At 35.3% G+C, this 144,179-nt stretch overlaps 3 protein-coding genes and 2 pseudogenes across 4 annotated transcripts; 2 read left to right on the forward strand and 3 right to left on the reverse strand.

Annotated features, from left to right (window-relative positions):
* The first annotated feature begins 31,994 nt into the window (after positions 1-31,994).
* On the forward strand, positions 31,995-52,234 carry LOC114396623 (alpha-glucan water dikinase, chloroplastic-like). 2 transcript variants are annotated; one of them, XM_028358704.1, is made up of 34 exons: positions 31,995-32,146; positions 32,279-32,552; positions 33,298-33,339; positions 33,438-33,547; positions 33,684-33,762; positions 33,891-33,982; positions 34,082-34,235; positions 34,642-34,863; positions 34,994-35,332; positions 35,422-35,529; positions 35,651-35,749; positions 35,841-35,978; positions 36,081-36,169; positions 38,540-38,674; positions 38,869-39,031; positions 39,137-39,226; positions 43,333-43,518; positions 44,036-44,098; positions 44,201-44,263; positions 44,351-44,410; positions 44,605-44,757; positions 44,899-44,982; positions 45,920-46,096; positions 46,172-46,278; positions 46,419-46,632; positions 47,650-47,753; positions 47,906-48,044; positions 48,209-48,334; positions 48,923-49,033; positions 49,709-49,807; positions 50,517-50,690; positions 50,811-50,903; positions 51,073-51,188; positions 51,734-52,234. In XM_028358704.1, exons 2-34 carry the CDS (start codon positions 32,307-32,309, stop codon positions 51,936-51,938), a joined length of 4,380 nt encoding a protein of 1,459 aa, XP_028214505.1. In that variant the 5' UTR covers positions 31,995-32,146; positions 32,279-32,306; the 3' UTR covers positions 51,939-52,234. The 2 variants fall into 2 exon arrangements, with proteins under 2 accessions (XP_028214505.1, XP_028214504.1); XM_028358703.1 differs by having other exon boundaries at positions 31,997-32,146; positions 32,284-32,552.
* A 9,559-nt stretch (positions 52,235-61,793) lies between these two features.
* Positions 61,794-63,874, reverse strand: LOC114395755 (heme-binding protein 2-like). Its single transcript, XM_028357599.1, has 2 exons — positions 63,621-63,874; positions 61,794-62,429 (listed from the first exon to the last, which is right to left on the reverse strand). The coding sequence occupies exons 1-2, from the start codon at positions 63,836-63,838 to the stop codon at positions 62,018-62,020; spliced, it is 630 nt and encodes a 209-aa protein (XP_028213400.1). The 5' UTR covers positions 63,839-63,874; the 3' UTR covers positions 61,794-62,017.
* A 5,608-nt stretch (positions 63,875-69,482) lies between these two features.
* Positions 69,483-74,310, reverse strand: LOC114397098 (annotated as a pseudogene).
* Positions 74,311-82,457: 8,147 nt separating this feature from the next.
* On the reverse strand, positions 82,458-84,485 carry LOC114396657 (the record flags this gene model as incomplete). Its single annotated transcript, XM_028358745.1, has 1 exon — positions 82,458-84,485. A coding segment is annotated over one exon (2,028 nt), but the record flags the coding sequence as incomplete, so codon positions are not given.
* Positions 84,486-136,060: 51,575 nt separating this feature from the next.
* LOC114397099 lies at positions 136,061-138,197 on the forward strand (annotated as a pseudogene).
* Positions 138,198-144,179: the final 5,982 nt, after the last annotated feature.

A 144,179-nucleotide genomic window follows, 5' to 3' on the forward strand; every position in this document is an offset into this window, starting at 1 on the left:
CATGGTTAAATTCAAAAATAAGGCATTGTTGAAAGAAACATTGATAATTGATGATTTAGAACAGAATTAAACTAAGTCTAGGCTAAAAACAGTAAAAATGCAAATAAGTAAAATTGATAGCAGTAGGTAGAAGTGTTAGGTCTTTCTAACAAACCAGCTGATGTATATAAAGATATTTCTCTAATCAACCATGCTTTTATGATCTATGTTGTAGCCTAAATTAATAAACCTCGATCCCTAGTTAGACTGAATCAATCCAAGCTTTATCCTCAGATCCCTCTTGTTGGACTAGGCCCAATTTAGACAACCCTCATAGGTTTAGACTAACTTAAACTAAGCTTCGTCCTCATATCCCTCTTGTTGGACTAGACTCAACTTAAATAGCTTACAAAAGTTTAGCCTAATTTACCCTAAGCTTCGTCCTCAGATCCCTCTTGTTGGACTAGACTTAGACCAAACAGCATTATTGTAACAACATATATAAACCAAAACTTAATCCGCAGATCCCTGTTGTAAGGCTAAGTTTCAATCCTGCCTCATTCAAGTTCTAAGGCAACAATACATTTCCCAATGCTAAAGTCACCTAACTGTGCACACAAATGGGTGATCAAACCAAAAGTAACAGAATTTAAGCACTGAAAGAAGCATTGAACACAAGAAACACAATCAATTAGATATTAAAGTAATTACATCAGTTGTTCTTTAGAAATCCCCAACAAGGGTGTTTAGTCAGCCATTATAGAAAAAACCCTAACAATAATGAGATTACAAAACCTAGGTATCTCTGCAAAAGCTGCTCCTCTTGCTGCCTCCAGAGCTCTTTTCCCGAAAAAGGCACTGTGGTGTGCTCTGAAATGTTGCTAAAATTCTGCTATAAAAGTTCTCTACCAAGTTGTACCCTAATTCTGCACAAGACAGGCTTTAAATAGGTTGTACCCTAATTATTCACAAGACACCCTCACGCTTAGCGCGAGTAACTGGATTTGAGCTTAGCGCCAGTCGTGCGCTGAGCCTGGCTAAAGACAAATGTTGCGCTTAGCGCACTGATCTTGTGCTTAGCGCGCGACCTTGATATTGATGCTCTGCCAGATTCTTCTGTCGCGCTGAAGCTGCACTTAGCAGTGGATGCATGCTTAGCCCACTGATGAGCTAAGCTCAACTGTCACTTTTAGCACTTCATGACTTAGCCTCTTTTTCACCTGAAATTGCACAGATTTCATCATTAAATCCAATGGACATATTCTAGAGACAACTTTAACCATAAAATAAGATTTATTTACAAAATTACTACAAAAATAACCATAAATTGGGGAACTATACAAGTTTTGGAAAATCTTTTCTATACAAAAGTTAGTCGTATAAGACGACTAACAGATATCTACAACAAGAACAATCTATTATTTTGGTACCCAAATCTTTTTGGGTCCATGAACATTAGTACCCTTAGACATTTTTTTCTTCTTATAGATGCATATGAACTTGGAATGTTCAGACTTACCACAAAAAGTCACATTTGTCTGAAACAGACTATGACTTAGAAGATAATGCTCCTTTTTCTAGACCTAGGCCTTGTCATGAGGATGTTGATGGAATTTTAACATGGTTAAAGTTTTAGAACTTTCCAAACCCCCCCCCCCCAATGTCTTTAGTAAGACAAGTGATCTCCTATTTAGTTTTTCAATTGCAAAAGGATTCATCAGTTTTACTAGCCCGACTTAGACTCTTTTCTAGAGTCTAGATTTTTTTTTCAAATCTTTATTTGATTTCTTCAACTTAGTATTTTCACAATCAAATATTTTATATTTTTCTTTATACTTTTTGAACTGAAGAAAAATCATATGGCTATTCTAAAGAAGAACATCATAGGGTGTCTTTTCTTCATTGCTTGGCGAAGAACAAGAAGAGGTATCAAATTCAAAGCAGGTTTTTAACCCACCTTTTCCATCTATATTTGTCATCAGACATATGTTGGCTTGCTCATCATCTGATCTACTACTCTTATCACTGTCTGAGTCATCCAACGTGACCATCAAACTTTTCTTTTTCTTGTCACCAAAGTGTCTCTTCCTTTTAACTGAGGACACTCAGCCTTCATATGTATAGGCTTTCTACATTCAAAATATATGATCTTGTTGCTCTTCTCCTTGTGTTTCTTCTTAAACCTAGTGTCTTTCCATCTGGAGGAGTGTTGAAAATTTCCTTTCTTTTTCATCATCTGTTTGAACTTCTTGGACATGAGAGTCACTTCATTGTTTGTGAATCCCTCAGAACTATTATCTGAGCCATCGGACTTAGCCATATGCATTTTTAGAGCTTTAGAAGAGTTTCTTTTCTTCTTGTTTGAAGTTTACTTCTCCAATCTTGATGGGTATATCTCCATTGTAGTAAGGTTTGTGTCTGTACATTCTGCCTTAAGTCTAGGAATGGGTATATCTCCATTAGTGATGATCAGCCAGAGCCTACAGTGGTTAACTTGATGTACATCTCCATTCTATCTTTCTAGTATGGATAGTCCTATTCTATGAATCCTGATGGCCTCATGAGGGATGCTCCCTCCACAATGAATTGACTATTGTTGTTGTTATCTGCCATCAGGATCTTTTTCTTTAGACACTGTGAGGTGCTCAACCCTTAGAGGCTGAGCTCTAATACCAAATTGTAAAGGCAAATATCACAAGAAAGGGGGTTGTATTTTGATTTTTACTTAACTTAAAACTGTTTTTGAAAACAACAATGTTATTGTCTAATGAAGAAAAAGTAAAGAAACAAATATTAGATTTTTCGTAAGGCAAATCAGACGATAGTTTCAAATCATATAAAACAAATCATGCAGTACTAGACACGAGATAGATCTTCCAAAGAACAGGGCTTTTTTCGAATAAGCCAATTCATTTGGGACCCCGCAGATCCACTCTTTTTCCTATTCAAAGATCAGCCTTTTGTCTCTATGTTTTCACATCGACAATTCTTTACAGATGAAGAGATGTCAAGGGAACTTCTTACTTCCCAAACAAATCTTCCTACATCTGTATATAAACACTGATTTATCAAGAATACGCAAGAAAAGCATTTTGAACTGTTGATTCATTGCCAGAGATGGCTTAGAATCAATAGTTCATTATCTAATGAAGTTTTCCGTTCTAATACTCTATCTGAGAGTTATCAATATTTATCAAATTTGTTCCTATCTAACAAAGCGTTATTGGATCAGTTTTTTTCAAAAGCAAAGATCAAATTCAAACCTTAAGTTAGTTTAAAGAGAAAATCAGTATAAGACACATGATGTTTATACCAGTTCATCTTAACCACATAAACTACATCCAATTCTTGGCAAACCACCAAGTTTCACTAACTTGAATAAGTTATAAGTATTTATCACTGTCACTTCTGGCTTCTTAAATCAAGTTCCACATCAAGCTTATTACAATTAGTATTCTCTATCCTACCAAGACATTGTTGGCTCAAACACAAATCAAAAGATTTATTTGTTTTGATTGCACAATGGTTAGTACTCAATCATCTTACAGAAAAATATATACTTTCAACACTTAGTCTTATCTCTCAAGATAATGAAAGTGTTTTGAGAGCTTTTCTAAACTTTACAAGAAGTTACACAAAGAGATTTTTATAGAAAGAGTTTGAATAACGAGCGCTTCAATTCATACTTCATTGCTTCAAAGCTTTTGGTATTTATAGGTCTCCCTCAATCAAGTATATGTTGTCTCTAAATAGAAATATTTCCCCTCTTAAGCTTGCGCCTGAAGAATGTGGTTGTTGGGCATTAAATGCACGTACTTCTTTATGCTGAAAAACCACTCTTCATCGCTAGCATGTTAAATACTATAGTAGCAAACCACTTCCTTTTGCATCAAAGTAGGTATGTGCAACAAAGCTCTTCTTTTGATGGCGATTAAGGAATTTCAAAGCTTTGCTTCATTTATTCTTCATGGGATTCGACAGATCCTAGGAGAATGTATCTATAAAATAGATCTCAGATATAGTATTAAATGAAGTCTTAAATGTCATCTTTAATATCATATCGGATCATGATTTCATCTTGCTATCGTCTGAAACATCAGATGCAAACTTGCGAAACATGTTATGATTAAGCATAAGACACAACTTTTAACCTTTGTATTTGTTTACATCTAATCAAAATAATTAAGGGTCTTAATTTGTCTTAAGACATAAATGTATTTTGACTTAACAATGATGATTTCATGATTTCACGTCATTATTTAATGATATCATCCTGCCATGTCAGCATCGAGTGTCATGCCATCATTAATTTACATGGACTAAAAAAAATCAAAACAAATTTTAAGTTTGAAATTAAATATTAAAATTCGTACATTTAACTATGTGATACACTTAACACCAACAAGCTTTTGTATATTCCTACTATGAAAAACGACTTATCACCATTGTTATTGTCGCCACCTCCATTACTACACTATCTTTGTGACCACCACCATCACTATTATCATTGATTCATCATTGTAGTTGTCATCACTGTCATTACTATTGTCGCTTTCGCCGCAACCACTATAGCCATTGTCACCACCACCATTATTTTGGTTGATGTCGACGTCACCACCACCATCATTGTCGCTATCATTGCCTTCACTACCACTATCGATGTCACCACAATTGCTTGAAAGCGATGAATGGTGTGAGGAAGATAGCAAATGGTAGAGTTTGAAAGAAGAAGGAGAAAAAAAAAGGATAAGAAAAAGAGTTTGAATGTGGAGGGGGTGTAGAGATTGAGATGTTGATAAATTAATATTAAGTTCTTTATTTTATTTTAATAAGTAATTAAAAACTTAAATATTTTTCATGCTTGCAAATATGTCATTTGTTGGTTTTAAACTATTAGTCTCTATAAATTATATTTATTTTGATTTTTGTTTTTGTACGTTAATAACGACATGACACCCTATATTGATGTCATGATGGCATCCTCAAGTGATGACATAACATGATGACATCATCAGTCTATTTGTCACCTCACCATTTTTGTAACAAAGACTAACAATAAGAACAAAAAGCCAAACAAACATAATTTGCAAAGACTAAAGTTAAAAAATTGAGGTCTAAAAACAAAAATGCACTAAATTACAAGAACAAGCAATATATTTAAGCCTTAAAAACCACCATTGACAAAAACTACATAGTGCCTTTATGAATTGAACCTAGCCTACCTACTACTAAACAACGCCTTGAATCACTAAGCTAAGCTTTATATTAGTGTGTATATTTGTTTCTGACATACTTAAGTATTATTTTTATATGTAATAGTTGAAAATGAAGTATCAAAATCAATAAATCATGTTAAACCAATCGGCGTATGATTGATTAATGTGTTCTAATTAGTGACCCACTAATTTGATAAGTGACTTATTGGTTCAATATTTTAATTGAGTTAGTCATTGGTCCAAATTTCATAATGCTAGTCCATAATATAGTTTATATTAATCAAGTTGATCATTAGTTCGAGTTCAAAAATAGGCAATTGTATATCCATTACCCTTTTTTGTTAAGTTCACTACCCTTCCTTTTTTCTAAAACTAAATTACTTAAATAATCTCCTTTAAACCTTATTCACTCAATCACATACTCCCCTTTTAGAATAACAACACACTCCTTTTTTCATAGCCACAACGCATTCTCTTTTCTTTCATCACACTATTTCCTCTCTTTCACTCCCTTTATCCCCTTGTATCTCTTGCTCTGGTCTCCCTTTGTTCCTCCTTTACTCAGTTTCTTGCTCTAATGTTACGATTTCTTCATCCTCCAAACTTCAAGTTGTTGCAACAAAATACCTCTTAGAGTCATCCAAATTGAAGAACCAATATCAATTATATATTTTCTTCACTTCAATTGATTCATTATTGTACCATTTTTCCTTTATATGAAATTTTTAATGGTACTAGTGTTCTACGTGAATAGTTTTTTATATTTTTTCTTAGCATTATGAAAAGTACTTTTTGTGGAACATAATTTTTTTAACATTTTGAAAAGTACTTTCTGCAACACAATACAATATTTCGAAAGTATTTTCTAGAATGTTAAAAAGAAATTTGTATTCTAGAAAGTATTTTCTAGAATGTTAAAATCAAAACTTTGTTCCAAAAAGTACATTATGGAATAATAATGGTGTATGAATGTCATGGGTATAAAGAGTCTATATGATAGTAAAAAAATGGTAGTGTACTTGGCAAAAAACGGGAATGATATAGAAAAGGCCTAAAAATATTCTTTCATTTCAAATTTTAATTATAGTATCATTTACATATTTAGAAATATCTATTTATTGTAATTTTAATTGTACAAAATAAATATTTATTATTTTTAATTGTCATTCTTCAACAAGAGTGTTTTTAGATGTTTTTCTTTTATGAAAGTGTTTTTAGAGATGGGATTTAAGGGCAATTTTAGTGTAGGGAATTTGGAAACATAGAAATGACATGTTATTCAATGAAAATAAGAAGGATGAGGAAGCTCTGGTGGATGTCATAAAGTATATAGCATGAACATGGTTGAAGGCACAAGTGAAAGGTTTCACAGCTACATTTATGAGTGTATGAATTTTCCCATGTTATGCATCTAACTAGTGACATAAAGTTGCAATAGGATAATGGATATATTGTAATTGTATCAGGAAATAATCTTTGAAGGGGTACTTTTTGGGAGGTTATCAAATATGTGGTCAAACAATTATCATGGTTGGTGCTTATTGGAATTTTATAGCTTTGTGTGTTGAGGTAAAGCTAGCAATTCATGAAAACAAAAGCGTAGAACACTTGAGCTACCAGACATGGATAAGGTGGCAAACATAGGTTTATGCAATAGTGTTTGAATTGTTGTATGAGTCATGTCGATATGTGAAGCTAAGTTAGATGTTGGACATTATGTTTAGTGGAGCGCAAGTACATTGGTATTCAGGACCGAGAGCATTATCCGAGGATAGATCTAGAATGGAAAATTTTGTTTCAACATTAATGATCTTTTATTAGATCAAACCTGATAGTAATAGGTACAGGGTTGTATGTCTTCAGTATACGTATTTTATTTAAGGTGAGAAAGGTGGAAGCTAATGTTATTTTTAAAATACATTGTTGTGGATAACGATCTATCTTGTGTAAAAGGAATTGGTACCCTTGTACCATCTTATCTATATAGTTCCATTTTGCTGACCAAAAAAAAGGCCACAACAGAACTTTTTTTAACTAAAACTTGGGTTATTTCTTATTAAATCTCCTCTAAAATCACAAACTCAACCCAAATAGAAAAAAAAACAAAAAAGGGTATATGTGCAATGTATGTATGTGTGTGCACCAAGAAAGGCTCGATTTTTCATGCTAGCTAGGGACCTATCATGCATGAAGGGTCTTTTTCACAATTTGAACACTCAAGGGCTCATATGTAGGGTAGCGTTAGGATGTGTAAGGAGGCAAGCTTGCTCCCATCGAATCTTTTTTCCACCCACAAGCATGAGCACTCAGCCACACTTGTTCTAGACACTTCCAAGCCATCTATAAATAAAGACTCTTGATAGTTCAAAACAACAACAATAAAGATCCTTGTTTGTGAGAGTTAGAGAGTTGAATGGTGAAGCAATTGAGGAGAAGCTCGGAAGAAAGCCTTCCCTCTTGGCATGTGTGTGTTCATGGAAGAGGACACATACCTTATACCCCATCCAAATTCATATTTCTTCTTCTAAGATTCTCATTTGTTGGGATTCTATTCTTAAAAAGACTGCACATGAATAAAATGATCTTGGTTGACACTTTTGCCTCCTAAATGAAGGAGAACAAATTTTCATGTTGAGACTTCCACCACATCTTTATATGTTGATCTTACACTAAATTTTCCATTTGACTCTACATCCCACCACCATTCACCCACACCCTCTGACAAACTTGTACATTGACAAAACCTCATACATGCTATTCACCAAGCTATGTTCCCATTCAAACAAACTTCTTTTCCAAATAAAATTTCACATCCAAACATCATCCACCCAAAGTCCCATATTTGCAATAACTTATTATTTTTGTTCGAGTTAAGAAAAAGCCCTAGGAAGTATTTGCAACCCCTCCCCTCGACACTCCAAAATTTAAACATACCTCTATCATCTATCCTCCATTTCACTATGTAGTCAAACCACAAGGATTGGTTGTTTCCTCTACAAATCAACTTTAAATCTCTCCACCACATAGATGCATCTTTACTAGGACCCTCCAACTCTAAACCCACTCCACCCACCATATTTGACCTCTAAAATTTTACACCATAACTCATTGCCTTGGTGAAACAAGTTTCACCCCCATTTAGCAAGAAGTGCTTCATTAAATGTTTTGATATCCTTTACACCCAAACCGCCATGACTTCTTGGACAACAAATGGTCTTCCAATCAACCCAAGCTATCATCATATTATCACCCTTTTTACCCCATAAAAAATCCTTTTGAAGGCATTGTAATTTTTTTAATCACCACACAAAGTATTCTAAAAAGAGATATATAGAAGAAAGGTAAGGATGTAAGTGTCGAGTTTATCAAGCAAAGTCTCCCCACGAAAGATAGATGTTTGTGCCTTCACAAAGATAACTTTTTTGCAACTTTATATACAATCGATTTCCAAGTAGCTTCCTTTCTTGAATTTGCACCAATAGGAAGACTCAAATACACAAATGGAAGGGTTAGAATTTTGCAACTTAAGACCCCACCAAAGTCTCAACAACTTGAGCATTTACTCCAATTGCACCACAACTACTCTTTGAAAGGTGTTGGGATACCCAATAATCTAGAACAAGGGGTTAAATAGATTCCTTTGAAAACTTTACCGCTTAATTTCTTAATTCAATTAAAATCCATACCCTTTTACAAATCAAGGTTTTCTCAAAAGACCTGTTGAAGAAAGATCAACAACACATAAAATCAATATATTCAAAAACCTTAGAAAACAAAGTTATGGCCCTTTCACATCAATTACATTACCAAGAATGATTAACAAAACAAAGATTTAGAGAAAGAAAGAATCACACTCATGATTTATACTAGTTCAGTCCTAGAGAAGACCTATATTCGGTTGTTTTCTAAAACCCTTTAGAATTTCTAGTAATAGAGAACCAAGTACAAACACTATCCACATGCAATTCCCTAAAATTCTACTTTTCCCTTGAACCCTACAAGAGAAGGATCGGGAATTGAAACCCTATCAACTCACACAAACCCTTGATAACCCTAATCAAGGTTAGAATCTAGAAAGAATTTGAAATTAGATTGAATATACCTTGATGTGTAGATGGCAACATCTTCAAGATCTTCCTATGATTATCAAACAATGATGAAGAATAAATGAATCTTGATAAACATGAATCTTTTGTTGAAATGAAGAGGGGTTCCTTTAGATGACTCTCAAAAAGTGTTTTTCCAAAGATAAGATCGAATCGAGTCACTAATGAGAAAGAACAAGTCAGAGTACTTATAATTTTACCAGATAAAACTGATTTAATTAATTATCAAATGTGGTAATCGATTGGTTCGTTCAAATCCTTCTTGTTTTGCATTTCTAGAAATGTGTAATCAATTATCTTATTTCACAGAAAGCTTCTCAAGTTTTTGTGGTTTTGGAACAATCGATTATTAAATATAATAATTGATTATTTTGACACACAAAGAGCTCCTAAAGTTTCTAGATGCAATCTAATTGATTACTAAATGTGGTAATCAATTATCTCAAGCCATGAAGACTTCCTTCTATTGAAACTCACTTATGTAATCGATTATTGAAAATAATAATCGATTAATTCAATGAAACTTGTCAAATTTCAAGTAGAAGCGAATAAGGTTGTTTGTTTTAACAATTTGTAATTGATTTCTAAACTTGGTAATAAATTACAAAGTGTTAAAGTCATTGCTCCTAAGAAACTTTGCAATCAATGCATTTATCTTATCATGTTTGATTTCTACTAAGCATGGATAAGAGAACTAAGTCTAAAACACTCAACATGCCTAGTCTAAAAGCATCCAATACAAATGCCACATCTTTACAAACTTGTTTGGCATTGCAAAATTATTAAAACCAAAAGATCCTAAGACTAGTCTTCAATCTCTTTGATTCAACAAAAAGTTAACCTATAAACTAAATACAAGTTTCAAAGACCTTACTATACTCTTAATAACCAAAAAATAGTATCATTCACATATTGAAGTAGATTTACCTCTACCTCTCCATTCTCCACTCCCTGCCCTACATCCCTTGAACATTCTCTTATGAATTGCCTCCCTCATCAACCCACTCAAACCTTTTGCCACAATCGTAAAGAGGAAAAGAGCAAGTGTATCACCTTATCTAATTCCTCTTTCCATATTGATTTCACTAGTGGAGCTTCCATTCACCAAAATAGAAATAGAATAATACCGCAAGTACTCATTTATCCATGTCATCCATCTTTGGCTAAAACCCAACCTCTTCATCATGTACAAAATGAACTCCTAAAACACTAAGTTATACGCTTTCTCATAATCTATTTTGAACACCAAGCATTGTTTATTTTTCCACCTAGTTTCATCCACAACCTCATTGGCAATCAAGACACTATGAAAAAGGATTCTCTCACCCAAAAATGGACTTTGCCTTCTATCATTAATTCTAGAAAGAACCTTTTTTATTCTCTTAGCCAAGACTTCGGCCACAATCTTATACATACACCTCACTAAAGAAATAGGTCTAAATTCATCAAGACCTTATGGGTTTTCCACCTTGGGAATTAAAGTGATGAAATATGGATTGCATTCTTTTGAAAGAATTCCATTTGTGTGAAACTCTCTTAAGAATCTCAAAATATCCTTCTTTAAAGTTGACCAAAAGGCTTTATTAAAAATTGAAGTCATCCAACCCTATACTCTTCTTGTTCCTACACTTCCAAACTGCTTCTTTCACTTCCTCCTCCTCAAACATGCTATCCAACACACAATTCTCTTACTCTAAAATTGTCTCAAAAGACATTCCATCTAATAAAGGCCTACATCCATGTTGATGATGGAATCTCTTTTGAGAAAAATGTTTAACCTCCTCCTTAACCATATTTGGTTCCTCCACCCATTCTCCACCAATAAAGATACCCCTAGTCAAGCTTTTTCTTCTTCTCTTATTCACCACCGAATAAAAGTATTTAGTATTGCAATCACCCTTCACAATCCATCTATCTCTTGATTTTTGTCTTAAGAGGGATTCATTAGACATAGCAACACTCCACAATTGGTCTTGTAAGGTTTTTTTTCCCTCAAAACACACTTCTTTAAAGGTAAACCCCATTTCTCTCCCTTTTTATCAAGGATGATCATCTCATACTCTATAATTCTTCGTCTTCTTTGCAAGTCACCAAAGTGCTCTTTGTTCCAAATCTTCAATTTGTCTTTAAACTTCTCTTTTAAAACATAGGGTCCTCCACCCATTCACCTCCAAGGACCTTCATTCCTTCAACACAAATTCTTCAAATCTTTTAGCCTCCAACCAACTATCAAGTGCCTGAAAGGCTTAGGTCCCTAATCCACCACGGAGTCCTTCAATAAAATAAGGCAATGATTGAAAAAATTTATCTCTAACACAAATTGTGCACACCCTTGCCAAGTCTCCACCTATTCTTCTAATATTAAGACTCTATCAATTCTACTCCTAGCACTCCCATTAGGCCTAAACCAAGTAAATTTCCTTCCCACTAATGGGATGTCTACCACCTCCATCACCTCAATAAATTCATTAAACTCCTTGGATTCCACACTCTCTTGAACTCTTGAACTTTCCCCTTGCCTTTCATGTTGTCATTTAACACAATTAAAATTACCAATAATGCACCATAAATTTATGTTGCTATCTGCTCTTCTATTCTTCAATTCATCCCAAAGTCAACTTCTTTTGTCAATATTGCATGAAGCATACACATTAACAATAATCACCTCTTTGTCTACCTTGTTGCACACCCCTTGTAACCCTAAGAAACCTTCCTCTTCAAAATAATTATGCACCTCAAAGTCATCTTCCTTCCATATAAAAAAAATAGCTCCATGTTGTAGTAATTGTTGGCTTCATCCTCCACTTGATGTCGTTACTTCTCCAAATAGCATAACACATACTATCCTCAATCATATCTCTCTTTGTTTCTTGCAAACATCAAACTTGAACCTCCTCATTTGCAATTACTTTCCTCCCAATCTTCCATTTGACCCTCCCCTAACCCCCTTATATTATATGATAACACTTTCATTGATGAACTCGACGACCCCCCTCTTGACGTCTCCTACTGCTGTTAAATGCCTTTTCCTTGTCCCTTTTTCCATCTGAATAAAATATTTTATATTATCTTCATCCATACCATGAAAAGTGACACCCAATTTATTCCCAATTTCCCATAGACTTTGTGCTTTAATAGCTTCATCATTTCACCAAAACCCCTTATTGCAATTAACAATACATTTATCAATCTGATTGTTATTGTTTTCAGCTACCATTGGCTTGGGATGTCTTCTCCTTTTACTATTCACGCAAGATTTAAAAGCTTCCACCTTTGACATCCCATAATTTGATGAAGAAAGAATGTTGGTTATACCATGAATAGAACCTATTTTTCCCCTTGCTATGAAGTCTTGCACATCTCAATGTTAGCCTCAATCTCCCTCTATAAGTTTCATTATTGATTAACCAAATTTATATAGTCCCCTGTAAAGTCCACCACCTCATGGCTTTTGTTATGTGGTAGGCCCAAATTATTTTCTATGCATCCTTCCATCACTATCGCCCCAACATCTTTATTTTGTGAGTGCAAAAGTTGGGTCGCACACTCCTTTCCCCTATTTGTGCTCTTTTGAGCTTCACATTGTGGCCCAAGTAAGCCAATATCTCCCCATTCACATACATGTGCCCCTCCACTCCTCCATCACTTTCTACAATCAAAAGATGTCCAATTACCCCATTATCATGGGTCCCACCTTCATTTCCATTTTCAAAACTTCCATAGACTTCTTTTTACTACCGATGTGATATGATACGTCCCTTTTTCCCCCACTTTTCCCCTTATGATACACTACTACTATGCCTCTGCCTCTATCGCTTCTATGCCCCCATAGGTGAAATAGGTTGACAATTCCTCTCCCCAGAGTTTTCTTCTTTATGCAACCCTTTCTGCCCCCTATCTTCCACCTTTTTGTTGCCTATGTCGTTTTGGTGTACCAAACTAGGCTATATGATTGAAAAGAGGTCAAAGTCATTAACTTTATTTTGAATTTCTTTTTGTTCATGGCCTGTTGGGTAACCCATTGACTCTTCTTCCTTCTGGGTATTCTGATCATCATATCCTTCGTTTACCTGACCTTCACCACCTCACGCTTCTCCAACAAACTCAACTCTCTGTCAAATTTAGAGAAAGATGAGTTACACTCCATGCCATAAACACTATCATTTGAGCTCGCCTCCTATGACGATTTGGAGTATCTCCACAATATGCATTGACACTTGTTTTCTCCTTGTGCCACTTCCTTGACAATCCTCACTTGATACACATTGCCATTAATTCGGATTTTTGAATGATACCTTATCTCCTTTGGTGTCGATATTCTAACCAACAATCTTTTAGCATCATCTCATTCCAGTTGATGAGTGTGTTCATCCATAGCAATGTATTTCTGTGGAAGCAAAACTTCATGATGAATAAAAAATGATTCAAAGGTGTTTTGATGATAACAATGATGACAACAAAAGATGATGACAAAGGTGATGAACAAAAAGCTCAAAAGATCAAAGAACAACTCAAGTGAATCAAAGAAAATCTCAAGTGAATCAAGGACAAGTCAAGAGTTCAAGAATCAAGAAGAATTCAGGACTCAAGAAGAAAGTCTACAATCAAGAATCAAGATTCAAGATTCAAGATCTCAAGAATCAAGATCAAGATTCAAGACTCAAGATTCAAGAATGAAGAAAAGACTCAATCAAGATAAGTATTAAAAAGTTTTTTCAAAACTTTGAATAGCACATGAGTCTTTGACAAAACCTTTACCAAAGAGTTTTTACTCTCTGGTAATCGATTACCATATTGTTGTAATCGATTACTAGTATCAAAATGAGTTTGAAAAAGTTTTCAAACTGAATTTACAACGTTCCAAATATTTTCAAAAGGTTGTAATCGATTACAATGTTTTGCTAATCGATTACCAGTGTCCTTGAATGTTGAAATTCAAATTCAAATGTGAAGAGTCACATCCTTTCACTTAAAAGCCTTGTGTAATCGATTACACTAATTTGGTAATCGATTACCAGTGTTTGTTTATGAAAAATCTAAAGATGTAACTCTTCAAAAAGGTTTTGACTTTTTCAAATGGGTTTTAAGTTTTTCTAAAAGTTATAACTCTTCTGAATGGCCTTCTTGACCAGACATGAAGAGTCTATAAAAGCAAGGCTTTGTTTTGAATTTTCAATCAATCTTTCTAACAACAATCTTGAACAATTATTCATACAATCCTTTACAAGCCTTGAATATCTTTGAATCTCTTTGAACTTCTTCTTCTTCTTTGTACCAAAAGCTTTCTGAAGTTTTCTGGTTTTCTAAACCTTGAAAACTTGTGCTATTCATCTTTTCATTCTCTTCTCCCTTTGCCAAAAAGAATTCGCCAAGGACTAACCACCTGAATTCTTTTTATGTCTCTCTTCTCCCTTTTCCAAAAGAACAAAGGACTAACCGCCTAAATTCTTTTGTGTCTCCCTTCTCCCTTGTCAAAGATTCAACATGACATGGTCTGAGAATTCTTTTGATTCTTCCCATTCCCTAATACAAAAGCGTTCAAAGGTTTAACCGCCTGAGAATTCTTTTGTATCCCCATTCACAAAGTATCAAAGGTTTAATAGCTTAAGATCTTTGTCTTAACACATTGGAGGGTACATCCTTTGTGGTACAAGTAGAGGGTACATCTACTTGGGTTTGACTGAGAACAAGAGAGGGTACATCTCTTCTGGATCAGTTCTAGTGGAGGGTACATCCACTAGGGTTTCAAAGAGAACAAGGGAGGGTACATCCCTTGTGGATCTTTGCTTGTAAAAGTATTTTTACAAGGTTGAAAGAAATCTCAAGGACCGCAAGTCGCTTGGGGACTGGAGGTAGGCACGGGTTGTTGCCGAACCAGTATAAAAACTCTTGTGTGTTTGTTTCCTTCTTCCCTACTCTTTTACTTTCCGTTGTGCTTTTAATTTCCGCTTTTACTTTCTGTTAAGTTTCTCTTCTACTCCTCATTCTCTTAACAATTTAGTAAAAGCCTTAAAAGAGTAATTTTTAATTAGTAAAGGTTTAGGAATAATTAATTCAACCCCCCTTCTTAATTATTCTGAGGCCACTTGATCCAACAAGTGGTATCAGAGCAGGTTTCTTGTAGGATGGCCTCCTCAAATCCCTTGTTTCCTGAAGGAAATTCTATTCACAGACCACCCATTTTCAATGGTGAGGGTTACCATTATTGGAAAACCCGCATGCAAATATTTATTGAAGCCATAGATCTAAATATATGGAAAGCAATAGAATTAGGACCACATATACCCACTATAGTAGATGTAAGCACAAGTACTTCAACCCAAAAACCTAGAGATCAGTGGACAGAAGAAGATAGGAGAAAAATCTAGTACGATCTCAAAGCCAAAAATATCATCACTTCAGCCCTAGGGATAGATGAGTACTTTAGAGTGTCAAATTGTACTAATGCCAAGGATATGTGGGATACTCTCCAGTTAACCCATGAAGGAACCACAGATGTAAAAAGGTCTAGAATAAATACCCTTACCCATGAATATGAGTTATTTAGAATGAATCCAAATGAAAACATTCAGAGTTTACAAAAAAGGTTTACACATATTGTAAACCATCTTGCATCATTAGGAAAAGTTTTTCCTAATGAGGATTTAATTAATAAAGTCTTAAGATGTTTAAGTAGGGAATGGCAGCCCAAGGTAACTGCTATTTCTGAAAGCAAAGATCTCTCTTCCATGTCTCTTGCCACTTTATTTGGTAAATTGCAGGAACACGAGATGGAACTTCAACACCTCAATCAGAATGAAGAAAATGAAAAAAAGAAGAGAAGCATAGCCCTTAAAGCCTCATCTTCAATACAAGAAGAAAACGAAGAAGAAGATTCAGATGATGAAGATTTTTCCTTCTTTGTTAAGAAATTTCAGAAATACATCAAGAAAAGAAGAATTGATAGGCGTAAGAATTTTAATAATGGAAGAAAATCACAAGAGGATTCTCAAGTCCTTAGGTGTTACAAATGCAACCAAATTGGTCACATCAAGGCCAACTGTCCGTCAAATGAAGAATGGTCGAAGAAAAGTGAAAAGAAAAGATTTGACGAAAGAAGAACTAAGAAAGCATACATTGCATGGGATGACAATGATTCATCCGATGGTTCAGAAAAGGAGATTAATCTTCTAACTAAAGATTATGAAAGTGACGAGAACGTCTCTCAGGGATAAAAAAAACAAGGAGAAAAAGCATGATCCTCATCTTTGAAGATCTAGACACTTCAATTCTGAAAAAGGTAATATCAAAACCATTATCTTATTAAAATTTCTCTTAAAATTGAAATTTTTATTCAAACAATTTGACTATGATGACTAACAATTCTTTATTTGTTTGTCTTATGATTGTTTGAAATCATGAGTATATTTGCTTGATTGATTTTATCCTATTTGCATGATATATTCATTCATATAGTTAAGTAAAATCAATATTCTTCTTGCATGTGTTTTGATTGTTTTTGATAAAATTGATTATCTTCATGTTTTTTAAATATTTTTTTTGCATGACATAATATGTAAATTACATGATTAAAAAAGTTACTCATAAAGTGTTTTCAAATTAGCTTTCATAGAAAAATACTTTGATAGTAACTCAAAACCTCTTCTCCCCTAAAAAACCTGTTGTTTTTGTTTTCTGGCTAAAATAACCACTGGTAATCGATTACCATAATAGTGTAATCGATTACAAGCAGTTATTTCTGGCAAAGTTGCTCTCTAGTAATCGATTACCATATTTGTGTAATCGATTACGACGCGTCCCTGCATCTATATATTCAAATTTCAAATTCTGAAATCTACAACCTTTCTCTCTCTCGAAAACCCTCGCCCCCAATTTTTCTTCCAGCCATATCACACTCAATTCTTGCCCAAATCACTCCCCGCAAAGCCCAAACTTCATCTTTTTTCAATCTCTTTCATTTGAACCGATTGAAATCCTAAAAACACTCCTCAAATGGCAGAACCATCGAAAAAGCGGAAAGGAACCTCGAGTCAGAGTCAGCGGCATTTTGGGTCACAAGAAGCCCCAATTCCTCCCTCCATTCCCTCTGGATCATTATTTTCATCAGAGGAACAGCGTACACGGTACACAAACCTCTTTTCCTCTCGTTCCATTGTAGACCCAAAATTCATAGATATGGAGTTCTTCTCTAATGAGAATTTTGAATGCTTCCAAGCATTTGAAAACTCCAATCTTATTCCATTTATGTCTCTGAAATTACCTGTCTATTCTGAATTAGTCAAAGCTTTTTATTCTAATTTAGAAATCCATGAAGGTACTCTAAACTCTGAAGTTTATGGGATCAAGATGGTCATTGACCAATCCCTATTTTATGATTTAACCAAATTGCCTAGTGAAGGTGTGCCTTTTGAGGGTGCACTGATTGATGAATGGAAATTCGATTTCTCTGTGCATGATGCCCGCCGGTTGGTTTACACCAACCAAGCGGATATGACCGGAAGACTTCTTGTCGGTTTATTGGCTTTTGAAAGTCGCATCCTCCATTACCTTATAGTTTGCATTTTGCTTCCTAGATCTTCAAACCTTGCCCAGGTTTCTGAAGAAGATCTCATTGTCATTTGGGCCTTTCATAAAGGTTTACAAATTTATTGGGCACATCTTGTTAGATATCGCATGCATAAGGCATTGCGATTGAATGCCCCATTGCCTTATCCTCACCTTGTTACCCTCTTCCTTCAACATTTCAACATCCCTCTTGATTCTGAACCTTATGTTCCAATCAAGAGATCATTCCTTATAGGCGCGTCAGTCATAGCATCCTTTGGTTATATTAAGGAGCATGATGGCTCATGGGTAAAGAAGGGTGCTAGAAATATTGGTGAAGAAGGACATTAGGGAGAAGATTTATCTCTTCTTTCGAAGATTTTGGAAAGGTTTGATGGTCTTCAAACCTTTGTTGGTGAGAGGTTTGATACTTTAGAATTGCAAGTGGATATGCGCTTCAATGAAATGGAGTCAAGGATGACAAAGGTTGAAGAAGATGTATCTTACATCCAGTCAAGCTTCGATCTTCCACCACCACTGCCTCCATCATCTTAGAATTATATTTTAATATTATTACTACTTTGATTTTCAGCCTTGTATTTTGGCTATATTACTATGGTATTTGAACAATTTATTATTTCCTTATTTGAATGGTTTGGTTGAACAAGTATGTTATTTGACTATGTGGATTTTATAAGTTAATCTATTTATGATTATTGCTTCATGGTTTTTTACTTCATGATGTGGTTGATATTTTTTATGAATGTTGTATGAATGTTTAAGATATATTTGCATACTTTAAGTTTGATACGCACTTTGGCTTTTTGTTGATGCCAAAGGGGGAGAGAAATAGGGATAAATCAAGAACTCACATGAGTAATCAATTTAATTTTAAAATAAGCATAAATTCTAAAACAAAGGGGGAGCATTTATAAGAGTGATCGACTAGGAAAAAAGTGTGTGTGTGTTTCTTGATTTCAGAAGTGTCATCATCAAAAAGGGGGAGATTGTGGAAGCAAAGCTTCATGATGAATCAAAAATGATTCAAAGGTGTTTTGATGATAACAATGATGACAACAAAAGATGATGACAAAGGTGATGAACAAAAAGCTCAAAAGATCAAAGAACAACTCAAGTGAATCAAAGAACAACTCAAGTGAATCAAAGAACATCTCAAGTGAATCAAGAACAAGTCAAGAGTTCAAGACTCAAGAAGAAAGTCTACAATCAAGAATCAAGATTCAAGATTCAAGATCTCAAGAATCAAGATCAAGATTCAAGACTCAAGATTCAAGAATGAAGAAAAGACTCAATCAAGATAAGTATTAAAAGTTTTTTCAAAACTTTGAATAGCACATGAGTCTTTGACAAAACCTTTACCAAAGAGTTTTTACTCTCTGGTAATCGATTACCATATTGTTGTAATCGATTACCAGTAGCAAAATGAGTTTGAAAAAGTTTTCAAACTGAATTTACAACGTTCCAAATATTTTCAAAAGGCTGTAATCGATTACAATGTTTTGGTAATCGATTACCAGTGTCCTTGAATGTTGAAATTCAAATTCAAATGTGAAGAGTCACATCCTTTCACTTAAAAGCCTTGTGTAATCGATTACACTAATTTGGTAATCGATTACCAGTGTTTGTTTCTAAAAAATCTAAAGATGTAACTCTTCAAAAAGGTTTTGACTTTTTCAAATGGGTTTTAAGTTTTTCTAAAAGTTATAACTCTTCTGAATGGCCTTCTTGACCAGACATGAAGAGTCTATAAAAGCAAGGCTTTGTTTTGAATTTTCAATCAATCTTTCTAACAACAATCTTGAAAAATTATTCATACAATCCTTTACAAGCCTTGAATATCTTTGAATCTCTTTGAACTCCTTCTTCTTCTTTGTACCAAAAGCTTTCTGAAGTTTTCTGGTTTTCTAAACCTTGAAAACTTGTGCTATTCATCTTTTCATTCTCTTCTCCCTTTGCCAAAAAGAATTCGCCAAGGACTAACCACCTGAATTCTTTTTATGTCTCTCTTCTCCCTTTTCCAAAAGAACAAAGGACTAATCGCCTGAATTTTTTTGTGTCTCCCTTCTCCCTTGTCAAAGAATTCAACACGACACAGTCTAAGAATTCTTTTGATTCTTCCCATTCCCTAATACAAAAGCGTTCAAAGGTTTAACCGCCTGAGAATTCTTTTGTATCCCCATTCACAAAGTATTAAAGGTTTAACAGCCTGAGATCTTTGTCTTAACACATTGGAGGGTACATCCTTTGTGGTACAAGTAGAGGGTACATCTACTTGGGTTTGACTGAGAACAAGAGAGGGTACATCTCTTCTGGATCAGTTCTAGTGGAGGGTACATCCACTAGGGTTTCAAAGAGAACAAGGGAGGGTACATCCCTTGTGGATCTTTGCTTGTAAAAGGATTTTTACAAGGTTGAAAGAAATCTCAAGGACCGCAGGTCGCTTGGGGACTGGAGGTAGGCACGGGTTGTTGCCAAACCAGTATAAAAACTCTTGTGTGTTTGTTTCCTTCTTCCCTACGCTTTTACTTTCTGTTAAGTTTCTCTTCTACTCCTCATTTTCTTAACAATTTAGTAAAAGCCTTAAAAGAGTAATTTTTAATTAGTAAAGGTTTATGAATAATTAATTCAACTCCCTTTCTTAATTATTCTGAGGTCACTCGATCCAACAGTTACTAGCACTCTTGACAGCTTACCAAAACATTCATTGCTTCATAAACTAATTGGGATACCTGTCCAGATCATCCATGTTAGTTGTCCTCAAAATCTAGGTTCCACCATTGTACCATATCAAGAATCAAGAATCTAGGTCTCCAACCTTGCAAAATAGCTCCTTCATCTCCTGCTCTTTAACCCCAGAATCAAGAATCGTATCATCCCCCATATGCCTAAACTTCTCTACCTTTCCCTCTTTTAGCAGAGGTCAATCACGTATTTTATTAAACATTGAGATATCCTTCAAACGTCCCACCAGCACTTATCAAGCCATTCTTTGTTTTCTAAATTCACCTTGATGTCATGTCCCACCAACAACCCCTCTTTGATTTGTTTCTTCCAAGATGTTTTTATCTTCCACTTGGATGAGGCACCCTTTTCCTTCTTGTTAACTGCTACCTCATTTGTTCTATCTTCGCCACCTCCCTTCTTTATACTCATATTTTGTTTTCCTTTATCTACACTACTCTTGTCTTAGAATTCTTCCTTATGACTCCCCCTCTCAAATCTTTTTCCAACAGACTCATGTTTTTTGTACTTTGGTCAGTTAACATTAAGCTTTATTATCTTAATTCTAATATTATCTAGTTATCTTTCCAATTCTCTCACATTCCACACCCCATGAACCGAAAAAAATCATATCAATTTTTTTGTCGGCAAATATTAGTTTGTTAAAATGTTAGTTTTGTTAGTAAAAATGATTGAATTCTTGACCTTTTTCCTCTTTCCTTTTCCCTTAGTCATCTAATCCACCTTATATTGCACAAAACCATGTTTTGCCCCTCCCATCCTTTTTATTTGGCATGAAAATCTCCCAAACTTTTCCCCATTGAAAAACTTTCCACATATCATAAGAATGAAAGTTACTTGGGAAGTTTGTGAAGAAAAATGTAGTAACACAAGATATTTAAATAAAATTAAAGAATTTTTTTAAATTTAAATAATATTTATAAATATAAAAATTAAAGAGAATAATAAATATTATTATTATTAAATGGGACTAAATTAAAGATACAAGACATCTAAACCTGAAAAATAAATTATTAAAATTAAACACATTATTTTTTACATAGGTTATCAAAATCTTAAATAAAAATTAAAATTAATTCAGATTAAAATAATTTTAAAACCTGGTTTATTTAAAATAAATATATTTTTAATGTGATACTACGGCATATAAAAATTTAAAATTTAAGTTAAATTAAATTAAAATTAAAACTAAAAATGATACTTTAAAGAAATAAAATATTTATAAATAAAAATGATTTAATAAAAAAAGTTGCAATGAAAATAAATTCTTAAATACTCTAATGCAGGAATCAAGGTTTATAATTAGAATGGAACATGTTCCTTCCTTCTAGCCTTCTCGCTTATTTTAACGCAAAATGTTATTCAAAGGGATCAATCATACTATTGCATTGCTATTTGCTAGTGAGTGGAAAAATCTAGAGGCCAATGATATCTTTGGTGACCTATTAAACAGAGTGAGTGACCCATAATATGATGTGGTTCGCCGCGAAAGCGTGTAAATCTGCCTTCGTATCCATCAGCCATGTCTCGACAAATATTAAGCAGATCAAAGTGTGGCTTTGCTTGTGCGGTTGGGCAAGTGATATTTTAGCATTCGTTTTCATACAAAGAAGCACGAATCATTTTGGTTTCTGACAAATAATAATAACACATTTTTATATTATTTTTTAAAGGAAAAAGATCATTGTGCTTTCTTGTTAAAAGATAAATATTTATTTTGGTTTTTGAAGGTGCAAGAGGATGATAGAATGATAAGTTAGTCTCTAAAAGATTAAAAAATTAAATTTTAGTTTCTAAATGAACAAAAAAGAATGATAAATTTGTTTTAAGTTCCTTTAGTTAACTCAAATGTTTATCTACGTATCCAATTGTCATCGAAAAAACATCATCTTGTTGCATACTTAGTGGGATTAATTTGTCAACATATTGTTGATGGACTAATTTGTAAGTCTAAAAAATTATTAATTTTTTAAATCCAGACTTTGAACTTAACTATTTATTGTCATTTTAATCCCTGAACATAATCACTTACTAACTTGTGTATTATCATTTTGGTCCCTAAATATACTTTTACATGTTTAATTAAGTACCACGATGCATGTGAAATAGGGGCTAGATGTATTACACTTGGATCATCAAAAGTGTATGTAAGGAAATGATTTTTAGACTTTTATTCATCTATCTTTGTGATTCTCAATTTTTTCAACTATCTTTTTGTGATTAATGTTGTTACATAAAATAGATTAATTAATTAATTTAATATTCTATACAAGTTAATAACATATAAGATAATTTGATTTTGGTAAAAGATTGGATTTGGAATCTTATAGAGTCTCCATAACAATATCTTGAATTTAATCGGTAACTATTATTATGTAATTACTCATAAACTAATTTCATATTTATAATATAAGTTAAATGACAAAATTATTAAGACGAAAGTGAAAAATATGAGGGGTAAAGAATAGAAGTGAGAGAATCGTAATGGTTATGTTAATAATTTACATATAACATGAAACCAGTCACTACTATTATGTTAATAATTTACATATAGAGTCTCAATAGCAATATCCTGACTATAACCGCTAACTATTATTATGTAATCACTCATAAACTAATTTCATATTTATAATATAAATTAAATGACAAAATTGTTAAGAGGAAGGTGAAAAAATAGGAGGGGTAAAGAATAAAAGTGAGAGAATCGTAATAGTTATGTTAATAATTTACATATAACATGAAACTTAATTAAAAATTTGAAAGTACTTTTAAGAACCAAAATGTCAATAAACGATTAAGTTTAAAGACTAAAATAACAATAAGTTGTTAAGTTCAAAGATTAATTTAAAAAATTTACAATTTTTTAAACTAACAAATTAGTTCCACTGAATAACCCGCACATACAATATTCTTTTTGATGACACTTGAGTCCAAATGTTTTAGTTAATGGAGAAAACTTAACCGTAGATATAATTTGTCACATATTTTGTATATTCAGTGACTACACTTTAAAATTGTTTTTTTCTGTTAAGAATCAATCTATCATGTCTTATTTTTTAATGAGCAAAACAAGTATTCACCCAAAAATAAAAAAGACTAAAAAATCAATAAATATATGATAGATGACGTGATGGGAAATACAAGGAGAAGTAACAAATAAAATAAAATGAAAGTGGGATGAAAGAAAATAAATGAATATAAGCACCTTTTCTAAAATTTAGGTCTTTTTCTTTAATCAACTTTAATTTGTTTTGCAGCTACCTGTGAAAGTTGTGCATTTTCAACCCTACCTTTACAGTCTTTACTCTTCCTTATACCTAAATCTATATGCTTGGACATTTTGTCCGTGACAATGCGCGCGCACATCTTTAAAAAAATGTTCATAATTTTTTTTTTGTTTTCTGACTTTTTAAATTAAAATAAAGTTCATAAATATGTATTATCCATATTAAATAATTATGATATTTGATAAACTATTAATTATTATAAAATAAAAATTAATTAATAATATTAAAATATCAGTAAAAAATAAACTAATTTTTCTTTGTGTTAGTAATGTATAGTGGTAGACGAAATAAACCAGCCGAAACAATGTGTCGAAGGATAAGATATTTAAGTCGCGCTATTCCAAACCGTTGATGTGTTAATCGTCAACAGATTATAAATGATATAAATATCAAGCTTGGATCCATCAAGTACTCAGAATCTAGAAAAGCGATCTGTGGAATTTACCAAATTGGCTGATCAAATGAATGAAACTGCGAAAATGGTACTTCCTCTTGTTTATTATATAAGCAAAAAATCTCACTAATTAAAAATTAGTTAAAATTATTCAAATAAAAAATAAAATTATTTTTAAAATATTTTTTATTAAAATTTGATATTATGAATAAGTAAGAATAATTAAAATTAATTAAAAAATATTTTATGAATGTTAATATTAAATAAAATAAAATAAAATAAAATTTATTTATATTTAAGTACAATATTAAAGATTAATTTTTTGTTTATACATGAGAGTCCAAAAATGTACTACCTGCGAGGCTGCGATTTAATATAGTGTACTAGTAAATAAATACCGAAAATAATGAAAAAATAAACAAAAGCAATAAAGAGGCATAACTGCATAAATGAGAAACATTGCCGAATGCCGACAAAGCCAATTCATTTGTCATATACACACTATATATATAAACGCATTATTTAATATTATTTGAATTATATAAAGGTAAAAATATATTTTTTTTCATATAAAATTATTAAAGTTTGGATTTAGTCCATGCAAAACTATAATTTATTACTTTTTGACTCGAAGTAGGAGTTAAATGATTTTAAACTTATGTGATATTATTTTTAAATTTAAACTTAAAATGTAATTTTTAAGGATTAAAACTTTCATAAATTACAGAAAAAAAATATATGTATTCTAAAAAATATATGAATTAGAATACAATTTGTCATGATTTTAAATTGTCACAAATTGTAGAAAAAGTAAAAATGCAAGAATCAGATTCACAAACCCAAGCCAAACAACCATAGCCATTACACCTCCAATAATCACAACCAAACAACCGCCACCTCTAACTAAAGGAATCCCAATTTGAATTGGAAGTGTTGGCCATAAAAACATCAACATGAACACCAATTTGAATCTTCTTTTCGCTCTCCAAACATGCTTCTATTTCCAAATCTGTGATTCGCCCTTCAAACTTATTTCTATTTTCATATCTGAAATCGTTTCTCTTTTTCAGATCTGTGATGCCTTCTTCCTCACAAGATTTGCAAGGTTGACCTTGCTCACTCCCTCCTTTGAACCACACTCCTCTATATTGACATTACCATCGATGTCGTCGAGATTAATCTTGTTTTCTAAGAACCTTCAGGTACTCAATTGTGCGAGACTCGAAATTGACTTCGAGATCAAATTGTAAAAGTATACACTTAAAGATTGATATGAATTTCATCACAAAGTACATGATTATATTTGATTTGACATGTCAAAATCGTTCTCTAATAAGAGTTGCATGGAAAAAACCTTTTTTTTCCAACGAGGACAAAAATCAATTGTTATGGAAGATCATGACCCAATGCCTTATGGGGGATACAAACCTTGGTTTGATCCACACAATGACTCGCGTCCTATGATTAACAAGAAACTTTGAAAGTGAAGACCCCATAATTAATTATGGAGGATCTGATTGATAAGTCAGGTTTGAGCGCCACAGAGAAATTTGATAAGCTCGCTTAGTTCACGAAGAATAAAGAGAAAAACCTCACTTTTTGAATAATGCATAAATTGTTTATTCATGAAAAATGAATTACAATATATAGAATCCCTACATCAAATCTAAAAAGATAAAAAAAAATCAAATCAAATCAAATCTAACATTATCTTGTTGAAAGATAAAAGAAAATCCTCAATCAAATTTGAATTAAAGATAAGATAAAATATAATAAAAACTAACATTATCTCGTTAAATCTAACATAATCCAAGATAAATCCTAAATTTAAATATGGAATAGATGATAAGATAAAATCATGAAAAATCTAATTTAAACATAAATTCAAATCCAAAACTCAAATTCAAGGTCAAATCTAAATTTTGAAATTCACATTAAAATTTGAAATAGATGATAAGATAAAATAACATAATCCAAAGATAAATCCTAAATTTAAATATGGAATAGATGATAAGATAAAATCATGAAAAATCTAATTTAAACATAAATTCAAATCCAAAACTCAAATTCAAGGTCAAATCTGAATTTTGAAATTCACATTAAAATTTAAAATCAACATTGTCTACTATGTAATTCAGTTAATGAACCACCATATTGCATGACTCTAAGTTTCATAAATCAATCCATTAAGTGCTTCATTGCATTTCTTCTGTAATGACCCGCCTGTTACTACGATATCACTTACATCAAATTTTAATTTTTAAATGAAAACTTTGTTAATTTGCTTATGGAAAACGAGAGTAAATTTTTCACGATATACATTCACCAAACAATAGACAAATACTTAAGTGAATATATATAAATATATTAACTCAGTACACATCATTCACATGACGGAAATTAAATTAGTTTATACATATAATTAAATCTGTTATATACATTCGCAATTCAAAAGAACTATATAACCAACTACGGAGGAGTTGATTAACAAAACACAACTCTCTCCCAAAATAATCTCAACATCATCACGTCGGCTTATCACCAACAACATCATTCTTTATTAATATTATCATCAATAATAACATCATTCTTTATCAATATTATCATCAATAACAACATCACTTCATATCAACATTATCATCGATAACAACATCATCAGTAATCACATCCCACAAATACATACATATAAATTTCATTCCTGAGATTCGCACTTCTCAGGTCTTCAAACAACATAAGTCTAATAAAATGATACTCTCATTTATCAATAGCTAATGTATTGCATCCCATTAGTTGGAAATATTATTTTTCTTGAAAACCAGCATGCACAGGGACAGACATACATTCCCATAATTGGGGTCCCAATTATGGTATCAAAGTCATAAATTATAATAAACTCCCTTCACTTATTATGAGCTCTCCGTTAGCTTCTCTCTACGTTGCTTAGAGGCCTCTTGTTCTAGTTTGTCGATTCAAACACAAAGTTCTATATACCAAATTGAAGGGAATTTAGTATAGATTTCAAAAACAAGGTTAATAATAACATCTGGGGTCAATTGCCCCTGTCAAAACAAAAAAGAGCTAAGGGGTGTTTCAAGTTCTACTACAAAGAGATGTCATTTTGAAATTTCGACCATGCCAATGTGACCGGGGTTCTGCGAAAGTCACGAAAATAACATTAACTTTATAAAAAGGTAACTTCTACAACGTCTCATTTTCAAGGGTTTTTTCAAAGGAAGTGTAAACACATCTTATTACGATACCCAAAACACAAGGGACACTAAGAGAAACTCAAACTAACTGGGAGAAAGGCATAGAAGTCAAGATTACCTCTAAGAAACTACGAAATAAAGAATTGGGAGCTTGTTCTCCACTGAATCCTTGAGGCAAATTTTGAGGATTTTGCTCTGATTAAAGTGTTCCTCTCTGTGTGGTGGTCCAGCGGCAAGCAATGGCAGCTCGTAGTGGCCATCGGTGGTTGTGGGTGGTGGATGAGGAGTTTCTAGGGTCATTTGGGCGGAGTTTTGAGAGAGAGAGAGAGAGGCGTGAAATTGTATTTTTCATGTTGAAGGATGTATTTATAATTTACAGATCTTGCTTAGAGAGCTCGTCTCGCTAATAGAAAATTTACTTTTAGCATTGAGCACAAGTCCTCTCGGGTTGGAATTTGCGTTGAGCACGACATTTTGCGTTGAGCGTAATTCCTGTCGGGTTGAAATTGCACTTAACGCGTTTGTCTCGCTAAGTGAAATGTCCAAAAGTTTTATTTTAAAATCACAACAGTCAAAGTGTGAAGAAGTAGGTTGCAAACCTACAGTCCAAATTTGAAGGCGATCCAACGGTTAACAAGTCCAGGATCACGGTTTCATTGAACAAGTTTAGGTAAAACTTGAAATCTCATAATTTCAACTTAAGTCAATAAAACTCCACATAACTCAACATCTACATCCAACAAATCATACATGGCTAATTCACACAACACCTTAACTCATCCAAATCAATCAAATAACACAAGAATTACACTAAACATCAATTTTGAGTTATCGAAATTCCAAGGCGTTACATCTTCGAGTGAACCCTTATACATGGATTAATGAGAATTTTAATAGGACTTGAATAAAAAAATTTCCATGTACTTAAGTCATTCATTCTTGTATCAAAGGTTGTTGTTAGGATCATGTTTATGTGCAAGGAAGTATACCTTTATATATATATATATATATATATATATATATATATATATAGAATAATAATCAACTATGACATTTCTTACCTCCTAGACTCAATGTTCTAGTTGGTCCAAACAAATCCATGTGCAACAACTATAACAGTCTAGAAATGAAAACAACATCTTTAGATTTAAAAGAAGTTTTGATTTATTTCCCTTATTGACATGCTTCATAGAGAAAATGAGTTTTCCAACAAATCTTAGGCAATCCTTTTACTAAATCCTTTTGAGATAGTTTTGAAATATGTTTTAGATTGACATGCCAAATTTGTCATATTCTCTGGACAACAAACATATTACATTCTGCTTACTAAGTCTATTATATCAATCTTATACAAATTGTTGTGTCGTCTGCCATAAAAAAGAAGGACTTGTCATCTTCAATCTTGACTATACACCTGATTTTTGTTAAAGGACACAATATAACCATTGCCTTAAAATTGACTTATGCTCAACAGATTATATTTCAGACATTCAACATATAAGATGTTGTCTATGGAGACTAGAGAAGGAATACCAATTTTACCTATACCAGTGATCTTCCCTTTACCCATGCCTCCAAAGGAACCCACTCCTCCTTCAACTGGCTTTAGGTTGAGGAACATAGACCTTTCCTCTGTCATGTGTCGTGAGCAACCATTGTCTAGGTACCAACTTAAACCATGGCTTTTTCCTACCAATGATATATACAATAGGAATAATCTGAGTCTTTGGCATTTGGCTCTAACAACATTAGTACCCTTAGACATTTGTTTCTTCTTATGGATGCATATGAACTTGGAATGTCCAGACTTACCACAAAAGTCATATTTGTCTGGATCAGATTGTGACTCAGAGGAAGATGTCTCTTCTTCTAAGCCTAAGCCAGACTTATCATGGAGATGTTAATGGTACTTCAAAAGCATAGTTAATGTGTTAGAATTTTCCAAAAACTTCCCAAAGTCTCTTGTAAGACAAACCACTTTCTCTCTTAGTTTTTCAACTATGGAGGGTTTGTCTGTCTCACCAGACTAGCTTGACTCAAACTCTCTTCCAGAGCATTGATCTTCTTTTCCAAATCCTCATCTGATTTCTTTAGCTTAGTGTTTTCAAAAATAGATGTTTTATTTCTTTCTTTATACTTTTTGCACTGAAGAGAAATCATATGACAATTTTGGAGAAGAACATCATAAGGCGTCACTTCATTGTCTGTGGATCCTCCAGAGTTGTTGTTTGACACGTTAAACTCAATCATCTGTACTTTAAGAGATTTGAAGGAGTTCTTCTTCTCTTCCTTTGTGGATTTGTCTATCCAGACTTGAGGGAAGCAAAATCTTTCTTTTGCAAATGATCTCTGTTTTGAAGATGAACTTCATGCAATGAAGAATCCCTAACAGTTCATCCTAGACGAGTCTTTTAAGTCTTTAGCCTTTAGAATGGTTATTGTCTTTGGTTCCCACACCTTGGAAAAACTATTCAACACCTTTAGATTTATCTGAGCTTTGGTGTAGGTGTAACCCAAAGCCTTAAGACCAGTTAGGAGCACTTGTAGTCTCCCAAACATGTCATCCATAAATCCCTTTTCTTTTAAGGAGAGGCTTTCATAATGTCTTGTTAGAGTGACAACTTTTATGAGTCTGATATCTAGATGGTATTTCGATATCAACTTCCTCATATGCTGAAAACTTTTCTTATTTGAAAACCCCCTAATATTCTAGGATAAAATATCACTTTCTTTAAACCTTATCATAAAAAATAGAAAAGAGGTGAAGCTTCTTCTCCTCATTACTAACCCGATTGGATTTCCTCTACCATGCTCACCACCCCTTCCATCTCTTGACTCAAATTTCATGAGTTTGCTTCTCCTTGGGTGACCTGCATATCCATTCCAGAATCATTTGGTGGAACCGATTCACACACCACACCAATCTATTTGGTACCACAAACTTCATTGGCATGGCTATTTGGATACAAAAGTTTTGTGTCTTTCCCATATGTGGCAAGACTGCCTCCTTACCTTAAGCATTCTTAGTCAGTCCTCCACTACCTTTCTTTATGTGCATTGTCTTCATTAAGCCATCAGGGAACACCCATGTGTTGGTAGGTTACACGTCATCGTCATCTTAGGGACCTCAGGGACCTTGCTTGCATTCCCGTTGACTTTTGGTCTTGTCCATTTCTGTCTTTCCCCCTTTTCCCTACTTCTTTAGTCGTAGGGGTCACCTCAACATTATTACTATTAACCTCCTTCAATCAAGATGTACTTAGGCCCACAAGATTTCTCAAAACTTGGAACTTATTTGCCTCCATCCCTACATAATCGTTGTTGTTACCCCCTTATCATCTCCTCTTAACTTTTTTGCTTTATTTGATTTTCAAATCCTTGATACATCAATCCAATCCCCGTAAAGATCTTCCCTTCCTTTATTCTCTATTGATTGATATCTCGCTCATTACTATTAGGGTTTTGCGTCTTGGCTCCATCCTTCGAGCTAGCATCGCCGTTAGTCCTCTCTCCCCCATTCGTCCTCGTAGATTGTCCCGCTATTAGCATCTTTGTCACCTTTCCTATTGGGCAAGTACTAGCCATATGCCAATACAACCCACATTTCTTGTAGATTAAATGAAGTCCTTCATATTCCACATGTAACCAATGATCCTAGAACCACACTCTACCAACTACTAGCTTATTTAGGTGTATCTCCACACACACACATGAAAACTTTCCCCTTGGTGCATTCACTTTTATGGGTTTCCCCACCGCTATTGCCAAGGCTAAAAGTTGTCTCTCATCATAATATTTAAACCCTAATGACGAAAATTGTGTCCATACTAATTTGCTTTCTATCTTCACTTCAGATGCCACAAAGTCAAACAACCAAGTAGTGGTAAAAATCTATCCATGACCCCCACTTGATTCCTTAACTAATGCCCTTAAGACACTTGTTAGTATTTTCCAAAAGTTAATTAGCAACATAAGATCTGAGGCACAAACCTCTTAATTTGGAATGAGCCAACCTTTTGCACTCATTTTGTGGTCAAAACATTTTATGCAAACATTAAATGTCACTCTGTACAAAATGAAGTTCAATTATTTTTTTTTAAAAAAACTCACCGGAATTGTTATCCTAGAAGATAGGAGTAGTTTCACCAAGGAAATCCTAGAAGATAGGAGTAGATGTTAATAATTTGTCTAATATGTGGATGATTCTCACCCTGTGATTCACGTTTATTTTCCCTCTCGCTCGATAGAAAATTAGAATCATGGCATTACTGAAATTAAGTAGAAAAGCAAGGGCAAATAAGGAAGAACGCGGTTCTGAATATCATAAAGGAGAAAGTATCGGCTCTCACGGGCCCCACGTGCCCCACGGGCTTGTTCGTTCACAGACACTGTTTTATGTGACGAAGCACGTGACAAACTTCTCCAGACCGAACCCCGTCCAATACCATTACGCCACGTGTTCATCCCCCTTGATATTACCTTCCCTCCATCATCGTTCCAAGTGAACCAAACGATATACACATACACGCACAGTTCAAAGCTCTCTCTCCAATTCCATCATCATCAACGTAGATTTCCTCTCCCCATTTTCACGTGATTCCCAATCTCACACTCTTCTCACACCTTCAACCGATTCAACGCAACAAAGGTTTTTCTCTCTTCTTTCTCAAATTCCACTTTTCCTTTTCTCGAATTTATATATTCACCATTTCTGATTTTTTGCATCGCAATTTTTTCGCTGATTGTGAATGAATTTGACGTATGCTAATGATTTTCGTAGAGCAGTGATAAAGTGTGGATCCGGGAAGATGAGCCAGAGTATCTTCCACCAGACGGTGCTTTGTCAAACGCAAACGGTTGCGGAGCATCAAAGTAAGGTTAGTTCCTTGGAGGTGAGTGCGAACAAAGGAAAGAAGAACCTCTTTTTGGCTCCTACAAATTTTCGCCGGAGCAGGCTGTGTGTGAGGAAACGCAAATTAACCATGGGAAGGCACCACCACCGCCACGTTGACGCTGTTCCACGCGCTGTTTTAACCACCAATCTGGCTTCTGAGGTATGTATGATCATCATAACGTCGTTTCAATCCAATCACTATTATAATTATAATTGTAAGTATTACTGAGAATGATTAATTTACTCCGAGAGTTACTTCCTGTCTCCGTCCTTCATTTTCCTTAATCTAACAATTTAATCTAATGATTAAAGTAAGTTACTTCGATCATTAGATTAAAAAAACAATGAAAGATGACGAGTCAGAATGAAAAGTAACTCCTCGAGTCCCTCTCAATTTTATTATTATTATTATTATTATTATTATTATTATTATTATTATTATTATTTAATGCTGCTGATAAAATCGTATTGGATGTCTGTTAGCGGTAGGTAACCTTGAATGCAGCTCTGTAACAAAGTTGCAAAGAATTAGTAATTTTAATGGAAATGGTGAAGCATGTTCACTCTTGAGCCTTGACAGTGTCTAGAGCGGAACATTGAAAATATAACGTTAATTCGCCTGAGGCATTGAATACTTGTACATGAGAATATAGCTTGTGTATGTTATACCAAGGGGTTTAGCTCAGTTGGTAAAGTAAGGTCAGGGTGCATGAGTGTTATAAATTACCTGGTACATGTCTTCAATTTCTACGGATAAAAAAGAAGTTAATTTGGGCTCGAAATTAACGTATTGTGTGTTTGTCTGCGTAAATTTTAATCAATCATTCAATGTGCTTCTCTGCTTGTCTGTCTTTATCAACTTGAATTTGAGTGTTGTGTTGACTGTATTTTTGGCAATGGAGCAGCTTTCTGGGAAGTTCAACCTTGACGGAAATATTGAGTTGCAGGTATTCAGCTGTGGCTCAAAATATTGAATTATGAATGATAAATATGAGATTGTAGTAATGCATTATTAGCTAATGGATGCTGTTATTCAATGGAGCAGATTGCTGTTAGTTCTTCAGAACCAGGAGCTGCAAGACAAGTAGATTTTAAGGTTTCATATAATAGTGAGTCTCTGCTTTTACATTGGGGAGTTGTGCGTGATCAGCCAGGGTATGTTCTGTACTAGTTTTTGTAAGTTATTTTGATATTCCTCAGGAGTTTTAGGTGTTTGGGTGAGTTAATTTGTCTGTAATATATCCTGTAACTTGAAGGAGACTTATTTACTTTTTTCTTTTTTAATTTTCAGGAAGTGGGTTCTTCCTTCTCGTCACCCAGATGGAACTAAAAATTATAAGAGCAGAGCTCTTAGAACTCCTTTTGTGAAAGTAAGTTTTCAATAATAACTGCAAAATAAAAGAAAGTTTCCTGGGAATGTTAGTAAACTGACTTTACTGATTTAAATATAGATTTGCTTATTGTTTGACTATTTTTCCTTTTGTTTTTCTCTTATTAGTCCGACTCAGGATCTTTCCTTAAAATAGAAATTGACGATCCTGCTGCACAAGCCATTGAGTTCCTCATACTTGATGAGGCTAAGAATAAGTGGTGTGTTTTTCATAATCTTGTTTTTTTTTTCTCCCCTTTATTCAATTAACAATTTCACGGTAAATTTAAACGCAGTTATTTGCTTTTTTCTAAGTGTAGGTTTAAGAATAATGGTGAGAACTTTCACATCAAGTTACCAGTAAAAAGCAAGCTATCTCAAGAAGTTTCAGTTCCTGAAGACCTTGTACAGATTCAAGCATATCTTAGGTGGGAACGAAAGGGTAAGCAGATGTACACTCCAGAGCAAGAGAAGGTCAGTAATCAGATGTACATGTCATGCATTTAACTGCAAATTTTTGAAGTTTGCTTCCTACTTTGTTAAGCTGATTCTTATTATGATTTCCCAAGTTTTCCATAAGTTTGTTTTGCTCTCCAATTTTGCTGTTATATTGCTTTTTTGCTATACCTTCGAAGAATATATCAAATCTATTTTTCTGAATGTATCCAGGGTAAATGTTCTTGATTATGCTTGCCATAATTACCTCTGAAAAAGTTTAGTCTTTGCAATCTCCTATTAATGCTATGTGTATGTATTCTCTAGGTTTATTGATATTCCCACTCCTAATCCGCATCTAAGTTGATTCTAGGATCCTTCCCACTCCTATTAAGCCGGAATTCGACATTAGCTTGATATATTTTACTCCTATTAATTATGTTAGGAGGAATATGAAGCAGCTCGGAATGAACTATTGGAGGAAGTAGCCAGGGGTACTTCTGTGCAAGATCTCCATGCAAGGTTAACTAAGAAAACTAAAGCTGCCGAAGTAAAGGAGCCTTCTGTTTCTGAAACAAAGACCATCCCTGATGAACTTGTACAGATTCAAGCTTTTATACGATGGGAAAAAGCTGGGAAGCCTAACTACTCTCGGGAACAACAACTTGTAACTTTATAACATCTTTTCTGATTTCTTCTTTTTTCTGCTGAGTATTAAATATTAATTACTTAGATTGTCAATCATATTTCATTTTCTCCAACAATACTTTTTGGCACTCACTGCTTAATTGAATTAGATGGAATTTGAGGAAGCAAGAAAAGAATTGTTAGAAGAGCTTGAGAAGGGGGCTTCTCTGGATGCGATACGGAAGAAGATTGTCAAAGGAGAGATACAAACTAAAGTTGCCAAGCAATTGAAAACCAAAAAATACTTTCGTGCTGAAAGAATACAGAGGAAAAAGAGAGATTTGATGCAGCTTATCAACCGAAATGTTGCACAAAATATAGTTGAACAAGTTATAGATGCTCCAAAAGCCTTGACAGTAATTGAACATTATGCCAATGCAAGGGAAGAATATGAAAGTGGTCCTGTTTTGAATAAGACAATATACAAGCTTGGTGATAATTATCTTCTGGTGAGACTATTCTGTCAAATTGATGTTTTCTGCTAGTAGCTCTTCTTTTGTTGACCATCCTAACTTTGATAGTCTTTCATATCTTTAAGGTCCTTGTTACCAAGGATGCTGGCAAGATTAAGGTTCACCTAGCTACAGACTCGAAAAAACCTTTTACACTTCACTGGGCCTTATCTAGAACATCTGAAGAGTGGTTGGTGAGTGTATATTGTTGACTATAAACCTGACAGGAAGACTTTGGCTGTTAAAATTGTTTTGTCCCATTTCATCATTCTCTATGGGCATTTTATTTACATGAAAAATCAATGGCAATCTTAGGTACCACCTGAAACTGCTCTGCCCCCTGGATCTGTTACTATGAATGAGGCCGCTGAAACACCTTTCAAAGCTGGTTCTTCGTCTCATCCTTCTTATGAGGTGTCTACAATATCAATCCGAAGTATTTTTAGTCTTTAGGTCTTTGAGATTTGAATCTAAAAGAAATTCATAACATGAAATACAATTTCAGGTCCAGTCCTTGGATATAGAGGTTGATGATGATACTTTTAAAGGAATACCTTTTGTCATTCTGTCGGATGGAGAATGGATAAAGAACAATGGATCAAATTTTTATATTGAATTTGGAGGGAAGAAGCAGAAACAGAAGGTTACACTCCCTTAAATTGTGATTGTATTTACTCCCTATCAAATTATGATGGCCTATCACCATGTTATCATGCGCAACAATATTTTTTTTTTCTGTTAAAAGGATTTTGGCAATGGCAAAGGTACAGCCAAGTTCTTGTTGAATAAAATAGCAGAAATGGAAAGTGAGGCACAAAAGTCCTTCATGCATCGGTGAGTAATCCCTTAAAAACTTTTACTACTTTATTAAATTATTGTTATAGTCTTCACATGCTAGAAACAAGGTTTTGTATGGGATCTTAAGAAAACATTTTTTGCTACTACTATTGTGGCAAAACATGTGGTTTATGGTAGATTGGCCCAGGGTCTGCACAGATAGTTATAGTCTTAAAAGGCAAACTGAGCTTCCTGTGCCACCAGCTACCAATGCCTTATTCTATGTCTGTGTTACGTGCATGTAATATCAAAGGTTTAGTTGAGTTATTGGTTTGTTAAAAATACTCATCACTGAAGTATTGGAAATTATCTTTTTTATTTTATTTTCGATATCCATGACAAAATTAATCTTAGATTTATCATATTGAGAATCATATTAATATTATAGAATTTCAACGGTGGAAGTGGGAGACATCTATTGAACTGTAAAAGGAAGAAGTAACTTGCCCCCACAAATTTTTAAAAATTCTTAATGTTATATACACGTGTAATGTGTAATTATAAATTACTACCATAATATGAAATGAATTATAAAAATTTAATCTATAGCATAAGTTTGCCCCCACAAATTTATTTATATGAATATTTCCCCCAAAACATAAAATTTATGGATTCGTTAGTGCCTCCCAACCATGTTTTTTTTCCATCCACAAGGCTTGAACCTGCGACCTTGCTTTAGGAGACCGAACTCTGTACCACTCAGACCATTGGTGATAGAGAGAGACATACGAGTAAACTGTAATTGGATTCACTTCAATGTGTAGCAACCCTCATATTTATATTTCTAGGTTAAGTATATACAAGCATATGAACCAATCCCATATACATACTGAAACCCTTTATTCTTAACAATATTTACTAATGCATGCAATTATGTCAAGTTATAGATGCTTGTGAAAATTGATAGAGGTACTTTTAAGTTGATTTTTCTGATTCTACTGGTGAAAAATATGTAAAACCAATTTGTAACACGAAGCTGAATTTGGTTATATCATTTTTAATTTGATTACCTTTTATATTTCATGAATTTTTAATGGAGAAGTAGGTAATTTATTTTCTGATAGCCTTTGTAAATTATATATTTTGTTAGCGAAAATAATATTTATTTGGTTCATCTCATCACCACCTTCACATAATGCTTTTGAATTTGGGTTATTTTCTATATTTTTTTAGTACCATAGATTTCAATTTCAAAGTGCAGCTCCTAATTAGTATTATCAACTTTTGATATGTATGTGTGTGTGTTTTAAAAGATCAGTCAGCCAATATCAAAGGGATGAATTTGTCAAAGGAGACCGCATTACTATTTTGTTATACGAGAGTAATGGTGAATGATTGACAGTCTAGTTTGCAAATGGAATTTTTTCTGGTGTCATATTAGATACATGGAAAATGTTGTTAACTGTGAGATGATAAATTATCCTGACAATTACTTTTACTGATATTCAGAAACAAATATTTAACATTTGCTTGTTTGAGGTTTATTTTTATGTTCTTCATTTTGGCTCCTTCTATTCCCTGACTACTTACTGTGGGTTCACCAATATATTCTCTTGGGTTTGGAATATGACATGCCTCTTTTGTGAACAAAACTAGGACGGCTACTATATTCAGCCAGTCTAATATAAGCATCTGCTTTACCTGCTACCTTTTACTATATTTTCCCTTTTTCTAACTTTGGAACAAAGCTACAGATAATTCTTCTCAATATTAATGACATACATGAAAAGAAACAATCAGGCATTTCCATGGCAAAGAAAGTTTTCCTAGGTTCCTTTATTGGATTTGAATTTGAACAGAACTTGATTTTCTTCTCTTTTTCTCTCTCATTGGGTTTTTCATTTGTGGACTGACCATACTTTAAGTTCCCTGTTAAGCACTTAGTCTCTTTGGTGTTGGTTTAAGCAGCATTATTGATTGTAATAGACAATAATTTTTTACTTAGAAAAGAGTCAACAACACACTTTCTAACACCCTTTTCAATATTCTATTAGTAGGTGAAATTCATGTAGGTCCCATTAAATAGTGAGAGTATGAGACCCACATAAATTTCACCTAATAATAAGAATGTGTTGAATAGTGTGTGTAAAAGCTAGAGTTCCTCCGTTTTTTAATTTCCCTTTTCAATTGTAAAACCAACCTTGATGCATTTGGCTGAACAAAATGCCACATGAATGTGAATTTTTTGATGTGTTATTACTTTGCTTCCAATCAATCCATGATGTGGTAATTAAAAATTTACCTTCATCAATGTCTTATGAACTGTAGCATCATTGCTGATTTAATGTGCTTACCAAAATATTTATTAGGATGTTACCTTGTTCCATTGGATCTGGGTTGATCACTCATCTTTTTTCTTTCCTTCAGATTTAACATTGCATCAGATTTGATAGATGAAGCCAAAAATGCTGGTCAACTGGGTCTTGCGGGGATTTTGGTGTGGATGAGATTCATGGCTACAAGGCAGCTCATATGGAACAAAAATTACAATGTGAAGCCACGGTAGACCTCCTAATAAAATGTTTATCATCACTTGGTTTATTCGCTTGTGGACAATGAATAGTTTTAACCCTTATGGGAAATATCGATTATTAATCATAATATCAACTTACTGTTTTAATTTGGCTTGTTTATTGTCTTTCCTGTCTGTGCTTGATCCTCTTCTGATCATGAGTATTGGTTACTGATTGGAACAGTGAGATAAGTAAAGCACAGGATAGGCTTACAGACTTGCTCCAAGATGTTTATGCAAATTATCCACAGTATAGGGAAATTGTGAGGATGATCTTGTCCACTGTTGGTCGTGGAGGTGAAGGAGATGTCGGACAGAGGATTCGGGATGAAATCCTTGTTATCCAGGTACATAATATTTTTATTTGCTTTTCCTTAGTGTCTACCTATTTCCCTCCTGTCTGCATATGCATTGATCTTAACTTACGTGCAAATTTTCTATTTGACTTGAAGAGAAATAATGATTGCAAAGGTGGAATGATGGAGGAATGGCACCAGAAATTACACAATAATACTAGTCCTGATGATGTTGTAATCTGTCAGGTAATGTAGTTGTTCTTATACGAGTATATGTTTAAACTTTTTTTAAAAGGTTAACTGTCTAACAGTAGACCTGCAGTAGGCTAGTTTTTCTTCTATAACTGATTTGTGTCTCAAGTTAGTTATTGAGTCTAGTCAGTGCTGAGTCAGCACTGAGTAGCTTCTTTAGCACTCTTTGTCTAGCCTATAAATATCTGTATGATCCTCTCCTCACTTAAGAAATTAATACACTCAAAGTTAGTTTTGGTTTTCTGTTATTCTGTTAGATCTTAGATTCTTTTATTGTATTCAGAGCCTGAGAAGCTTCTCTAATGGCTTCTGGTCCTTTTCAACCTACACCATTCACCATGGTTCTGCCAACTGGTGTCGATTCATCCGCTCCTTTTAAACCTACACCATTCAGCATGATTCCGCCAACTGGTGTCGATTCTTCCTCTTCTATTCCAGCTTTGCCGATGAATTCCTCTTTTCCAGCGAACTTTCCTTATATCATCTCGGAGAAACACTCCTATTCGAATTTTCTTGTTTGGCAGCAGCAGGTTGATCCTGTGCTCACTGCACATCGTCTTCATTGATTTTTGGTGAATCCCGAGATTCCGATGCAATTTCTCTCAGTTTCTGATCTAGATGCAGGAATTGAAAATCCTCTTTATCGCACTTGGGAGCTTCAGTATCAGCTTCGCAACTCCAAAAAAGGAGATAAGTCAGTTTTTGAATTTTTACTTCTCATTAAGGTTATTGTTGATGCGCTTTACTCCATAAGACATCCTGTTTCAGAGCATGAACAACTAGATGTTATCCTTGAAGGTCTTCCTTCTGAGTATGAATTGCTGGTACTGCTTATGACTACCAAGCCTGATCTATTTTCTTTTTCTAAAATTGGTTCACTGTTAGTTGCGCAAGAAGCACGCATTGAAAGGAACAAGCAAACAGAGATTGTGTCTCTCAATCTTACTCAGGCCACTGCTTCGAAGCAGCCTGATGCTTCCTCCTCGTCTGTTGTTCAGTATACTCAGTCGAAGTTGAACTCAGCAAATTCTTGTCACAATCAGTCTTACAATAACTATCAGTGTGGTGACTATGGCTTTTGTGGCTGTGGTGGAGGTCAGCGTGGTGGCTGTCGCCATTGCGGTGCTCATGGTGGTAACAGTAATGTCCAGTGTCAAGTCTGCAGTAAATTTGGACACATTGCAGCATACTGTCACTACAGGTTTGACTCATCCTGCATGCCTCAGCAAAACATTTATCAACCAAATCAGTTTGCCACTGGACATCAACAGTTTCCTAATTCTCCAGCTACTTACACTGCACCACCAGGATTTCATTTACAACGAAACTACACTCAGTTTGGTCCTCCACAGTCACAGGCACATCAAATTACTTATATAGCACCTACCCTCTCTACTGTAGCAGCTCCATCCATGACTCAGTATTCAGTAGCATCAATGACCTATCAAACTTCTTTCCCACTAGAGTACTTAGCTCATGACCGTCCCAAAACTGGGTTGTGGACTCGAATGCTTCTCACCATGTCACCACTGATGGTGAAAATCTCACGAATTCTGCTGCAGTCCAAGGGAATGAAAATATTTTCCTTGCAAATGGTCAAGGTTTGCCTATCAAGTCCATTGGTTCAGCTAAATTTCAGTCTACCTCTTGTTCTAATGTTACTCTTTATCTCAAATCTTTTGCATGTTCCTTCTATCACTAAAAATCTTGTTAGTGTTAGTACTTTTGCAAAAGATAACAATGCCTATTTTGAATTTCATCCTACTCTCTGTTTTGTCAAATCACAGGTTGATCATTCTGTCCTACTTGAAGGGTTCCTTGGTTCAGATGGGCTTTATCAGTTTCCATCTCTTCCTCTCAGCTCATGTCTACACTCAAATCAGTCCAATTCTGCTCACTGTGTTTCTACTCCTGTTCAAGTGTTAAAAACTACTCACACTGTACCTACACACACTTCTACTTCAGGTTCTCTATGGCCCAATAGGCTTGGCCATCCAAATTTTTCTGTTTTGTCTCATGTACTCAAATTGTGTAAGAAACCTACTTCTAATAAAATGAGTACTGATTTAAGTGTAGCATGTTGTATGGGAAAATCTCACAAATTACCCTCTCAACCTTCCTTTACTGACTATGAACCATTACAACTTATATTCTTGGATCTTTGGGGTCCATCACCCATTTCATGTTATCAATATTATGTATCTTTCACTGATGCTCATAGTGATATACTTGGATTTACTTTCTTAAACAAAAGTCTGATACACTTGCCATTTTTAAACAGTTTAAGACTTTGGTTGAGCTTCAACTAAACAAGAAAATTAGAGAAGTTCAAGGGGGGGGGGGGGAGTTTTTTCCTTTCACTCAATATCTTTCCTCTTTTGGTATTCATCACAGACTAATCTGTCCTCCCACTTACCATCAGAATGGTGTAGTGGAGAGGAAGCATCGCCACATAGTGGAAATGGGGCTCACACTTCTATCTCATGCTTCCCTTCCCCTCTCACATTGGGATCATGCTTTTCATACAGCTGTTTATCTTATAAACAGAACTCCAGCTTCACATTCCCCCCTCATTCTACTCCTCTTGTCTTGTTATTTCATAAATCTCCAGACTTCTCTTTCCTAAAGGTCTTTGGGTGTGCTTGTTCTCCTCTCATGCGACCCTATAACAAGCACAAACTCCAATTTTGCTCCACTCTTAGTATACTTTTCTTGGCAATTCTTCTTGCCACAAAGGCTATTCCACTGGACAGCTTTTCATCTCTAAAGATATTCTGATTTTCCATTTGCTAAACACAAAGCTCAACCTCCCACACCAACTACTACATCCAGAATTTTACTTCTCGGAGTTGTTCCCTCAGCCTACACTCTCACCTAATTCTGCACCTATCTCCTCAAATTCTGACATTCCTATACAGCATGTTACTCCTCAATCTGTTTCGTCTCAACAGATTTCCCCTTCTCAGTCTGTCTTATGAGTCTAATCAGTCAAACTCAGCTTCTGAGTTGTCAAGTCCTGTTCCTAAGTCTTGTCATGTCACTGTTCCTGAACAGACTCAATCAGTTTCTGAACAGCTTTCCTCTTCTGTTCATCCTATGCAGACTAGTTCCAAGTCTGGCATTGTCAAACCTAAACTTCATCCTACTTTGCTTTTTACTACTGCTGAACCTTCTACTGTGAAGCAGGCCTTAATTTCTCCTCCATGGAGACAAGCCATGCAAGCTGACTTTGATGCTCTAATGGAAAACAAAACCTTGACATTGACTTCTCTTCCATCAGGGAAGGCAGCCATTGACTGTAAGTGGGTTTTCAGGATTAAAGAAAATCCAGATGGGACACTGAATAGGTACAGATCTAGGCTGGTTGCTAAGGGATTTCATCTGAAGTTTGGTTGTGATTATTCAGAAACTTTTTCTCCAGTGATTGAGCTGTAACTATTCGACTCATTCTGTTCATAGCCCTCACTAATCATTGGCCACTTCAACAAGTAGATATTAATAATGCTTTTCTACATGGACTTCTAACTGAGGAGGTGTACATGGTTCAGCTACCAGGGTTTGAAACCATTGATTCTACTCTTGTTTGCAAGCTGCAGAAGGCCATTTATGGCCTTAAACAGGCAACTAGGGCCTGGTAGGAGAGGCTCACTAGGACTCTTATAGGGTTTGGTTTTGTTCAAAGCAAATGTGATCCCTCCTTGCTTGTTCTTAAGACCACTGACTGTTGTTAGTTTTATCAATAACCCTGAGTTTGTGGGGGGAGTATAAGAGTATATGTTTAAACTCTTTGTTTAAAAGGTTCACTGTGTAACAGTAGACCTGCAGTAGGCTAGTTTTTCTTCTATAACTGATTTGTGTCTCAAGTTAGTAATTGAGTCTAGTAATTGCTAAGTCTGCACTGAGTAGTTTCTCTAGCACTCTTTGTCTAGCCTATAAATATCTGTATGATCTTCTCCTTACTTGAGAAATTAATACACTCACAGTTAGTTTTAATTTTCTGTTATTCTATTAGATCTTAGATTCTTTTAGTTGTTCTCTTTGTAATTTCTTATGGTTTGCCTTATTGTCCTCACTGTTGATGTTTCGTTAAATGTCTCCAGGCACTAATTGATTATATAAATAGTGACTTTGATATTGGTGTTTACTGGAAAGCATTGAATGACAATGGAATAACAAAAGAGCGGCTTCTGAGCTATGACCGTGCCATCCATTCTGAACCAAATTTTAGGAGAGATCAGAAGGAAGGTCTTCTGCGAGATCTGGGAAACTACATGAGGACTTTAAAGGTTGTATTTATATATGTGATCTTAATTATGTGTTATTTTTTTTTCTTATTCTTTTTTCTTCTTTTTCAGTTAGTGAATGCACGCCAGTTGAAAAAGCTCTTGGCTTTTATTCAATATTTTTCTTTTTTGTTATAATTGTTACTGTTGTGTCAACATGGGTGCATATACATTGGGATATGATCATGATAGAAAAGTTGCTGCTGCTTTGCATTCCTGTTAGCATAAGAAAGTAAACATATTGGAGTTCAAGTTTTTCAGATAAGGTTTGTTGTTGCTAATGATAAGCTGCAATGGGGAGGGGGGGAGGTTCATTGGGTTTCTACCTTACATTCTATAGGAATCTACTACTGCTACTGGTTTGAAGATTTGTTTCACCTTTCATTCCCTTGTTGGTGGCCTTCTTAGAAGATTTTGTCCGTTCATGTGTTTCCCACCCTAGTACCCTTGACATATTTGGCTCACATCATGGATTATATTTTATTATATGATGATTTTGGTTTGATTACATCATATGCAGGCAGTTCATTCCGGTGCAGATCTTGAATCTGCTATTTCAAATTGTATGGGCTACAAATCTGAGGTAACAACAAGACAGATAAGACCTCTCTTGTCCAGGGAACCATCTTGTTCATATATTTTGAGTGATTTTCATGCTATTAATTTACACTTTGTTGTTCCTCAGGGTCAGGGCTTCATGGTAGGGGTGAAGATAAATCCAGTGCCGGGTTTGCCTACTGGTTTTCCAGTTATGTTAATTAACTTGTTATAAATTTGTTTATGATGTTATGTATTCTGAATTATAACGATTATTTGTTTTATCTACCTCATGCAGGAATTACTTGAGTTTGTCATGGAACACGTTGAAGAGAAGAATGTTGAACCACTTCTTGAGGTATATGCTTCTTTAATATTATCAATAGTCATTTTTTGTTTATATTGAAATTATATAATTTAGGTATGAAAAAAGAAAAATTGAGAATATGCAAATTAATAATGTGAAATTGATATTGATTTGACAAGATATGAAATACAAAGCACTAGCCCTATTTATGCTAATACTAATATATGTTTGTTTCTATGCAATAGGGGTTGCTTGAGGCTCGTCAAGAACTCCAACCATCACTCAGTAAATCCCAAAGTCGTCTGAAAGATCTTATATTTTTGGATGTTGCCCTTGATTCTACAGTTAGAACAGCAGTGGAAAGGAGTTATGAGGAATTAAACAATGCTGGACCTGAGGTGATTCCCTGTTTCGAGGGTCTAATTGGTTTTAAATGTCGCTTACTGGATTTATTTATGTTGATGTATATATATATATATATATATATATATATTATTTTAAATCAAATTTTTAACAGATCTTAAATATGGACTATGCAGAAAATAATGTACTTCATTAGCTTGGTTCTTGAAAATCTCGCACTTTCATCGGATGACAATGAAGATCTTATCTACTGTTTGAAGGTATAGTGACTTGCCCATTTTTATTTCATACTCACTAGTCATGTTATTTCAAAATGCAGACTCAGGCTTATAAAGCCTATATATGTGGCATGTCATCTGAAAATGTTTTCACTTACAACGAAGACTTGGGTTGTGCACTACTTTAAAATGTTTTGTTTTGAATGTAAACTGAATTTAATTGCAGTCTCAAAGTAGCAGTTATTAGTATAAAAGTATAAATCCATGTCTGTTAGGTACCGAGAATGACAGTAGCAGAATAGAAAGAGTTTTATTGATTGGTAAGGAAAGTACAGAAAATAAGAGAAATGGTTCTCCTCCAAGGGTTTCCCCTTTCCAAAGATCCAAGGCACAATTTACACCTATAAACCATGCCTCTCCTTTTCCCTATAGCGGTCTATTTATAATAGAAAACCCCGCACTTATAATAACACTACTAACACTTTAACTATCCCAAAACTTCCCCTGTTTCAAACTAATCCCCCCCCCCCCCCCCCCCCCCACCCCCTTTTCCTTTTTCTATAGTAAACTTTTAGTTGGCTGGGAACATTCTGATGCCTAAAATGTCATGACCTCATTATTATTTACAGCTGTTCATTGTGTAATAATTTTTTTTTCTTTTTTATCATGGTCAATACACTATTCGTTATGGATTATGATTTAAAGTAACATGGTCAATGCCCAGCTTCTTTCAACAACACTAGTTTATAAATACTATTTCCACATTAATTTGAGAATTGAGATTGCTTTCTGCAAAATTAAGCTTCTCAAAACTGAGTATACTTTGTAAAAGGCTCATGACAATACTAGATAATCACAGATGCTGTTCCAGTATTGGTGCTAAATTACAGTGTAAGGTCTTATAGATGTTCATGGTATATTTGTCTAGACAAAGAAAAATATCCACCACAATTTAATATTTCTTTGTTTTCTTTTGAAGGGATGGGATGTTGCCTTAAGCATGTGCAAGATTAAAGATACTCATTGGGCATTGTACGCAAAATCAGTCCTTGACAGAACCCGTCTTGCACTAACAAACAAGGCTCATTTATACCAGGAAATTCTGCAACCATCGGCAGAATATCTTGGATCACTGCTTGGCGTGGACAAATGGGCCGTATGTATTTTTGGTATTTGTTTTCTATCTTTCATTTTTTCCCTTTGTTTCTCTCTTAAAAATCTCCTTTTGCAGGTGGAAATATTTACTGAAGAAATTATCCGTGCTGGATCTGCTGCTTCTTTGTCTACTCTTCTAAATCGACTGGATCCTGTGCTCCGAAAGACAGCTCATCTTGGAAGGTGGAATTGATCATGCTTGTTCATGTTGAATCCCTGATTTCATCTTCAATATAATATTGTTAGCATGCTAGACTGCACATCATTATTCTATTGTTTTGATAATTATAACCTTCTAATGCAATTATAATTGTCTGAAACAGCTGGCAGGTTATTAGTCCAGTTGAAACTGTTGGATATGTTGAGGTTGTAGATGAGTTGCTTACTGTTCAAAACAAATCATATGAGCGACCTACAATTTTGATAGCCAATAGTGTGAAAGGAGAGGAAGAAATTCCAGATGGTACAGTTGCTGTCCTGACACCTGATATGCCTGATGTCCTATCCCATGTTTCTGTACGAGCAAGAAATAGCAAGGTATCATGCTTTGGGTAGCCAGGATATTTTGCTTATATTTAAGGCTACTATTATTAAATCATGGACCTGTGTGTTTCTTGTTTAATTTGGCTCTTGATCAGTATATCCATAGTCAAATAACATGCTCTGCCTCTTTTAACTATAATGACATTTTAGTGTATGCTCCATCTGTAAATTAACATACTTCAACAACAATGATATCTTATAAGTTATAATAATTTTTTTTATTATATTTAAAACAATTCATCTTTGTTTTCAGCTGATTCAAAATTTTATTATCATCGAAGTCAGCATCCAATCTGTGAAATTCTGTGAATTTGTTAGAGTTGATAATGTAAACAAAAGGGTTTTTGGGGAAATTTAAGGACAGTTGGTTAATGGGCTAGATTAAAGGCCAGGATTTGGAATATACCAGAAGAGACATAAAAGGTCAAAATGTAAAAGGCCAGGAGAACTTGTTGTCTGGGCAAGTGCTGGAATTTGTATTCACATTGTGCGGAGTCAGTTACTACTTACTAGGCTAATGGGGGTATTCTAATTGTGGGAGCCAGTTATTACACTTAAGTGAGGAGAAGAATGGGGAGTCTGAATGTTGTTAGCAGTTTTGGCTGTAGGCTTGGCAGAGAATAAGGTCTTAGGCTCTGGGTAGTGAGAGTTCACTTTCTCTGTAATCCTTTCTTATTTCAGAAATATTATCAATCTTTTCTATTTTTGTGGCTTGGGTTTCTACCAGAATTGATATGAAGTTCAAATTTAGACTTGACCAACTAAGCAGACTTGATTGAAAGACTTGACAGGCTTCATCAGCTAACCTGTTACAGAATGTGATGTCCATTAATCCAAGAAATAAATTATAAAATATTTATCATATGTTATCTTGTGGTTTTTTAATCAAGCCCAATGATATGTTAGCCATGTAGCCAACTTCATCTTATCATATTTATCTTGCATATGATATTTATTGCCGATGAGATTTCATATGCAATGACTGTCAAATGCTGAAGTTGAGTTTTCCAGGTGTGTTTTGCTACATGCTTTGATCCCAATATCCTGGCTAACCTCCAAGAATATAAAGGAAAGCTTTTACGCTTAAAGCCTACATCTGCTGATGTAGTTTTTAGGTAACATTATTTCTACTTTAGATTAAAGTTCTAAAGATTTTTAAATGCCTTTCTGCTAAAATATTCACTTCACCTCCTGTTGCCCAACCTATATTTCTGTGTTTTATATCCTTTGTTATACTATTTGTCTTATCTCTTGGCATTTCTTACAGTGAGGTCAAGGAGGGTGAGTTTATTGATGACAAATCAACTCAACTGAAAGATGTTGGTTCTGTGTCACCCATATCTCTGGCCAGAAAGAAGTTTAGTGGTAGATATGCTGTCTCATCTGAAGAATTCACTGGTGAAATGGTTAGGTTTCAAAAATTCACTGTTAACTTGGGCATTTATAGTTGTTTATCCTTATGTCTATGTCTTTCCACCCACCAAAATGCACCAGGTGTGTCAGTATACATGTACACTTTTCTTATACAGGTTTCCTTTAGGATAACTTGGATAAGGTTGTGTTTTCCCAGGTTGGAGCTAAATCTCGTAATATCTCTTATTTAAAAGGGAAAGTAGCTTCTTGGATTGGAATTCCTACCTCAGTTGCCATACCATTTGGAGTTTTTGAACATGTTCTTTCTGATAAACCAAACCAGGTTCTACATGTTATCCTTTTGCCCATATATTTTCATGTTGCATAATGAACTGTGCAGCTTGTATTTTGTGGTTATCTTTTGTGTAGATTTTCCATGTCTGTCAAGTAGTGAGATTTTTTAACTTATGAGAATTGTGATTTGGAATACACACATATTGGCTTCTGATTCTGGCTTTGAATAGCAAAACCTATTGTATTAGATTCATGGCAGTTGTCAATTTGTATACAAAAAGAATAGTAACTCTTGGTGGATATATTTGAATATGAACTTTAAGGTGTTAAATCCAACTTTCATGTCATAATTTATGATAACCGAACCTTTCTAAATACATTTCAAATGCCCTACCCTATTGCAAAATGGGGTTCCCCTATCCTTGTTGCAGTTACTGTTTGTGTGTTATAACTTATAACCTAGGAGTATAAAGATTATGGCAGAGGCAAACTTATATTAAAGCATAGTAGTCCATAGGTTAAATCTCAAAGATTGTGTAACTGTATGTTTGAGGTTCATGACTTCCTCTCATTTTTCTTTACTTTATGCAAGCCTTTCCTGTAGTCTAATGAAATGTTGGACTGTGTATACTAACAGGCAGTGGCTGAGAGGGTCAATAATTTGAAAAAGAAGTTAACTGAGGGAGACTTCAGTGTTCTCAAGGAGATTCGTGAAACAGTTCTACAGTTGAATGCACCATCCCAGTTGGTATATTTCTTTTAGTACTAGGCTTAACTTTGACATGATACAATAAACATATTTCTTTCTTATGTTTCTTATTGTTGCATATAAAATTAAAAGGGACCTTACTCTGAATATATTTGATTTATGTAGCTAACTAGCACCACCTAATAGGACAAGGTTTGGTCTTGATGGTTGTTATATATAATATGTAATATATGATTTTGATATATTCAGGGTTTTCATGTAATCAGAATATAATTTTTCTTGGTATTTCTTATATGTCAAACTGTACAACTATTGGTCCCTTTTTATTACACACTATAGATATGAAAAAAGGCTAGAAATCTCCTATGAACAAAGCAGCCAATCAGCCTAAAAGCTTACCTGAAGAAACAGCTTAAATAAGTTATCATGAATGCCTATCTAATAACTCCACTTGAATTGGAATTCCAAAACGAGTCTCAACATTTCTGTTATGACAACCCAAATACCCCTTCCTTCCATTTCCAAATCTCTATTTTTTTAGTTGTTTATAGAAGATGGCCTTGTTTCATGCGCAAAGCATTTCTGGTGTTACTCCTAGTGGAATTCCAAAAGTTGATATTAAAGCTCTTTTGCTACTTTGGTTAAGTTTTTAAACCACTCCACATAAACGATATCTATGATGAAGCCAACGAATTAAATATTAACTATATTCAGGTAGAGGAGTTGAAAACTAAAATGAAGAGTTCTGGAATGCCGTGGCCGGGTGATGAAGGTGAACAACGATGGGAACAAGCTTGGATAGCTATAAAAAAGGTTAAGACTTCTCTCGATGTAAATTATATTGCATGAACTAGGTTCGATGCGGGTTTCATTTAAGTTTACATCTTATGCAAGAAAAAGTTTTCTTTTCTTGTATATTTGGTAACTGCCCACTACCCTTACATTTTCAATATGGTCAATATAAATTTGAAATATTTTTCTTCAGATGCTATTGGGGGTCAATATTTAATCTAATTTTTCTTTTATTTTCGTCATATCAATACTCTTTGTACTGTACAAATGACATGTTCTGGAAATTGTATGTTCTAATACTTTTTCCCTGAATCATTTTTTAACAATATTTTTCATGAATTCCTTTTTTCTTCTTCTCAATTATGAATTTATTGGCTCCTGTATAGCATTCAAGATGTAGAAATCCTTAATATGATGCATGCGATGGGTTCAAACCTTGAAATTTAAGTTGTAACGTTGGTTTCCTTTTCTTATGCAATTTTATGCACAATCTAGTACCCACAGATTTTCCTTGTTCCTCCTTTATTTTATTAAAATATCCTTTATTGTTGAACCAGGACATGCTAACAATGTACAGTCATTGCAAATATCTTTCAAAATATCCATATTAAATGTTTAATTTATGTTTATCTTATTTCAAATTTTAGTGGAAAAACCTTTATCATACTTGTGTATAATCTTATTTTACTGCTCATGAATCAATATGATTTGTTTGTTTGATTAACAAAAGGTGTGGGGCTCAAAGTGGAATGAAAGAGCATACTTCAGCACAAGAAAAGTGAAACTCGACCACGAATATCTTTCCATGGCAGTCCTGGTTCAGGAAGTGATAAATGCTGACTATGCTTTTGTCATCCACACAACTAACCCTGCCTCTGGAGATTCATCGGAAATATATGCTGAGGTATGTTTAACGATGTCGTGTTTTCTCCCTATTCTTCCATTCATTTAAGGAAACATATTCACCATTGAAGAAAGAATGGGACAAAGCAATGATTTTAAGTGTGATACTCTTTTGATATAGGTGGTAAAGGGACTTGGAGAAACACTGGTTGGAGCTTATCCTGGTCGTGCTTTGAGTTTTATCTGCAAGAAACGTGATTTGAACTCTCCTCAGGTACTTTTGTAATAGCGATTTGTTTTTGTAGTATTTTCTATGCTTAGGGCCTTAGTTCTCATTCATTTATTGATTGTGTCAAATATAAGATCAGAAAATTACCTTTACCAGTACTGCATGCGTTACAAGAATTTTTCCTTATTCTGCTAATTGTTTTGGGCTTCTTTAGGTCTTGGGTTATCCTAGCAAACCTGTCGGCCTATTTATAAGACAGTCAATTATTTTCCGATCTGATTCCAATGGTGAAGATCTAGAAGGTTATGCTGGTGCAGGTCTTTATGACAGGTAAACTTTGACATCTCTTCATCCATGAGCATCTTTCATATAGTTTTGTTTGGAAGGATTAACCTTTAAAATCAGCTTTTTGAAGAAGTTAAGAGAGCTTTTATAAGAGTTGAAATGTGCAAGTCAATTTTAAATTATGGAAAAAACTTAATTTATTTTAATTTTTTATTTTCTTCTCCAATAAAGTACTTATCGAGAAGTTTATCAAATAACGTTATAACTAATAAAATGAGGGCACTGAATTGTATCCACATGTTTTATTATCTTAATGAAATGGCAATCGTTTTACTGTTTCTGCCTCGTAATGAATATGAAATTGAGGCAAAAATTGTATCCAAGATACGTAAGTCATTTCAGTGTATCTCACTTTTGGGTCTTTCTGTTTCCATAACCTTAACACCAACCCTTGGGATATTAAGAAATTAGTATGTGCATTGAGATTTGAGATATTAATCTGTCCTGTGAACTCTTTGAATTAATTAATTATTTTGCAATTCCATTTCACGCTTCCCGACATTGGTTGATTGAATTTCCTTTCTGAACAGTGTGCCAATGGATGAAGCCGAGAAGGTGGTGCTTGATTATTCATCAGACAAACTGATCCTTGATGGTAGTTTTCGCCAGTCAATCTTGTCCAGCATTGCCCGTGCAGGAAATGAAATTGAAGAGTTGTATGGCACTCCTCAGGACATTGAAGGTGTCATCAAGGATGGCAAAGTCTATGTTGTCCAGACCAGACCACAAATGTAAACTTGCATACCCATGTCTTCTAAGCCACCTACCTCAACTATGTTCATCCCCGTGCAACACGTCGTTTCAAACGTGGCCGTGGCAGCTTCTGTGAGTTCAAGAGTAACCCCCGGATTACCAAACATGGCCTTATAGATTTATTACATGATATATTGAAAATTAAGGAATAAGTGTATAAAAACGGAATATTGTAAATTAAGAAAAATTTAGACGGTCTTATATATTCTTTTTCCCTACTATATACAATATAGTGTATCTAGTTACTTCTTCCTAATCAAAATTATATTTTTACTTGAGGTGTATGCCATAAAATCAAATGGAAGCATGATGAAAATGAGCATAAAGGAGTTATGTGAGAAAGAAGAAAGGCATTGGAATAGAAAAACAACTTCAATGAATTATTGTTTCTGTCTAGTTTAGTTGTTAGTATAAGCTTTTATACATAGAGGAAGTTGGTTACATGTTTAATTAACTACCAACAACCATAACTAGAAGTTAGTTATAAGTCTAACTAAATACTAACAACCATAACAAATTACTTTCTAATCATAGTTGACTCTCTAATGATTGACATCTAACATAGTTAATATCATGGAGAATGTATGTTTGACATTCCCAACTTGCAATTGAGAAATTGGAATGCATCAGGTGGGAGAGCTTTGGTGTAAATGTATACCAATTGATCAACAAAAGCTATAGGCACTAGCTTGAGCAATCCAGATTGAATCTTCTCTCTAACAATGTGACAATTGATTTCAATGTATTTGGAACGCAAGATTTGTTGCAATATGTAATGCTGAATGATTATCACAGTATAAATAAAGCAAGTCTACTGAATTGAATACCAAAATTTTCAAGTAAGTAGGTCAACCATTGGAGCTCACAAGTGACACTAGCCATTGCTTTATACTCAGCTTTAGAGGAACTTCAAGAAATAGTAGTTTGTTTCTTTGATTTCCTTGAAATCAAAGAAGAACAAAGTAAATAGCAAAAATGGAATGCCTAGTATCCAAGCATTTAGCCCAGTCTGAGTCACTGAAGGCCTTCTACTATGGAGTGCCAACAACTGAAAAGAACACACCATAACCTAGTAAACCCTTAATTTGTCAAATAAATGAGTTTTCCAACTAGCCTTCTATAATCAAAAGCATTAGTGTCAGAGAGAGGAGTTCCAGACTTTTGATGAAGTCTAGTACAATAATTTGTGGGAGTAGAAACAGGTTTGGATCCTAACATGCTTGTATCATGCAAAGTAACAAGAGTGTATTTCCTTTGGCAGATGTTGATACCGTTAGTGCTTCTAGCTACTTCAAAACCCAGAAAAAAAAATCTCAAATCTCTAAAGTCCTTGATTTTGAAAACATTGTCAAGAAGCTGAGTAATATGCCATCAACATAAACCAATAAGGTAGTAAAAGATGACTGATGACTTTTAAGAAACAATGAACAATCAGAAAATGATTGTCAATAGCCATGAGAGATGAGGAAGGCTGACAGACTAGCATACCATTGTTTACTGGCTTATTTTAGCCATATAAGGACCTTTGCAATCTACACACTTGTCTTGGTTTCGCAGTAGTCATGCCAGGAGGTAAAGACATATACACTTCTTCATAGAAAAAAACATTTCTAAAAACAACAATGACTCTAGTCTTAAGATTCAAAGTCATGTAACCTTTGGTGTAAGGTTTAAAACCAAGAAAAATTGATGGAACAACTCTAGGATCAAGTTTCTTCCTTTTTGCTGTCAAAGTGCCAGTATAGCATAAATAACCAAAAACTCTTAACATGGACACATCATACGGAACTTTGTAAATTTTTTCATAAGGTGAAACGCTACCCAAGAAAGGGGTAGGTAGATAATTTAGAAGAACAACAACATGGCTCAAGGCAAAAGACAAAAAATTTGGTGGTAAATTAGCTTGAAACAAAAGGGCTCTAGTAACATTTAGCAAATGCTGATGTTTTCTTTCAACAATCCCATTCTGCTAGGGGGTTTCTACATATGAAGTTTGATGAACAATCTTAGTAGAATCATAAAAAATTTGCATAAGAATCTCAACACCATTATCAGATCTTATAGATTTGACTTTGGTATCAAATTGTCTTTCAATCCAAGAAACAAAGTTTTTCAATTTTGTTTGTGTTTCAGCTCTATAAATCATAGGAAAAATCCATACAAAACGAGTGTGATCATCAACTATTGTAAGGAAATATTTATGGCCATTAAAAGAGAGAGTAGCACAAGGACCCCAAATATCAACATGAATAAGAGAAAAAGGAGTAGCAGCATGTGAATCATTATGAGGAAAATACAAATTTCTTTGCTTTGCTTTATGACAAGTATCTCAAACAAGCTATTTATCATTTGACAATACAAGATAACATTTTTTTAACAAATGAAATCTATCATGTGAGGGATGGCCTAAACGAAAATTCCATAAGTCAATTGGCACCTTGTTACAAGAAAGAAACAGATTTGGCATTAAAGCTAACTGTGTTGATTGCAACACTTTCAATAGAGGGCAACATCTGTTTGTAAAGTTCTTGCACACACTCAGTTGTACCAATCATCTTCTGGTTGGTCACATCCTGTATCAAGCAATGATCACCAAAAAAAGTCAATTGGCATCTCAAATTTGCAACTAGTTTGGAAATAGATATGAGGTTGAAATTGAAACTTGGCAAATACAACACATCTTCAAGGTAAAGAGAGTCTTAAAATTTCACAGTTCTTGAATATATGGCTATCACTTGTTGACCAGTGGGCAATTGAACTATTACGGGACTAATTCGTTTATGTATGAAAAAGAATTTTAAAGAGCAAGCAACATGGTCAGCTTTGCTTATGCTACAAGTAAATGAAAGAACTTTACCTATGTGAGGCTTAGTTATAGTACCCATTTGGTTAATGTGTGAAGTGCTTGAAGTGGATCCTCCACTATTAGATTGTTACTGAAGCAGTGACATCAAAGCTTGATACTGTTGTGGGGTGACTTTGATATTTTGATTATGTGTCTCTTGAATGTCATTTAAACTTGAGGCATTAGAATCCTCTCTCATAGCATTATTGATCAAACCATTTTAAGTCTTGTATAACTTGTGCCATGGTGGATACCCATGTTTTCTATAACATTCATCAACTGTGTGTCTATTAATCCCACAATGTGTGCACACTTTACCATTGTTATTACTCCTACCTCCAAAACTTCCTTTGTCAAAACCTTTACCCCCTTTTCCTCCTCTGTTAGAAGAGAAAATAGAAGAATAACCATGTTTTTTTTATAACAATTCTCAACTGTATGATAATCCTTGCCACAGTAGGTACATGAATTACTTGATTTGGAAGCAACATTAACTACACTCAAATTACCTAGAGCATTAGCATTTTTAAATTGTCTCTTTTGCTGGAAAACAAAAGAAAACACCTTGTTTATAACAGGAAGTGTATCCATCATCAAAATGTTTGATTTCACATGATTGTACTGATCATTTAATCCACATAAAGATTGCATAACTTGATTCTGAGTCTTTCTTTGTTTCACAATTTTTAAAACATCACAAGAGCATTTTGTGGCCCAAGTGCAAATAGGTTATGACCTATAATTCTCAAGCTAATCCCAAATAACCCTCAATTTAGTGAAATAATTAGTAATACTAATGTTACCTTGCTTAATTGAAGCAAGTTCTTGCTATAAATAAAAAATTCTCAAAAGATCACCTTGTGAGTAACTTGCCTTTAGATCCTTCCATATATCCACAACATTATCCATCCAAAGAATACTCTGTCGAATTGATGTTGATATTGAATGCACAAGCCAAGACACCACCATATCGTTACATCTTTTCCATGCTGAAAATAGAGCATGAGTCGTAGATGGTTTGGAGATTGAGCCATCAATGAACTTGACCTTGTTCTTTTCACTCAAGGCAGTAAGCATCGATCTGCTCCAAGAACTATAATTTGTGGGATCCAATTGAGGCGAAACCAATGTTGTAGCTTGAATTTCACTTGGATGCTAGTAGGGATTGTGTATGTTGAGGAATTGATCCAATTCTTCACTCATCTTGTGAGAAAAATAAGAACAATAAAACAAAAACGATAGAAAGAACAAAAAGATCGAAACAACTAATTGATAATTGTGAGAGTGGTGCATTAGAGCTCTTCTCTTCAATTGAAGAGCTCTGATACCATCATAAAATCAAATGGAATCATGAAGAAAATGAGCAAAAAAAAGTTATATGAGAAAGGAGAATGGGAATTTGGAATAGAAAAACAACTTCAATGAATTATTGTTTCTGTCTAGTGATTGACTTCTTTCTTTCTAACCATATTTGACTCTCTAATGATTGACTTCTAACATAGCTAATAGTATGGACCATGATTTGGTTATGCGATTGAATAATATTTCAACATGGCTATTCAAAGTACCTTTCTAGATTTTGCATAAGTTAAAATTATTATTTTACTATTGTATTAGATATTTTGATGGTTTCATTGAATTTGATGTTAGCTGAAATGAAGTTTCGAGGAGGATCTCAAAGAAGAAATTTTCAAATACTTGTTTGATAAAAGTAGTTTTGAGTATTGAAAATTGTTTTTAAGATTAATCCTGTTTTCAGTTTAGCTTTATTTCTTTTACGGGTTAGGGCAAAGCCTTTGAACAAAAAATTTATTATTACTCAATAAGCGAATACAATTTAAGTCACCCAAAAAGGGATCTCGCGCAAAAACTAGCAAGAAATAAAAAATAAAACTCTTTGTATTGAGAGAATCCATACTGGATAAAGGAATCAATTAACTAGTTAGCTTCTCAAATCATATGGGAGAAGGAGCAATTCTGAAAGCTAGATTTGATCCTCTTGATTTCTTCTATTTAATCAAAACATGAGTGGGAATTTGGACACCCATTGTTGATGAAATTCACCCCCACTAAAGAGTCAGACTCTTTTTCCACTAAAAGATAGTTGCTAGAAGCAACCTTATGGAGGCCCCAAGTGAGACCCCAAAGCTTCGCTTCAAGAATTGACATATGACCCAGGCGACGAGAAAAAGCTTGATCAATGCTACCATTCTCATATCTAATGACACTCATACCGGTAGCAAGGTGCCTATCATTTAGGAAAGCACAGTCATAATTAAGCTTCAAAAAGCCTGATGAAGGAGGATACCAATATTAACTTGTGCCATCCACTACAAGGTTGGGATGATGATCAACCATATTCCTTTCTTTTGCTGACATCTTTAGATAACAAAGCATGTCATGAATATTATTATAGAGACCATGTGTAGATGTCCACTTTTGGTCAAACACGAACTCCTTTCTACACCACCAGATTCTATCCAAGGCAACTCCAAACATATGTGTCCAATTGGAGAAACCAATCTTCATAGCTTTTAAGAGGTTGGATACTAACCAAATATAAATCTCTTGCATATCCCACTGACCTCTCACATCAACATAAAAACAAATGAGAATATTCTCTCCACCATTGTTGTTGGTTAGACAGTGTTGGCTAAGTTGACTATGGCTCGAGACCCATAGGTCACTCCAAAAACACGCTTGATGATCATTCCTAATCTTCCAAGACAGGTGAGGCTTAAGATAGTCCCATCTTCTCACAATATCACGCCAAAATTTTGTTCCTTGCCTATTTTCATCAATCTTAGCGATAACATCATTTCCACAACGATATTTTTCACGCACAACATGAACCCATAGATAATTTGGTTTCATGCAAAGCTTCCATCTAACTTTCATGAGAAGTGCTTGATTGGCCTTGCAAGCGGTTCTAAGCCCAAGACCCCCCGCAACTCTTGGGCACACATATATCATTTAGTTATTCCAATGTACCCATGTAGAACTGTTCTCCTCTGCCCAAATGAAGTTGTGACTTCTTTTTATCAATCATATCACAAACTTGGATAGATAGAAGTGAAGTTTGCATGACATATGTGGGCGCTAATGATTTTACTAGAGTCACATGTCTTACAGAAGAAAGGTTAGAAGCCTTCCAATTGCTTAGCCTTTGGTTGACTTTATTAATTAAAAATTGGAACGATTGGGAATTTGTAATATTATGATGGAGAGGAACACCTAAGTATCTGCCTAGATCTGTAGTTCTTTGGAAACCTAACTCCTCAACAATTTGGTTCCTTTCTTGCTAGTAAAATTTCTTGGAGAAATAAACTTTGGTCTTCTCATTACTAACTTTTTGCCCTGAACTAGCACAAAAAAGATCAAGGATCTTCTTGATAACTCTGGCTTAGGAAATATTTGCTTCAACAAAAAGTAATAGCTCATCTGCAAAAGCTAGGTAGGATAGTTTTGGCCCTCATTTTGAAATTGAAATAGAATTCTAGACTTTCCTCTTAACCACAACATTTATGAGGTGAAAAAGTCTTTGAATGCACAACATAAAGATGTAAGGAGAAATCATATGTCTTTGGCGAATACCCCTTGAGGGTTTAAAACTCTCCAAGGCCTTCCTATTCAACAAAACACTTATACTAGTGGAGGAAATGCAAGCCATAACCATACGAATAAAATTACCAAGAAAATCAACATAAGAAATAGTCTCTTCTACAAGAGCCCATTTGATGCAATCATAGGCTTTCTCTAAATTGTTCTTTATTGCCATCCATCCACAGTCACCCTTTTTACACTTCATGGAATGAATCACCTCTTATGTAATGATAATGTTATCTTTTCTGTTTCTATTGGGGATAAAACTACACGACACAAGTTGATGAAAAATTCCATCACAAACCTTAATCTAGAAGATATTATCTTTGTAATTGTTTTGTACAAAATGTTACAAAGACTAATAACAGGTTTGAACTGTTTCATAGAAGTCACCATGTCACCCTTTGGAATCAAAGCTAACAAGGTATAATTGATACTAGTAACTTAGATAGATTCTCAAATATCTCTTGAATTAGGGCACAAACACAATCTCCCATTGTTGCTTATAGAAAATCACCTATAACCCATCCCTACTTGGGGCTTTATAGTTCCCCATCAAGAAAATAGCTTTATAGATATCCTCCACATTCACATTTCTCTTGAACACTTCTAGTTGGCTTTCTGATAGAGGGGGAAAAGCTCCTTTGACACATGAAGGAGATCTAGGGCCATCATCAGTAAAAAGGTTACAATAGTACACAATTACTAACCTCTCAAGAGCATCAAAGTCTGCAACCCAATTTCTGTATGCATTCTGGATAACTTCATAAGTGTTTTTTCACCTTTTTATGGAAGTCACACCATGGAAGTACCTCGTGTTACTGTCACCATACGAAAGCCATTTAGATCTAGACCTTTGGAACCAAAGGAGTTCCTTTTGCCTAGAAACTTCTTGATGCTTTTTCCAAATATCCCTTTGCCTCCTTTCAAGGTGAGGGGTGTTGTGATCATGAATTTGGGTTGACACTCTTTCAAGGTCATGAAGCAACTTTCTTTTCTTTTTAAAAATACTTCTAGAAACCTCTTTATTCCACTTGCAGAGGCCTTCCTGGAGGTTATGGACTCTATGGTTCCAATTTTGATTCCTTTCCCAATAATTTTTGAGGAATGGTTGGCAATTAGAATAGGTCATCCATGCGGCCACGAATCTAAAGGGTCATCACCTTTTGTTCTCTTGGGGGGTACTGGCCATCTTCATCAATAGAGCCCTGTGGTCAGATTTAAAGAAGGGAATATGGAGAAGGAGAACATTCTGAAATCTGATCCACTAGTCCAAATTAATAATCATCCTATCAAGCCTTTCCATAAGGTTTCCCTTTTGCCAAGTGAAAGCAGGGCCTTGGAAGCCTACATCAATGAGGTCATAATCATTCATCACTTGTTGGAAATCTCAAGATCCTTTCTAGGATGGATTAGACATCCCACCAGTACGATCAAGGGCCTCCAAAACAATATTAAAGTCACCTATGATAGCCCATAGGCCTTCAACCAGCGTCACAATATCTGTTATCTCATCCCATAAGGATTGACACCATTAAAGGTTAGGGCTCCAATAAACAAGAGTTAGTAACCAAGATATTTGATTCTTCCATCTCACCCTCATGTGGACAAGTTGGTAACTACTCTGAATGATCTCAATGTGCCATTTGTTTGCCCTCTAGAGACACCATATGCCACCTGAATGGCCGTAGGCATCTTGTACAAAGTGACTATCAAATCCCAATCTAGGGATACTTCTAGCCGCAACCTCCTTGCTTGCATGAGTCTCAAGAAGAAACATCAAGGACAAATCATACTTCTTGCTAATATATTTAATTAGAGGACTAAATCCACGAGCACTAGTGATGTAGCTCCATGTGGAGCTTGTAGGCCTTAGATCTTCTTCATCAATGGAGTCCTTTGCTTCTTGAAGATCAATGGTAGCAGAATGGAGAAGGAAGAAAGGTGATTGGAGACGTCACTTCAAGGAAAAGATGAGTCTAGAACAAGCTCACCACCATAGGAAGCCATAAATAAGAGCTTGAAGGTAGGAGAAGATAAGTGAGGGGAGAGGGGGAGAAGGAGTACGAAATTTTATGCCTCAAACGAGGTATGAACATTGAAGTGTAATTCTCAAATGATCAAAGTTGAAAAAATGCACACACAAGGCCTCTATTTATAGCCTAAGTGTCACACAAAATTGGAGGAAATTTGAATTTCTATTCAAATTTCACTTGAATTTGAATTTGAATTTGTGGAGCCAAATTTGGAGCCAAAATTTTACTAATTATGATTAGTAAATTTTAGCTATGGTTTAGCCTACTAATCCAAGATCAAATCCAAGATTCTCCACTAAGTGTGCTTAGGTGTCATGAGACATGTAAAACATGAAGGACATACACAAAGTGTGACTATATGATGTGGCAATGGGGTGTAGTAAGAAAATGCTCACCTCCCCCTTAGGATGGTCCAAAATTTAATTGCATTGGGTTTCTCCCAATTCAATTAAATTTCTCTCCCAACACACACACATATCAAATAGTGCATTTAATGCATATGAAATTACAAAACTACCCCCAATACAAAAACTAGTCTAGGTGCCCTAGAATATAAGGGCTGAAAAATCCTCCCTACACTATGGAGCCCTAAATACAAGACCCAAAAATAATGAAGCTGTAATCTAATATGTATAAAGATAAGTGGACTCATACTTAGCCCATGGACCCAAAATCCTCCCTACACTATGGAGTCCATGGGTTCTTCACGACTGAAGGCCTAAGAGTTCTAGTTTCTTCTATATCTACTTTACCTTACATCCACCTAGTTCTAATTTAGGATAGTATTTAGTTGTGGCAAGCTAGGAGGGAGTAAGTAGTAAGATGTATCCTCTTCCTTATTGTCGTATATACTTACTAACGAGTACCTTGTGCTGGTACACACATATCTGTCACTGTTTGATTTCATTAATGTGTTTGGTATGGGGATTGTAGTGCCATAAGGCACAATACTAATATTTTGTTGGATGTGTGTAATTCATTATAGTTTTTCTTACTTTGAATCTTTTTAAGCTGAAAATAATTATTGCATATTACTATTTTTGAGAAAGATAAAAACAAAAAAATTTACACGTAATCTTAGATAAATAAGTTTAGTTATAGTCTTTTTGCAATATAATAGTTAAGTTGTCATGAAACCAAAATGAATCGTTATTCTCTCTATATATGTATGAAAATTGTTAACATACTCACACCCTTTTTTCAATTAAAGTATATTAGCAACATACACAAAAAATTTAGGACAAATAACCCAAACATCTCTTTTATTAATTAACTATTTTAGGAACAATATAGTAATTAACAGTTTTTTTTTTATTAAAAAAAAATTAATAGATAACAATATGAAAAAAAGTATATTATAAATATGAAAAACATATTTAAAGTCTATATTTATTTACTATTAATAGCAATGCGTATTCAAGTCATACATGCATATTCCAAGCGGGAGCTAGCATTATTTACATTGGACCCACAACGAAAACAACACATTTCACACATAACACCACTGAAACAAGCCACTCCAAGCACAATGACACTAAAACAGGATACTGCATGCACTTAACCGATGGAAACAACCGTTAGCAATATTCAGTCCTGACTCCTGACACTTTAATCCACACTTCATTTAAGCGATCAGCGGTATTATGAGAAGAAGCATTGTACTTAGCAATGGTATAGAAGCTCGTGTCTTGTATTGTTGCCGAGTTCTTGTTTAGGGTTGTTACAAGAGCTTCAATTTCTTTGTTGATGTTGTCATCCTTGGCATACCCAGTGAACTTTCTAACTGCAATGCACTGAGTTTTCCACTTCTCTATGCGCAACTTCAGTTCAGGATTGGGTTGCGGGGGCTTCCCTTGAAAGTGAGTCGATACGAACATTCTTACGATGTAGCCATCCCCGGGGGGTGACGAGGGGACACTCGTTAGGACTGGAGCAGTGAATGCGATTTTTGAAGAGTTAGAATTGGCACCGTGAATATATTGATACAACCTGGTGCAATGAACAAAAGGGTTGTTATATAGAAAATTAAACCATGTGAATATCACTATCTGCCTCTTAGAATATGAATTTAGACATAACTTAATCTTATAAAAAAAAGATTGATTTTCATATATATATATACAAAGATGACACAATAATACAAATTAACGTATATATAATTAGCATTTCATTTACGAGCGTATTGAGGAGGAAAAGTGAAAACTGTCCTGGAGAAATTATCCCTTAATTAGACTTAAATTAAGATACCTACGTGTTTTTATATATATTACATTTCTAACAAGGTAGAGATAAAGTGTACGTAGGTCCACTACCATTGTACTATTAAATCAGAATGTTTTAATTTGGGAAAAGTTTAGTGGATGCCGACAGTGTTTAATAATCAAAGAGAGACAGCAAGAAAAGAGGGAGAAAAGTACAATAAGTTACAGGGCATGCAAGTTATTTGCCCCAATTCTCAGTTTGTACCTCATCCACTCATGTGTTTGACATGTTTTTTTTTTTTTTTTTAATTTATTTATCCGGTCAAATAATCAACTTTTTTTTATTTTTACTATTTTAAGTTTAGTGTCAATTATGGAAATTTAATTTAATTGGTTGAACAAAATATATAAATTATTATAATTTTTTTTGTTATTTTTTATTCTTACAAATAAAAAAATTCAGGTTCTATTTTATAATTTTTTATTTTTTATTATTCTTTCTATCTTTGTTTTAGTTTCTTTAGAGAAGCACCTTACTCTTCCTGTTCGCACTCTGGATTTTATCAAAAATCTTATTATAACTCACATATTGTCACAAGAACAAAAAAGGGTAAACTAAAAAAAAAAAATTTAAAAAAAGTGCTTTTTATAAAAGCCTTTTTTTTATAAGAAGTAGATAGTATTTGTTTTAAAAAAAAACAAAAAAAACATTTATTTTAAGTAAAACAATTTAAAACAAACATATCAAAATATTATAAAAATTACTTATTTTATATAAGAAAAACCTTTTTTTTTTAAATAAACTTAAATAACCTGACCTCAATTTTTTTTTTTTTTTAATTAAGCAGAGTACTAGGTTACGTAATGGTGTTTGACAAATGATCCAGAAGCAACTGATATGGTATTGTATAGCACTACTGATCAACCTCAATTTCTAGTACATGCAAGTGATCAAACGAAATGAGAAATAAAACAAAACCTGGAAAATCCAAGCTTGTAGGACTGCTCGAAGGAAGTTCCTGAAACTCGGGCTGAGATCCATGATGATTCATTGTAGAGTCTGAGCTGAAAATCTGATTCTTCAGGCAGTATCACTGTGTAGTTTGGTAATTCAATAGCGTGCACAATGTTGGCACAGCACCAAAACAATATTGCCGTGGACAAATAGTAAAGAAAGCGCACGAGTGTTGTTTCCATCTCTGCTTGATTGTCTCCTCTTCTGAACTATGAGATTCCACTTTAAATAGGCAGAACCAACCAGCACTACACAGACACAATAAGTGGGGGGTGGGGTTTTTGTCATTAACCCCACTACCTACTTTATTCCCTTATTTGGATCTCTATAATGAATTCTCATCCCGTCCTAGTTTAATTTGTTTCTTGGTACTTGGTAGAATTACCAAAATACATCATTAACTGACAGAAGTTTTTCCTTTTTTCTTTTACTTTTTGCCCAATGTGAGAATATTGAAATAACATGTAAGTTTTGATGAAAACATCAGTGATTGATAAAACAGTATTTTCACAAAGATTTTTCACGAGAACACTTGTGTGATAAAGTGTGTTAAAATAAGCTTACGAGAATAAGTAAAAATATTTAATTTATACTCATTCGCTCTAATGGAGCTACTTTCAGTTCTTTTTCACAAACCAATGAAGGTTTCTAGTACTAATCAAAACTTTATTATAAGCAAGTATTATGTCTTGTCACTCCTGATTACAACAGTATTTTTTAGGTCACTATTGACATACCCTTAGAATTTCCTTAAATCTAAGACACTCAAGTATTGTTTAATATTAAATCACTTATGACTTTCACAAATAAACAATGTTTGAATGAATACAAAAATTCAAATCACTCAATAGAGTAGATAAACACTTAAGCTAAAATACAAATGAATAATGTTGCTACGCAAATGACGAGCTAATTAAGCACTGTAATGTTGGAAAAAGATGATGAAACTCACAAACCAAGGGGAGGGGGGGGGGAATTGGTTTCTAAATCAAATCAAACTTAAAAAACTAGAGTTTTTTAAAAAATTATTTTCCAAGGATCGTATCACAAACTTTTGATAAACCAATATTTAATCAATTACCCTTAACACAAAAACCTTTTGTTTAAGTTCTTATTCAAAAAGATATTTTCTTTAACCTTTAGTAAATTGATCAAGAATACAATGAGAAAGAAAGATAAGATCAAGAGAAGATGTACACCAATTTTTATACCGATTCACTCTCTATCTCTAGAGAAGCTAATCCAGTTGTCTAATCTAATTCGAACTAGATTTTCACTAGGCATATAGAATTCTTACAATCAATCTCAATTCCTACCCCAGAAAAAGAGACTAAGGTACCCAACCCTAGGGTCCTTTGTGAATAAGAGCCTAAAAGAAACCTACCCTTAGCCAAAACTAGAAAAATCTATTTAACATGCTTTCAAAAATTTACGCATATGCTAACAACATGTAAAACACACGAAAAAATGAGTCAAGGAGAGACACAACCTGATCAATCACATGCAAGAACCTTTGCTTGAGTGAATGAGTGTTTTCTTGATCTTAAGAGAAATTTACAACTCATTTTTTACCATAAGAGCTTCAGAAAAATGAAGTCTAGAAGTTGTGAGTTGCATACACTATTAAAAGCACTTCTCTCTTTCTATTTTTTTTAAAAAAAGTGAGAACACAAGATGGTTATTTATAGAGAAAACAGTTATAACCGCTTGTAATCGATTAAATAGTCAATGTAATCGATTATTTCAAAGAAGTAATCGATCATATTATCATTTCAATTGATTAAAGTGTTCTTTCCAATATCTGGAAAACTTTCAAGAACAATGTAATCAATTAGATTCTTGATGTAATCGATTAAAGTATTCTTGATCACTTATGGAAAGACTTTTAAGAATGAAGTAATTGATTACGATCACCTGGTAATCGATTACAACAGAGACTCATGAAAAATCAGACATGGTCTCAACTGATCTATGTAATCGATTACGGTTAATTGGTAATCGATTAAACTGAAAAGAGAATTTCTTTGTAAGCTACAAATACTTGTGTAATCGATTACAATTAGCCTTGTAATCGATTAAAACAAAGATTTTTATGCAATGAAGAAGTTTCTAACTTTAGAAACAATCTTCCTACCTCTACATGATGATGCATGATGTACATATGAAAAGATAAAGACTAAGATGCAACAATCAATACAAATGCCACTTAAAGAGTTGGGCATGTAAAAAGACAAAACTTCTTCAAGCTCCATAGTTTAATCTTCATGTTACTCCCCCTATCTCTAGAATAGAGAATAAATACCAAGTGCGTTCATATGTAATTGATAACAATTGTGAAATTGATTCAAAACAAATAAAACTAGGAAATTATGTAGTATAGGATTAACCTAGATCGACTCAGAGATACAATTCAATATGGTTCTGACTTTAATTTTCTTATAAACAGCAAGGGGAGTTTCAATGAATAGTTTATAGGCACTGGAAAGAAATTCAAAAACACAACAAAAATGCAAAATCTAAGCTAAAACAAAGTTTTACTTGTAGAAGACAAACAAAATTGCATAAACAGGTTGTAAAACAGATTTGAAATCATCAATCCAATTCATCAAACCAATACAAATCGATTTCTCAGTTCTATAGAGTATGATCAAGTTGTGAAGGTTCAATCAATGTCATTAGAGTTAGTTCAATCAAATTAATACCTAAATTCATTGAGATCGCAAATTAGGTTGGAATATCATCCAAACAATCTATGATTAAGTTCGAAATTAGGAAAGGAATTCCTAACCTAATTCATTTTAAATTCTAAGCATATTCATAATTATGATAATAAAAAATAGGATTGAAGAAAAAGATGAACATTCACACAGATTAGAAATACTAAACCAGAACTCAAATTCAACCTTGCTTGGAGTGGATCCTTAGGTTGTTTAAGTGTTTAGCCTTCCATGATCATCACTAGTGGAAAAGCCACGAGATTTGTGCAAAAAAAAGAAGAGAACAGAAGTGAAAAGTGGAAGAAGAATGAAGAACAAAATAAATCTTGTTTTTCAATTCGTTGGGCGGAGGACTATGCTCTTGAAGATAAAAAAAATTAGTCGTAGCGTGGCTACAAGCATTGTGTCATTTGCAATAGCTCTTATTTTTCAATTCCTTGGGCAGAAGAGTCTTCTTTTCATCAGGTAGTCTTATTTGTTGGCCTTTGACTAGATAATCAAATATCTTATCCATCCCCAAAATGTCAAATGAATAAAGTGTTGAATCAAAGATATTGAAGACTTAATCATTAGTCTTAAGATCTTTTGATTTTAATAATTTTACAATGCCAAACAATTTTGTAAAGATGTGGCATGCCAAATGTTTTAGACATAGTTTTATTATCCATGCTTAGTAGAAATCAAACATGATAAGATAAATATATTGATCTCAAAGTTTCTTAGAAGCAATGAGTTTAGCACAGTGTAATCAATTACCAAGTTTAGTAATCAATTACAAAGTGTTAGAATAAGCAACAAAACTCACTTCTCTTGAAATTTGGCAAGAATAATTGAATTAATTGATTACCATTTTCAGTAATCGATTACATAAGCCAGTTTCAGTAGAAGGAAGTCTTTGTGGCTCGAGATAATCGATTATCACATTTAGTAATCAATTAGATTGCATCTGAAAACTTTAGGAGCTCTCTATGTGTCGAAATAATCGATTACCACATTTGATAATTGATTATTTGATAACCATAGAAGATTGAGAAGCTCTATGTGAAACGAGATAATCTATTACCACAATCTGTAATTGATTACTACATTTATGGAAATGCAGAACAAATGGGATTTGAACGAATTAATCGATTACCATATATGATAATTGGTTAAATCAGTTTTATTTGTTAAAATTATAAATATCTTCACTCATTCTTTGTCATTAGTGACTCCTTATTCAATCTTATCTTGTAGAAAATAGTTTCTAGATTCTGACATTGATTAAGGTTATCAATGGTTTGTGTGAGTTGATAGGGTTTCAACTCCTAATCATTCTCTTGTAGGATTCATGGGAAACGTAGAATTTTAGGGAATTGCATGAGCATAGTATTTGTACTTGGTTCTCCATTAGTGGAAGTTCTAAGGGGTCTTTAAACAACTAGTTGTAGATCCTCTTGAGGATTGAACTAATATAAATTCTTAGTGTGATTCTCTCTTTCTTTAAATCTTTGTGTTGTTAATCCATCTTGGTAATGGAATTGATATGAAACGGTCATAAAACTTTGTTTTTCATTTGTTTGTGTATTTATTGTTTTCATTGATTGAAAATCTTTCACAAATTTTTTAAGAAAACCTTGGTTACAATGAAGGGTAACGTTTAATTGAATCTAAATAATGATTAGGTAAATATTTTGAAAATAATCTATTCAACCTCCCTTTTAGATTCCTGATTATTCTAACATAAAGCTCTTATCCTTAGCCTTTTTTCTTTTCATTAGAAGGTCCAAAGGCTGGAAAATAGTAAGGTTTCCCTCTAAGTAATTTGTCTGCCATAACTCAGCTCCCCCTCGTCGGCTACAATTAAAATCTCTTGGTGGTTCCTCACATTCCTATGGATTTTTGCTGCTTTTTCTCTTTAACAGACACTATTACAAAAAAAGCTTTCAAAGACAGTTATTTTATCATTTCCATGACGGTTTTGAACCGTCTTTGAAACCATCGTTACGGAAAGTCGATGTTGTTTATTGTTATTTTTAATGTTTATTTTGAGCCTACAAAATTTATACTTGCACTGTTACACATAGCTAATGCCATCCTAATTTGAAGAAACAATGGTATAAGATGGTGAAACCAAAAGGAAAATTTCTAATACAACAAAAGCAAGGACTCAAAAAAAAGAAATGGTCTATGTAAATTACATCATTATCCAAATCTCAATTAAATGACAGTTGTGCAAAAGAATATAATTAATTTATTTAAGGATGGATGGATAAAACAAATTACTTTTCATACTAACAACTTGACTTGTTAATAAAAATATCCAAGGGAGTGAAACATGAGGCATACTCACCTAGAAAATAATTATGATGTCATTGAACTAAGACAAGTCATTGCAGCAGATTGCCATAATTTAATTTGTGATATCCAATCAAGAATAGGGCATACTTCTACCACAGTAATTGTACTAATGTAGTGGGAGAGGAAAAAAGTAAAAAAATTATTAACATAATTAAAATAGGTATGACCCGCTTCTAGCTTCTTTCAGCCAATGAAATGAATCTATGTAGTGACTACAAGAGATTCAAATTTCCAAGAATTGGTTAATGGTCACTCTCTTTAAATCAACCAATACAATATGTTTAGTTCAAAGTTCAAGAAGAACCAAGTTCATGGAATAAATGATACCACATCTTTTATATGCACTATCCACATTCAATTTATGAAGTATTACCATATACATTAATAATTAAGACTATGTCAATCACGAAAAGAAAACTCACTAATGCATAGAGACCAAGCTTTGTTTTCTTAGCATAGTTCACATAGCGCATCAAATCACAATAGGAATAGAAGTGTTTTCAGTACACGAACAGTAATAGAACTACAAAACGAAACAAAAAACAACTGTCACTGAATAAAGAAATTCATAAATTCATTCCCTTTCTTTCTAATTGGATCACTAATATTTAGAAACATAAGGAGAATAAGTCTGATCAGACTTTAGAGAACCATTTGCACATAACAAGGGTCTAGAGACAAGAAGAACAAGATATTTCAAACATGGTTGTTTAAAGCATCAACTCTTGACTTTCATTAGTGCTATTTTTTTAAATTGTTTGCAATTATTTTACAAATCAAACATGACACAGAGAAAAAAGCAAAATTGTATATGATAAAGCCAACAAAGGGAATCAGAAACCTGCCAAAATATTATCATTGGTATCTCCTCAAGTTGATAGTAGTCATGCCTCCTCACCATTCTAAGCCTTATGAGCTCCAATATTGTTGCTGCTACCATGGAAAATATGGATATGAAGAGGCCAATTCCCATTTTTTGGAGCTAAGTTAAGTTGTTTTTATGCCTGGTGAACATTCTAGCAATTAGCACAATGATCATATTATACGCCGGGACCCAAAATATGACATTAAGGGTGCCAAAGATGGAAAGTGAAGCTGGTGGGATTTTGAAAGTGGAGTTGCCAACACGAGTGCGCATGGTTTGTCCTTGCAACACAATTAAGGTGCTTATCTGACCACATACGGTGGAAAATATGATGTTGGTTGCCCATATAGGAAGTAATCTTAAAATGGATTTAAGCTCTTCCACTTAAGTTATAGTGCAAAGTCTCCAAGGGTTTTTGATTCCTTCACTTTATCTGACTGTGCTAGCACTACTACTTTGTCAAAAAATCTATTACACACAATAGGAAAAGAGAATAAAATATTTGATAAGTTAATAGGCTAATATGTCTAATGACAAACCCTAGATACAATTTTTTAAGTATTTTTCATGCTATTCTCCAATAATTTAAATTTCATCTCAGTAATCTCTGTAATAAAAGTTTGCATTAAAGATCAACATAGATTACTAAGATGAAACTCTAATTTTGATTTAAGAACTCCACCAAAAGGTACTTAAGGAACTGCATTTATGTTTTGTCGAATGTCCAGTAGATCAAAAGAAACACTTGGCACAACCCTTGTATATTTTGCAAGGATAATATTTTTAGTTTCTCACTAAACAATTGAAAAACTAGTGATAATAAGATTGTCCTATTTTGATATGATATCATGTGAAATGGCATGAATGTGGACTAAACTAATTAGAAGCCCTGCCTCTCTATACTATATAATGCAAGTGTGACATTAAAGTTGCTTTTGGTTAAGTAAGTAAAAAACCACTACTTGGTAATCTAGAAATTTATTTTCATTTCTTAATTTACCTTAACTCATTTGTGTGATCAAGCTTTTGGCTTCCTTTTATAGTAGACTCAGTTTCAACAGTCTCATATAAAAGTGACTCATCAGCAGGTACTTCAACCTTGTACTTTCTTAGGGATGCCACTACCACATGATAGATTCTAGTGAAGGCACTGCCTCCAGGCTTCTAATTCCTATACAACCTAGTGGCTGAAAAGAAACTCACCACAACAATTGCCATGGCTACAACATGAATACCAAATCCCCATCCTTAACCCACATTATCTTGTATCCAAACCAATAGAGAAGATGCAATAAGAGCACCAATGTTGATTGAGAAATAGAACCAATTGAAGAAAGAACTCTTATGTTCCTTTTCAGCAGGATCAATGTCATCAAATTGATCTACTCCATAGGATGAGACACAAGGCTTAATGTCTCCAGTGCCAAGAGCAATAAGATAGAGCTAGGAAGCACACTGCACTCTCTAGAGTAGTAGTATGACAATTTTCATCTCCATGTCCATGACATGTTGGTTTTATGCCAGGAACTGATTCAAACAATGTCAATAGTGTCACTCCCCAATGCAATCAATTTTTAGATGTTGTTTGACAGGCAAGAAGATAAAATTTCACACTTAAAAATGGACCAGTTTGCACACATTATTGTTATGTTAATTGACTTCACAACATGAATTCTAGAAAATTTTATTGAGGGCTCTGGGGAAGATGAATATGACATGAGATACATATACAATACAACAAAGTTTAAATATAATTATTGTGATATTCTAATTAGTTTTGACATAAAAGTTTAAAAAATAAAAGTAAAAAGTTATAAAAATGCAACAACTTGGAATAGTACATCTAGAAGGGTAGTTACGGATAAGTAAGGTATCCTATGAAGATAGAGGCATATATGAGTCAAAGCAGTTAGGCCCTTTGTATCTTTTCAAGAAATAGTGGAATTGGAGAAAGGTTGGATGATGTGAAACCCCATAAAAATTAGCAAGAAAAAGACTTATTTAATTTTTTCTATGGTGTGGCTCTATAATTACTGGAACAAGTATTTGACGGAATAATACAAGAGGTAATTTTTTATCTAGAAAAATTATTATCCATAAACAAAAAAAGTGAAAAGCTTCTTGTAACGCCTCAATTTCTCCCCCCCTGAAATATAGCTTTAAAATTGCTTAAATAATAAATATTGTGGGATACGTGTCATTAAATTTTAGTTTCTATTTCTAAGTTGACAAAATATCTCAATATATTTTTTTCTTTTGGGAAAAGAAAGAACACGTATATGTAGAAGCAAGCTTCATGATGAATCAAGATTGATTCAAAGAGTTTTGATGATAACAAAGATGATCACAAAAAGCTCAAAAGTCAAGAGCACTTCATGATAAAAAAGATGATGATCTCAAGAATCAAAGAATGAGTTCAAGATTGAATCAAGAACACTTCAAGGTTCAAATGGAAATTTGATTTCAAGAATCAAGAATTAAGTTTCAAGATTCAAGTTCCAAGAATCAATATCAAGATTCAAGAATCAAGAGAAGACTTAATCAAGATAAGTATTAAAAAGTTTTTTCAAAAACTGAGTAGCACATGAATTTTTCTCAAAACCTTTTACCAAGACTTTTTACTCTCTGGTAATCGATTACAAGATTATTGTAATCGATTACCAGTTGCAAAATGGTTTTCAAAAAGCTTTCAACTGAATTTACAATGTTCCAATTGATTTCAAAATGTTGTAATCGATTACCAGTGTGTTTGAACGTTGAAATTCAAATTCAAATGTGAAGAGTCACATTCTTTCACAAAAAAGCTTTGTGTAATCGATTACACTGATTTGGTAATCGATTACCAGTGATAGTTTCTGAACAAAATCAAAAGTTGTAACTCTTCCAAAGGTTTTCAAGTTTTTCTAAAGGTTATAACTCTTCTAAATGGTTCTCTTGACCAGGCATGAAGAGTCTATAAAAGCAAGGCTTTGATTTGCTTTTCATATACATCTTTGTATCTTTTCAATTCATTCTTTAGACAACAAACTTTTGCCAATTGATTTCTGAGTCTCTTTGAACTTCTTCTTCTTCCTTTTGCCAAAATCTTTCCAAAGTTTTCTGGTTTTCCAAACCTTGAAAACTGTGCTATTCATCTTTTTCATTCCCTTCTCCCTTTGCCAAAAAGAATTCGCCAAGGACTAACCGCCTGAATTCTTTTTGTGTCTCTCTTCTCCCTTTTCCAAAAGAACGAAGGACTAACCGCTTGAATTCTTTTGTGTCTCCCTTCTCCCTTGTCAAAGAATTCAAAACGACACAGTCTAAGAATTCTTTTGATTCTTCCCTTTCCCATATACAAAAAATTTCAAAGGACTAACCGCCTGAGATTTCTTTTGTATCCCCATTCACAAAGTTTCAAAGGTTTAACTGCCTGAGAATTTTGTCTTAACACATTGGAGGGTACATCCTTTGTGGTACAAGTAGAGGGTACATCTACTTGGGTTGTTGACTGAGAACAAGAGAGGGTACATCCACTAGGTTGTTCAAAGAGAACAAGGGAGGGTACATCCCTTGTGGATCTTTGCTTGTAAAAGGATTTTTACAAGGTTGAAAAGAAATCTCAAGGACCGCAGGTCGCTTGGGGATTGGATGTAGGCACGGGTTGTTGCCGAACCAGTATAAAAACTCTTGTGTGTTTGTCTCCTTCTTTCCTACTCTTTTAATTTCTGCTGTGCACTTTAATTTTCACTTTTACTTTTGGTTAAGTTTCTTTTCTGTTCTTTATTTACTTAACAACATAGTAAAAGCCTTAGAAAAGTAAATTTTTTAATTAGTGAAGGTTTAGGAATAATTAATTCAACCCCCCTTCTTAATTATTCTGAGGCCACTTGATCCAACAGTATAAATAGTATTTATTGTGCTTTATTAAAACATGTACATATAATTAAATGCTCATGAATAAAAGGTACTGTAAAAATGCGTAAAAAAAAGAAATAAATATTTTGAAAGTTGTTGTCATTTCTCTTCTTTCCTTACACAATGCTATAATAAAGTAAAGATTATAAAGAAATAACTTGCACAAAATTTAAATGATGAAAAGAATTGGAAGGAATAATAAACATCCATATTAAGTCTTAGTAAACCTTAAGGTTTGCACATAAGTGTATTGGAATCATTACAACTGTAACAAGAAATAAATATTCATCGTCCCCTCAAAACATTACACAGTATCATCAAAAGGTTTTATACAACAAAATATTATGACATTGAGTATAGAAATCTTCCCACCCCAAATATAAATCAAAAAGGGAAAATCATCCTACACTCAGAGCAATTACCACCTAAGACCCACAACTACCTAGGGCGAAGTCATATATTCAGAAGGGTCACTCTCATCTCCCGAGGAATCGCCTTCCTCATTAGATGAATGCATCTCTCCCTCAAGTATCTCTTCACCAATAGCATCCCGGTATTAGGCAATCTCGGATGGCGTGTGGTTGTCTAAACAAGCAATTGTAAAACAAAATTAAAACATACAATCTACATAACCATTGTGTGTGGTTGTCTAAACAAACAACACTTTCGCATCCTAAGCATGTAACTATCACATTTAATTCAACATTTGGGCCCAATCACTGCCACTAATCCTCCTAGGTCTTGGTGGTCTTACAAATCATGTGGATGATAGTCCGGAGTGATTGCTACATACAGATACATTGTACACCGATCGCTCATCTCCCAACTCAAAAAGCATTGTCTTGGAGCCAGTCAGGACTAGCAAAGTGAGGCCTGGGAGTTACTCTCACTAAATGAGTGCACCAAATGTCGGGTAGTCACTGTTGGATCAAGTGGCCTCGGAATAATTAAGAAGGGGGGGGGGTTGAATTAATTATTAATGAACCTTTACTAATTAATAATCTATCCTTCTTAATGTTACTAAATTCAATTAGGCTTTTACTATAATGTTAAGAAAGTAAAGAACAAAAATATAAACTTAACCAAAAGTAAAAGCGATAATTAAAGCGCACAGCGGAAATTAAAGAGTGTAGGGAAGAAGAAGACAAACACAATAATTTATACTGGTTCAGCAACAACCCGTGCCTACATCCAGTCCCCAAGAGACTTGCGGTCCTTGAGATTTCTTTTCAACCTTGTAAAAACCTTTACAAGCAAAGATCCACAAGGGATGTACCCTGCCTTGTTCTCTTTGAACAACCAAGTGGATGTACCCTCCACTTGAAATGATCCACAAGAGATGTACCCTCTCTTGTTCTCAGTTACAACAACTCAAGTAGATGTACCCTCTACTTGTACCACAAAGGATGTACCCTCCAATGTGTTAAGACAAAGTTCTCAAGCGGTTAGTCCTTTGTAACTTTGTGAAAGGGATACAAAAGATATCTCAGGCGGTTAGTCCTTTGAAATCTTTTGTATAAGGGAAAGGGAAGAATCAAAAGAATTCTCAGATTGTGTCATTTTGAATTCTTTGACAAGGGAGGAGGGAGACACAAAAGAATTCAGGCGGTTAGTCCTTCGTTCTTTTGGAAAAGGGAGAAGAGAGACACAAAAAAAATTCAGGCGGTTAGTCCTTGGCGAATTCTTTTTGGCAAAGGGAGAAGAGAATGAAAAAGATGAATGACACAAGTTTTTGAACAAAGAACTTTTCTTGGAAGAGAAAGTTTTGAACAAAAACTTTTAGACAGATGAAGAGAAGATGAAACAGAAAAAATTTGCTGAAAGAGATGAAAGAAAATATTGAAAGATTGATTGAAAGAGATGAGTAAGATCAAAAAATTTTATGTTTCATGCCAAGGTCACATATTTATAATTTCTAGATGACTCAAGTCAAAACTTGTAACTCTTGGCAATTCCTTTTAAAACTAATTACTTAAAAAGTTATGACTTTTGAAAAAATCTTCAGAAACAAGTCACTTGAAGAATTGTGACTTTTGGAAATGAATTTTTCAAAAACAGTCACTGGTAATCGATTACCATTAAGGTGTAATCGATTACACATCAATAAATGTGACTCTTCATTTTGAATTTTGAAAATCTTAACATTTTAAAACACCGGTAATCGATTACTATATTTTGGTAATCGATTACCAGAGAGTAAAACTCTTTGGTAATAATTTTGTGAAAACTTTTTGTGCTACTCAATGTTTTGAAAAACTTTTTAATACTTATCTTGATTAAGTCTTCTCTTGATTCTTGAATCTTTGAGTCTTGAATATTAATCTTGATTATTCTTGAATCTTGAATCTTCTTGATGAATCTTGAAATTAATCTTGATCTTGAACTTAATCTTGAAATCATTCTTTGGGCTTTTTGTCATCATCTTAGTCATCATTAAAACTTCTTGAATCAATCTTGATTCATCACCATGAAGCTTGCTTCTACTATCACCACTCGCTAATTCCCTTAGGTTCTCGCACCTCTCCGCCCATTACACCCAAGTGTATCTCTACCCATCATCCACTTCTTCAACGCAACCTTACCTTCTCACAGAAGGAATAGAACCAAGGATTCTTTAATCTCTATTCAATCCTCTTGATTGTTTTCATTGTATCGCATGCATTGCCCTTATGCAACATGCATCAATGTACGGATACAAACAAACAAACAAACAAACAAGGAAGAGAGACGAGGCTCAAACCTACCTACTACTCTCAGGGAACCAGTTGTGGCCCCTTAAGCAATAAAACCACTTGTCAAATAGAATAATCTGACAACATAATGGTTGTAATTATGACTATCTAACCAGACATAACAAACAATTTGCCGAGGGTTAAACACCCCCAGACCCAAACCACAGCTCGTACAGACAAAAATAACAATAGGTAGACAATATATATATATATATATATATATATATATATAAAATAAATTTGCATGCCACAGATATAATTGTCGGAGTTCACACTCTGTTGGTCTTTTCATTCAATAATCATAATAGAATACAGGCATGTATTTCAGTAATTTTATCAGCAGAGAAATATCACACTTTCAAAATATACATCAGTCATTAGATCTCACATTTTTCTCAACAATATAGAGTAAATAAATTAGCAGTTCTAGGAAATAAATAATTCCAAGATAATTTATACAGAGGCACAGATCCAAAGTTAAGTTACCTACTGTCGAAAATCTCTTTGTCACCTTGTTTTTTTTACAGTTTTGCTCCTAACTTATTTTTAGCGCTCTCCGCACTTTGGGAGTCGGGTTTTTGCAAATCTAATATGCTACTCTACATTTTCAAACCTAAAAATCTCATTTTTGAGGTAAAAACTTTAATAAAAACAATCAATACTGTTGTAACTCAGTCCATAAACTTGTTTTATTTGTAACTTTTGCTGGGAAACTTTGATTTAGGTAAAATTTAAGGCTAACTCTATGTTTTAACATGCAAAGAAATAATTTTTGGCATAAAAAATTAAGGAAAAAAACTCAGCACATGGATTCAGGACATGACAGCAAGCTCAAAAATTTCAAAGCAACAACATGTCCAAGAAAGTTCAACAACAAGCTTATGGTTCAAGAGTTGGAGAGACCTTGTAACGCCCTGAAATTTTGATAATTTAAAGTTGGTGTTTAATGTAATTCTTGTGTTATTTGATTGATTTGGATGAGTTGAGGTGTTGTGTCAATTAGGTATGTGTGATTGCTTGATGTGGATGTTAGGTTATGTGGAGTTTGATTGACCTATGTTGAAACTGTGAGATTTCAAGTTTTACCCAAAACTACTCGGATAAAACCGTAATCCCAGACTCGTAAACCGTTGGATTGCCTTCAAATTTGTATTGTCGGTTCATAACCCAAGTCTTCATGCTTTGACCGTTGAGATTTATAAAATAACACTTTAGAATTATCTCTTAGTGAGGCAAACGCGCTAAGCACAATTTCAACCCGAAAGGAATTGTTCTCAGTATGAATTGTCTCACTAAATGAAAATCCCAACCTGAGAGGAAATTTGCTCAGCATGAGAGGTTATGCTCAGTATAAATCCCAACCCGAGAGGAAACTTGCTCAGCATCAAAAGTTGATTTCTGTTTAGCAAGACGAGCTCGCTAAGTAAGATCCGCAGATTATAAATATGTTTTAAACAAGATTTCACGCCTCTCTCTTTCAAAACTTCTCCCCAAAATGCTAGAAACTCCTCTTCCTCCACGCACAACCACTGGTGGCCACCACGAGCCACTGTTGCTTGCCACTGGACCACCGCACGGAGAGGAACGCTTTAATCAGAGTGAAATCCTCAGAATTCACCAAAAGGATTCAATGGAGAACAAGCACCCAATCTTTTTTTTCATAGTTTCTCTGAGGTAATCTTGACTTTTATGCTTTTCTCCTAGTTAGTTTGAACTTCTCTTAGGGTTTGTTGTGTTTTGGGTACTATAATAGGATTTTTTACATTTCCTTTGAAAAACCTTTAAAAATGAGACGCTGTAAAAGTTATCTTTTTATAAAATTGATGTTGTTTTCTTGACCTTTGATGAACCTTGCTCACATTTATGTGATCAGAATTTCAAAATGATGTCTCTTTGTAGTAGAAGCTGAAACACCTCTTAGCCCATTTTATTTTGATAGGATTATTTGAACTTGAATGTTGATATTAACCTTGTTTTTGAAATCTATACTAAATTGCCTTCGATTTGGTATATAGAACTTTGTATTTGGACCGACGAACGTGAACGTGAGAGGCCTCTAAGTGATGCAAAGAAGAGCTGATGGAGAGCTCACAATAGGTGAGGGGAGTTTATTATAATTTATGGCTTTGATACCATAATTGGGATCAGGGAACCTAATTATGGGATTGTGTGTCTGTCCCTGTGCATGCTGGTTTACAAGAAAAATAATGTTTTTGATTAATGGGATGCGATACATCTTCTATTGATAAATGATATTATCGTTTTATTAGACTTATGTTGTTTGAAGACCTGGTAAATGTGAATCTCAAGCATTAAATTTGTATGTATGTATGTGTGGAATGTGATTACTGATGATGTTGTTATCGATGATAATGTTGATATGAGGTGATTTTGTTATTGTGATAATATTGAAATGAGATTATGTTGTTATTGTTGATAATGTCATTGAGATGAGATGATGTTGATGTTGATAATGACATTGAGATGAGATGTTGTTGATGTTAAAAATGTCATTGTGATGATGTATGTTGTGTATGAACATGGGGGTGCAGTGACCAAGTTGGATATCGTTGGTGGGGGAAATAGAGTGGTTAAAGAGTTCAAGCATCTTTGGAGTGAAGGGATGGCTTAGAATCTTTAATTATCCATGGTCAGTGCATTGATGATGCCCATTTGTCATACTTCAGACTGCATGAAAATAGTATAAACTTTGTCAGTAAGTACTTATAGTTTTTCATGAGGGAAAATACTTGTACTTAGGGGCATGCTACTTGGTTTGGAACTCCGTTGTGACTCAGGTCAATCACCATGGGTAGGGGGGTTGCCTGTGCACAACAGGGTGACCTCACTTGTTGCCTAGTTTTCTTGAGTGTGAGTGTCGTGTGGACACGCTCGGGCTATTTCTTGACAAATGATACCACATTACATTTGAGAGTTAAGGTTAGGTGCATGCATCATATTGAGTATGATTGATTAGAATTGTGGAAAGTTGATAACTACTTGTTGAGTGTATGTTGGGAAAATGGGCATTCGTGTATGATTATGGTATTTGTTAATGTTTTCTTACTAATCATGGTCATTTGATTTTTGTGTTGATTCCTTTTATAATAAACTCACCTTTGCATTTTTTGTACCATGTGGTTAGTACCTGAGATGATCCCGAACCTTCGTTCATGGGAGCAGATGGACAACAATAGATTACATGGACAGAGATTCTTTTGTTGGAGTCGCCAAGCCGACATGATGACGTTGGGATTATTTTACAAGAGAGTTGTGTTTTGTTAATCAACTCCTCCGTAGCTGATTCTATAATTCTTTTTGAATTGAGGATGTAAATCACAGATTTAATTATATGTATGAACTAATTTACTTTCTGTCATGTGAATGATGTGTACTGAGTTAATATATATATATATATATATATATATATATATATATATATTATATTATATTCATTTAAGTATTTGTGTGTTATTTGGTGAACGTATATCGCAAACAATTTTCTCTCAATTTTCATAAGCAAATTAACGGAGTTTGCATTTAAAATTGAAATTTACGCGGTTTAGAGTAGTAATATCGTAGCAACAAGGTGGGTCATTGCAGACCCCCTTTACCTCTTGAAGAACTCACAAAATCTTGAAGTAGAATGAAGAATATTCAGGTTTTTCAAAGTTTCCCTTCATGAGTAAAACAAATGACAGTTCCAAGTTATTAGAGAAACTATAACAAAAGAATGAAGAAGAACCAAGTTTAGGACGAAGAATGAAACTCATTTACCTAAGCTTGATGACTCAAAGGCTCAAGAACACAAACTACCTACTGGGAAGAAGAAGAATAAGAACAATTGAACTCCCTTCCTTCAAGCTTTAGTTTCATGCAAAAATGAAGGGATAAGACTCCAAAAGATTTTTTTCTTCACAAAGGCCAATAAGCTATGGTGTAGGCTCTCATTGACAAGGCTTTGTGACTCTTTGAATGAACCCCTTGCCAGCCAATTTGATCATGCCAAGCCATACCACAAATGGGTAGTTTTGCTTTTTTGCAAAACTACCAAAAATAGAAGGGATAGGATTTGTCAAAATGAGTATTTTTGCTTTTTACAAAATTAATAAATCTTATCTTAATCGCCTAGGTTATTATGCTAATCTCCCTAAGAATATTGTACCCAAAGTGTTCCTCACTCAGAGAACACTCTCACACAAAGTTAAATTACATTGTCGCTCTGTGCATGACTCAATTTTGCTACAGATGAAATTTTTATTCAGGCAGTTTTCAAATTTCTGTCAACTAACTAAACAAATGATTTACACTAAAAATAAATAAAACTAACTCTAAACTTATACAATTAACATCATGCAAAGAATATATTTGAAATTCTGATACCGATGACAGATGTCGTACCGGATGTCACGACATCACGCTTCAGAACATGCAGATTATATTTGGGAGTATGAACAGATTAAACAAGTAAATAACACAAGAGAATTGTTAACCCAGTTCGGTGCAACCTCACCTACATCTGGGGGCTACCAAGCCAGGGAGGAAATCCACTAAAATAGTGTTAGTTCAAGGTCTAACAGCCACTGTTTACAACCTTCTCACCTAACCACTACCCGTGCGACCTCTACCTAAGAGCCACTCTTAGATATGAGAACCCCTCTCACTCCCTCTCAATCACACTCCCGTGTTTACAATCAAATCAAAAACACACCAGAGATTGCTCTCTGAACAAAAGAGATCAACTCTACACACTAGAGATCAACTCTACACACAAGAGATCAACTCTACACACTCAGGTCCAACACTTGATGTTAGGGTACCATCAAGGTGGCTCACAAAACACTCAAGTCCCAAAACTCACAAAATAACTCTTCAATCCCGGACTTGGTATAGAACTCGTGCAGCCTTCGTGTTTATATAGCAGTGAGCGTATCTGGGCTGCAACTTCTTGTGCTGGATGAGATCTATCATTCTTCTGAAAAATCTGCACTTAAAGATCTAAAAGATACAGTTTGATCTTTTAGTTTTTATCTTTAATCTTTAATCTTTAATCCCTGAACGAACTCTTCTAGTTTGTAATTCGAACTTTAATTATCTTTTAATTCGTTCCTAAAGATAGATCATCTTATCTCTTGCTAACTGCACAATAATCTGTTAAAGATATAACAGATTTATATGTCCAGTATTTTCGGGCCAGATGTCCTGGACATCGTATCCGACATCGTGGATCCTGCAGCTTCAATGCTTTTAGCAACTCCAGTATTTTCGGGCAGGATGTCCTGGACATTGTATCCGACATCGTGGATCCTGCAGCTTCAATGCTTTTAGCAATTCCAGTATTTTCAGGCAGGATGTCCTGGACATTGTATCCGACATCGTGAATCCTGCAGCTTCAATTCTTCATTTGACATTTCATCTTGCCTTGTGCATTGTGCAGCCCAATCTTATTCTTTGACATAACGTTGGACATCATGTGCAGCAACTCCAGCTTTCCTTCATTGTCTAAGTGCTTATGTTTTAACAAAATCTTAGCCAATCTTTTAAAACTCAGTAGAGCTAAGCACTAACAATCTCCCCCTTTGGCAAATTTTGTCTAAAACATACTTAGACACTTCCTGAGCAGGTACGAGCAGTTATGCAAGTGGGATCAGCAACTTTCATTATCAGAGTAATCAAGCACAGCGGTATCTGTAGTGGTGACAGCAAAATTCTGCAAGTTGCAAATCTACAAGTCTTTTCCAGGATGTCGACATCTCACGTGACATCAACTTTCTGCTCCCCCTGTCTCCATGCTCTTACTGCAGCATCTTCTATCAGCTACTAGTCTTTTCCAGGATGTCAAGACATCTCATGTGACATCAGCTTTCTGCTCCCCCTGTCTTCATGCTCTTACTGCAGCATCTTCTATCAGCTACCATCTTCTATCAGCTACTAGTAGCTTACATCAGTCATCATCAGCAGCAGCAGTCTCCCCCTCAAATTCATATTCATACACCTCCCCCTCGAAATCATGAACCATGCATACATCGTATCCTACTACTCAAAATCATACATCATGCCTACTATTGCATACATAGAGTCCTACTACTCAGAGTCATAAATCATGCATAATACTATTACTCCCCCTTTTTAGACAGAATTTGACAAAAGTAGAATGCATGCAAATATTACAGACCAATAGCAATCAATTGTTCAAAGGGACATGCCCCTTTAGCTAATAAAAGTAAAAGCAAAAAACATAAAGGTCTGATGATCATGGGGTGGCTTCAGAATCATCATCATCATCTGAATCTGTATCCTCTGCTGCATCTTCCTCTGCCTCAGCTGCTTCTTCTTCTTCCTCAGCTGCTTCACCATCATCAATGCCACTTTCTGAGAGTCTTCTGATCATCCGTTCCAGCTCCATTTTCTTCTCTGTGTTGGCTTTGATGGTTGCTTCCAGCACCTTGCATGTGTCCTTGAGTTCAGCAATCAAGGTATCTTTGGACACAGCACCTGAAGCAGCAGCTTTCCCTGATGTCGAGACAATGTCTGGGACATGTGTCCCCTCAAACAGTTTGTAATGCAGGGATAGAGGAGATTCTCTCTTCATCACAGAGTCAGTGTAGTTTAAAATATTGGGATGTTGACTCAACATAATGCCACATAATACAGTTGGGAAGGCAATGGGTAATTTGACAGCAAATGATTCTGAATGCTTAACAGTTTGATCAAAAATATAGTTTCCAAAATTAAATTTGGACTTGGTTCCAACAGCATACAGAAATTTACCCAAACCTGTGGCAACAGTGGAAGTATGATTGGTGGGTACCCAGTTTGCAGCTCCAATCCTGTGCAGGATTGCATATTTCACACTTAGCTTCCCTGCAGACAGCTTCCCTTTCTTTGGCCAATGCTGGACTTGTTTGGCAGTGATTTCCTTGGCAATTTGATGCTCAGAGACAGTAATATCCACCACTCCATCTGTTGGTCTGCCCAGGTATTTGTTGATTACAGCAGGGGAGAATCTAACACACTTTCCTCTGACAAATACCTTTTGATACTCATCACTCTTTCTGTTTGTTATGTCAGAGGGAATGTTGACAATGAATTCCCTTACTAGACTTTCATAGCAATCTCCCAACTTGGTGACTGTCTTCAGTAGTCCAGCAGTCTTGATGAGGTCCATGATCTCCTTGCAAGCCAAGGCATCTCTTCCCAGTTCTCTTTCTACAGCAAGTCTGCGTTGATACACATATTTCCACTTTTCAACATTGCCAATGGAGTGGAAAGAGATGTTGTCCAATGGTGCATCAGGAACATTTCCAGGCACCTTTCTCCCAGATTTCTTGACCCTCTTTGATGTCGAGACATCCAGTTCGACATCATCATCAGAATCAGATGAGGAAATTTCTTTCCTCTTCTTGGAGGGGATTGCAACTTTGCTCCTTCTGGATTTGGTAGGAGTGATTGGAGTGCTTTTCTTCTGGGCCATAGTCTTGATTCGTCCAGACCTCTTAATGGGGGTTTTCCCTTTTCTGCTTTGTAGTCTTTCCGCAATGCCAGGTGCCAACTTGTTGGCAATGGGTTCCTCATCAGATTCTACATCTTCGAGGTCAATGAGGTCACCTGGAGCAGGTTCTGGTGCCTTTGGTGCAGGGGTCTCTTCTGTGGCTTGATCATCTTCTTCTGTTGATTCCTCTTCACTGGGTGAAGAGACGGCTTCAGTATTTGGTGTGGAAGATGTTGGAACATCTTTCTCAGCATCAGGAACAGCAACATCTGGGATGGAAGATGTTGGAACATCTTCATCAGCATCAGGGACAGAAGCATTTTCCAGAATGTTACTCACAATACTGCGGATCTTCTTGTCCATCTCCGTGTCTACTTCCCTAGGACTCGTTGCAAGGCTAGGGTTTTCAGAAATCTTCACACCCTGTTGTCGTTTGGGAACCAGTTTTTCAGGAACAGGGGCTGAACCAGGAATCATTTGTATGGGCTGGATATTGAATTCAGGTCGTTCCTGGTTTGCTGGTGCTTTGGTGGATGATGGAGATGATGGTACAGAGGGTGAACCAGGAGCTGAAGTTTCTTTTGGTGAGGTAGCCATGGAAAAGCAGAGCGTTTGGAATGGTTTCACAAATTTCTGAGAGCTGTTGGGGAATGCTGAAAACGAGATTACCACGAAAATATAAGTTTGAATGAGGAATGTAGAGGGACGTGTGAAGCAACGGTCGAATTTGCTTTGTAGTGAACGTGCTATTAATGTTAAGTGATACGTTTGAGCACGTTCAGATTGCAGTAGCTGCTATAATTCCTCTAGCAGACAAATGCCCAGCTTGCCCCTCAGTTTTTCAAACTGTTTTGCATCCAATGCCTTTGTGAAAATATCTGCTATTTGTTCCTCAGTGTCAACATGCTCCAGTGTGATAACTTTATCATCAACAAGCTCTCTGATATAGTGATGTCTAATGTCAATGTGCTTGGTTCTGCTGTGTTGCACAGGATTTTTAGAAATATTAATAGCACTCAAGTTGTCACAGTATAATGTCATGACATCTTGTTCGACATTGTACTCCTTGAGCATCTGCTTCATCCAAACTAGTTGTGAACAGCTGCTTCCTGCTGCAATATACTCTGCTTCTGCAGTAGATAGGGACACACAGTTCTGCTTCTTGCTGAACCATGAAATAAGATTGTTGCCCAGATAGAAGCATCCACCAGAAGTGCTTTTTCTGTCATCTGCACTTCCAGCCCAATCAGCATCACAATACCCAACCAGCATTGAATCTGAACAATGACAGTACATAATCCCATAGTCACTGGTGCCATTTACATATTTCAGAATTCTCTTTACTTGAGTCAAGTGACTTATCTTAGGATTGGCTTGATATCTTGCACAAACACCTACTGCATAGGTGATGTCGGGTCTGCTAGCTGTTAAATATAGTAAGCTCCCAATCATGCTTCTGTACAGACTTTGATCAACACTGGTGCCAGCTTCATCTTTTGACAGCTTCAAGTGAGTAGGTGCAGGTGTTCTTTTATGGCTGGCATTCTCCATCCCAAACTTCTTGACAATGTTCTTTGCATACTTGCTTTGTGAGAGGAATATGGAGTCTTCCATCTGCTTCACTTGAAGTCCCAGAAAATAAGTCAGCTCTCCAACAAGACTCATCTCAAATTCAGATTGCATCTGTTGAACAAAATGTCGAAGCATCTCATTCGACATCCCTCCAAACACAATGTCATCAACATATATCTGTGCTATCATCAAGTTTTCAGCATCTTGCTTGACAAAGAGAGTCTTGTCAATTCCTCCCTTCCTATACCCTTGCTGAGTAAGGAACTCTGTTAGCCTTTCATACCAATCTCTTGGAGCTTGCTTCAATCCATAGAGAGCCTTCTTGAGCCTGTATACATGATCTGGATGAGTTGGATCTACAAATCCCTTTGGCTGCTCCACGTAGGCTTCTTCATTCAGGTATCCATTCAGAAACGCGCTCTTCACATCCATTTGGTACAGCTTGAATTTGAGGATGCAAGCTACACCAAGTAACAATCTGATGGACTCAAGTCTAGCAACTGGGGCAAACGTTTCATCAAAGTCTACACCTTCAATCTGAGTGTAGCCTTGAGCAACAAGTCTGGCCTTGTTTCTGGTTATAACACCTTCTTCATTGGTTTTGTTCTTGAAGATCCACTTGGTGCCAATCACATTAGTTCCCTCGGGTCTCGGAACTAGCTCCCAGACTTCATTCCTTTTGAATTGCTCCAATTCTTCTTGCATAGCATTGATCCAGAACTCATCAGTCAGTGCCTCTTTCACATTCTTGGGCTCAATTTTGGAGACAAAACATGAGTTGGAGACAATCTCAATCTCCCTTGATCTTGTAGTGACTCCTCTGTTTGGATCTCCTATAATCAGCTCCTTGGGGTGCATCTTCTGGATTCTAATGGAAGGTCTCTTGTCAGGTTGGTTGATGTTTGATTCATCTGTAGCAGAATCAGAGTTTTCTGCATTTTCTGCACTTTTAGCTGTATCTGCTACATTGTCTCCCGATGTTCTGACATCTTCTTCGACATCCTTCTTTCTTGCTGGAGTTAGATCATCAACAACCACATTGATGGATTCCATCACAGTTCTGGTTCTGGAATTGAATACTCTATATGCTCTGCTGTTTGTAGAGTATCCCAGGAATATTCCTGCATCACTCTTGGGATCCATCTTTCTCCTTTGCTCTCTATCTGCCAAAATGTACCATGGACTTCCAAAGATGTGGAAGTGCTTGACAGTTGGCTTCCTCCCTTTCCAGATTTCATACAGTGTGGTTGGAGTCCCTCTTCTCAGTGTGACTCTGTTGTGGATGTAGCATGCTGTGTTCATGGCTTCAGCCCAGAGATTATAGGGAAGTTCTTTGGCATGAAGCATGACCCTAGCAACCTCTTGCAAAGTCCTGTTTTTCCTCTCAACTATGCCATTCTGTTGTGGTGTAATGGCTGCAGAGAACTCATGAGGGATGCCTTCAGATGTGCAGAATTCAGTAAACCTGCTGTTTTCAAACTCTCTGCCATGGTCACTCCTGATTCTCTTGATGACACAGTCTTTTTCTCTTTGAAGTCTTAGACTCAACTCCTTGAATACTTCAAAGGTGTCTGATTTTTCTATGATAAAGTTGACCCAGGTAAATCTGGAGAAATCATCCACAACAACATAGGCATACCTCTTTCCTCCAAGGCTTTCAACTTGCATAGGCCCCATCCAGTCCATGTGAAGTAGTTCCAGCACCCTGGAAGTGGTCTGATGTTGAAGCTTCTGGTGGGACATCTTGACTTGCATTCCAATCTGACATTCACCACAAATTCTGCCTTCTTCTATTTTCAGATTGGGAATGCCTCTAACAGCACCTTTGTCAATGATTTTCTTCATGCCTCTTAAGTGCAGATGTCCAAATCTTTGATGCCATATTCTGACTTCATCTTCTTTGGAGGATAGACATGTGGAGGAGTAACTGGTTTCTTGAGGTGTCCATAGGTAACAGTTGTCCTTTGATCTGCTGCCCTTCATTAGAACTTCACTCTTCTCATTTGTCACCAAGCATTCTGACTTTGTGAAGTTTACATTGAATCCTTCATCACACAGCTGACTGATGCTGATCAAGTTTGCAGTCAGTCCCTTCACCAGCAGTACTTTGTCCAGACTAGGAAGTCCATTATGGACTAGCTTTCCCATTCCAGTGATCTTTCCTTTAGAGCCATCTCCAAATGTCACATAGCTAGTGGAGCAAGGTTCAATGTTCACCAGGAATTCTTTGACTCCTGTCATGTGTCTGGAACAGCCGCTATCTAGGTACCAATCTTCCTTAGCTGATGCTCTAAGTGAAGTATGAACAACAAGACTAACAGTCTTGTGTTTTGGAACCCACATCATCTTCCTTCTGCTGCTGCTACTTTGAGTTCCATGATGTGGATGGCCATGTAAATGATAGCAAAAGGGCTTTATGTGACCATACTTGCCACAGTAGTGACACCTCCACTTCTTTCTTTTGCTCCTTTTCTGCTGCGTTCCATGATGTCGAGACCGATGTTGTGACATCGTGGCTCCAGTGCTGTTTTTGGCAGGAACAAATTCTGTCATGGTTGTTCTGCCAGCAGACTTAGGATTAAATCCAAGTCCTCTCTGGTTTCCAACATTCTTTCCAAGCTGTAGCACCTCATCAAGCGTATCTGAGCCTTTATTCAGCATCTTTATTGATTTTGTCATGTTTTCCAGTTTAGAGTTCAGAAAACCAACTTCTCCTTTAAGCTCAGAGATCTCCTCTTCATGTGCCTCCTTTTCAGCCTCCAGATTTGCAATGACCTTCTTCAGTTGTGCTTCCTGCTGAAGAATCTTCTCACTTTTGATGCATAGTTCTCTATAGGATATAGCAAGCTCATCAAAAGTGATTTCACTATCTGTATCACTTGAATCTTCAGCAGAGTCAAATCTCCCAGTGAGTGCATGCACATCTCTGTCAGAATCACTTTCTTGTTCACTCTCTGTATCATCAGACCGACTTACAGAAAGTCCTTTCCTCTGCTTCTTGAGATGAGTGGGACATTCAGCTTTGATGTGTCCAAAGCCTTCACACCCACGGCATTGAATTCCTTTGCTGTGACTGGGCTTTTCATCTGACCTTTTCTGGTATTCACTACCTTTCCTGATGTCGAAAGGGATGTTCCGGACATGTGGTTTCTGCCTCTTGTCCATTCTGTTCATTACTTTGTTGAACTGTTTTCCAAGGAGCACAACTGCGTTAGTCAGACCTTCATCAGTATCCAGGTCATACTCATCTTCTTCTCCTTCATCATTGGACACGAAAGCCAGATTCTTGCTCTTCTTTTCAGCCCTATCCGAGAGTCCTAGCTCAAAGGTTTGAAGGGAACCAATGAGTTCATCCACTCTCAAGTTGCAAATGTCTTGGGCCTCCTCTATTGCAGTGACTTTCATGTCAAATCTCTTAGGCAAGGATCTGAGGATCTTTCTCACCAGCTTTTCATCTGTCATCCTCTCTCCTAAGGCAGTGCAAGCATTGGCAATTTCAAGAATGTTCATGTGGAAGTCATGAATACATTCTTCCTCCTTCATCTTCAGATTTTCGAATTTTGTGGCCAATAGTTGCAATCTGGACATCTTCACTTTGGAGGTTCCTTCATGAGTGGTTTTCAGGATCTCCCATGCATCCTTGGCCACTGTGCATGTGTTGATCAGTCTGAAGATATTCTTGTCAACTCCATTGAATATAGCATTCAAGGCTTTGGAGTTTCCAAGTGCCAATTCGTCTTCTTCTTTTGTCCAGTCTTCTTCTGGCTTCAATTCATTAGTGGGCTTTCCTTCTGTGTCCAGCATCTTGGGATGTTCCCAGCCTTTGATGACAGCTTTCCAGGTTCTGCTATCCAGTGATTTGAGGAAGGCCACCATCCTTGCTTTCCAGTATTCATAGTTGGTTCCATCCAGAATAGGTGGTCTGTTCACTGGTCCTCCTTCTTTCTCCATGTTCATCAGAATTTATCTCCCTAGATCTCACTCAGTGATTTCGAGTGCCTGCTCTGATACCAATTGAAATTCTGATACCGATGACAGATGTCGTACCGGATGTCACGACATCACGCTTCAGAACATGCAGATTATATTTGGGAGTATGAACAGATTAAACAAGTAAATAACACAAGAGAATTGTTAACCCAGTTCGGTGCAACCTCACCTACATCTGGGGGCTACCAAGCCAGGGAGGAAATCCACTAAAATAGTGTTAGTTCAAGGTCTAACAGCCACTGTTTACAACCTTCTCACCTAACCACTACCCGTGCGACCTCTACCTAAGAGCCACTCTTAGATATGAGAACCCCTCTCACTCCCTCTCAATCACACTCCCGTGTTTACAATCAAATCAAAAACACACCAGAGATTGCTCTCTGAACAAAAGAGATCAACTCTACACACTAGAGATCAACTCTACACACAAGAGATCAACTCTACACACTCAGGTCCAACACTTGATGTTAGGGTACCATCAAGGTGGCTCACAAAACACTCAAGTCCCAAAACTCACAAAATAACTCTTCAATCCCGGACTTGGTACAGAACTCGTGCAGCCTTCGTGTTTATATAGCAGTGAGCGTATCTGGGCTGCAACTTCTTGTGCTGGATGAGATCTATCATTCTTCTGAAAAATCTGCACTTAAAGATCTAAAAGATACAGTTTGATCTTTTAGTTTTTATCTTTAATCTTTAATCTTTAATCCCTGAACGAACTCTTCTAGTTTGTAATTCGAACTTTAATTATCTTTTAATTCGTTCCTAAAGATAGATCATCTTATCTCTTGCTAACTGCACAATAATCTGTTAAAGATATAACAGATTTATATGTCCAGTATTTTCGGGCCAGATGTCCTGGACATCGTATCCGACATCGTGGATCCTGCAGCTTCAATGCTTTTAGCAACTCCAGTATTTTCGGGCAGGATGTCCTGGACATTGTATCCGACATCGTGGATCCTGCAGCTTCAATGCTTTTAGCAATTCCAGTATTTTCAGGCAGGATGTCCTGGACATTGTATCCGACATCGTGAATCCTGCAGCTTCAATTCTTCATTTGACATTTCATCTTGCCTTGTGCATTGTGCAGCCCAATCTTATTCTTTGACATAACGTTGGACATCATGTGCAGCAACTCCAGCTTTCCTTCATTGTCTAAGTGCTTATGTTTTAACAAAATCTTAGCCAATCTTTTAAAACTCAGTAGAGCTAAGCACTAACAATATTAAATCACACGATCATATAATTATATTAGACAATGCAAAATTTCCACTGTCTAGTCTTTAATAGTGAATTTTTTTTACAAGTGTAATAAATAAGTGTATAAGGAAATTTCATGGTGTTACACTTCTCAATTAGTAAACTATGTTCCAATAGAAAGAAGCCAAGATGGACTATCAAACTTAAAAAAAGTGATTTTCTCCCAATGAGTCCAACAATTTGAGGTCCGATAAGAAACACTTTATTATAATGAGAATTAAATCTTCAATGTTGTTAACTTGTTATACTTACACAAATCCATCTCAACAACTATCAAATGGCCATGATGCTTCATGTGGGCTTGAATTATATTTTGTTGTCAAAGATCGAGATATGTAAGTCTTCATTATTAGATATAAAATATCAGAGGGAAAAAGGATCCAAGGCATTGGTCATAATTTGCATGCAGAATCCTACAATTGATAATTTTTAAGTCTGGACGGCCATGCGTCTCATCCACCTTAAATTTAGATGTATAACATAAGTATAAATTATTGACATTCTAATGAATTTTTGACAAGTGGGCAAGATTATTATGTTGAAGGAATATCGTCCATAATTATAGAGAGTATACTCTAATTTAACCTAACGTCCATTACGTTATATTTAGTGAGCGTCCACTCTTGTGCATAACAATATAACATGCTATTATTGATGTGCCATTATTTTCTCCTATTTCTTAAATCTTTTTGCACCATTTTAATTACTGATTAGTCTTAATTGTCAAATTAATTAGGCAGTTTTATTATTTGGGCTCATTCAGCTAATTTGATGTTATTAATCTAATTTCAGGAATTAATGAAGCATTGGGCTTGAATCCAGAATTGGGCTTGGACTTGAAGAGAGCAGACTATTTTATTCTACCAAATTTTATCTTATCTAGATTTTATCTTATCTAGATATTATTTAGATTTGATCTCATCTAGATATTATTTTATCTAGATCTTATCTTATCTTATCTAGATTTTATTTTATTTATGGGCTTGGATTTAAAACAGATTTGTAAGCTTTGGGGCTGAAAACTATATAACAGCACCAAGGTTCTAGTTTAGCCTCCTCTCGTCTCTCTCTCCTCCCCTCTCTCTCTTTTTCATTTTAGTTTTAGAGTGCTACTTTCTTTTTCGTTTTAGTCACTTTTCGTTTTAGCAATAAAATTTCATTCTTGCTTCAATCTACAATTTCGTTCTCTATTGATTAATGGAAGACTAAGTCTCCAGCGTTGTTTTCTCTTGAGGATCAAGCACAGTTCTCTTTGAGGATCATGCATGCTTAGTGCTTGATTAATTGTCTCTTCACTTAATTTACGTTCATGCTTAATGATCGTTCATGATTAATTGGTGTATGTGTTGCTTAATCACATAATGAATGCCTTATGTTAAATTTCGCATAGTAATTTAATTTAGGGTTGGATTAAGTGGTTGAACTGATAAAGGATAAACTCTCATAACCTAGGATAAGAGACTTGCTTGTGAATCAAGGGGAAGCAACGTGTTTTAATTCTAATATTTTCTAATTTACATATATTCGCTATTTAATTTACAAAAGCAAACAACCCCCCCTAATTTGTTACTATTTTCCTACTATCTGTTATGAACGTTTGGTTGATCATTGCTCGTTGGGAGACAACCTAGGATCACTTCCTAGATACTGCATTTTTAATGTTTATTTGATTCGGGTACGACTTCGATCAAATTTGGCACCGTTGCCGGGGAGCAGTGGGCCAAAGGTTCATAATAGCTAGTGATTTGTGTTTTATGTTTAGTTGTTTTATGCTTTCGTGTTGTGTTAGTGTTGTGTTAGTGTTGTTTAGTGTCTTGTTATTTTCTTTAGTGTGGTGTTTTGTTTTAGTTTTTCTGTTCAGCACTTTCCCTGTTTCAGTTTTTGTGTTTTGTTGTGAATAGTGCTTTGTGATGGATTTAACGACCACTTTTGTTGACCTGGGAAACAAAGTAGTACTGCAAATCCATTAGTGACTGAATTAGTGACTGCTGCTGACAATTTAATTGACGATTTTTGTTTTGATAGTTAGGGTTGTTATTTTTGGCTGAATTTTGGTGTGGTAGGTTCTTTTGACTCATTTTGCATGAAAAATACTAGGAACACTTAGTGTGGCTAGATTTGAGAGATTAAAAAAAAATTGAGAACTTGTGTTTACCAAAACTTCAAACGGCCATAACTTTTGCTTCGGGTATCAGAATGACTATTATTATATATGTATTTGGGGTAGAAAAAAATTTCCCATATCGTGGCAGCCCGCCAAAGGCCGGCTGAGATCTCTAGCTAGCCAAAATCACCTGTTTACTAGTATTTTTTTATTTTTCAAGTTTTATTGTTTTATTTTTCTAAACTTTCCTTAGGCAGTTTCCATAGTTAGACTTTGAATTTTTGCCTAAAACTTTTTGTGCCATCTTTTCATGATTTTAGGATGTTGCTCACAAAATTTCAAGTTATTTGGATATCATTTGAGGGTAGCTATAGTTCAAACCTACACTGTTACTTGCATAAGAAGGCAACTAGTTGTGCATGCTGAATGTAGTGTATGACTCGAGGCAATCCATCTGACTTACAACCCTTTGATCCTAAGATAGATAGGACATTTTATAGATTAGTTAGGCATCATTTTGTACCTTTTGAACATCCTGATTTTGAGCATTATAGTTTTGAACATTCTAATTTTGAACATTTTGAGAACATGGCACAACCTCCACCCCGTGAGAGGACTCTAAGGGAAATGGCTGCACCTGATTTCACCTACGAAAGCTTGTGCATCCAATACCCTGATGAGGATGTCCCATATGTTCGTAAAACTAGACTGATCCATTTGCTTCCAAAGTTTCATGGCCTTGCAGGTGAAGACCCACACAAACATCTGAAATAATTCCATATTGTCTGCTCCACCATGAAACCCCCAGATGTCCAGGAGGATCACATATTTCTGAGGGCTTTTCCTTATTCTTTAGAGGGAGTGGCAAAGGACTGGCTATATTACCTTGCTCCAAGGTCCATCACGAGCTGGGATGACCTCAAGAGAGTATTCTTAGAAAAAATTTTCCCTGCTTCCAGGACCACGACCATCAGAAAGGATATTTCAGGCATTAGGCAACTCAGTGGAGAGAGCCTATATGAATACTGGGAGAGATTTAAAAAACTATGTGCCAGTTGCCGTCAACACCAGATTTCTGAGCAGCTTCTTCTCCAATATTTTTATGAAGGACTCAGTAACATGGAGAGAAGTATGATTGATGCTGCCAGTGATGGAGCCCTTGGAGACATGACCCCTACTGAAACCAGAAATTTAATTGAGAAGATGGCTTCAAACTCCCAACAATTTAGTGCCAGAAATGATGCAATTGTTATTAGAGGAGTGCATGAAGTGGCCACAAATTCATCTTCATCAGTTGAAACTAAGAAGCTTGAAGGTAAACTAGATGCCTTGGTTAACCTAGTAACCCAACTGGCCATGAATAAAAAATCTGCACCTGTCGCCAGACTCTGTGGTTTATGCTCCTCTACCGACCACCACACAAACCTTTGCCCTTCTGTGCAACAATCTGTAGCAATTGAACAACCTAAAGTTTATGCTACAAACATCTACAATAGACCTCCTCAACCTCAGCAGCAAAATCAGCCACAACAGAACAATTATGACCTCTCAGCAACAGGTACAATCCCGGGTGGAGAAATCATCCCAACCTTAAATGGTCAAATCCTTCACAACAGCAGCAACAACAACAACAACCTTATTTTCAGAATGCTGTTGGCCCAAGCAGACCATACATTCCTCCATCAATCCAGCAGCAACAACAACAACAGCAATAGCAACAGCCCCAGAAACAACAAACAGTTGAGGCTCCTCCGCAACCTTCCCTTGAAGAACTTGTGAGGAAAATGACTATGCAAAACATGCAGTTTCAACAAGAAACCAGAGCCTCAATTTAGAGCTTAACTAATCAGATGGGACAATTGGCTACACAGTTAAATCAACAACAATCCCAGAATTCTGATAGATTACCTTCTCAATCTGTCCAGAATCCTAAAAATGTGAGTGTCATTGCATTGAGGTCGGGAAAGCAGTGTCAAGGACCTCAACCAGTATCCGCAAATGAACCTGCTCAACTTCACTCTACTCCAGAAAAAGATGATGACAAAAATTTAAAAAGTAAGTTACCTGACAATTTCTATGCAGGTGAATCTTTCACTGGTAATTCTGATTTACAGAAGCAACATATCCCTCTTCCATTCCCTCCAAGAGCAATTTCCAACAAAAAATGGAAGAGGCAGAGAAGGAGATCTTGGAAACATTTAGAAAAGTAGAGGTAAACATACCTCAGCTGGATGCAATAAAGCAAATTCCAAGATAAGCTAAATTCTTGAAGGAGTTGTGCACTAATAAGCGGAAGCTTAAAGGAAGTGAAAGAATTAGCATGGGTAGAAATGTCTCCGCATTGATTGGTAAATCGGTTCCCCAAATCCCTGAAAAATGTAAAGATCCAGGTACATTCAACATACCATGTATTATAGGGAACAATAAGTTTGACAATGCCATGATAGATTTAGAAGCTTATGTTAGTGTTATGCCTCTGTCTATTTTTAATTCTCTATCTCTTGGTCCTTTGCAGTCAACTGATGTGGTAATTCATTTAGCTAATAGAAGTGTTGCCTATCCTGCTGGTTTCATTGAGGATGTCTTAGTTAGAGTTGGTGAACTGATTTTCCCTGTTGATTTTTATATTTTAAATATGGAGGAGGGATTTTCTCAAGGATCAGTTCCCATCATTCTAGGCAGACCTTTTATGAAAACAGATAGATGTATATGCAGACACACTATCTATGGAGTTTGGTGATATAACTGTTCATTTTAATATTCTTGATGCTATGAAACACCTATCTGGAGATCTTTCTGTAATTCGTGCTAAAATAATTGACCATATTGTTGATGAATACATGACTGATCTTCATTCTAATCTGCATGCCTGTCACTCTTCATGCATTGAATCTGAATTTGTACTTGATCATATGTTTGAATTTGATGCTGAGAGTGAATCTGAAATTGATATTGATTACATGTTTGGTGATGTTTTACCTCTTGAGATTGATTTTCTAAAGTCAGATAGAACTAACCATGTTTCAGGAAGTACACATACCTCTGACTTTCTTTATGAGGTACAGGCTGAGAAACCATCTCTTTCTACCATTATCCAGCCATCCACACCAGCATTGAAGCCGCTGCCATCAAATTTAAAATATGCTTACTTGGATGATAGCAAAAGTTTTCCAGTAATTATATCTGCCTCCCTTGCTGTTGAGCAAGAGGAGAAACTGTTATCAGTTCTCAAGAAGCATAAGAAGGCTATAGGCTGGACCCTGGCGGACATTCCTGGTATTAGCCCATCCACATGTATGCATCGGATAAATTTAGAGGATGGGGCTAAACCAGTAAGACAGCCACAAAGAAGACTCAACCCGATGATTCTTGATGTAGTGAAGAAGGAGATAACCAAGCTTCTGCAAGCTGGAATCATTTATCCTATCTCCGACAGCCAATGGGTGAGTCCCGTCCAGGTAGTCCCGAAGAAAATCGACCTCACCGTCATAAAAAATGAGAAGGAGGAGCTGATTCCTACTCGGGTGCAGAACAGTTGGAGAGTCTGCATCGACTATAGGAGACTGAACCATGTTACCAAAAAGGACCATTTTCCCCTGCCATTCATTGACCAGATGCTTGAACGCCTAGCAGGTAAATCTCATTACTGTTTCCTTGATGGTTTTTCTGGTTATATGCAAATCTCTATTGCTCCTGAGGATCAGGAAAAGATCAGATTCACCTGCCCCTTCGACACTTTTGCCTATAGGAGGATGCCTTTTGGCCTGTGCAATGCCCCTGGTACCTTCCAGCGGTGCATGATCAGTATTTTCAGTGATTTTTTAGAAAATTGCATAGAGGTGTTTATGGATGATTTTACTGTATATGGATCCTCTTTTGATGTTTGTTTGGATAGTCTGGAAAAGGTTTTGAATAGATGCATTGAAACTAACCTTGTTCTAAATTTTGAAAAATGTCATTTTATGGTTGAGAAAGGTATAGTTTTAGGCCACATTATTTTCAATAAGGGCATTGAAGTAGATCCTGCAAAAAATTTTGTTATTTCACAATTGCCTTACCCCTCTTGCATGCGAGAGGTGCGATCTTTTCTTGGTCATGCATGATTCTACAGGCGCTTTATAAGAGATTTTAGCAAGGTAGCCCTTCCACTATCCAACTTGTTGCAAAAGAAGATGGAGTTTGACTTTAATGATAAATGCAAAGAGTCTTTTGATTGCCTCAAAAGAGCACTGACTACCACCCCCATCATCCAAGCACCCGACGGGACAACCCCTTTTGAGCTTACGTGTGATGCATCAAATTATGCATTGGGGGCTGTCCTTGCTCAGAAAATTGATAAATTGCCTAGGGTGGATATATTATGCTTCTAGGACTTTAGATACTGCCCAAGCGAATTATACTACTACTGAGAAAGAGCTACTAGCCATAGTTTTTGCTCTTGAAAAATTTCGTTCTTATTTGCTTGGTACTCGCATTATTGTTTATACTGACCATGCAGCTCTAAAGTACTTGTTGAGAAGGCTAATTCAAAGTCTAGATTGATCCGATGGATGCTCTGGCTCCAAGAGTTTGACGTGGAGATCCATGATAGGAGTGGAGCACAAAATTTAGTTGATGATCATTTGAGTCGGATCGAACGTGTGTCTAATGAGGATTCACTCATTCGTGATGATTTCCCGGATGATCATTTGTATATATTGTATAGTATTTCTTATTCTCTTTCTACTCCATGGTTTGCTAACATTGTCAATTATTTAGTTGCTTCTGTTTTTCCTCCCTTAGCATCTAAAGCTCAAAAAGATAAAATTAAAAGTGATGCTAAGCATTTTATTTGGGATGACCCCTACTTGTGGAAATTGTGCAGTGATCAGGTCATTAGATGATGCATTCCAGATCATGAGACTGACTCAGTCCTGCGGTTCTGTCATTCTTCCGCACCGGTAGGTCATCTGGGTGTTCAAATGACAGCTCACAAAGTACTTGACTGTGGCTTTTATTGGCCCACCATATTTAAAGATGCATGGAAGATTTGTAGCACTTGTGAGCAGTGTCAGAGAGCAGGAAGTGCACTTACATGACGACAACAAATGCCTCAGCAACCTATGCTATTCTGTGAGGTGTTTGATGTCTGGGGTATAGATTTCATGAGCCCTTTTCCTGTCTCTTTTGGATATGTTTACATTCTCCTTGCAGTTGATTATGTTTCAAAATGGGTGGAAGCCAAGCCCACTAAAACTAATGATGCTAAGGTTGTTGCAGATTTTGTCAGATCTAATCTGTTTTGCAGGTTTGGAGTACCTAAAACAATTGTTAGTGATCAAGGAACCCATTTTTGCAACAAATCAATGCATGCCTTGCTTAAAAAGAACGGGGTTGTACACAGGGTATCCACACCATACCACCCCAAACCAATGGACAGTCATAAATTTCTAATAGGGGGATCAAGAGAATTTTAAAGAAAATTGTGCGGCCAAGCAGGAAAGATTGGAGTACCAGGCTTGATGATGCTCTTTGGGCACACCGAACTGCCTACAAAGCACCCATAGGAATGTCTCCTTATCGGGTTGTATTTGGAAAGGCATGTCATCTTCCAGTGGAGATTGAGCACAAAGCATACTGGGCAGTGAAGACCAGCAACTTCTCTATGGATCAAGCTAGTGAGGAAAGAAAGTTGCAACTGAGTGAGTTAGATGAGATCCGCCTAGAAGCGTATGAGAATGCCAAGTTCTACAAAGAAAAGACCAAGAAGTTCCATGATAGCATGATAATTAAGAAGGACTTCATGGTTGGGCAAAAAGTGTTATTGTATAATTCTAGGCTTGGACTCATGAGTTGTAAGTTGAGGTCTAAGTGGATTGGTCCTTTTGTTGTTACTAATGTTTTTCCTTATGGTACAGTTAAGATCAAAAGCGACTCCACAAACAAGAGCTTCAAGATCAATGGACACCGACTTAAGCCATTCCTCACAAACCCTTCTTTAGTGGACGTAGTGGTGGAAGAGACTTCCTTACTCCACCTTACTCTTCCTCCACCATGACTTAGGGAGTTTTTCTTTTCCTATCTCCTTCTTTACTTTTATTACATTTGTCCGATTCTATTTGATGGTTTACTTGCTTTTAATCTTTTAATTGTGCTACATTGAGGACAATGTGTTGTTTAAGTATGGGGGGAGTGCTCTTTGGTTTTGCTAGTTTTGTTGGTTTTGTTAATTTTGTTAGTTGTGTTAATTTGTTAATTTTGTTAGTTTTGTTGGGTTCCTAGTTTAATATTTTAGGTCAATTTTGTTTGCATGTACAACTTTGCATGTTTTTCTTTGAATTATAGGATATGTTCAAGAAATGGGTAATTGTTTTGAAAATAAAAGTCTCTTGACATTTTGTGATTTGAAGTCCTTGTTTTTCCTCTACATGTCATTATAGTTTTGAAAGCTCAATTATGAAGTGATAAGTTTACCTTTGTGAGAATTTGAGCCATACATCATCATAATCATTTGGTGTGTTTGGCCCCATTGATTGCTTGCACAATAGCCTTGGCTTGATTCTTGTTGATGCTTCCTAATTCACATGCATATTTGGAAATGATTGAGGCAATTTTGTTCTTATAAGCTTCTAGCCAAATGGACTTACCTTGAATTAATTCCTTTGATAGCCCCTTTGAGCCTATGTTTCCCTTTCTTTGTTTTGAAGCTCATTACAAGCCTTAAGTGAAAAACCATGATCTCACCTTAACCTTAAGGAATTTTGGAGCTTTGGAATTGTTTTGAGAATAAGTGTGGGGAGGGTTTTGTTGGATAACATGTTTTGTTGGCTATGCTTCATGATGTATTTTTGGGCCATAGTGATAAACATTGTATATGGGTTAAATGTTGGACATGCTGCTGAATGATATGCTAGTTCTCAAATGCTACTTCAAAAAAAATTTTCAAGTTGAATCAATCAGAAAAAGAAAAAGAAAAGCAATAAAGTTGAGTGAATAAGTTCTTAAATAATAATAAAAAAAAAAGAATGATGAGAGTCTTGGTTCTACTCTTTATGTTTAAATTTTATCTTTAGGTTTTCTTATTTTTTTTCTTAATATGCACTTATTCCCCATTGCTCCTCTATTCCTTTGGGATTTAGCTACTTATTCCATATTTTTCCCTACCTTGTCCTTGGCCCCATTACAACCTTAAAAGACCTTTTGATCCTCATGTGCTTGTGTTTATTGGTTGGTTGTCAATTTTAGAATCTTGCCAAGTTTATGTGGTGTTGGTTTTCATGGGTGCTTTAAGGGTAAATAGTAGCCTAAACACTTGAGAGATAGAGTGCATATCTTGTGAGACATTATCACTTTTCATTCTTGAGTTGATTAACTATTTTGCCATGATTGGGTTGCTTGGATGATTTTCACGAATGTCTTGACTCTTTGGATCTCTTCATGTTAGATGTTACCCATTCCTTTCATTCCTTGATGTTCATTGAGAAATATGTGAATGTTTTTGTTTGTCTCTCTTTGATATCCTTGGATTTTGTTCTTTGTTTCATTTTGCCCAGGAGTGCAAAAGGCTAAGTATGGGGGATTTTGATGTGCCATTATTTTCTCCTATTTCTTAAATCTTTTTGCACCATTTTAATTACTGATTAGTCTTAATTGTCAAATTAATTAGGCAGTTTTATTATTTGGGCTCATTCAGCTAATTTGATGTTTTTAATCTAATTTCATGAATTAATGAAGCATTGGGCTTGAATCCAGAATTGGGCTTGGACTTGAAGAGAGCAGACTATTTTATTCTACCAAAATTTATCTTATCTAGATATTATTTAGATTTGATCTCATCTAGATATTATTTTATCTAGATCTTATCTTATCTTATCTAGATTTTATTTTATTTATGGGCTTGGATTTAAAACAGATTTGTAAGCTTTGGGGCTGAAAACTATATAACAGCACCAAGGTTCTAGTTTAGCCTCCTCTTTTCTCTCTCTCCTCCCTTCTCTCTCTTTTTCGTTTTAGTTTTAGAGTGCTACTTTCTTTTTCGTTTTAGTCACTTTTCGTTTTAGCAATAAAATTTCATTCTTGCTTCAATCTACAATTTCGTTCTCTATTGATTAATGGAAGACTAAGTCTCCAGCGTTGTTTTCTCTTGAGGATCAAGCATAGTTCTCTTTGAGGTTCTATTATTACTATTAAATTCTGATCACTTTTTACTCTTCTCCAATTACTCTATATTTGTTACTATTAATCCATGCATGCTTAGTGCTTGATTAATTGTCTCTTGGCTTAATTTACGTTCATGCTTAATGATCGTTCATGGTTAATTGGTGTATGTGTTGCTTAATCACATAATGAATGCCTAATGTTAAATTTTGCTTAGTAATTTAATTTTGGGTTGGATTAAGTGGTTGAACTGATAAAGGATAAACTCTCATAACCTAGGATAAGAGACTTGCTTGTGAATCAAGGGGAAGCAACGTGTTTTAATTTTGATATTTTCTAATTCACATTTATTCGCTGTTTAATTTACAAAAGCAAACAACCCCCCTAATTCGTTACTATTTTCCTACTATCTGTTCTGAACGTTTGGTTGACCATTGCTCATTGGGAGACGACCTAGGATCACTTCCTAGATACTTCATTTTTAATGTTAATTTGATTCGGGTACGGCCTCGATCAATTATGAAGTAAATTTGTGCGTTCAATCTCAAGGACTAAGTATCACGAATAAGGGAAATGCACATGTACTATTTTATTCAAATTTCATTTGTCTCTATTACATTCAAATAGCTAACATTTGAATTTAAGAAAAGGAGAACATAGAAGAGACTAGAAAACCTCCTTGGAATATCCCCTGGAAGGTTGCTTTTACAAAGGTCAAAAAGCAAGCGTTGTTTGTACTTCGTATAAAATCCTTGTCATTTAGAGCTTGACACGTCGACTAATTCCTCTATGTGAGACAACGGTCCCTTCAAGATAACGATGCAAATCCCACAACAGATACTTCACTAAAGTCTATAAAAAGTGATGAGGACATGACCAAGAGCAAGGGCAAGGATCCACTTGAAGGACTTGGAGGGCCTATGACAAGGGCTAGAGCAAGGAAAGCCAAGGAAGCTCTTCAACAAGTGCTGTCCATACTATTTGAATACAAGCCCAAGTTTCAAGGAGAAAAGTCCAAGGTTGTGAGTTGTATCATGGCCCAAATGGAGGAGGACTAAATGGCACCACTTTGTCTCAATTTTAGAGTGTTTAGTTTTTCTAAATAATGGCCCAATCCTTGTAAAGTTGGCTGACCAAAAATATGTTTTGGGTTAATCAACTAAAAGGGCTTTAGTAGGTTTAGTTCAAGTTGTAATAAGGGCCCAATTGGCAACCTAGGCATCAACCTTTTGGGAGACCAAATGGTGGCTGACTTGTTGGCTGTTGGGGGTGACTTTTGGTTGCCACAATTTCAGTTACACTCAGCCATTAAGTTTTTTTTAATTCCCTAGGTTAATGGCATTAAGTTATTTTAATTCTAGGTTAGTGGGTCATTACTAAAATCTGCTGTAAAGCTTCTATATAAGCTGAATCATTTTATCAATAAAGACAAGTTGAGTTTTATTCAGAAAATTAGAGTTTATCTCTTTTATCTTAGTGAGAGTGATTCTCCTAAATTCTTGAGTGATTCAAGAACACCCTGGCTGTATCAAAGGACTTTCACAACCTTTGTGTGTTGCCCTCGCTGGAAAGAGTGATTCTTTCCTTCCTTTCATCTTCACCTTGTTCTTTCAAACCACAATTCCAGAAAATTCACCTCTGCCCAGAATTATCTCGTGGCCATAACTCCCATTTTACGCACTCAAATTAAGTGATTCTTGAGCCTAAATTGAATTTCAAAACGAGACCTTTCACCTCGTTTTGGAATCACCTCATTTGGAGCCCTGTAGCTTCAGTTATTGCCATTTCTATATTTCTGTCCAGCCACCACTTAACCTACGTTTTACCATCCCATTCATCCATTTTATGCCAAGAACCACCTTATTAAGACCCACGAAATTAACCACCTTATTTTCCATCCTTTCCTTAATCAATTTCCGCATTTTCCATCAAGGTTTAATCCTAGACGATCCTAAGTCAGCCCTTGTGCCATGAGGATTCATATAAAAAAGGATGCCTCCCTCAATGAAAGGATTTGACGAAAAAATGTAAAAAAAACAAAGAACAAGAGAGCACAAGAAATATTGAGAAAGTGAAACTCTATTCTAAACACTACATATTCTACATTGTTATTTTTCTTTGCAAAGCAAAGTAGTTTGTATCTGTGCTTAATTGTATATTCACTCTTTGAGTGTTAAGAGTACTTGTATTCAATCAAACATTTGTTTTTGAAAGCCAGAAGTGGCTTAGTGTTAAGAAATACTTGGGTTCTTAGATTTAGGGGGAGTCTAAGAAACTACCAGAAATGGTATTAAGAATACTCGTAAAGCCAAGAGTGACAAGTTAGAATACTTGTTTGTAATCAGTTCTTGATTAGTGGAACCCTTTATTAGTTAGTAAAGGAGAACTGGACCTAGGTCAAATTGAACGAACAAGTATAAACCAGGTGTTTCTACTTCTCTCCATATTGTTTTATCAAGTTTTCTTATTACATTTTCTAACATCACTTTACATCAAGTGCTTATTTGAAAAAAACTGTTTTAAGAATCTTTTATTTGTCACTGGACAATCACTCTATTCTCATTACATATTCTTTTTATTCTTTGTGAACGACCAATGTTTATCTCTATATTATTCATATTATCCTTGTTATCACAAATTTTTTTATCTTTGATACACATTATTTAACTCCCCCCTCTTTTAGTGTGTTTCTTGCCGTTTCTGCATCAATGCTGGACTCTATGCCTCTAGCTACCATAACATCTACATCCCTAAATTGAATCATTCTCATTGCATCACCAATAGAATGTGAACCAGAGGCGCAAGCAGTGACTGCAACATGATTTGGTCCCTATATTCTGGAATAGGAAACAAGTTCTTGACATGCTCAAGATTATTAACGATTACAATGATCATCACATAAAGCAATATTCTAATAGCTCTGCAACAACAATAGCTTTACTATCTTATTTTCTGATAATTTTATTGACAAATATTATAAACTTATAATTTTTCTACCAGGAGATATATCATATTATTATGTTTGAGTAACCAATCTCATAAATCTGATTGATATATAATTACTCATCCAAATTAACATGAAGAAAGAAAGCTCTGTTTTAGAAGGTTGTTATTTCTCATTGGCTTATGGCGTTAGAAATTATTATAAGATGAAGAAACATAGAAGCAAGATGTATTCCTTACATCTATTCTATGGGAGATCAATTCATTCTACAACAAACAAATAATTTTCATCTTGAAATCTATATATATATTAATGATCATTGCAGCTATATACTATGATTATATTTCTAAATACTATGTTTATAGAAGCTGGAAAATTCCTTAAAAAATATTCCATAAAAACACGATTATGGCAAGAAAAGGAAGTAGATAGAAGAGGGAATGACTCCTAATCCCTTGTTGGCTCCTGCACATGCTTAAGCTTCAAACCCAATACATACCTAAGAAGGCAAACAAAGAAAATCCTCCTTGCTTGTAACATTCTCTATCAAGGGTGTGGAGTATGGAGGTTAACATTCCTCATATGAAAAACACTAGCCAAGACCAACTTGTAAAAAAATTTCAATCAATTGTTATCAACATTGAATTGAGTTCAAGATCTTTTTTCAAATTCATAAATTTGTACATAGAGATGACTAGCACAGTTTGGTCATCAATTTATATATATATATATATATAATGTTTATCATCTATAACACAAGTAAACCAGAAAATTGCTTCCACATGTCTTGTCTCCTTAAAAGTTAAAATAATGTCACATGCATCCAAATGTGTGCAACATATTCTAACATCAGAGAACAATATCACAAACATGTAAATTCTAACATCTTTATCAAGTTTATTCTAAATTAAAGCCATAGGCTTTATTACTTTGTTTACTCAGATTTAAACTATCCTAAAGTCTTTGAGGAGAATAGGGGAAGATGTGAGAAACAAACTCCAATTAGTAAACTTCATTCACACCAGTATCCAATCTAAAGTTACCAATAAATTTTGCTTGAAATCCTGAATTCAAATAAGAAGGACACACTTCCCTCTTATTTATTATACAGTATCCAACAGGTACAAAATGATTTGTACAAGTACACATATTCAAAACCAAGAAGATACATGTGAATCATCCTCTATGCATAACATACCTTGATTCTCATATTTTTCATACAAGCATGATAGCTATAAGTAATTTGATGATGTAAAACCACAATCATATGAAGGTAATTAGTTCAATGGTATCATACTAACAAGAAATTGAGATGTTTCACTCAAATTTTAAGTTACAACTTATTTGATTTTCATTTTTTACATTAAAAATTGGGAAATTTAAAGAAAATAAGGCTCCATGGCACATACTGAGGTACATATCTCCCTTGAAAAATGCATAATTCATACCATTGTGAAGCATCATTGACAATCAATAGAATCTTCCCCTTAAACTTGCTAAGAGAAACATCCTTCCTGCCAATATCTTGCATCATATAATATAACACATATCATGAGTACATATCAAATAAAAATAATAAAATCATAAATTTTTCTTATCTAAAATTCTAAAAGGCTTAGGTTTTACAAATTAGAAAATCATAAATGGTCTTTTGTGGCAGCCCTTGTGTAAACTAAGAAAGACTTAGGCTTACCAAAAGGAGAAAACTAACGAAGAAAGGACCTTGAATAAAGATCCCTTTAACCGGAGTAAATGGACTCACACCATATATAATACCCACAATGAGAAAATTAACGTCTAGTGAAAGAAAAGATCTGTGACACCCTCTACCCCGACATATATATAAATAAATAAAATATATAAAAATATCGGTAAACAAATTCACGTGGGTAAAAGATTCACATTCACTTCACTATTATCAATTAAAACTTATTAAAAACATATTCGGCTCAAAATAAGGCTGTCAAAATTTACAAAAATATTTTGTTAAATCAACGAGGTAAAATAAAATAGACTAACATCATACAATTAATATAAAAACTTATGCCCCAATGTCACATCCTATCAGAGTATTGTGTCCCGACGTCCTTCAGCACAAGTTTTCTTAAAGCAATTCACCTAGTCATCTGCTCCCCCGAACATAAAGTTCAAGATCATCATAGGATCCAAACACAAACAACACACAGGGAGTGAGTTATCACAATCCTAACTAATGGAGAGAAACAAGATAACATGTAGGTATAAATATCATATAAACAAACTAAAACCTACTTAAACATAGCTCACGTCATTTCATCATTTTGTCATCCAACATCACATCACAACACAACACATTTCATTCATTTTTACAACATTCACGTACTTAAGGATCAAAACACAATATCATCAAGTCAATCAATATCGATCAATACACAAGCGTTATGCAACATATACACTAAGACTCAATCCTATATGCAATGTGGTACCATGTCAGTGAAAAACCACGTCGAGCGCCTAGGAGTACATGACAAGACAAACCACACACTAGCAAGTCAGGTCACTCTCACTAGGTAAGATCATAGGGAGACCAATTAGGGTCATAGTGTTTTGGGAGAATGCTCCAACCATATGAAATCAAAATAGGCTTAAAGGAGCACTTAAACCAGGTGACCCCCAAGGCCTACACTCCAAAGAGTTCGTCAGGGCCTCTCCCTCTTGATTAAGGTCCAACCCAGAAAACATTTTAGCACACAGACTCTATTTATGAACTGTACAAAACACACGACTCCTCAATTGTTCTCAAATAATTTATCTCGTCATCCTTAAAGGGTCTTAACATTGACTCGTCGCCCTTAAAGGGTCTTAGCATTAACTCGTCGCCCTTAAAGGATCTTAGCATTAACTCGTCGCCCTTAAAGGGACTTAGCATTAACTCATCACCCTTAAAGGGACTTAGCATTAACTCGTTGCCCTTAAAGGGTCTTATAGTTGTATGATTATACAATTCATAGTTCACAACTCAATGCACACAACATCTCAATCACATACATCACAATTTATCACATACACTTGATCTCAATCACAATGCTATAATCTCAATTAACACATTATCACACCTCATAAATCATATACACTTTACCTATGAACTATGCAATATACACAACTACTCAATTGTTTTCAAAATCATTGTGTGATTGCACAGTTCATAGCTCACAGCTCAATACACACATCTCAATACACATCTATTTCACCATTAATCACAGGTTCAAATTATCACATACTCACAATTTGAATCGCCATTTCATAATCTCAATATAACAATTTATACAAAAAATTTATCACAACATGGGAAGTAAAGCCCCTCAAATAATTTCACACAATTATACCAAAATCATTTAATCAAAATCATAGATATAAAAAAATAAAAACACCAAGATCACTCTATTTTATCAACCAATTTGCATCAAGACATCAATATTGTATTTATAATAATAAAGGAAAAATTATAATTTACTAAACATCCCAAAATAAAACCAATTTAATTTTATAAGGATCCCTACACATGTTCGTGTCTTCCGACAGTGATAGTGGCATCTCTAGCAAGTTCCTGAGATTCCTCAATTTTTCCTCTGATTGCTCTTATAGGATTCCCAAACGTCAGAGAGAAGAAGGGATTACAACCTCCATTTTATACTACTTCGTTCGATTCTGCTTTCTCTCCCCATGAACATTATTTCGTAAATCCCAACGGTGATGGTGTGCGGAGTTGAATCACAAACGACATATTAAAATTTTACGGCAATCCAACGGTTAAGAAAAGACTACGATGCGAAGTGTATTTCTCTCAGCTTCGACATGATTTCGAAATTCCCAACGGTGAGAATGTTCAGAAATGAGTTCCAAACCTGGTGCTGAAATTTCACGACGATCCACGGTGAATGAGTCCGAGATCGTCATTTTTTTGAAACAGGTTTGGTGGTATGCGGGAAAATGAGAGGGTTTTGGGAGGAGGAGAGGGGAAAACGAAATTGAGAGAAAGGGGAAACATCCTTAGTGTGAAAACTAACCTAACACGTCTCTATTTATAGCTAGGATACTCATAGCCTATTATTTACTTTATTTATTTATTTTTATCAGTTTATAAAAATAAACTCTATTTTATTTCCTATCAAATGAATAAATCAAATATATTTTTTTTCTTCAAACCATTATTTTAATACAATTATTTCCCTTTATTTATTTACTTATAAAAACCTCATCATTTTCTAAAACTTTATTTATTATTTTTTTTTACTAAAAAACCTTTTTAATTTATTTACGAAAAATGGGATGTTACAAGATCCATGCATATTACCTTGAGAAAATTAACATCTAGTGAAAAGAATGACACTAATTTGAGATGGGGTCAACCGTTCTTCACGAACTTGAAGATTCATTCCAAGAGTTTTGCGCACACACCAATGCTCCCCAGATCCAGTTTTCCCAATGTTTGATTTGTTGTTCTGGCCTCAGATTTGGTGCCTCCAACATCTGGTTTTTACAACCCTCGATCTACCACAAAAAGAAAAGTCAAACATGCTTCACATAATAACAAACATAGAAGAAGAAAATGAGAAGAAGGAGAAAAATTCGGGGTAAAAGGGATTCACGATGAGGGTTTAGACAAGATCTTACCTTCCTAAATGGCCATGTCGCCAGCATTGGTTCAGACAAAAGTGAGATTCGATGAATGAGAGTGAAAGTGTGAGAGTGAACATGAAAGGGGAGAGAGAGAGAGACGACTCTGACGATGACAATGGAAGGCTTGCAGAGAGGGAAAAAGAGTGCTTTGTGAGAGATAGGATTCATAGAGAGAGGAAGTCAAGCACGGGAGGGTCATGTGAGTGCCACATAGTGGCAGAGACAGTGTAGTGGCGGCAACACAGTGGTGAGGGCTTCCCACATTCGCAGAATGTGAGAGGGCGCAAGTGAGAGAAAGGCGGTGAGAGGATTCGAGAAGTGATATTGCGCGAGAATGAAAAGGGGAAACTAACATTGAAGTCTTCATTTTAACTTCGGTTCTTGAAGAAACTGGTGTCGTAATGTGTTTTCAAAGACGGTGTTGAAAAAACGATTGTTAAAAAGTTGTAATTATTTACAAAAATGCTACTACGTTTTGAATGTCATCGATTTTATTAGAAGTGTCATTGAACTAGTTTTGTAGAAGATCATTTTTGCAGTAGTGTGAACTAAGTCCACATAGTCTTGCATAATCATTAATTCATTCTCTTAGTTGGAGGTCATATTCCCAATGACTATACAAGCATACTCTGTCTTTGGGAACTAAACATTGCATTTTCTCCTTTTTTTTGCCTGAATCTCTCCAAGAATTCTTCCGTTGACTAACTATCTGGTGTTCATCAAATCAACTACTAAAATGTTAGGATGAGAAGAACAGAACTTGTCATGGAAGCAATGCTCCATTTCAGCCTAATTGTTGATGAAATTGGGTGGTAAGTTGGATTACTATGTTAAATTCGTCCCTATCAAGGACAAAGGGGAAAGATGTAGATGATAGAAATCATTTTGGGTACCTCACACTAGACAGTGAAAACTTAAAGATTGACATATTAATGGTCAACTTCCGGTCTTCACCTGAGAATGTTGCAATGTCTTGAACCTTCGTGGCAATGGTGTTGCCTTATCATTACACTCAGGATAAGGTTTCTTGTAAATATGTTTGTCAATAGGTTTTAGTTGGGTAGAGGTTTTACGCATACTGGATTAGGATTTCCTGGGATAGACACATAGTACGATTGTCTGTCAGTTGTTTAGGCGACAGTCTAGACTCCTTGCGGCTTAAAAGGGAGGTGGGTAGCCAGACTTTCCACCAAATAGTAGATGATAACTGGCTTGGTCGTACTGAGCCTTGGGAAACATTTTTGGTGCCAACTGTTATAAAAAGCACTTACCATTATTTGACTGAAACATTTTTAAAATAATAAAGTGTCACTTGTATTTTCCTTGTATTTTACCAAATTTGAGTTGAAAATAAATACAAATCGATCAGTAAGTAAAATGAATGCTACTTTTACCGCTTTCCTTTTAAGAAAGCATAACAAATGTTATAAAAAAGTTATTTTATAGGTTATACTTATATTTAAGTAAATCTAATTAATTTTATTTTTATTTAATAATATCATTCTTAAAATATTTTTTATTTAATTTTAATTCTATTTTTAAGGATTCTATTTTATTTATTTTTTCAATTTTTAAGGAAATATATTTTAAAAATAATATTAATTTTTACTTGAAATTAATAAAATTAATTTTTTGGTGAATAAATTAATAAAATTAAATGATTTTAATTAACTTTTTCAATATGTGTGAAACTAATTATTTTTGTTTATTTATGTATTCAGAGGAGGAAGTAAGGACTAGGGTATACAGAAATATGTCTTCTAGCATGATGCTAGTATAAAAATGTTGAAGTTGGTAGGTTTTGAAATTAGCTTAACTTTTGGTTCTCCGCATAAAACGTTGAACACAAAAGGGTTTGGATTAGGATTAGAACTTTCAGGTTAAATATTAACAAGTGATTTTATTCCTTCACAATATGATTTTGTTGTCTCCCACTTCTTTAAAGTTACACATTATAAATGCTTTCTGTGTTGCTCATCGTAATTCCATTAATTAGCATTCGTCGGACGACCAACAGAAACATATCATGTGGTCCATCTCTTTGGCTAAAGTCCAAGCAATCATGGCTCACTTTGAGTTTTCTGCGTTATCTTCCCTAGCTGGTTAAAGACAAAAGATGTAATAAATTAACACCCAAACCTGTGTAAGGAAATTAATTATAGACGAGATCAAATACTAAGTGCTTTGGTATGCTGTAAAACTTAATATAGTTTGGACAGGTGGACATCAACAAGATTCTGTTGCGTGAGGGCAAGCTTTAAGGTGTACGAGAATGAGAATTGAGATAATAACTAAAAAAACATGTGACAAACCAAAGAAAAAAAAAAAGGAACAAAGGAATGCACTATCGAAACGACTAGAAAGCATTGTATGCGTGAGAGATTTGAGATGGATTCCAAATTATAAAAGAAAGGATTGTATAATTCCTCTGAAATCTGTTTCAAATTTTCAGATGATTTTCAAACTAATTTAAGAACAAAACGAATTTGTGATCAAACTTTCTGAGAATCACGTGAAATATTTTTGGTACATTCTTTTGGATGAATTACAAAGTAAATTAATATGGGACGAAATCTCTTCTATACACAATCCATATCAAATCTATTCCAAATACGTGAGGAAGTTTTATATATATATATATATATATATATATATAACCACAATCTGAACCTCATGTTATTATTAATATTTAAATTTCCTCCCTCTTATTTTTAATTAAAGACTAAAATTTTACATGACAAAAATATCGCATGAGAAGATTCAAACCCAATTTGCTACACATCTTGTTTCATTCGAAAACTCTATTAAAAAATCTTAGGAGTATGTTGGATTGGGATTTAAAAGATTTTTTTTGTTGATAGGTACCTTTTTCTGAAATTTTCAATCAAATTTTAAATAATATAAACAAGGGAGTGTATTGGATTAAAATATCAAAGGTTTTTAGAATACTTTTTGTGATAAAAAATAAATTGTGATATTCAATGAAATTGTTTTGAATTATACAAATATATAAGTCCTGTGGTATTATTATGTTTTGCAAAAGCTGAAAGATTAAAACTTAGTTGGTAGCTAAAAGTTGTTAATAAGTAGTTGAAAGTTGTTAAATTATCTTATTAATTATAATTGTTCAATAATATTATTTTCAAAACTAACTAGTAAACGTAAAATGACAGATATAAATATGTTTATACGATATTTTTATATAAATTTAATTTAATTTCATTGACAAAATATGTTTTGAGGTAATTATAACTTTAGTTTTTGATTGGTTTTAATCTCGTATAATTTTTATTTATAAATTAATTATTTTAATTATATTTTCTTATATTATGCATTTTATTATTAATCTTATCTTTTATTTTAAAATATTCTCAACCAAGTTAAAAAGATAAATAAATTAACACGTACTTAAGTAGATGCCAATCATGCCATATTTTTAATATCTTGATTAATGTAATAGTTAAAATATCGTGAAGTATAAGGTTTATATAATATAATAAATAATGTAAATAGTGTGATGGTTAAAATAAATAATGCAAGAAGAAGATAAACAAAAGAAAATAAAATCCCCACTTATATAAAAATTAAGGCAATAACAAAATTTAATAAATGCTTAGGTAAAAGTGAAATTCTTAAAAGTGAAATAAAATATTAAAAATTAAAAATAGTATTTTAAAAAAACACTATATATAATAGCCTCTCAAAAATCGATACAAGTTACTAAAAATAATATATTTGACAAACTTTGTTGATAATGTTGAATAAGCTTTTTAGTTAGTAAATAAAAATTAGATGTCAGCTAAAAGTGTTTGTCAAACATAGTACAGGACTACCAAGATTTTTTATAGGGAGCAATTGAGTGTGCTAGGTACACTAAGCATGTTTGCTGGTGCACCAGCACATAAGGGGAAAAGACATTTGTATCCCTAGCTTAATTATTTTAAAAAAATGATTCATTCTCGTCTCTCTCCCTCCCTCCCGCGTTCTGCTTCTTCTTCCTCACCATTTTTTCTTTTTCTTCCTTACTGAAGCTTTTGGTCTCCTTCCTCACCCCTCACCTCACCTCACCTGCGTTCTGCTTCCTTTTAGTCTAGGCTAGTCTCAAAAAAGCTTTACCCACCGTCGTCATCATCCGCACCGCATTTGTTCCCCCCGTGAGCGTCGTCATCGTCTTCTTCGTTGGCATTTCGTTCTACGACCACGCCGCCGTGGGTGTTGACTATCCCAGCCAAGTTGACGGTGGTGTTGCAGCCTCCACGCGTCGGCATTGGTGAGGTAAGCATCGTTGCGCTGAGTACGCCGATGTCGTTAGCAGCAGTGGAAGTTACGGATCAAGTTGATCCGTAACATTTGTTTACACACTTTACGGATCAACTTGATCCGTAACAGTCAATCTTAATTTTTTAAAAATGCTAAATATTAGATAAATTGTGAGAAAATTGAAATTTATATATTAACTTTTAAATAAGGACAATTTTAAAAAAACCTTGGCTCATTTTAAAATTGAAATTTAATTAGTAGTTAGAAAAAATCATTAAGAAAAGCCTCAGCTCATTCAAGACACTGGTGAGTAGTTAGAATGGTTAAGAAAAGCCTTGGCTCATTTTGGTAATGCATCCACCTCCTGATTATAGACATTTGATAAAATAGTTATTTGATAAATTTTAATTAATTATTTTTAAAAATAATTACATATCATAAACAATAATATGTTAGCCCTTTTAATTATGAAGTTATACCAAGCAATTTCGTGCATTTCACTCCCCTCCCTTCGTACCATATAGCATGGCTCTTAAGATTTTATAGAATTTTAAAAGACAACTTCTTTTAAGGATAAAGTTAAGGGTGTATTTGGTTTACAGGAGAAAAATAAATAAGATAGAAATAGAAAAAAATTGTTTTGAATTAAAATAGAGAGATGTGCATCCCACAAAACAAAGTACAAACTTTCCCTTGTACATTATTTCTTTCCTTTCAAACAAATGCACCCTAAACTATCCTATCTTGAAACAAAATATTATTGGTTAAAGTAGTAGTGGACTCAATCTCTTAAGTAAGGTTTATATTATGGTTTTTTGCTCCATGCCTTGGAAAGACAATTAAAGATTTTATATAGTTTTGAGCTTTCGTAAACTCACGCCCGAGCTTGAAGTTGGTCTTCTTAAAGTATACTTAACTTTGTTATTTATGTAATATTTAGCATTTTTTAAAAAAATAAGATTGAACGTGAATGTTACGGATCAAGTTGATCCGTAAGGTTCTTTCGGATCAACATCTGAAAGAAGCTTACGGATCAACTTGATCCGTAAACGTTGTTTAGTCATTTTACGGATCAAGTTGATCCGTAAGCTACTTTCGGATCATATTGATCCGAAAGAACCTTACGGATCAACTTGATCCATAAACTGTTTGAATATGCATTTTAAAAATTCACTACTACAAAAAGCGGATTCAACATCGGTGTGTTAACATCGGTTGTTAAAAAACCGATGTTAACATATGCGCGGTGGCATAATTGTAAATACCGTGTATACGTTAACATCGGTTTTGTGAAAAACCGATGTTAACGAAGTTCATTAACATCGGTTATTGGAGAACCGATGTTAACATTTATTAGTAACATCGGTTATTTAGAAACCCGATGTTAATAAACATATGTTAACATCGGTTTTCTCCAGAAAACCGATGTTAACCTTAACATCATTTTGTTAACATCGGGTTTTTTTAAAAACCGATGTTGAAGTTATATTTTAAAAAATATGGTGAGCCCTAAGAAGCTAGCACTCTGTGTCTTCTTCTCCATCTAAGCTTTCGCACTCTCTTCTTCTTCTAATCTCCGTCTAGCGAAACCGTCCCTGTGTGCATCTGAGCATCGTGTTCGTCGCACTCGAGCATCGTCACAAGTCTCTGCTTCTTCTCCTTCGCCACCATACCTAGGTATGTTTCGTCTCCTTCGCGTTGTCTTGTCCTTCTCTCTGTCTTCTTCTCCATCTAAGCTTTCTTGCTCTCTTTGTTCTCCATCTACCTTGAAGTTGTATGTTCTCCATCTGACCATCATTTTGTCTAAGGTCGAGCATCGTGTTCGTCGCACTCGAGCATTGCTAGAAGTCTATGCTTCTTCTCCTTCGCCACCTCATGTAGGTATGTTTGGTCTAATCCTGTATAAATATTTGATTGCATTCATGTATCGCACACTTAGTGAACTAAACATGGCTAGGGTTTCTCATATTTAACTCGAGCATCGTGACAACTTTGTGCTTCTTCTCCTTAGTGAAGTTTCCCTTACCCTTATTGTGTTCTTCTAACAGTTTAAGAGTTAACGCCTATTATTGGAGTTTAACAGTTTCCCTTACCCTTATTGTGTTCTTGTAATAGTTTAAGAGTTAACGCCTATTATTGGAGTTTAACAGTTTCCCTTACCCTTATTGTGTTCTTGTAACAGTTTAAGAGTTTAAGAGTTAACGCCTCCTAGTTCCTAAAACCTTCCTTAAGATTAGAGGACCATTGGTTAAAATGAAGAGTAAAATCCTTGTCCATTGCTTTGATCCACGACCATTTTTTTTTTGGAACCGCCAAGAATAAATATATTAATAGATAAGAGTACCAGGGGTACTACATGAAACACATGAGAAGAAACTCCTGAAAGGAAACAAAAAACATGACCCCCTCGTGAGGAAACCCACAAACCCCTCCCTACAAAGCAAATTTAAACAAAAACTAAGGACATTGTTGAGGACCAGTGGTGAAAAGGAGCACATAAATTCTTTTCCCACCCCTTGAGCCAAGTCCAAGTGAGGAAAATAGAATTATCTATCAACTTATGAATATCAAACGCCTGATTGTGAAACACCAAGTCATTTATGGATTGCCAGATTGACTTTGTAGCAGCCAACCACCAAGTCTTCCTTCTTCTAGTAATATTCTTTCCTCCAGTTGTAGTTGAGGTGTGAAGAAAATTAGCCATGGGACTATTATGTAGAACTGTGCCTTCCTTAACCCAAGTGAAGAATTCCCACCACAGTGGCATTGGCCCAAGCGTATGGAATTTGTTTGGTGTCTTCTCTAGACGCGACCTGTGTGGGAAGCACATGGCATTGGGGTGCCTTGGAGGGGAGAAAAAAGCTATGACTATGCCACAACCCCACCACCCTGCCATGCCCAGCACGCAATCTTTCCTTTTTTTCACCTTCAGTTGCCTCTCATAATCATATTTCCACATGACCACTCAACCTGATTATATTATGGTTGGTTGCATTAATAACACAATTTGAATTTTGACCTGTGCATGATCATGATGGCCCCCAATTTTCGGTTACAAACTAACAATTGTGTCCCGATTGAAATAAAGAACAATGCAAATTCAAGTGTGGCATGCTGCACCCTCTTACTCAATGGTACTAATAATAAAGGACTTGTATTTTAAGCTAATAACTAGGTCTAATATTTGTGTCTTATTTCAGTATGGAACAAGATTAATTAGTATGTATAAAGTATACGCATGTCAGGCTCAGGCACCTCTTAATAATTACTTTTTGACTAAAATCTGATCTCCCAGATCAATTTTCATTTAGTGCTACTGTCAAAATGGCTCTTCCCATGCTAATAAACATCAACATATTTATCACACCAGTCATTTTAATTTACTTCCTGCAGGTCTATAATTTCCGTTTCAAGTTCCACGTTTATTTTCTCATCCAGTTTGAGAGTGTGTTACAACTTACATTGTATCGATCAGTGTTATTATATATGTTGATTGGTCGTGGCATGCATATATAATTGAATATATATTTGTTCATGTAGCGGATCAGGTTTCACATAAACGAGATTTAATCCAAAAGCATTCAAATGAGAAAGTATAATATGTTGTTTTTTTCAATCTAATTTGACTTTCGAGTTAATAGATCTTAAATTGATCATCCAATAAACACAAATAAGTTTGAAGTAGTGAGAATGATCAATGTTAATGGAAAGGTACAATATTAATTAAAGCTAAGGATTGTCTTCGGTCTCCATGACATGGATCGATGCTTGACTATTTGTGTTCCAGTACACATCATGCACGTTGGGAATGCAATTTCTACCAAAATATAGAAGTTTAGCTATAAGGTTAGCTTCTGAATTGGAGTGTCTACTTCCCAATCTTTCTGTTGGGTGTCTAATGCAATTAAAGTCTCCCACCAGGCACCAAGACTGAATCTGGGACTGGCTCTTCCTTGAGTACAGCTTCTCCCACAATTGTCTTTTGCTTTCTATCTCACAAGGAGCATAAATGTTGGCCACCACGACTCTCTGCATTTCTGCCATCCAAACCCCCTCCAACATAATGAATCCCCTTTCAGCAGTTTTGACCTCAACCTGGAAATTATTATTGTTCCAGATACACAATAAACCCCCAGCAGTATTCACAGTAAGGACCCATTCCCATTCAAAGTTTGATTGACCCCACAAAGTCTGGCACAGTGCCTTATCCAAAGAGTCCCTCTTTGTTTCTTGCAAACAGAGGAGGTCTATCTTGTGTTTCCCAACCAATCTCCTAATAGAGGCCCACTTTATACCTCTACCAAGCCCTCTAATGTTATAAGACATAATATTCATTTTAAAAATTTCCTGCTACCCAGCTCCATAGTTTTCTTTCAGCTTGTATAATATGAAGGCTTGTTAGAGAATCAGCTATGATTCATACTTATACAAATATGTATCAATTTAGTACCTCTGGTACTTATTAATGAATATATTATATTTTTGGCTGATAAAAAAAAACACACAACAATCTTATGCTTGTGTTGATAATGATGCAGGTATATTTACAACGACAGGACCCCCTTTGAGAAATTGGCTGATAAATTCTTCTGTCCTGGTAATTGATTACTTTTTTTTTACTTCACCTCCAGTGTTACTAATATAGAAATTAAAGGAAATTCAATCCAAAAGAAAACTTGCTGTCATGCTTTGCAAGTGATATAAATTATCAAAATCTAATGACAATGAGTGCACAGAGCTACAACTTGGCAGTAGTTTTTGACTAATACATCAGCATTAGGATTCCCAAGCATACAATGAGCTAATCAAGATTTTCATGTATCATTTTTGCTGTTTCTGCTGCTATATGGAGAACAGTGTTATCATCATCATCCTGAGACAAAATAAACAGCTTAGAACTTTAAATTAGAAACATAACACACAGAGACACACACACTCACACTCATCATACAAACACACACACACACACACACACACACACACACAAAAGTTTGATAACAAATTTGTTCAATTATACATGCAGAAATTTCTTCAATTGTAACTTATTAGGTGTGACAAGGTAGCTGGCCTCTTCATAAGGTACTTATCTAAATTTAACTTAAATTCTACTGCAGTGGTGATGACCTACTAATATTAGTGAAAACAAATTTGCCAAGTCTACATAAGTTAATTTGTTCAGAGTTGTTTATTCCTATTTTAAGTTTTGAAATATGCTTGCATGATTGTATTTGTATGAGGATTATATTGTTTTTTATATAAATTATGGCAAGCTGAACAGTAGTGAGTATAATGTTGGTATTTTAGGGGCAGTGTACTTATTTTTGTTTTTTTTTATCAGCAAAGATAATTTTTTTTTGCTCGGCAAAAATAGATATGTATTAGATAGATGAAAGAGTACCAGAGGTACTGTGAGTACAAATATATTTTGAACATAGCTGGTACACAAGATGAATTAAGTACCAGCTACAACCCCTGACTTAAGTACATATGTGCTGCACCTCTTGGAAGAGGTCTCAGCCAGTACATTCCCTTTCTAATTACATAAAGGCATCTGCCAGATTAGAGGACCACTCTATAGAAACCTAAGAAAAGTACAAAACTAGTAGCCAAAATTGTATCCTCTACTAGTACAGAAAAGCTTGTCTAATACTACTGCACCAGTGATTAAAATGTTCTGTGAAGCCTTTCTCAAAGTTCCTAAGCCAGGTCCAAAGAATGAAAATTGCATCATCCTCACTGTCCCTGCAAAATTGCCATGACGTGTCAGCAACCTCTGTCGTGTCAGCAACCTGCACATGCTGATGGTCTAAGGATTTGAAGAAGATGCCATCAATTTTAGGTCTCTGAAAATCTGCTTCTAGAAATCTGTTAGAGAAGAAGGATCTGATTTCTTCTTTCACCTTATTAGGGTCATCAGTCCACACACCTTCAATGAGAAGTCCTTTGATGCTATTCCTATTTCTGTTTGCATTCACCCTGATATGGAAAAATTTAGTGTTGCAGTCTCCTTCTTTTAGCCATCTTGATCTTGATTTCTGCCTTAGCAAGGCTTCATGTGCTTGGGCAGCCATCCACCAGTCTTTCTGCAACTTCTTTCTTCTTGAAACTTCCAAGTCAGTCATCTGTCTATGCAATGTGTCCTCTTCTAATTTATTAAGCTCCATTTCCAGCTGCTGCACTTTTTTAAAACTATCCCCATATTCTTCCTTGTTCCATGTCTTTAGTCTGCACTTCAACCTTTTGAATTTTTCCTTCAATACATAAGCTCCCCATCCTGACACTTGGACAGAATTCCAACAATGTTGACTACATCACTGAAAGACTTATCTGTTAGCCAGCAATTTAAAATCTTGAAGGGTTTAGGACCCCAGTCCACATTATTAGCTTTGATAAGGATGGGGCAATGATCTGAAACATTTCTTGATAGAGTAAACTGCACACTTTCTGGCCAAGTATCCCTCCATTCAGGGGATATTAAAGCCCTGTCTAACCTGCTTTTAGATTCACCATTTGGCCTAAACCAAGTGTATTGTCTGCCCACATTTGGAACCTCCAATAACTCCATGTCTTCAATCCATTCATTAAATTCTTGCATACTGTTGTCTCCCACTAACCTGTCTATTTTTCCCATTCTTTCATTTGGATTCCTTATGCAGTTAAAATCCCCAAGCACACACAACAGTCTTACTTGAGATGCTTGTTTCAATTGTCTCACAGAATTCCATAATAGTCTCTTGTTATGTATATCACAAGGAGAATATACTGTCACTATGCATATTTTTAGGGCCTCTCTGGTGCAGACTCCTTCCAAGAGAATGAATCCAGTTCCAGTAACCTTGTTTTGTAGCCTAAAAACTGATTCAGTCCACATGCATAAAATGCCACCAGCTGAATTGATTGCAGGTTGCATCTCCCACATAACTTCATCACTTCCCCATATAGCCTAACATAATGTCTTATCAATGTTGTCTTTCTTAGTCTCCTATAGACAGATCATTTGAATATTTTCTTTATTTATTAATCTCCTTATGGCAGCCCATTTCACTCCCTTCCCCAGACCTCTAACATTATAAGAGGCTATATTCATGGGTCCCTGACATGTGCTCCTATCCTCTCAGCTTCCAATCTGTCTCTGGTTTCTGTTAGACAAGTGGTCTCAGATATCTTAAGAAGGGGGGGTTGAATTAAGATATTCCAAACTATTTCCCCTAATTAAAAATCTATTTTACTTTTTTTTACTCAAGTTATGAATTCCCTTAATGACAATCTTCTTAAATATTAATTCAAATGAAGCAACTTGAATATGAATATAAAGCAATAATAAATAAAGGAGATTAAGGGAAGAGAAAATGCAAACTCAGTTTTATACTGGTTCGGCCACACCCTTGTGCCTACGTCCAGTCCCCAAGCAACCCGCTTGAGAGTTCCACTAACTTGTAAATTCCTTTTACAAGTTCTAAACACACAAGGACAACCCTTCCTTTGTGTTTAGAGATCCTTTACAACAAGAGACTCACAGTCTCTTAATCCCTTAGAGAATGAGAAGAAGAAGAGGAACAAATCTCTCTAGAAAGAGATGGATTTTACAGATTGAGCACTCAAATAATTCCTTAATGAATTGCAATCAAGTTGGCCAAGGAATTCTTAAGAGGATAAAATGAATTTGCTCTTTGAGAGGATAAACACTTTGTTGTTATGAAAATCTCTGAGCAATTTCGTGTTTAAGTCACATATATATAGACCATTGGTGGTCATGAGTAAAGCCTTTGAAAAGTTGTGACTCTTGAAATTATTTTTCTGAAATTCCTGTCTGGTAATCGATTACAGTGATTGAGTAATCGATTACAGCTTTTAAAATTTGAATTAAAACGTTTACTAACTGCTGGTAATCGATTACCAAAATTGTGTAATCGATTACACAGTCTAAAATTTCGAATTCAAATTTTTATAGCTGTTATAAAACGTATTTGGCCACTGGTAATCGATTACATCCTCTGGTAATCGATTACCAGAGAGTAAAACCTTTGAGAAACACTTTTTATTTTAAATCACTTGGCCAAACCTTTGCTAATTCAATTAGGAATTCCCTTCCTAATATTCTAGTGATCATCTTGATGTTGTGACTTGTAATCTTGAAGTATTGTCTTGAATTTTAATCTTGAAAAGCTCATTTGCATCAATTGCAACACATCATCATGATCATCATCAAAACATCAAAGCCAATTGCATCTACAATCTCCCCCTTTTTGATGATGACAATACAATACCTGAAATCAAGATTCAAGCAAGCAACAAACAATTGTATATAGATAAAATGTGCATCCGTTTTCTCCCCCTATATTTCGGAATACATGATCACTTGATTTCTAAGTTTGTTAAGCTTTTTCTTAAGCTTTTGCTACAACCTTTTTCTCCCCCTTTGGCAACATCAAAAAGCCAAAGAACTCGGAAATCAACACAGTTATAACAATGGAGTAGCAAGATATAAGGATCAGAGTATTAAATAATAAGCCAAACTCATAATCAAGAAATAATCAAACCAGAATTCAAATAACATAAAATGTCAACAACCACAAAATATCCAAGACTGAAATTTAAAAACACAAGATAAATAAGCAAAGTACTTAGCATAATAATGTAAATTCTAAGAAACTAAAAGCCAAAATACACGGCTTATAAAAGATAAATAATCAGAATCTAAAAGCTAAGAAGACGGAGGAGGTGGTGGAAGATCGAAACTCTGACGAATGTATCCGACATCCTCTTCAAGCTGTGTAAGACGAATGTCCATACCGGCAAAGCGTGAATCTAACGAGTCGAAGCGGTCACCAACATAAGAACGAAGACCCCGTAATTCGGAGAGGACTTCATTCATGAGTGCGGAATCTTCACGTTGAGGGGGAGGTGAAGGAGTACGTTCATCGTGAGGAGGGAGTGCATCCTTCTTCAGCCATTGTCCATTCCGATCTTTACGATACCCAAAGGAGGTCACTGCTCCAGCACCAATTGCAAAGGAACGCTTGACTTGAACAAAGGGTTCATCATCAAGCGGAATTTGAAAATGACGCAAAAACAGAGTAATCAAATGTGGATAAGGAAGAGGTGCATTGGCCCGTAATGCCTTATGCATTCGGTACCGAACCAAATGGGCCCAGTCGATCTGACGACCGGTTAGAAAAGCCCACATAAGAATCAAATCCTCCTCAGAGGCTTGTGCTAAATTTGAAGACCGAGGAAGCAAAATTCTAACAATGATATAATGCATGATGCGATTATCAAAAGTTAATGACCCGGCCAACAATCTACCGGTCATGTCAGCTTGATCATTGCAGACCATGCGACGAGCATCATGACTCGAATAATCGAATTTCCAGTCATCAACAATGGTGCCCTCAAAAGGTGCACCTTGACTGGGTAAATGAGTCAAAGAAAAGAAAAGTGATTGATCAATGACCATAGAAGTGCCATGCACCTCAGACATAATAATACCATCCTGAATTTTTAAATTGCAGTAGAAGACCTTTACAAGTTCAGGATAATATGGCAATTTAAATGACATGAAATCAACAAGACCAGAATTTTGAAACACTTGATAGCAATCAAACGTTTCATCATTAAAGAACTCTACGTCTAGGTACTTAGGGTCTAAGATTATTCTAGAAGAAAACTGAGAAAGGTACCGTAGACGTTGATCATCGGATGAAAACAGTGTTGATGATCTTGGAGATGACAAAGAAGGAGGAATAGGTGCTGTGGGTGCTCCGGATGGGCCGTGACGGCGATGGGCAGCAGCGGTGGCGGTGGAAGATGATCCCTTTCTCTTCTTTGATGGCTCTGCCATTTGATGAAGTTTTTCTGGATTTTGATCGGTGGAAGTGAAAGAGGAGTGAAAAAGAGGAAGATTGGGCTTTACGGGACGTGATTTGGTGAAGAATTGAGTGAGAATCGAAGGTTTGAAGTTCTAGGTATGGAGGAAAACGTGGAGGAAGCTTTGGCTGCGCAGCAGCTCTGATTTCGTGAGTATTTATAGAAGATGACGCATTGTAATCGATTACAGGTATTGGTAATCGATTACAGGCCCAATAAGCCTTCTGGTAATCGATTACAGGATGTTGTAATCGATTACAGGCTGCCTGTTCATGTGTAATCGATTACACTGATTGGTAATCGATTACCAGAGCCTATCCTAGGCTAGTTTCTAAGAGAATATCTATATTTATGCTCAAATACATCCTATATGACTAATTTTCACTACTAATACACTAAATTCAAACATTCAATTACTATATACACAAGAAATCATAAATTCTATCATAAAAACAAGAATTCAAACAAGATCAAACAAAATAATCTACAATCAAAAGGTAAAAAGTAAATCAACCAATCAATCAACCAATCAATTCCTATTTTTCTAAATCTCTTACATCTAAGAGACCTAATTCTCTTCTAATAGAGAAAAACACTTCCTTGGGGAGAGGTTTAGTGAAAATATCAGCAAGTTGATTCTTAGTATCAACAAATTCTAATACACAATCTCCCTTTAAGACATGATCTCTAAGAAAGTGGTGTCTAATCTCTATGTGTTTAGTTCTTGAATGTTGAACTGGGTTTTTGGATAGATTTATGGCACTAGTATTATCACACTTAATAGGTATGCGATCAAGAATGATGCCATAGTCAGATAATTGTTGCTTCATCCATAAAATTTGTGCACAACAACTACCGGCAGAGATATACTCCGCTTCAGCAGTAGATAAAGCAACACTGTTTTGTTTCTTACTATGCCATGAGACAAGAGCCGATCCAATAAATTGACAAGTTCCACTTGTACTTTTTCTATCAGTTTTAGATCCGGCAAAATCAGAATCAGAATATCCTATTAAGTTACATGTTGAATTCTTAGGATACCATAATCCTATATTGATTGTTCCTAATAGATATCTCATGATTCTCTTTACTGCACTTAGATGTGATTGTTTGGGGTTGGATTGAAACCTAGCACACATGCATACACTAAACATAATGTCAGGTCTACTAGCAGATAAATAAAGAAGAGATCCGATCATACCTCGATATTGTTTTATGTCTATAGACTGACCAGATTCATCTTTATCTAAGTAACAATTAGTGCTCATCGGTGTAGACATGTGTTTTGCACTATCCATCCCAAATCTTTTGATCAATTCCTTGCAGTATTTGGATTGATTGATGAATATACCTTCTTGAGTTTGCTTGATTTGTAATCCCAGAAAGTACTTTAGTTCTCCCATCATTGACATTTCAAATTCACTTTGCATATCAAGGGAAAACTCCTTGCACAATGAATCATTAGTGGATCCAAAAATTATATCATCAACATATATTTGAACCAACAAAATATCATTATGCTTTCTCTTTATGAATAATGTGGTATCCACTTTACCTCTGGAGAATTCTTTTTCAAGAAGAAAATTACTTAATCGTTCATACCATGCCCTAGGGGCTTGTTTCAAACCATAAAGAGCCTTTTGTAATTTATAAACATGGTTTGGTTTATCAGAAATTTCAAAACCAGGGGGTTGTTCAACATATACCTCTTCTTGAATTAAGCCATTTAGAAAGGCACTCTTAACATCCATTTGATAAAGTTTAAAGTTCATTATGGATGCATATGCCAAGAGCATTCTAATGGCTTCTAATCTTGCAACAGGAGCATATGTTTCTTCATAGTCTATCCCCTCTTCTTGATTATACCCTTTTGCTACTAACCTGGCTTTATTTCTAATAATTATACCATGTTCATCTAATTTATTTCTAAAAACCCATTTTGTTCCAATGACAGGATAATTTTCAGGTTTTTCTACTAATTTCCATACATTGTTTCTTTCAAATTGGTTTAGTTCTTCTTGCATGGCAATGATCCAATTATCATCTACTATGGCTTCTTTTATATTTTTAGGTTCAATCATAGATACAAAAGCCATATTATTGCATAAATCTTTAAGAGAATGTCTAGTTGTTACCCCTTTTGAGATATCACCAATAATGTTATCGAGGGGATGATCTCTTGAAGTTTTCCATTCTCTTGGGAGTACATCATTGGATTTGCCTTCTTCTGGAGGATCTTCATTGTTTCCTTTGTCATTTCCTTTGGAATCTTGTTCATGAATGTTCATATGTTCTAAAGAATCTGCAATGTCATCTAGCATATTCTTTGTTGACAATATAGCATTAGATTCATCAAAGGTAACATGAATGGATTCCTCTATATTCATAGTTCTCTTATTATATATTCTATATGCTTTGCTTTGTAAAGAATATCCAAGAAAAATGCCTTCATCAGATTTTGCATCGAATTTTCCTAGATTATCTTTACCATTATTAAGTACAAAGCACTTGCAACCAAAAACATGTAGATGAGAAATATTAGGTTTTCTACCGTTAAATAACTCATATGGGGTTTTCTTTAAAATAGGTCTTATCAAGGCTCTATTCATGATGTAACATGCAGTATTTACAGCTTCAGCCCAAAAATACTTTGGAAGAGAAGTATCATTTAATAAAGTTCTTGCAATTTCTTCCAATGACCTATTTTTCCTCTCAACAACTCCATTTTGTTGAGGAGTTCTTGGTGCAGAAAAATTATGTTCAATACCATGTTCATCACAAAATAATTCAAAATCTTTATTTTCAAATTCACCCCCATGATCACTTCTAATGGATGCAATCTTGAGATTTTTCTTGTTTTGTATGACTTTAGCAAGTTTCCTAAATGCATGGAATGAATCACTTTTATGTATAATAAATAATGTCCAAGTATATCTAGAGAAATCATCAACTATAACTAAAGCATAGTAATTTCCTCCAAAACTCATGGTTCTAGATGGACCAAATAGATCCATATGCAATAACTGTAATGGTCGAGTGGTTGAAACAATATTTTTAGATTTGAATGAGACTCTTGTTTGTTTGCCCTTTTGACATGCATCGCATAATTTATCTTTTTCAAATTTCAATTTAGGCAAACCAACTACTAAATCTTTTGAAATTAATTTATTTAAGTGATCCATGTTTATGTGAGCAATTCTTTTATGCCATAACCATGGATCATCATCTTTACTAAGAAAGCAATGATTGTTTTCTTGTTTTATGCTTAAGTCTATCATGTAAACATTATTGACTCTATGTCCTACATGCTTTATATTAATGTCATGCTTATGTTCTATAAGACATTTCTGAGAATCAAATGATACTAGATAGCCTTTGTCACATAATTGACTAACGCTAAGCAGGCTATGCTTAAGACCTTCAACAAGTAGAACATTTTCAATGGAGTTTGAAGAATTTGTACCTATTTTACCCACTCCAAGAATTCTACCTTTGTTGTTGTCACCATATGTTACATGCCCGCTTTTCTTTGGAGATATGTGTGTAAAATTTGATGCATCTCCAGTCATGTGTTTTGAGCATCCGCTATCTATGTACCACTTCTTTCTCAAAGATACCTGCATAATCAAGTTTTTGACTTAGGTACCCAAATTTTATTGGGTCCTTGCATGTTAGTATTAACTGAGGATCCTTTTGGGACCCATATCATTTTAATATTACTGTAATTTTTCTTGAAGTAGCAAGTTGATATGCCATGTCCTCTTCTTCCACAGTAAAAACAAGTGATAGAATTAGAATTACATTTTTGTGTGGAAGTGGAAAAGTTTTTATGAACCTTTTGTAGTTTTTCAGATTTATACCCTAGTCCATTTTTATTAGACACATATCTTTGTTTACTTAATATAACATCTAAATTATTTCTACTATATGAAAATTTTGCAAGTGAATTTTTTAACTCTTTAATTTCTTTTACATATTTATCACAACAACTACAAGAATCTGTTACTTTCTTGTCATTAATAGTGGAGATATTAACTTTTTCATTTGTTTTAGAGATTGAGACTTCATTTCTTAGAAGATCTAATTCTTTGTTTAATTTTGAAATTTCATTTTCTAAATTTGAAATTGTTTTCTTTGATGATGAAACTAATTTTGCAAGTTTAATTGATTCTTTATGCAAATCAGCAAATGCATCTTGCAATTCATCAAAAGAAATAGATAAGTTGTTTGAAGATGTTACCTCTTCATCACTTTCGTAACTTTTTGCCATAAGGCAAAGATTTATCTCTTCATTTTCAGAATCATCAGAGGATTCCAAATCATTTTCATCCCATGTGATGTATGCTTTCTTTAGTTTCTTCTCACTATGATTTTTCTTTTCAGATTTTTCCATCTTTTTCTTGAAGATGGGACAATCAATCCTCAGATGTCCAGGTTGATTGCATTCAAAGCATTTTAGAGTAGAGGATGAATTTTCTGTCCTTCTCTTTGATTTAAAATTTGGTCGCCTCTGATTTCCTCTTACTTTAAGAAATTTGTTGAATCTTTTTACAAAGAAACTTAGATCATCATCATCATCTGCATCATTATCCTGATCACTTTCTTCTTGAATTGAGGATGATGCTTTAAGAGCAATTCCTTTCTTTTTCTTGTCATTTTCTTCATTTTGGTGCAATCTCAATAGTTCCATCTCATGTTCCTGCAACTTACCAAATAAAGTGGCAAGAGACATGTTAGACAAATCTCTTGATTCAGAAATAGCCGTTACTTTGGGTTGCCATTCTCTACTTAAACATCTTAGCACCTTGTTTATAAGATCTTCATTTTGAAATTCTTTGCCTAAGGCTGCTAGATGATTTACTATATGTGTAAATCTCTTTTGCATACTTTGAATATTTTCATTTGTATTCATTCTAAATAATTCATACTCATGAGTTAGTGCATTTATCCTAGATCTTTTAACATCTGTAGTTCCTTCATGTGTTAATCGAAGAGTGTCCCACATTTCCTTAGCACTCTTACAATTTGAAACTCTGAAATATTCATCCATTCCTAGGGCAGATGTTATTATGTTTTTGGCTTTTAGGTTGTATTGTACTCGTTTTCTATCCTCTTCAGACCATCTATCTCTAGGTTTTTCTATGGTTATGCTTTCACTTGATGAACTACCATCTATTGAAACTCTTTCTACTGTGGTGGGTATATAAGGCCCTATTTCAATGGCTTCCCAGATATTTAGATCTATTGCCTCGATAAAAATTTGCATTCGGGTTTTCCAGTAGTGGTAACCCTCTCCATTAAAGATTGGAGGTCTATTGATAGAATTCCCTTCTGGAAATAAGGAATTTGCTGAGGCCATCTTTTTCTTGAAGCTTCTAAACTTTGTACAAGAATGAAGCTCTGATACCACTTGTTAGACAAGTGGCCTCAGATATCTTAAGAAGGGGGGGTTGAATTAAGATATTCCAAACTATTTCCCCTAATTAAAAATCTATTTTACTTTTTTTTACTCAAGTTATGAATTCCCTTAATGATAATCTTCTTAAATATTAATTCAAATGAAGCAACTTGAATATGAATATAAAGCAATAATAAATAAAGGAGATTAAGGGAAGAGAAAATGCAAACTCAGTTTTATACTGGTTCGGCCACACCCTTGTGCCTACGTCCAGTCCCCAAGCAACCCGCTTGAGAGTTCCACTAACTTGTAAATTCCTTTTACAAGTTCTAAACACACAAGGACAACCCTTCCTTTGTGTTTAGAGATCCTTTACAACAAGAGACTCACAGTCTCTTAATCCCTTAGAGAATGAGAAGAAGAAGAGGAACAAATCTCTCTAGAAAGAGATGGATTTTACAGATTGAGCACTCAAATAATTCCTTAATGAATTGCAATCAAGTTGGCCAAGGAATTCTTAAGAGGATAAAATGAATTTGCTCTTTGAGAGGATAAACACTTTGTTGTTATGAAAATCTCTGAGCAATTTCGTGTTTAAGTCACATATATATAGACCATTGGTGGTCATGAGTAAAGCCTTTGAAAAGTTGTGACTCTTGAAATTATTTTTCTGAAATTCCTGTCTGGTAATCGATTACAGTGATTGAGTAATCGATTACAGCTTTTAAAATTTGAATTAAAACGTTTACTAACTGCTGGTAATCGATTACCAAAATTGTGTAATCGATTACACAGTCTAAAATTTCGAATTCAAATTTTTATAGCTGTTATAAAACGTATTTGGCCACTGGTAATCGATTACATCCTCTGGTAATCGATTACCAGAGAGTAAAACCTTTGAGAAACACTTTTTATTTTAAATCACTTGGCCAAACCTTTGCTAATTCAATTAGGAATTCCCTTCCTAATATTCTAGTGATCATCTTGATGTTGTGACTTGTAATCTTGAAGTATTGTCTTGAATTTTAATCTTGAAAAGCTCATTTGCATCAATTGCAACACATCATCATGATCATCATCAAAACATCAAAGCCAATTGCATCTACAGTTTCCATACTAAATTTCTGCAAAATTTCCTTGTGTTGGACCTCTTGATTGTCTCCAATGTTCACCCCCAATTGCTGGATCATTTTCCACAATTTAGCAACTTGCTGGGTCTGAGTATAACCTCCACTTGCCTCCTGTTGTAGATCTATACTGATATTTCCTGTTGCGATTCCTGAACTATTTCTGCTGCTGCTCTGTTGTATGATACTTAGTGGCATATGGTTTCCTTCAAAGCTTCCACTCCTTTGATGTCTCCTATTAGACCAGCTTCCCCGGGAATATACCTGCCAATTACCTCCCGTAGGTTTTTTATGAGTAGAGGGGGTATGGTCCAAGTAAGTTTGAGGTTCATAAGGCAAATCTGTTAGCTGGCCCAACTGAGGCCCACATTGTATGGACTTAGCCTGCTGTTCAGCTCTGTCTTCCTTATCATATATTTGTTTATTTGCCTCCTTCATGATGTGCTTACCCTTTAGCCTGCTGTCCAGTAATCCCATTTAACCCATGCAATTTTCTTCTGATCAAGGCCACCACCCTATAGGAACCTCCTCTGGATTAGCCCCGATTGGTATTCCCAAATAAGAGAAAGGCAGAGGCATGATTCTGCAATTCAGATAATTGGCAGCCTGCAATTTCCATTGTTCAGATTGGCCCAACACCCCAAAGCTGCTCTTCCCATAATTTATTTTAAGTCCTTGCTGCAGCTGAGATCTTGCTGCATCTTCAACACACACAGCCACACACACACACACACACACACACACATACACAGCCACACACCCACACACACACACAGCCACACACACACACAGAGAAACACACACACACACACACAGAAACACACACACATACACATACACAGCCACACACCCATACACACACACACACACAGAAACACACACACACACACACTGACACACAAAAGCTTGTAAAGCATTGATTTGATATTGCTTCCCTCATCATGTGGCTCATGATGTTTACAATTTAATGATCCTTTGCTACCCTGCAATGAGACACACACAGATACACAAACACACACATATAGAGACAAACACACGCAGACACAAACACAAACACACACACAGACATAAAGATACACACACACACACACACACAGAGTCACACACACATAAAGACACAGACAAAGACACAAACACACTGAGCCACAGACACACACAGAGATCCACACACAAAGACACACACACTGAGTCATAAACACACACATACACAAACACACTCACACACATGGACAGACACACACACACACATAAAGAGACAAACACACACACACACACAGATAAAGAGACAACCACAAACACACACACACACACACACACAGTCACACACACATAAAGAGAAAGACAAACACACAAACACACTGAGCCACAGACACACACACAAAGACACACACATTGAGTCACAGACACACACATACACAGCCACACACACACACACACACACATAGACAGACACACACACACACACACATAAAGAGACAAACACAAAACACACACACACACACACACACACACAACTGTTGATGTCCTTGTATGTTCTTGTACGTCATGAATGTTCTTGTATGTCATGAATGTTGTTATACGTGCTGAATGTAATTTGCTATATAAATAATTGTTGTTCATGCTGAGTGAACCGTAGATTCCCGTTTGAGACTGAATGCAATGATTCTTGCAGATAGTTTGCATTAGTCATTGTATTTAGTCTTGAATTGTCCGTTTGGACAGTTTAGGGAGACTTGTATTTTTATGTTAGACTCATTCGGTCAGGTTATTATTATTTTGATTAATTTGATGAAATTTCGGTTGAATGCATTTCAAGTTGTTCTCTGAGTGCATACTTGATTATCGTGAAATTCGTTTCACCGATGTCATGTCGTGTACTTGGAGACCAATGCGAAATGCTGCCGAAATTTACTCAAATTGTTCAAAATAATGCTAACCATGACGTTTGAGGCTAACATAAAAGACAGTCTTCCTAAATGGGATAGGGCCACACCTATAAATAAAAAAGTGAGATTTGCATGCATGGATTTGCTTAGATGGATCGAAGTTGGATCAATCAAAGTCGCATGAGCCCAGAATATGAGGATGGCGTCGAGCAGTTTTTGCAATTTGCTTTAGAAAGAGGTCGACCGAATGAAGAAGGAAAATATTATTGTCCTTGCATCAACTGTTTGAATGGAAGACGACAACTACTTGACGACATATGGGACCATCTATTGTGTGATGGGATGAAGAAGAATTACACAACGTGGATATGGCATGGTGAAGTGACTGACATCCATACTGGGTCCCAATCTGAACCGTTTGATGTAGAAATAGGAGATCGCTTGGAAGACATGATTCGTGACCTTGGACAAGAGTGTTTTCAACAAGCACACGCCCCTGTGTATGAAGGATTGCAGAGTGATTCAAAGAAGCCTTTGTATACAGGGTGCAAGAATTCCTTAACCCTGTTGTCTGCGGTGTTAAGTCTGGTTAATGTGAAGGCCAGGTATGGGTGGAGTGACAAAAGTTTCACCTCACTGCTTGAGGTAGTGCACAATATGCTTCCAGAGGACAACACGCTGCCTAAAAGTTACTATAAGGCGAAGAAGATATTGTGTCCCATGGGTATGGAGAATCAGAAGATTCATGCTTGCCCCAATGATTGCATACTCTACAGGCATGAATTCCAAGAAATGTCCAAATGCCCTGTCTGTGGGACTTCACGGTACAAAGTGAAGGATGAAGAGGAAAGCAATTCTGATGAAAACTCCAACAAGGGCCCCCTAGCGAAGGTTTTGTGGTATCTTCCAATCATTCCAAGGTTTAAGCGTTTGTTTGCTAATGAGGACGACGCAAAAGACCTTACATTGCATGCAAATGGAAGGATTTCTGATGGAATGGTCCGTCATCCGGCTGATTGCTCCCAGTGGAAGAAGATTGATGGTTTGTATCCGGATTTCGGGAATGAGCCAAGAAATCTTAGACTTGGACTAGCCAGTGATTGAATGAATCCATATGGCACCTTAAGCACTCAACACAGTTCATGGCCAGTTCTGCTAGTAATTTACAATTTGCCTCCTTGGTTGTGCATGAAGCGAAAATACATGATGTTGTCTATGATGATATCGGGCCCAAGACAGCCAGGAAATGACATTGATGTTTATCTAAGTCCGTTGGTTGAAGATCTGAGAAAGTTGTGGGACAAGGGGGTTGTAGTGTTTGATGCGTTTCGCAAGGAGACGTTTGAAATGCGTGCAATGCAATCTCAGGGAGTTGCAGTGCCTCCTGAGCCTGTGGTTGGTCCTGGTCCCTCCAGTCCTCGAGTGAGCACAAAGGGGAGTTGTGTTGATCCCTCAGGAAACGATCCTGAGACCGGTGACTCTGACAGGTGCGGCTTGTACATAGAAGCAGATCCTGCACGCCTAGTTGCCATCGGGAGAGTTTATGAGGGATCCACTGTTGTTCATAACACTCCTTTGTTGCCTGGCCAAGTAAAGGTGAGTGTGGAGGAGGTTAGAGATGCAGATGCTCCAGTTCCTGTACCCACTGATGAGGTTTCCTTAGTGGGGCAGGCACTTCACACCTTCCTTGCTTGGCCGACACATCTGGTCAAGTCTTTATCACAGCAGGTACTTATTGTCCTTACTATATGTTTCTTCTTTTCAAATTAGGCTATTTAACTTTGTTTCATGAACAGGTAGTTGTGTCTCCGCCAAAACCACCTCCGAAGCCCGATCCGGAGGTCGATGATCCGCTTTATCTGATGACATTGACCATTCTAGAGCTTTTCTTGAGGCCTTATCAGGTTAGATGGGATGCCACCGTGTTCGGGGTCGTTAATCCAGATTTCCCCCTGTACATAAAGCACGAAGACCTCTCCGAAATCGCACACGGTGGTCAATGTCTCAGCATATCAGTGTTACAGTTGTGGATTCTGTAAGTCTTTATATAAAAGGCTTTTATTTACCTAAGTTATGGCTTTCAATTCATAAATATTTAACTTTGACTTAACATAAACAGGCATCTCACTGAAACATGTATGCGAGCGGGGAATTCTGATATCTATGGATTCCTCGAGCCTCAGTCCATTCAGAGGTCTGGGCAATCACAGTTTGAATCTGAAAGTTACATAAAGAGTTGGATGCAGAGTTCACAACGCGATGTGTATCTTGGAGCCTACCTAAATGGGTAAGTCACAAAATAACAAAATTTAATTAATGTTTACTAATGTACTAACCCATTTTAGGTTCCACTGCAGCGGACACTGGCAGATGGTGGTCATCCTGCCCAAGGAACACTTAGTTGTCTGGTTTTGTTCATTGCATAACAGGCCAGACAACTACCTTAAGGGGATTATTAATAGGTTAGTGTTGTTTTCAATACATTTGCATTGTAATACCTCGACGTACAACACTAGTTTTTAATTGTTACTCATATGGAACAGTGCTATCAAGGGTCTTGATGATGCTCCACAGCCTAAATCAAAGGCTCCTGCTAGGTGGATTGTCGTCAAGGTACGTCATTTACATAAAACTTCTACTTATATATATTTCTTTATGTGTCTGTACACTAGTTGTTTAATTAATATCTAAATTTCATTATGTATTTAGTGTAATAGACAAAAAGGAACTACTGAGTGCGGCTACTATGTCATGCACTGGATGTCCACCATCATTTTAGGAACTTTTACAAATAATTGGGAAGCGGTAAGTTTATTTCAAAGAAAATCGATTTATTTATAATTTGTATTACATTATTAACTTAATATGATTTATTTAATCATGCAATATTTTAACGACCCTAGACCATTGGAGCCTGAGAGATTAAAAGCATTGCGGATCCAGTGGGCACAGTTTTATCTCCGAATTAGAGATCAGGCCTAGGATTTAGGGACATTTTTTAACATTTTTTACATTTTTTACATTTTCTATGTAACATGAACATTCAATTTATTTGTTGATAGTTCTTTATAATATATAAATCAATTATTTGATGTTTATTATCATTAAAACTGCTTGAAAGCATAATAAAATGTTTATTTGTTGTGAATTGGGCCTTCTGAAATTGCATTTAAAAGGTACAATTTTGGGTTTACTGTAAAAACAAAAAGTATATATAAAAAAAATATTTGAAAACAACATCGGTTATTAACAAAAACCGATGTTAATATCATAACCAACATCGGTTATAATAGAAAACCGATGTTAACGTTTGTATATTAACATCGATTTTTTGTGTATAATCGATGTCAGCGTTTGTAATTTAACATCGGTTATCTGTAGAAAACCGATGTTAACTAGTGTACATTAACATCGGTTAATTATAAATAACCGATGTGAATATTTGAATATTAACATCGGTTATTTATAATTAACCGATGTTATACACAAAGAACTACACCAAATAAGTGTATGCATCATCAACGTTGACATCGGTTTTCTAGCAAAACCGATGTTAAGGGCATATATTAATATCGGTTTTTCTAGAAAATCGATGTTAAACTAACATATTTACATCGATTTTACTGGAAAACCGATGTCAACGTTCATCATGCCTACACTTTTTTTGCTGTTGTTCATTGTGTTTAACATCGGGTGTTTGGAGAACCGATGTTGTCATATGTATGTTAACATCGGCTCTCCAAAACCGATGTTAACATTCATACATTCAACATCGTCACTTTCAACATCGGTTTTAGAACCGATGTAGAATGTTCTAAATAACCGATGTTGAAAGTGTATTTTCTAGTAGTGATTGCTAAATTTGAATTTGGTATGTTTTTGTTTCTGAAATTTGCAGCTTACTTCATCAAGGCTATTTCTTTGTCACAAGGTGTTCGTTTGAACTCTGAACAACATGAGTACTTTATATATTATAGAATTTTTTTTTTCAACGTTTAGTATTACTTTGGTAGAAGAGTAAATATTACCTGTAATTTGAATCATTCTTATTAGATTGTTGTCATAATTTGTTTTGACCTTAGTCACAATTTGGTTGTAAATAATGAGATGTTGAAATATAGATAAATAGTATATATTGATTAGCATCAATTATGATTATATATAAATATATCCTCTTTCAAGAAAATGAATGAATGAGAAATTAATAAAATATTGTTTTCCTTTTATTTTTCTTATAGTCTTTAATAGTGTTTTTCTTAGGAGTAGATTAGCATAGTTTTTTGCTCTCTATCAAGTCACTAATACTAAATGTTGCATTTTGCTTTGATCTTCACGCATGTACATTATTTATGGTATTATAAAGGGGTTAATCATTCAAGCACTACGGAAACCTTATTATTTTGTCAAAGTAAATCGATGTTAATTTACAGCGAGAGGTGATAATCTGACCAAATTAAGGTGGTAATTGTGAGCATTCCACTAGCCGCAATAATCGAATCTTCGGATTCCTTGATAATTATTGATTTCTTGCACCCTTGGGAACAAAGTTATAACTATTGGTTCACGTAATTGATGATTAGAGATATTTTCCAAACATATGATAATGAAAATTTTCTTGATTTAAAAAATTCCAAAAGATACCTAGTGCTTGTCTAAAATTATCCAAATATTGGCATAACTATTGGCTCACATTTGTTGCAATTGCTCATCACTATTGGTTCCTTTTGTGTTCCCATTTTCTCATCCTTTGTTTTTCACCCTGTCATTCCTTATGCCACCCCCATGACACCTCTGCCTTGCTGCACTTAAAAAACTCTTCCCCATGACACCCTCTCATTCCATCTTTCTCATCTTCACTCACTCAACCTTGCTTTCAATGATTTTAATCATTCTCATTTGTCATCTATCTTTGTTGGGTTTGTGAGACTCACACATCTCAACTTGTTTGATTCTAACTTTGAAGGGGATATTCCTTCCCAAATCTCCCACCTTTCCAAATCAGTCTCACTTCCAAGCAATGCATATATCTTAATTTCAAAGTGAATATCCTTTTTCTACCAAGTAGTGCCTGAAAAAAGGTAATGCCTATATGCGTTAGACCAATGAAATTTGAGAGAATGAAATTAGTGACAGAATTTGCGGTACTCATTTGCAGATCATGGTTAGGACCAGAGGATTAGGTCCTGCCTTAGGTCACGTTACTGGTAGAGGTGTGGGCAGAGAAGATCGTGATGATTCCAATGATGCTCCGTAGCGTCGACGGCCTACCGCATCCGCACGGAGGCAGCGAGTACCTGTGATTGTGGCGCACGATGAGCCAGTGCTCCCTGCGCCAGATGTAGAGGCTGACGTATTTCCGGATGACCCGATGGCACTGACTGATGTAGAGGACACTGGGGCAGACATTCCTACAGACTCAGGCACCCAGGCTACTGAGGATGAGCCTGAGGGATTTTCAGGTGGTCCGAGCGACCCATCCGTGCTGACCCAGTATGCGAATCACGTTGCTTGCAGCGTATGGACGGGAGAGGTATTTATAATATTTATTTTTAGTTACTTGTTAATTATACTTTATGATTGAAATTAGTTTTCCTTTAAATGATGATTTTAACGAATTTTGCATTCCTTTATACTTCAATTTAGGAGTGTCCTGAGTTGAAGTTATCCTTTCATGGAAGGAAGGTCTATAGTTTAGGCAGGTCTGTCCCTGCCATTGAGGGACTAGTTGTTGGGACAGGACTAAGTCCTCTGATCGCGTGTTCGGTAGACACTGGCGATCGGGGATATTTGTTCTCGTTTGTCGAGCAGTGGCACCGAGAGATGTCTAGTTTCCATCTCCCTGTGGGAGAGGTGACGATCACGCTGGACTATGTCTCGTCGCTTTTGCATCTACCCATGGTTGGCGACTTGCACGCCTTTCAGCCCTTGCACGTGGATGATGCGGTTCCGATGCTCATGAACTTATTGATGGTCTCTGCAGAGGCTTCCAGGGCTGAGACAGGGCAGTGTCGTGGACCGTACGTACGCCTGCAATGGGTATGTTATATCTACGAGCGCCGATGCCAGGCAGGTCATTGGACAGCTGTGGCTCGCGCGTATCTTCTTCATCTTCTGGGTTGCATTCCGTTTGCTAACAAGAGTGCAACCAATGTTCATGTTGTGTATTTGGAGGCCCTTCGTGACCTCAGTCAGACCGGGAGGTACGCCTGGGGAGTAGCTGCACTGGTGCATATGTAGGACCACCTGAACGATGCTTCTATTAGCAACAACAGACAGCTTGGCGGTTATATCACACTGCTACAGGTAACAAACATGTTTTTCATTCGTTGAGGTTCAACAATGTTTAACTTTAAATTTTGTTAGACTTTCATGATTAATGTTTATCATTTTGATGTTACCTCTGCAGTGCTGGATATACGAGCACTTTGCCTCAGTCGCGGAGTTCATTGTTGATCAGGACTACGATGAGGATTCACCACGTGCCTGTAGGTGGATTGCCACGAAGAAGACCGTGAAGAGCATATGTACACCGGTGTACAGGGAGCACCTGGACCGACTCCGGATTTTGGATGTCTGTTGGATCCCATATGGGGAGCATCGACCAGTCTAGGACTTCTATATGATTTCATGCTATTCCGGTCTCCTGCGGTGGAGACCCGTTGCTGTGTATTACCGACCAGAGAGGGTCATGCGGTAGTTTGGATACACCCAGACCATTTCTTCTCTGCCTTTCGATTCATGGGTGTCGTATGATGATATACACGAAAGGTGGATGCACTATTCAAATCATATGGTTCCAGCAAGTGTGGTGTGCGTTGTGCCAGGTCAGTGTGCCAGCGACTACATAGACTAATTCTTCTATATTTCCCATCCTTTCATGACACTAGGTCAGGCATCAGATCCTCTACCAGATGGTCATGCTCCGCAGCCCCGAGTCGTCCCTCAGGCCCTAAAGACAGATATCCCTCACGTGTCGGAGCCAGGAGCACCATCGACATCTACGAGGCCCGCTGTGGAGGAGCCTAGACATGGAGTGGTAAGTAATACTAATAATTTACGTAATTTACGTCAATATTTTCATAATAATTTGTGTTATCTGTTTGTTTTGTATTTAATAGGAAGTTTGCTATGGGATTGTTGAGAGGTTGGAGCGCCATCTGAGCCTAGGGGTGGTCACGCCAGGCTCATCGGCACATGAGGTGATCGAAGAATGCCTCAGGATGGCCAGGAGTGTCACACAGGACCAGCTAGTATATGTTAGGTCTCGACGCAGGCGATGCACGGATCAGGCATAGTTTATTTACACATTTTATATTGATATTCGATGTATATACAAATATTGTACTTGAACCCATTTCATTAGTAATGTTGGTTTTATTTATTTCCATTAGTAATGTTAGTTTTATTTATTTCCATTGATTGTGTATTCCCTTTGCCTAATCTAGCTTATAAAATTTTATAATTTGATTCTATCAAATTAAAAATCCGTATTTTTTAATTAGAATTTTATAATTAGGCGTAACATTTATATTTTATTTTAATAAAAGATGTGGTGCTAAGGGAGAATGTTTAATTAGAGTGTGGGAAGCATGATGTACTTATCTAAGTATTAAGAACCACAAAATCTTGAATCTTACAACTAATTTAATGAATCTAATTTTGAATTATTTGTGGAAAGGGTGTAGCAAAGAATAAATTAAACAAAAAATGGAAATTGAAATAAAGAAGTTGAAAACATGGACACACATGCTTAAAAACTTCTAATTAAAAAAATGTTATAATTTTATTCTATCAAATTTAAAAAAATGTTTTTTTTTCTCTCCTAAGATAAAAATCCGTATTTATATTTTATAATTTTATAATTAGGCGTAACATTTATATTTTATTTTAATAGACTAAAAAATAAAAATCCATATTTTGCATCAGTGTTAAATGTACTTTGTTAAATATTTTTAATTAGTTCAACATTAAATTATTTTTAATTGATGACAAAATATATTTTTATTTTATAGTAGTTTCTTTAAAAAAATGAACTACTCGAGTTTAAATAATTAATTGTTATTTTTCGGTTGTTGTAGTTGTTTTTTTATATTTAAAATAAAATTGCAAGACCGACAAAAAAGTAAAAGTAGTAGAAATCAAATTTAACAGAGAACAACATGTCATCTTCCATTTCCAGAAAAAAAAACACGATTATGCGATACATGAATTCAAACAGTACATTAACTTCAACATAGTCGAATGAAATAAAATATGCATCAAATACTACAACTAACTCATGCTAATTTTGCGACAAGGACAACTCGTCTTCCATTTCCGGTACAAGTTTACTGAAAACAGCTAAAATTTCTATTGGCCCAATCTTTTTCCAGTAGTTAGACTTAGTCAACACCTTCATCACATCATCGTTGGTTTTGAGTTCAATTATTTTGAATTTTATAACTTTTTCTGAATACTCATGGTGACTTGGTTTCTGAAAAAACAGTTGTCTTACCATTTGTGTTTCATCAATACCATAAGGGGGAATCCCAGGAGGTGCAACTTGCTTGATCAAATCCTTCAGTTCATCCATGGTACATCCGGTGGAAATGTCAAACTTTTTGGGATTTTTTCCTGTGAACGAGTAACCAACAAACTCATTTTGGCGTGACATGTTCCACCTCCCATTGTAATATAGCAGGACATCACGAGTAGGGGTCATAGTGGCAAAAGTAAGTTTAAATTACCATTTGGGGTTCTAGCAATGCTACATAATAACTCAATCGGACCAACAAACAAAAACTCATCTGGGGTTCTAATCGACAAGCAATTTTTGGATGAAATTTACTACCGACAGCCTTTCACATATGCAGGTAATGAATTTTGGTTTTAATGTATGCAACATTGTGTTAACACTAGCATCGTCTTTCAGTTGCATACATTAAAACCGAAATTCATTACCTGCATATGTGAAAGGCTGTCGGTAGTAAATTTCATCCAAAAATTGCTTGTCGGTTAGCTTAAAGGTATTGTGTATGCTGGTTTTTAACGTTTGAAAATCACACCCGTTAGGTACTCGAATGGGAATTAGAGTGGAAGCTTGAAAGGAAACACCACTGTCGTTGTGAACAATGGATCCATTTGGAAAAATAAAACCTAATGTGGAGTTCACAACTGTCTGACTGCTTGTCTCTCCCAAGAATGCCATAGTTTTTTGTAAGAGTTGGGTTACGACTGAAACTTGTGGTTTTTTATAGTGTTAGGTTGTGTCAAATATATAGATGAGTTTTAATATCAGTGCTGCATTTTTTAAAGATTAAAAATATGCATGCGCATGCTTTCTGTATGTGTTGTCAACTACACCAATGACATGACATGTTTTAGCTTGCATCAGATCTGCATGTGTAGTCACGCTGTGCAAGGTCCTTTCACGCGCTTTATGTTAATGCAGACAACAATTTATCATACACATTTTTTCATAATGTGTTGTCAACTCAGACAACGATATATCATACATGTTTTTTTAGAATTAAGTAATAATTTTGTTGTGGACGTAACAAATATACAAAGACACATAAATGTGAATATCCAATTCAAAACGATCAGTCATTATAAATTACATGTTCAATCATCATTTATGTCAACATAGTCTCTCTTGAACATCACGAAGCTCTTGTAATGTTGCATTCTGCTAATATATGGATTTGGCCACGACTTCGCCTGCGGATGACAATTGCTAGACCATAACAATGCTACAGGCGATAAGGGACAATGTTCTTTTAAATAAAACTGTTGTACATGCAAAAAAAGTGTTAACTCAATCCTATAAAACTCATTGCATAAATATAAAAAAAAACACTTCATATGTACAGTGTAACTCAACAAAATGATTGTCATACACATGACCGATACATATTATACGATGCAATGAAGAATTTTCCAGCGGTTGACTTCTAAGAGGAAAGAATGACATGTTTTGTTGTTTAGACAAGGATACAACGATTACGTTTTACCTTGATGCAATGACATGTCCCATGTCCGTTATATCCATCCACTTATCCATTGTCACCTGAATGAAACAAATATACACGTCAAACTTAATTTCAAAGTAAAGTATTAAAAATCAAAAACATAAATTACATACCTTGGTTAACCCATCAACAAGTAGTGACATCCTTAATTCCTCAAATCTCTCCGTGCCACCAAAGTGCTTGATATAGTCTTCTGAGAAATTGGCATGTTCTTTAAGCAAATGGTTGCGGACCACCGACCTAGAGTCTTCACCCATACCTAATAAACCGGCAACCGACCGATATTCATAGTTACCATCAGCTTTGACATCAACAATCTTATCAATGAAGTCATGCATAAATGGCTGAAACTAGTCCAACATGGGCATCATCATTCTTCGATTCGGTTGCTCAGAGGATGATGCAGTACGCCTCACCGATGAATTGCTATTTTGCATAGATTCAAAGGCATCTACATACTCCAAGTAAGATGGATCGCGTTTTGTTGACCTTGGGTTCCTACTCGTAGCTTTCTTCGGTGCCCCCTTTGTGTTAACCTTTGCTAGAGGAGGACACATCGAATTCTGATCAGGGTATGCAATTTCCCAAAGTTTAGTCTTCAGAGTAAACTTGCCACAAACATCAAGTTCTTCAAATCTTTTGGATATTGTTTCCATTACTTCCTTGATGCTCACCTCGGGCTCAAATAACCCTTGGTCTGAAAAACTTAGTCTCCTCCAGAACATATGGATTGAATCCAGTGGGATGCAACCACTAACATATTTGGATAGCTCATAAGCACAAGGAAGACCAAACGTGGTTCTCACCATGCAACCACAACTTAAGGGATTCTTGCCAGCATAGTCAACACGCTCTAATTCAGCAACAATCTGATTTAAAACATACCTTGAAGCCATTCCAAGAAGCCTCCTGTATAAGGTTTTTTTGAACGCATGTCCAACGACATGCGTACTTGTTTCAAATGATGCTTTAATCTTCGTGTGCTGCAACGTAATCATGTTATTCATGGCATCCCACACACTGCATAAGTCTCCAAGGCTATTTTGTAACAGTCTTTTTAAAGACGAGTGAGCAAATTCAACCTTACATTTCAAATACGCAAATAAAAATAAACATATAAAATAATAAAATTCCATCAATTCATCAACGTTAATAGAAATAGTTGAACAGTTTCATACATGTTTGTTGTTGTGTTTCCTAAGTGCATCACCTTATTAGTCCAGGCGGAAACAAATTTTTCCTTGTGTGGTATTATCCATGTTTCCTTGACATAGTCAGCAAACATTGGCCAAGGTGCGCAAGCCATTTCAAACTTCTTCAAGCATTCATCAAACTGTTGTTCTGAAGGACAATCAGTCAGACATCCCCAGCAATCCATGACATAATCCCAAGCATTTTTTTGCACAATTAGTGCTTTACATTTGGTCTTCACATTCTTGTTTATGTGAAAGCTGCACAACAAATTTGTACAGTCAGGGAATACAGCCTTCATTGCATTCATCAATGCTTGGTATCTGTCAGTGACAATAACTCCAGGGAGGGTATCACGTTTTTAAAAAAAGGCCTCGAAAGCGTTGTAAAGCCCAAACCAAATTATTAAGGCGTTCACCCTCCACATATGCAAAACTGGCAGAGAATGTCATCCCAGTCGATGTCACCCCAACAAAATCTAGCAGTGGGAGTCTGTACCGGTTTGTTTTGTAGATGTTGTCTATCAAAAACACCAAATTACATGCGTTGACTAACTTCACTGCATCAAGGTGACATCAAAAGATATCACGAACCACGTCTTCATCCTTTATTCTGTGCCAATGAATATACTGATCACGTTCAAGAAGCTTTATCATATGTTGCATTTCAAGATCACTTCCTCTTATGGAAGAATGGAATGCACTTCTTGCATTGTATATCTGTTTAATGGTCGTAAAACTATTGGCATTGTGTTCCTTCAGAGTTAGCAGAATGTTTCTTGGCTTCACCATGGACTTCGTCATATCGGCAATAAGTGTTTTTTCAGCTTTAGTCAATCGCCCCGCATATAGATGTCCAACTAATGACTTGACCAATTCATGATTATGCACTCCACAAATCAACTTCACCATCCAGTCTTCTCCTCCAACCACTGGCTTGCAACGAAGCTTGAAGGGACACCCGCATTTCCTAGTCCCAGTGTCTCTTCTGATAAATTCTTTTTTCGTACACCTATACTCACCACTCCTTTCACAGCCAATTAACACAAACATAGTCCTTCCTCTACTACCTATGTTTGTATTTGACCTTAAAATCACCGCCACAAATCCGTTTTCATGAGCAACGGATCGAGCCCACCGCAAAACATCCTCTCAACACTCAAACACCTACAAAGCAATCCACATAATTTAAGTTTTCTACTAGTATTCATTTTATTAAATCTGTGACAAACAATAACATTATAACCTGAGAAGTATTGAACGCATCCGAACAATCAACATGTTGTTCAATCACACCACTTGCATCTTCATTTTCATAATTCATATCCGCTTGTTTAGACATTATTTCATACATCCACTCATCTTCATCCATCTAACCAACCCAAACAAAAAATGACCATACAAACAAATTAATAATTTAAAAAAATGGAAACTAAATTCAAAAAACATCAAATTTTAAAAATAGTTACTCTTACGGATCAACTTGATTCGTAAGTAATCCATGCGTTTGCAACACAGCCACCACCTTCTGCGTACCTCGTTTGCCACCACCGACCACTACAACGCACCTTCACCTTCATTGCACCTAACCGTTCACAACGAACCAACGAACCGAAGAAAATGTCGCACGAAAACCACAAAAACACAGAAAAACAACGAACAAAAATGGTCGTTGTGTGAAGCGCAGGAAAAAAAGGCTTTTATAATGAAAAAAATGACAGGGGCATTTTTGCCATTTATAAATTTTGCTGGGTGCACCAGCAAAAATGTTGGGTGCACCTAGCAGCACTCGGAGCAATTGTACCCTCCGGATCATCAGGCCCATGGCCGTTAGAGCACTTGGCAATTGAGGTAATGGCCTTAGGCCCCTAATTTTTTAGGGCCTCAATTTTTATACTTTTTAAATAAATTATTTATTATTAATTTAAATTATTAGGTGATAAATTTTATCATGATATGATATAATTTACTACTATTAGTACGATTACAAATCTTAATATATAAATATGTATTATTGTAAATCATTTAAGTGTCATTTTATTATTTATTTAAAGAAATTAAAAAAATTATTCTATAA

Source organism: Glycine soja, chromosome 18 (genome assembly GCF_004193775.1).
Source record: "Glycine soja cultivar W05 chromosome 18, ASM419377v2, whole genome shotgun sequence".
NCBI classification, from domain to species: Eukaryota; Viridiplantae; Streptophyta; class Magnoliopsida; order Fabales; family Fabaceae; genus Glycine; species Glycine soja.

Excerpts from the sequence above, each read along its gene's own strand:
- LOC114396623 (XM_028358704.1), top strand. The coding sequence starts at position 32,307 with ATGAGCCAGAGTATCTTCCACCAGACGGTGCTTTGTCAAACGCAAACG. Across the intron at positions 35,333-35,421 it reads TTGGTGATAATTATCTTCTG|GTCCTTGTTACCAAGGATGC; the intron begins GTGAGACTATTC and ends CATATCTTTAAG. Across the intron at positions 46,279-46,418 it reads AAGACAGCTCATCTTGGAAG|CTGGCAGGTTATTAGTCCAG; the intron begins GTGGAATTGATC and ends TGTCTGAAACAG.
- LOC114395755 (XM_028357599.1), bottom strand. The coding sequence starts at position 63,838 with ATGGAAACAACACTCGTGCGCTTTCTTTACTATTTGTCCACGGCAATA. Across the intron at positions 62,430-63,620 it reads TACAAGCTTGGATTTTCCAG|GTTGTATCAATATATTCACG; the intron begins GTTTTGTTTTAT and ends TCATTGCACCAG.